Source organism: Gopherus flavomarginatus, chromosome 11 (genome assembly GCF_025201925.1).
Source record: "Gopherus flavomarginatus isolate rGopFla2 chromosome 11, rGopFla2.mat.asm, whole genome shotgun sequence".
NCBI lineage: Eukaryota > Metazoa > Chordata > Testudines > Testudinidae > Gopherus > Gopherus flavomarginatus.
Window position 1 is genome coordinate 5,088,644 of NC_066627.1, and position 138,135 is coordinate 5,226,778.

A 138,135-nucleotide genomic window follows, 5' to 3' on the forward strand; every position below is an offset into this window, starting at 1 on the left:
AGCCTAACTCGCTTTATCTACCTAGTACTCACTATTCTGGACATATAAGAGCCTATATCGGAGAGATTGGAGAGAAACCTGGTTGCACGTCTGGTCACTTTCAGAACCCAGAGAGAACAACCACCAAACACTAACAGCACAGCACAAACTTCCCTCCCTCAAGATTTGAAAGTATCCTGTCCCCTGATTGGTCCTCTGGTCAGGTGACAGCCAGGCTCGCTGATCTTGTTAACCCTTTCCAGGCAAAAGAGACATGAAGTACTCCTGTTCTATTAACCCTTAACTATCTGTTTATGACACTGACCAATGCCTTCAAAAGAGCTTTCATTCCTAATTTAGCTCAGCCTTTTCTGTATGAGCTGTGGGAGGGAAGATGGCTCAGTGGTTAGAGCAGAACCCAACTCCCACTGAAATGGAAATTGCCATGCATTTTTAACTGAGAATAATTAACCACTGGACCAGTCTCCCAAGGGCCATGGTGGATGTTCCACGACCAGCAATTTTTAACTCGAGATGAGATCTTTTTTCTAAAAGATCTGCTCTAGGTATTATTTCAGGGCTGTTCTCTGGCAAGGCTGATAGAGGAGGTCACACCAGATGATCACAGCGATCCCTTCTGACCTTGTAATCTATGAAGCCATGAAATCCTCGGGAGGTCAGCACCTACCTCTGTCTTTAGCCATCTAAATAGCTTTGAAAATCATAGTCTCCATTTCTCAGAGGTATTTAGACACCTCAAGAGGGCATCTAGGTCCCTAGTGAGGTTTTCAAAAGGGCCGGAGCCATGTAGACAGCTAACGCCAATTGTAGGCTCTTTGTGCAACTGTTATAGGGGAGGGAGTCAGGGGAGCCAGAACCGGGGGCAGGGCCCCATCACTGTTATAAGTGGGAGGACTCTGCCCTCCCCCTCTTTACTGGCTTTCCTAGCCCCATGGAAAGCATCGGTGAGTCAGCCACTGGTTGTTCACCCTGCAGTTTCAGCCCTCCTTCCTCAGTATTTGCCATCCCCTCCCCTTAGCTAGAGATCTAACTAGAAGGTGGGACTGAAGCGTGGTATAGACTCCAGTGTTGTCACTTTTTCTTTGCAGGATCCTAGGAGAATCACAGGACGGAGATCCAAGCCTGAAGAAGAACCTCCAAAGCTCTTTAGCATGTATCTTTCCAATCTGTCTGTGATGCTGAGACCCAATCAATCATCCCTGCCCCCTGCCTCAGTTTCCTTATCTGACAAATGGTGTTCAGAATCTCCACCTTCCATGAGAGGTGTTGTGAAGCTTAACATATTTGCTTTGAATATTCTGCAGGTTCTTCCCTGGTCATGCGCAGCACCACGAGTGCAACACAAAACATATTTTAGCCTGTTTTTGTAATCCTCCATGTCACATCATTGCCACTGGTTCCTCTGCTGACATGGGAACTGCTTCTAAACAGAAAGAAAGAAAGAAAGAAAGAAAACTGACCTTCCTTCTCCTTTTCCAGATCCAATCTGCCTCTTGTTTCCAAGCTGTATGAATTCCTGTAAACTCCCTTCCCTTCCTCCTTCATAATTAAATTTTACTCCAACCCACTTCAATCTCTGTGTCATTGATGGACCTGGTATTTGTGTGCTCTCTCACATGGTTTGTGTCATATCCTCTGCATTGCCAGCAGATGGGGTGATTCTCTCTCCACTTTGACCAACAAATTCTTTCCCGCATAGATTCATAAAGTCCAAGGCCAGAAGGAACCAGTGTGGTCACCTAGTCTCACCTCCTGGATAACACGGACCATATGGCTTTCTCAAAAAATTCCTAGAGTGGATATTTTTCTAAAAGATCCAATCAGTCAAGTCCAGTAAGCTCCTCAGTCATCTGGTTTAAAACTCTTGGCTGCAAGTTATCTGGACTTGCTGATTTAACAATAACTAACTTTAGTAGTTTCTGTTTAGCACCCTCCAGAGATACTAGTGGAAAGGAAAGAGTGTCATCATCGTCATCATATGATGAGACTACATCATCTGTATATATACACAGAACAGAAATATTTATTGAACACTTCAGCCTTTTCTGCATTATTATTGATAATTCTACCATTTCAATCTAGTAATGGCCAAATAACATTGTCAGGATTCTTTCTGTTCCTAATATAGTTAAAAGCCTCCTTCTTATTGTCCTTAACGCTGCTCGCCATAGATTTCTCCTTGTGTTCCTTTTGCTTCTCTTATCAATTTTCTATAATTCCTAGCTTCTGTTTTATATTTATTACTATCAATTTCCCTTTCTTCCATTCCTAATATAGATGTCTGCACTTTCCCTCTAAACCAGGTCAGGTTTTTAACCAATATGGCTTTCTTGTAGATTGACTGGGTATCTGATCCATTAACTTCAGTGGAGCTAGTATCAATCGGCCATAGCGACATTGGAGTTCATGGGCCAGATCCCAGCTGGTGCCAATGAGCTATTCCTTAGATGTTGACTGTGTTAGTTGATTGTCAAAAATTCTCTATTGTCATGTGTTCACATCAACTAGAGGTACTAGTCCAGTGATCACAGGAGGAGTATTGGGAGCCAGGACTCCTGGGTCCTCTCCTAGCTCGGGAAGGGAAGTGGGGTCCAGTGGTTACAGCAAGTGGCTAGGATCCAGGATTCCTGGATTTTATCCTGGCTCTGGGAGGGGACTGTGTATGACATAATACACCCCTGTATCCACGCCCTACACATTATTGTAATAATCTTCATACAAAGCATGCCTTGTAAGGTGTCATTTGAAAACTCATAATTTGCTGGTTATTATTGTCCTGGTAAACTATGCGTGGCACCACTGTATGTGACATTACAAGATTAACATGCTCCAAACCCCAGCCCTGCCCAGGCAGGTCTGTCCCAACCAAAGGAAGGAACTTAATTTGCATTTAAGCAGTAAACAGAATCATCAAGCAGGGAGGTGTCATAAACATACAGCTAAGGGTAGCATAAAATCCCTCTTTACCCTATAAAGGATTAATTCCTCTTTTACCTGTGAGGGGTTAAGAAGCTCAGATAACCTGGTTAGCACCTGACCAAAAGGACCAATAAGAGGAGAAGATACTTTCAAATCTGTGGGGGAAGGTTTCTGTTTGTGTCTTTGTGTTGTTCTCTTCGAGTCAAGAAGGAACCAGGGCAGGAAAAATGCATCTCCTTAAGCATAAGCATATCTGGACTAAGCATCTAGTATTGCAGAATGGTAAGTAATAGCAAAGAAATGCATTAGGTTATCTTTTGTTTTAGCTTGTGAATTTTCCCTGTGTTAAGAGGGAGGTTTGTAACTTTAAAGTTTTGCCTAAAAGGGAAATCCTCTGTGTTTTGAATCCTTTTGTTACTCTGTAAAGTTATCTTCCATCCTGATTTTACAGAAGTGTTTAGATTTTAGTGTTTAGAGTGGGGAAGGAACCTCAATAGGAGGGAAAACAAAGGAAGTTCAAACCAGTGAAAAAAACAGCAGAGAACATCCTTTCACAGAGACTCTTTGGCTCCTTGGTCTCAGCTGGAAACATTGTTCAAGAGAGGGAGTGAAACTATCCAAAGGAAGGACAAACACCCCAAAACACCCCCCCCCCCGTCCACTTCATTGTCTGGACCTGAGAAGACAGAGGGAACAGCTGTTGGACCCTGGGGGTGGGGTCCTGATGTCATCTACTAGAGCACAGGGTGAGAAAGTTTGTTTTCCAACTTCGATAGTTTCTTAAGCAGATACTAGGAAGCATTTTATCTTCATTTTCTTGGAACAATTTCTGACTTTGATGCTTCATCACTCTTAATCTCTTGAAATTTGTCTCTTTGTAGTTAATAATCTTGTTTTACTGTTTTATCTAATCCTGGGCAGGACAAGACACACATTTCTGAGGGAGGATTTGGGACTGGGGATGTGCTGGGGTCACCCTGCCGGTATAATCCAGGCTGATGAGACAGAGTGTGGCTTGCATGCTGGAAGGCGGTTTGTGAGTGAGCCTGGTGGGAGTATTTCAGCAAGGCATTGTACGGCACCCAAGGTTGCAAGGCAGGGGAGACTCAACCCTCCAGTGGTCTGGATGTAACAGTGGGGTCTAGTTACTTAAAGTGGGACTTCTGGGTGCCAGGACTTCTGGGTTCTAATCCTGGCTGTGGGTGGGGAGTGGATTAGAGCAGAGGGGCTGTGTGTGAGGACTCCTAACTTCTATAGACAACTCTGGGAAGGGAGTGAGGTCTGGTGGCTACAACAAGGGATTCAATCTCTTTATCTTATCAATGAGAGAGAAAGGTGATGGATGGGGCGAATGAGGACATTCACTGTGAGAAAATACTTGTTACTAAAGGGCTCTTTAATCTACAGGGGAAAGAAACAACAGCTGGAATCATAGAATAACAGGGTTGGAAGGGACCCCAAGAGGTATCTAGTCCCACCCCCTGCTCAAAGCAGGACCAACCCCAATGAAATCATCCCAGCCAGGGCTTTGTCAAGCCTCACCTTAAAAACCTCTAAGGAAGGAGATTCCACCACCTCCCTAGGAACCCATTCCAGTGCTTCACCACCCTCCTAGGGAAAATTTTTTTCCTAATATCCAACTTAAGCCTCCCGCACTGCAACTTGAGACCATTACTCCTTGTTCTGTCACCTGCTACCACTGAGAACAGTCTAGATCCATCCTCTTTGGAACCCCCTTTCAGGTAGTTGAAAGCAGCTATCAAATCCCACCCCTCCCATTCTTCTCTTCCACAGACTAAACAATCCCAGTTCCTTCAGCCTCTCCTCATAAGTCATGTGCTCCAGCCCCCTAATCATTCTTGTTGCCCTCCACTGGACTCTTTCCAATTTTTCCACATCTTTCTTGTAGTGTGGGGCCCAAAACTGGACACAGTGCTCCAGATGAGGCTTCACCAATGCCGAATAGAGGGGAATGATCATGTCCCTCAATCTGCTGGCAATTCCCCTAGTTATACAGTCCAAAATGCTGTTAGCCTTCTTGGAAACAAGGGCACACTGTTGACTCATATCCAGCTTGTCATCCACTGTAACCCTATGTCCTTTTCTGCAGAACAGCTGCCTAGCCGTTCGGTCCCTAGTCTGTAGCAGTGCATGGGATTCTTCTGTCCTAAGTGCAGGACTCTGCACTTGTCTTTGTTGAACCTCATCAGGTTTCTTTTGGCCCAATCCTCTAATTTGTCTAGGTCCCTCTGTATCCTATCCCTACCCTCCAGCATATCTACCACTCCTCCCAGTTTAGTGTCATCTGTGAACTTGCTGAAGGTGCCAGCCCACACCATCCTCCAGATCATTAATGAAGACATTGAACAAAACCGACCCTTGGGGCACTCCACTTGATACCAGCTGCCAACTAGACATGGAGCCATTGATCACTACCAGTTGAGCCCTATGATTTGGCCAGCTTTCTATCCATCTTGTAGTCCATTCATCCAGCCCATACTTCTTTAACTTGCTGGAAAGAATACTGTGGGAGACAGTATCAAAAGCTTTGCTAAAGTCAAGGAATAACACATCCACTGCTTTCCCCTCATCCACAGAGCCAGTTATCTCCTCATAGAAGGCAATTAGGTTAGTCAGGCATGACTTGCCCTTGGTGAATCCACGCTGACTGTTCCTGATCACTTTCCTCTCCTCTAAGTGCTTCAGAATTGATTCCTTGAGGACCTGCTCCATGATTTTTCCAGGGACTGAGGTGAGGCTGACTGGCCTGTAGTTCCCCAGATCCTTCATCTTCCCTTTTTTAAAGATGGGCACAACATTAGCCTTTTTCCAGTCATTCGGGAGCTCTCCCAATTGCCATGAGTTTTCAGAGATAATGGCCAATGGCTCTGAAATCCCATCAGTCAACTCCTTTAGCACCCTGGGATGCAGTGCATCCAGCCCCATGGACTTGTGCTCGTCCAGCTTTTCTAAATAGCTGGAACCAGATAAATACAAATTGGAAATAAGGCACTGCTTAGGGAGATCAGCCATTAGAACACACTTCCAAGGGAAGAGGTCAATTCTCCATCTTCTGATGTCTTCTGATCTGAATCAGATCATTACTGGTAAGGGGCCCAGGTGCTGCAGAGATGGAAATGGCACATTTTCCTGCTCTATCTCTGGGAGATATTATTGTGTGTAGTCCCATGGTGGGAGGGGTAATCACAGCTCACCCAGGAACTAAGAACTGGTTGTAACAACTCCAGAGACATATCCCCTGCCCCTCCCCTGCCCAGGAGATGCTCCCAAATATTGGTTCAAACTGGATTCTCCCAAGATAAGCCTACGAAGAAAGGACAGTGGGTAAATAGCCTGGTTTTCAACAGGCTCAGGGTGTAGTTGGTTCTGCTCCAGCTAATGGAGAGGAGCTCCAGCCCGTGGAGGGCCCCAGTCCAGATCCCAGCAGAGAGGCCAAGCCAAGGATCTGAGGGCTGGAAAGACTGATGCCAGCCAGAGTCAGGGTGGGGATGGGTGGGTTGGTCTCCAGTGAGCCTATTAGCATGTCTGGAGGTTCTTTTGTTGCTTTGATATGTTTCCCCAGTAGTGCTTCCCCCTCAGGACTCAGTGGGCTTGGTTAGAAAGTGCTGTGTGGTCACTGGAAACCACAAGCAATTGTGTTGTTTATAGACTCTGAGGGGAAGGCAAAGCAAACCGGTATAGACAGAGGGACTCGCTGGAGAGGTCCCAGCGAAGGCAGGAGACTGCAGCCAGGAAAATCCCCACACAGGAGGGTGAGAGATGTGCATCTCCACCCAAGAGAGGTGACAGCTGAGGAGCTGGGAGCCTAGAGCAGGGACCCTTGCTGGATCACAGAGCGGGAAATAGAAGCGCAGGAGCTCTGAACTGAGAGGGGGCAGCAGGAAAAGGTGTGTGGATGGTCCACAGAACAAGGGCCAGTGGCATCTGTGGCCATGGAGGCGAATAGTTGGGCTGTGGAGGGGAAGAGCCTGAGACTGTGGTCACATCAGATTTCCTGTGGTGAGTGGCAGCCCGTAACTTCTCAGAAATCATGGGATGAAGAGAGGGAGGGTTGGCCAAGGATGAGCAACGCAACGTGTCATGAGATTGTCCATCTCATGGGACGGACAAAGCAGAAGGGTCAGTTACCCTTCTGGAGGGAGACCCGGCTGGTGCCTGAGCTCAGAACCCAGCTCCCAGCCCCACAGGGACCAGTTCAGCATGGTGCTAACTCTCCTTCTGCCTGTGCTGGGTGAGTGACGTCCCTTTCTGTCTCTGTCTGTCTTCTCCTGTTACCCACCTCCCCCATTCTCCCCAGCATCCCATCTCTTGTGTACTTGGAGGTCTCATCAACTCTTCTCTCTCTCTTTCAGCCTCTCTCCTTCCCCGGCCGGTGTTCCCTGCAGGTAATGCTGAGATGCCACTGCTGGGGGTGGGAATGTCTTCTGAGTTGGGGTAGGGTATTTCCCTGCATTGAAGCTGTAGGAAGTAGAAGTGCAGGTAGGGGGTATCTGAGTCTGGAGGTCTCCGACTCCCTCTTTGCTCCTTATGCCCAGCCAGCCCCAGTTCATTCCGACCTAACACTGTGCCCATCCCAGAGCAGGTGAGATGAGTTGGGTGGGTCTCAGGTCCCAGCAGAGAGGACCCGGCCAGGCTACAAAAGACGACTGCCCCTCTGCAGGAGAAGGGAGTTGTGTACATGGGTTGAAAGGAACTCAGTGCTAATGATGATAAGCTCAGTTCTGAGAACAGCTGAGCCAGCACCTTTCCCTGGTGGATGAAACAGCACATTGCTAATGCTTCCGCTTAGAGAGGAAATGGCCTGACCCACATCTGTCTGCAGTTCCCAACTCCTCTTTCTCTTGTACCCCCTTCACGTCATGGGGTAACCTTGAAGGAAGCCAATGGGGGAATGGCCCCCCTCCACCTTCCCAAGGGGGAAAGACTGTGCAGTGTTCACCCCAGCCCTGTCACACGCAGGGAAGCTGCCCCTTCTCACAGTGAGGGGCCCAGGCTCTGGGCAGACTCAGGAAGGTCACAGTCAAGTCACCATCTTGAGATTTCCTCCTTCACCATGAGTGCTGGGAGCCGAGTCTTTTTAACCAATGCCAAGATTCTGCTTGAATCCCATGACTCCAAAAGCCAAAGCCCTAAGGGAAGGGCTGAGAAACCGGAACCTCCAGCTGATCCTTCCCATGTTGGAGGGGTGGATGCAGGGCAAATGTGAGGGTTTCTATTTGCGGCTGGGTCTGTGTTGGTTTTGAGTTGGTGCTAATGGAACCTTGGTTCCGCAGCTAAACACCCAGCTCCAGCCTTCTCCGTGCATCCCCAGAAGGCTGAATACCTGCTCGGAGACACCGTGGGCCTCACATGCTCTGCTCCCCCTGCGAGGGATCAGGTGTCGATATTCCAATACTACAGCAGCATGGGATGGGCTGTTTCAGCCAGGGTGTCCTCCGGGCGGGAACACACCTACAACCTCAACATCACGGAGCCACGGAGTGCGGGTTTGTACAGCTGTAACTATTACACAAGCCAGTCTGGTCGTTTCGTCCCGTCCTATGAAAGCAACCGTATCAACATCAGAGTCAAAGGTGAGATAGGTCTATCCATCCATCCCCAACCATCCCCCTATCTATCTATCCATCCATCCCCAACCACCCCCCTATCTATCTATCCATCCATCCCCAACCACCCCCCATCTATCTACAGTAACTCCTCTTAATGTTGTTTCATTGTTATGTTGCTGATCTATTAGAGAATTTAAAGTTGCACACTGCTCCCTTATAACCCTGTTTGGCAGCCGCCTGTTTTGTCCACTGCTTGCAGGAACAGCAGCCGTTGGAGCTGATCTGGGCTTGGAACCAGGGTGGGTCGGCAGCCCCCCTAAGTTCCCTGTGCAGCAGCCCCCTAATAGGCTATCAATTGCCAGCAGTTCAGGTGTCCCTTCCCCCACTCCTCTATGCTGCTCCTGCCCCTCTGCCTTGGAGCTGCTCCCGGGAGCCTCTTGCTTGCTGGGAGTGGGGTGGGGTGAGAGGGGTGCTGATGTCAGGGTGTCCTGTTTCGATGTCCCCCCCAAAAAAAACACACCCACTACCCGGCACTTTGGAAAGTGGAGGGACTGGTGCGCTCCAGTGGGATAGCCCGGGTTCATCATCACGTTCAGTTTCCACCGGGAATGTTTGCAGCCACTGCCATGTGTCTATTGTGTCTCCTCCCTCCATCCCTGCTGCCTTGTAGAGGGTGAGGCTACATTAACAACAATGTGTTAGCCCTTGAGAGCTCAGCCAAGTGCTAGTTCATCATTTAGCAGCAAGGCATTCCCTGGGAAATATCCCACCCTCTGACTCCACCACCTCAACCAAGCTTCACAATCAGCATTGCTGTGTACAGTATTCAATTGTTTGTTACTCTGTGTGCGTGTGTATATAATGTCTTTTGTCTGGTGAAAGAAAATTCCTTGGAACCTAACCTACCCCCCACCTATTTACATTAATTCTTATGGGGAAATTGGATTTGCTAAACATCATTTCACTTAAAGTAGCATTTTTCAGGAACATAATTACAATGTTTATCTATCTATCTATCCATCCATCCCCATACTCTTCCTCTCCCTACTTCTCTCCATACACCCCCTCTATCTATCTCTGTACACCACAATGTAGCTATTTAAATATCAAGTGACCCCCCCCCTTCTCCATTAGGGACTCTCATCATTCCAGTTGTTGTGAAAGCTTTTACACACACACACACACACACACACACCCCTTTTGAAAGTCAATGACTGTCAAAGTGATGCTGTTATGGAGGAGGGTCTGACTGTCAGGAGCAGGTAATCTATGCCATGGTTTATCTGCCATGGTTATTTCCCAGCCATTCACTCCCAAATCATGGCCACCCAACATGGCTGTCCGACTGGTAACTGTATGGCTGCCCAATAGCAGGCAAACATGCCCATCCAAGATGGCGCTCACATTCAGCAAAATGGCCAGTCAACATGGCCAGTCAACTGGCAACAACTTTTCTGCCCAACATGGCACCCCAAATACTAACATGCCAATCCAAAATGGCTGCTCACATTTGACAAAATAAACATGGCCGCCCAACTGGCAACAACATGGCCATCCAACTTGCCACCCAACTACTAAAATGGCCTCCCATCATGGCTGTTCAACTGCCAACAACATGGCAATCCAACATTCCTACCCAACTGAAAAGAGCCTGATTGCTCTAAGGTAGCTGCCAACATGGCCACCAGTCTGGTTGCCCAAAGAAAACCAAGACCCACATGGTTCTAGGAGTATAGCTGTCCAACACGGTAACCCAGTGGTTAGCAACACCCCAAGGTAGTTTTTTGGGAAGGAATTCCCAATTCCATCTCCAACAACTTGTCCAAAGTCCTGGAGGAAGGGAAGATGCAACCGTTCCATTCTTCGAACCACATTTCCTCTTTCCTCCATCTCCTGCCCTGGCTGACCGCCTTTTCCTGCCCCCTTCAGACCCTCCTCCAGAGCCAACGCTGAGTGTGGATCCCCCATCTGGCGTGGTGAGCGAAGGGCAACCCCTACTCATCACCTGCACAGCCCCTGGGAACGCCAGACAGCTGAGGTTTCACTTCTACCAGTATGGAGCCGAGATCGTCCCTGGGGACGTTGGGTCTGAGCCAAGGACCAGCTCTGTGGCAGTCTCTGTGCTCAGCATCCTGCAGGTTGACACCAACAACACTGGGGAATACACCTGCCGGTATGAGGAGAAAGAGAGCGGGAGATGGATCCTGTCCACCAGGAGCCAGGCTGTGACTGTTACCTTGAAAGGTGAGGCTGCCCTGGAGAATAAAATCCACCCCTACATACAATCACCACTTCCTACAGCATGGGGGCACACACACAGACACACACACACACACGACCAACCAACAATTCAGTAATTCAACAAAGCATTCGGCTCTCAAACACTGCCACTCAGCATGGCTACCCCTTCCCCACCCCCACCCTCTGCTGCCCCCTAGTGCCCATTATACAGTACAGCCGCCCCTCCCCCTCCCCCACCCTCTGCTGCCCCCTAGTGCCCATTATACAGTACAGCCGCCCCTTCCCCACCCCCACCCTCTGCTGCCCCCTAGTGCCCATTATACAGTACAGCCGCCCCTTCCCCACCCCCACCCTCTGCTGCCCCCTAGTGCCCATTATACAGTACAGCCGCCCCTTCCCCACCCCCACCCTCTGCTGCCCCCTAGTGCCCATTATACAGTACAGCCGCCCCTTCCCCACCCCACCCTCTGCTGCCCCCTAGTGCCCATTATACAGTACAGCCGCCCCTCCCCCACCCCACCCTCTGCTGCCCCCTAGTGCCCATTATACAGTACAGCCGCCCCTCCCCCTCCCCCACCCTCTGCTGCCCCCTAGTGCCCATTATACAGTACAGCCGCCCCTTCCCCACCCCCACCCTCTGCTGCCCCCTAGTGCCCATTATACAGTACAGCCGCCCCTCCCCCACCCCAACCCTCTGCTACCCCCTAGTGCCCATTATACAGTACAGCCGCCCCTTCCCCACACCCACCCTCTGCTGCCCCCTACTGCCCATTATACAGTACAGCCGCCCCTCCCCCACCCCAACCCTCTGCTGCCCCCTAGTGCCCATTATACAGTACAGCCGCCCCTTCCCCACACCCACCCTCTGCTGCCCCCTAGTGCCCATTATACAGTATAGCTGCCCCTTCCCCGCCCCCACCCTCTGCTGCCCCCTAGTGCCCATTATGCAGTACAGCCGCCCCTTCCCCGCCCCCACCCTCTGCTGCCCCCTAGTGCCCATTATACAGTATAGCCTCTGCTTTTCACACTCAGCACTGTGGTTTCCCTGCTAATCTCTCCCTTTTGCTGCTCCCTCAGATCCTCCTCCTCGACCAGTGCTGACTGTGGATCCCCCTTCAGGAGGGGTGAACGAAGGGTTCCCCCTGCTCATCACCTGCACAGCCCCTGGGGATGCCGGCGAATGGAGGTTTCACTTCTACAAAGACGGAGCAAAGATTATCCCCAAGGAGTCCAACATCAGCTCTAGGAATGTCTCTGTGTTCAGCATCCCACAGGCTGGTCCCGGCAGTGCCGGGGAATTCACCTGCGGGTACGAGGAGAACGTGAATGGGAGGTGGGTCCCATCCCCCAGAAGCTTGCCTGTGAACGTCACCATGAAAGGTGAGTGTCAGGGTCCCCCCCCGAACCCTGGGGTACAGAAGTGGGGACCCACATGAAAGACCCCCTAAGTTTATATTCTACCATCTTAGATTAAAAACTTCCCCGAGGCATGAATTCCTTTCCTTCTCCTTGAACGGTATTGCTGGTACCACCAAGTGATTTGTACAAAAACTCAGGGAAGGGTCACTTTGAGTCGCTATCCCCCCAAAATATCCCCCACACCCCTTCACCCCTTTTCCTGGGGAGGCTTGAGAATAAGATACCAACTAATTGCTTTAGCAATGTGAATACAGACCCGTCCCTTATTTTCAGGACACTAAAATCAATAATGACAGATTTCAGAGTAGCAGCCGTGTAAGTCTGTATCCACAAAAAGAACAGGAGTCCTTGTGGTCCAGTGAGGTGGGCCGTAGCCCACGAAAGCTTGTGCTCAAATAAATGTGTTAGTCTCTAAGGTGCCACAAGTACTCCTGCTCTCTCTGTAAAATCAACAAGATTCTTAAAAGAAGAAATGTATTATAAAGAAAAAAGTAAAAGAATCACAGCTGCAAAATCAGGATGGAAGGTAACTTTACAGGGTAATAAAAGGATTTAAGACAAAGAGGACTCCCTTCTGGACTCAGCTTCACAGTTACAAAAACATGAATGAAGCTACCTCTTTAGCATAGGGAAATTTCAGAATCCAAACAAAAGATAACATAATACATGTTCTTGCCTTACTTACAATTTTTGTAATTTTAGATGGACCATTTCAGGTCTGTTTTCAGGAGATTTTGTACCTGCCTGGTCTCTCTCTCCATCCAGTGAGGGAACAACCAAGAGAGCCACAAACAACTCCTCTTCCCCCAGATTTAAAAGTATCTTCTTTCCTCATTGGTCCTTCAGGACAGGTGCCATCTAGGTTATTTGAGCTTCTTAACCTGTTACAGGTAAAGTGATTCAGTACAGCTGCCCAGAAAGGATTTTATGCTATGCTTATCTCTATGTTTATGACAGTGAGGATGCCCTAAAGTCTCAAATTCAATGCAAGATAGATTCAGTGCTTCCTGAAATAGGGGACAGTGGGCACAAATGGGCACCTGTGCACACACTCAGCTGTCTTTTGAAGGAGAATGATTTGTGGCAAATTGCCAGCACTATTATGATGGGTTTTGCATTTTCTCTTCTTTGTGTGGGGGGGTTCAGGGCACCATTTCATGCCCCTGAATTGGAATATTAACTGCCCCACTAGTGTCCTGGAGGAGGGGAGTGGAGAGAGAGGGACCTGGGCCCACCCTCTACTCCAGGTCCCAGCCCAGGGGCCCGGAGGATAGCAGTAAACCACTTGAACTGACGGTTCCTTCCTCTGGGCTACTTCCCTCTCCTGCCCTTCAGCTTGTGGGGGCTTCCTGCCCTCCCTCTGAACAGGCCAGGTGCCCCTTTACCTAGGGTCTTGGACTTCTTAGCCCACCACAGCACTTCTCCAAACTGTCCTCTGCTTCCCTTCAAACTGTTCTCTGCCCCAACACCAATCCTCTCTGCTCCAACTCCTCCAAACTGTTCTCTGCTCCGACACCAATCCTCTCCGCTACAACTCCTCCGAACTGTTCTCTGCTCCGACACCAATCCTCTCCGCTCCGACTCCTCCGAACTGTTCTCTGCTCCGACACCAATCCTCTCCGCTACAACTCCTCCAAACTGTCCTCTGCTTCAACACCAATCCTCTCCGCTCCAACTCCTTCGAACTGTTCTCTGCTCCAACACCAATCCTCTCTACTCCAACTCCCACCCTGTCTGATTGGAGCAGGGGTTTTTATCACGTGACTGACTGCAGGTGCTCTAATTGGCATCAGGTGCTCTAGTTAATCTATAGCAAACTTTCTTCCCCTAACAGGGAATAAGGCTCCCTTCTAACTCTCTCCTGCTGCTCTCTGGCCATTCTGTATCACAGACTGTTGACGTGATGGAGAGTTGTAATAAATGCCCCCCCTCAAACTCAAGTGCCATTCCTTATGCTGCCCCGTAGAGCTGCCCACAGATTCAGTTACTCCTAGTGCCCATTACACAGTATAGCTGTCGTGTCCCCACCCCCACCCTGTGCTGCCTCCTAGTGCCCATTATACAGTATAGCCGCTCCTTCCCCACCCCCACACTGTGCTGCCCCCTAGTGCCCATTATAAAGTATAGCAGCCCCTTCCCCACCCCCACCCTGTGCTGCCCCCAGTGCCCATTATACAATACAGCCGCCCCTTCCCCACCCCCACCCTGTGCTGCCCCCAGTGCCCATTATACAATACAGCCGCCCCTTCCCCACCCCCACCCTGTGCTGCCCCCTAGTGCTCATTTTACAGTACTTCCGCCCCTTCCCTGCCCCACCCTCTGCTGCCCCCTAGTGCCCATTATACAGTATAGCAGATTTTTACCAGTTTCCCCAGTCTGGATCTTCTGCTGACCCATCCTCTTTGCCCTCCCTTCAGATCCCCTTCCCTTGCCTGTGCTGAGCATGGATCCTCCATCTGGAGTGGTGAGCAAAGGGGTCCCCTTAGTCATCAACTGCACGACCCCCGGAGATGCCAGAGAGTGGAGGTTTCACTTCTACAAGGATGGGGCCGAGTTTATCCCTGGGGACATGGGGTCTGAGATCAGCACCACAGAGCCCAGCACTGACTCTATGATGCTCACTTTCCCACGGGCTGGTCCTGAGAGCACGGGGGAATTCACCTGCAGTTACGAGGAAAACGTGAGCGGGAGGTGGATCTCGTCCCCCAGGAGTCGGGCTGTGAACGTCACCATGAAGGGTGAGGCTGCCCCCAAACCTCCAAATGCCCTCAAAGATATACTGCGTAGTCCTGCGGTGGGGACAACAGGGACACTCACACACCTGGCTGTCTTCTGAAGGAAAATGGTTGTGGACATGATGCAGCTGTATAATGAATGGCTGCCTAAGTCAGCTTCCATTCCTTATGCTGCCCTGGTGCCTAAGTATAGTGACCCCTTCCCCACCCCACTCTCTGCTCCCCCTAGTGCCCGTTATACAGTACAGCGACCCCTTCCCCACCCCCAGCCTGTGCTGCCCCCTAGGACCCATTATACAGTACAGCCACCCCACCGCACCCCCACCCTGTGCTGCCCCCTAGTGCCCATTATACAGTACAGCCGCCCCTTCCCCACCCCCACCCTCTGCTGCCCCCTAGTGCCTATTATACAGTACAGCCGCCCCCTCCCCACCCCCACCCTCTGCTGCCCCCTAGTGCCCTTTATACAGTACAGCTGCCCCTTCCCCTCCCCCACCCTCTGCTGCCCCTAATACCCATTATACAGTACAGCCGCCCCTTCCCCACCCCCACCCTCTGCTGCCCCCTAGTGCTCATTTTACAGTACTTCCGCCCCTCCCCCGCCCCCCACCCTCTGCTGCCCCCTAGTGCCCATTATACAGTATAGCAGATTTTTACCAGTTTCCCCAGTCTGGATCTTCTGCTGACCCATCCTCTTTGCCCTCCCTTCAGATCCCCTTCCCTTGCCTGTGCTGAGCATGGATCCTCCATCTGGAGTGGTGAGCAAAGGGGTCCCCTTAGTCATCAACTGCACGACCCCCGGAGATGCCAGAGAGTGGAGGTTTCACTTCTACAAGGATGGGGCCGAGTTTATCCCTGGGGACATGGGGTCTGAGATCAGCACCACAGAGCCCAGCACTGACTCTATGATACTCACTTTCCCACGGGCTGGTCCTGAGAGCACGGGGGAATTCACCTGCAGTTACGAGGAAAACGTGAGCGGGAGGTGGATCTCGTCCCCCAGGAGTCGGGCTGTGAACGTCACCATGAAGGGTGAGGCTGCCCCCAAACCTCCAAATGCCCTCAAAGATATACTGCGTAGTCCTGCGGTGGGGACAACAGGGACACTCACACACCTGGCTGTCTTCTGAAGGAAAATGGTTGTGGACATGATGCAGCTGTATAATGAATGGCTGCCTAAGTCAGCTTCCATTCCTTATGCTGCCCTGGTGCCTAAGTATAGTGACCCCTTCCCCACCCCACTCTCTGCTTCCCCTAGTGCCCATTACACAGTATAGCGACCCCTTCCCCACCCCACTCTCTGCTCCCCCTAGTGCCCGTTATACAGTATAGCGACCCCTTCCCCACCCCACTCTCTACTCCCCCTAGTGCCCATTATACAGTACAGCGACCCCTTCCCCACCCCACTCTCTGCTCCCCCTAGTGTCCATTATACAGTATAGCGACCCCTTCCCCACCCCACTCTCTGCTCCCTCTAGTGCCCATTATACAGTATAGCGACCCCTTCCCCACCCCACTCTCTCCTGCCCCCAGTGCCCATTATACAGTATAGCGACCCCTTCCCCACCCCACTCTCTGCTCCTCCTAGTGCCCATTATACAGTATAGCGACCCCTTCCCCACCCCACTCTCTGCTCCCCCTAGTGCCCATTATACAGTATAGCGACCCCTTCCCCACCCCACTCTCTGCTTCCCCTAGTGCCCATTATACAGTATAGCGACCCCTTCCCCACCCCACTCTCTACTCCCCCTAGTGCCCATTATACAGTATAGCGACCCCTTCCCCACCCCACTCTCTGCTTCCCCTAGTGCCCATTATACAGTATAGCGACCCCTTCCCCACCCCCAGCCTGTGCTTCCCCCTAGGACCCATTATAAAGTACAGCCACCCCACCACACCCCCACCCTGTGCTGCCCCCTAGTGCCCATTATACAGTACAGCCGCCCCTTCCCCACCCCACTCTCTACTCCCCCTAGTGCCCATTATACAGTAGAGCGACCCCTTCCCCACCCCCAGCCTGTGCTGCCCCCTAGGACCCATTATACAGTACAGCCACCCCACCGCACCCCCACCCTGTGCTGCCCCCTAGTGCCCATTATACAGTACAGCCGCCCCTTCCCCACCCCCACCCTCTGCTGCCCCCTAGTGCCCATTATACAGTACAGCCGCCCCTTCCCCACCCCCACCCTCTGCTGCCCCCTAGTGCCCATTATACAGTACAGCCGCCCCTTCCCCGCCCCCACCCTCTGCTGCCCCCTAGTGCCCATTATACAGTACAGCCGCCCCTTCCCCACTCCCACCCTCTGCTGCCCCTAGTGCCCATTATACAGTACAGCCGCCCCTTCCCCACCCCCACCCTCTGCTGCCCCCTAGTGCCCATTATACAGTACAGCCGCCCCTTCCCGCCCCACCCTCTGCTGCCCCCTAGTGCCCATTATACAGTACAGCCGCCCCTTTCCCACCTCCACCCTCTGCTGCCCCCTAGTGCCCATTATACAGTACAGCCACCCCTTCCCCGCCCCACCCTCTGCTGCCCTCTAGTGCCCATTATACAGTACAGCCGCCCCTTCCCCACCCCCACCCTCTGCTGCCCCCTAGTGCCCATTATACAGTACAGCCGCCCCTCCCCCACCCACACCCTCTGCTGCCCCCTAGTGCCCATTATACAGTACAGCCGCCCCTTCCCCACCCCCACCCTGTGCTGCCCCCTAGTGCCCATTATACAGTACAGCCGCCCCTTCCATCCCACCCTCTGCTGCCCCCTAGTGCCCATTATACAGTATAGCCGCCCCTTCCCCCCCATCTTCTGCTGGCCCTAGTGCCCATTATGCAGCATAGATACGAGGAGAATGTGATTGGGAAGTGGATCCCATCCCCCAGGAGCTGGCCTGTGAACATCACCATGAAGGGTGATGCCCCGAAATGCCCCTTACAAGCCCCTCAAAATAAAGCCATCTCCAGGTCATACCAGCAGCCCCCTGCTACCTTGAAGGAGAGACCTCAGCTGCAAACTTTAAAGGGACAATAGGAAGACCCATGCCCCTCATTGCAGTAATCCCGATTGACCCACAGGTGGCAGCCTTTCACCATGGCTGATACCAAAAGCAACTGGCAGGCAGATAATCTTCCCTTAAAGTGTAGGGCACCCATAGTTTCCTGCCCTGGCTGGGGTATAGTGGAGGTAACAGATCCCTATTGACTGTTCTCCTGTCCCTACATTTCCTGGTTATTAACAGCTCCTCTTTTTCTCCTTCTCTTAGCTATCGAGTCTCTGCCCATCCCCCTGGTGGCTGGGTGCGCTGGTGCTGCCGTGGGTCTGCTTCTGCTGCTGCTTCTCATCTGTCTCTGCAGGAGGATGAAGAAAGGTGTGTGGGGAGGGAAAGAGGGGGATGGGGACTGGGACTCAGGCATCCAGGATGACAGAATAGGGCGCTCACCCTCATGGGGCACCGCAGCTCTCAGTCCCTGTCAGGGAGAGACTGAGATGGGGAATGAGACCCAGGCATCCAGGATGACCATTCAGTTCTCCAAATCCTAGAGGATTCTGGAGCACTCTCTCCCCTCCCCTCCCACCTCCAAGATTAATTTGGGTTCACAACTGGAAATAACTTTGAGTAATTGGCTAGAGCAGGACTGCTTTGCACAGGATTGTCACAGACTCTAACCCAGACAGCAAAGTTCATTGTCTGACCGCAAGAGAGACAGGCAACACCAGCAAGGTCCGATCAAAAACTCTTTATTGACAAGTGCACGCATCAATAGAGAGCAGCTCATCTCCAGAGAGAACCAGCCTGCTCTTTACATCTTAGTATAAGCCTATATAGACAGTTCCGTCACGTCATAAATTATTCACTGGAGCAACCCACCCCCTTCTTCTAACAACTAGAAACTAGACACCTTTAATATACATGCATGCCTAAAGTTAGAAATGTAGGGGAGTTAAAAACAAACAAAAAACAAAACCAGGGAGTGAAAACAAGGAGGCTGGGAAACTAGGGCTCTTATCAGTTCTTCGAAGGAGCTGCCCGAACACAGCACATCTGGTACTATGCCAGGAATGCAGCTTCTCTCTTATCTCACTTTTTCCCAGTGCTTGTGAGACATGCTGCTGCTTCTCAGTGTTTTCCACTCAGGAATTACCCACAAACCTCTGCTAGCCTGACTTTGGTCAGGTTGGCATACCTGGTTTTGTCTGCTATATCTTTATTCAGGCCTAACAGGATCATGGGTGATTTAGTAATACAGGACTTCAGTGCAAAGGACGGTGGGTAATTTGGAGTAAAGGACTCTGGGGAGTTTACAGGAGGGAGACTCTGCTGCAATGGATCATGGGTAATTGGGTAGTTACAAGATGCAAAGAACTGTGGTTTCAGGGATGAGATGCCAGTATGGAGATGGGACCCAGGCATCTGGGATGACCGTGCACACAGCTCACCCACAGGGAGCCCTGCAGCTCCCAGCCCCCAAGTTGCGGGGAGAGATGGGGGGAATGGTAGGCATTCAAGCAATACTGCCAGGAGATCACATGACTGGGGCTGAAATGCAGCCAACTCTGGGGTGGAGTAGCTGGGCCGACAGGTGCACTGAGATGTCTCCTGGCAATCGCTCGCTCAAGGCTGAGATGCAGCCATCTCTAGGGTGGAACACAGCAGCTTGCAATCAGCTGTGCAGATTTGTGGAAGGGCAAAAGCAGATGCTATATCTCATGGAAGCAGCTGGGGTGGAGGAATTTAGGACAACAGAATCAGGTCTGCAGATCTAGAGATATACCTGAGTTTATGGCCGTGTCTTGGGCAAACTACATAGAGTGGGGTACGAGGGGAAGGAGGGAGTGTTATTGGGAACCATCTTGTTCAGTGTTTGTGCAGTGCCTAGCACATTGGGGTTCTTCACCATGAGGTGTTTCTCCTAGGTGCTAAAACAATAATAATTAAGAGGGGATGGGACTTATCCATAGACAGCAGCTGTGGTACCTCTACCTCCCTCCCACTCTGTAGCTGGGGCATTAGGACAGGGAGTGACTACAAGGGAAGAGAGCCCAGAGATGGGGTCCCCTGGGGGTAACCCGGACTGTGCGACTGCTGAGCCCTCTGTCCCACCAGCCTGGGGTATCTCTCCGTGATGTTCCCCTCTGGTGTTATCTGGATCAGTGCTCTGCTAGGTCTCTCCAATCCTGGACTCTGGGAGCCAGCCTTACCTTGCTCTGCTGTGAGACCCCCCCCCCACAGCCTCTGGCATGTCGGCTGCTCCTTGGATTGTGCGACCAAATGACACTAGCCAATATCTCCAGTCCCAGACACAACCCTAGGAACCTCCGTCTTGCAATGTCCAGTTATGCCCGCTGGGCCCTGCAAGTTTATATAAGTTTGTCAATTTAACAAAGAAATTGACATGTACCAGGCTTGTTATCCAGGGGGAGTCTCTGAAACGCTTCAAACCAAACACACTGCTTCAGATAGAATAAACAAACAGATTTATTAACCATAAAGGTAGATTTTAAGTGATTATAAGTCAATGCATAACAAGTCTAATTTGGTCAAATGAAATAAAAGCAAAATGCATCCTAAACCGATCTTAACACTTTTAGTGTCCTTACAAACTTAGTGCTCTCACCACAGGCTGGCTGGTTGCCCTTCAGCCAGGCTCTCCTCTTTGATCAGCACTTCAGTCGCTGAGTGGTGATGTCTGTAGATGTAGGTGGAAGAGAGAGGAAGAGCCTGGCAAATGTCTCTCCCTTTTATCATGTGCTTTCTTCCCTCTTTGCTTTGTCCCCCCCCCCCCGCTCAGAGTCAAGTGAGCATTATCTCATCGCAGTCCTGAACTGACCAAAGGAAGGGGGGTGACTCACTCAAGAGTCCAACAGATCTTTTGCTCTTGCCTAGGCCAGCGTCCTTTGTTCCTGTGAGGCTAGGCTGGGTTTGTCCCATACATGCCCTGATGAGGTGTGAACTGCCCCCTGCTCTTAGAGAGCTTTTGTCTTGGCTTTCTTTAAGCCATGATGGCACATTTTCAGCCTCATAACTATATACATGAAATTATAACCTGTAACATTACTATAACGTTACTGTAACAACAGTTACTAGACCATCACTATAACAACCATGCTCATCGTGAGCCTTCCGAAGACACCCAACATAAGAAACTTGGCACTGGATACCACACAATCATTTTACCAAGATGAACATGGGGGTGCAGGGTGTTCCCATGAGGTACCGAATGTCGCGCTCTCTCACACTCTGATGCTGTTGTCAAGCCACAGACCTCTGATAGGCGCTACACTTACACAGCCATCCACAGGCAGAGACATGCCCAACTGAGGTAGATGAATGATCTCCCAGGCATTCATGAAATATCAAAAGGGAGGCTCCAGCCAATTCCCCCCAGCTCCCCAACCTTGCACCCCAGAACTGCACCATCTTTCACTGGTCAGAAGCCTGGCCAGGGTAAGCTCATTACCTAGTTCACCACTTCGTCAACAGAAGTGGACATGCACCAGCCTTTGTAACCCGAGCTGAGATTCCCCAAGCACTTCAACCAAAACACGCTGTTTTAGGTAAAATGTAGAACAGATGATTAACGACAGAAAGACACATTTGAAGTGATTATAGGGAGCAAGTGCAGAGAACAAAGTTGGTTCCTTAAGAAATAAAAATAAATTCACAGTCTAAGTTCTACAAACTAAACAGGATTTGAATCAAGCAGTGTCTCCCCCGAGAGATGATACAAGCAGGTTACAGATCCTCAGTACACAGGCTAGGACTCTTCTCCAGCCTGGGACCTCCTCCTCCCAGTTCAAAGTCTTTGTCCTCCAAACGTGTTGCCAGGTGTTGAGTTGTGGGGGGAGTGAGGCCAAGTGATGATGTCACTTCCCCTCTTTTATACTTTCTTGCTAAGATCTTTGCTGTGCAATGGGGATCAGGTGGTCCCCATTGGTCAAGCAGTCTCCGTTGTATACAGTCTATGGATAGTGGATTCTTTCCTTGATGGGTATTGATGAGCCATTAATGCTCCCTGGCTACCCCACTGTTGTACCTGAAAGGCTGCTTGTGGGTGTTCCCAACCTCACAACATATTTCACTAACATATACAGCAATACTTCATAACTTCCCATACAATGACAGTGTACGCAATCCAATAGGATATTAATGTTCAGCAGATGAAGACTTTAAAATGATAACTCACAAGGCATGTTTTGTACCAAACATATCATAATTGTATGAGAGTGGTGAATATGGGGGTTCCACGGTGCTACTTTGAGGTACAGAGCATCACCCCATCCCCCTTACTTCACTGCAGGAGTTTTAGTCACTGATTCATGCGGAGGCAGTGGGCCCAAGATCCTCCTTAGGTTTTGCCCATACAGCTCCCAAGTGTTGCTAAGCATTGTCATGTTCCCCCACGTGAGCGCTTGTAAAGTTCTGTGTATCTTTTAACCCTTTGTGGATCAGTTTGGTCATTTCAGACGTTAGCCAGTGTGCCTCCTCTGGGATGCTAGAAAGCATCTCTTTATATCTGTTCAGTATTGATAACCCTTCTGCTTTTCCAACTGGTGTTAACTCAATGCAGATATTAATGTTTTCTAGAGTGTAGGTAACTTGGCATTTAGCCAGCAATGCCATGAGATAGTGTGCCTCAGTTTCCCCTTCCATGCAGTAGACCAGGTTTATTATGGTTTCTTTGCTGTGACACACACCTTACTGAGCCCCTGCCCTGCTCCCTGAAGCACAATGCCACCTTGGGGCGTTGGGCTCAGCACTGACCACCTCCTGGTGTGGTGAGCCCTGCCTGACTCCCTGCAGCACAGCGCCCACTAGCACAGCACTGCCGCATTGCTTAGCACTGTCTATCAGGGGAGAGCCTCCCTGCACTGCTCCCTGCATCACAGCACCCCCTAGTGTCCTGCTGGTGCATTGCAGTCAGTGCTGATTAAGTTGCAAGAATGGCCCTTACTGAGCCGCCGCTCCCTGCAGCACAGCACCCCCAGTGACCCATGGGGGTATTGCAGAAAGCACTCTTTCCCAGGAGAGTGTGCCCCCATTGAGCTACCCACAATGCCCCTTCCTGGCTTCCTTGCTTTGCTATCCCTTGTTGGTTTCCCTTCTAAGTGCACCCCACCCTTTCCCCTTCTGAGCCAGAGTCTTAACGTGGAACAGAAACACACTATGAAATGCCCCAGGTATGGTAGCGAAGTGACTGATTTTGCTCTTCTCATTGGTAGGTTCCAAGTGGGAGTGGAGAAGGAGAGCCCAGAACGATGGTTCCATCAGCAGTTACTCACCTATGCCTCTGGCAATGATCAACCCAGACACTCTTTAACCTCCAGGGAAAATCACACCCCCCTCAGCTCCTTGCCTCCATGTCCCCCGCAACATCATAGGACCAATGAAGATCTGTGAAGCTTACCACACTCACTGTGCATATCCTCCCAAGGTCTCCTTCACGCCGGTGAGCACACACAAGGTCTCCAGCCGAAAACATCCCTGGCAAAACGAGATGTGATGGTGTCTCTTTGCCTGCTGCAGAGAGACTGGGACAGTTTGAAAGGAAGGAAGAAGTTTCTACTCTCCTAACTTCTCAGCAAATCTCCTCTTTACGAGGAACATTCAAACTGATGTAAATCTCTGTAAATTTCCTGTCTCCTGTTGGCATTAAACCCCCCTTTAACCTCCTATGGTCTTTCTGCTCCCCCTCTCCCAATTCTATAAAATGAGACATGTCAGGCTGGAAGGGACCTGGAGACGTCATGAAGTCCAGCCCCGTGCACTGAGGTAGAACTATGTAGACCATCTCCGACAGGTGTTTGTCCCACCTGGTCTCCAAAACTTCCAGTGATGGGGCTTCCACAACCTCCCTTGGAAGCCGATTACAGAGCTTAACTACGCTTACAGTTAGAAACTTTTTCCTAATATCTAACCTCAATCTCTCTTGCTGCAGATGCTTGTCTAACTTCAGTGGAAATGGGGAACAATTGATCCCTGTCTTCTTTGTAACTGCCCTTCACATATTGGAAGACTGTTCTCAGGTCCCCTTAGTCTTCTTTTCTCAAGATGAAAAAAGCCCTTTTTTTAAAAAAAAAAACCTTTCCTCATGGGTCAGGTTTTCAAAACCTTTGATCATTTTTGTTGCTCTTCTTTGGGCTCTCTTGAATTTGTTCACATCTTTCCTAAAATCTCAGAATTGGACACAGTTCTCCAGCTGACGTCTCACCAATGCTGAGTAGAGTAGGAGAATGACCTTCCATGTGTTACATACAAGACTCCTGTTAATACACCCCAGAATGATATTTGCCTTTTTCACAGCTGCATCGCGTTGGGGACTTATCTGCAATTTGTGATCCACCCTAACCCCGGATCCCCCTCAGCAGTACGACCCTCCTAGCTAGTTAGGCCCCAGTTTGCAGCCAGGGCCGGCTCTAAGTTTTTTGCCGCCCCAAGCAAAAAAAAAGAGCGCCGCCCCACTGTAACACCCCTCACCACCACCGCGCCATGCAAACCCCCAAACCCCGAGTGTCACGCCATGCTGCCAAAGCCCCTGCCCCCCTTAGCGCCACGCTGCCGAAACCCCTGCCCCCCTTAGCACCGCGCCACCAAAACCCCCGAGCGCGGCATTGCCAAAACCCTTGCTCCCCCGAGCCCCACGCTGCCTGGAGCCCCTACCCCCCAAGCGCCACGCCGCCCTAGCCCCCGCCCCCCGAGTGCCGCACCGCTCGAAGCCCTGCCCCCGAGCGCCACACCGACGAAGCCCCTGCCCTCTGAACGCCGCACCACCCGAAGCCCCGGCCCCTCCGAGCGCCACGCTGCCTGAAGCCCCCGCCCCCCAAGCCCCCGCCCCCCAAGCACCACGCCGCCCAAGCCCCCGCCCCCCCGAGCGCCACACCGCCCAAGCCCCCGCCCCCCTGAGCACCGCACCGCCCGAAGCCCCGCCCCCCCCGAGTGCCGGGCTGCCCAAGCCCCCGCCCCCTTAGCACCGCACCGCCCGAAGCCCTGCCCCCCCGAGTGCCGGGCTGCCCAAGCCCCCGCCCCCTTAGCACCGCACCACCTGAAGCCCCGGCCCCCTCCAGCGCCGCGCTGCCTGAAACCCCCGCCCCCCAAGCACCATGCCGCCCAAGCCCCCTCCCCCCCGAGCGCCACACCGCCCAAGCCCCCGCCCCCTGAGCGCCGCCCAGCCAAAACAAACACAAACAAACAAAACCCTCCAGCACCACCTCGCCGGACCAAACAAACAAACAAAAAAACCCTAGCACCGCCCCGCCCCAAGGTGCCGCCCCAAGCATGTGCTTGGTCGGCTGGTGCCTGGAGCCGGCCCTGTTTGCTGCCGTGCCTTTGATTTTCCCTTCCTAAGTAAAATTATTTGCACTTCAAGTATCAGGGGGTAGCCGTGTTAGTCTGTATCCACAAAAACAGTGAGGAGGCCGGTGGCACCTCCTCATTGTCTTTGCACTTGTCTCTATTTAATTTCATCCTGTTGATTTCAGGTCAATTCCCCCAACTTGTCAAGGTCATTTTGAATTCTAACCCTGCCCTCCAATGTGCTTGCAACCCTTCCCAGCTTGGTGTCCTCCACAGAGTTTATAAGCCTATTCTCCACTCTCCATTCTCCAAGTCATGCATGAAAATATTGACTAGTACCAGACCACGACTGAGCCCTGTGGGACACCATTAAGTTCGCCCTCTCGCTTTAATGGCAAACCATTGCTAACTACTCTTTGAGGATGGTCTTTCAGCCAGTTGTGCACTCAGCTTATAATAATTTCACCTAGATCACGTTTCCCTAGTTTGCTTATGAGAATGTCGTGTGGGACTGTCGAACACCTGACCAAAATCAAGATACATCATGTCTACTGCTTCCCCTCCATCCACAAAGCCAGTAACCCTGCCAAAGAAGGAAATGAGGAATGATTTGGCATGATTTGTTCTTGAGAAATCCATGCTGGCTCTTCTTATAATCTTCTTATCCTCTAGGTGCTCACGATTGATTGTTTAATAATTTGTTCCAGTATCTTTCCAGGTATCAAAGTTAGACTTACTTGTTTATAATAATCAAGGTCTTCCTTCTTTCCCTTTTTAAAGATAGCTACCATGTTTGTCCTTCTCCAGCTATCTGGAATATCACCCATGCTCCATGACTTCTCTAAGATAATCGCTGACCATTCTGAGATTGTTTCAGCTAATTCCTTAAGTACCCTAGGATGATTTCATCAGGTGCTGCCAACTTGGATACATCTAATGTCTCTAAATATTCTTTAACATGTTCTTTCTCTATTTCCTTTGCTCTGGTTATTTCTTCCCCGCTGCAGTGTGTGTCATTGGCCCTGTACTGCTGACCCAGAAGGGAGATTTTGCTTAGAAGTCCTGTCCCTGCTGAGCTGGGCTGTGGCCGGTTGTGTGCACCCATCACTATCCCCACTATCAAGGAAAAGTCACCTTGCCCTGAATTTATGAGGCTGCGGGCTCAGAGAGCAGCAGCCTCCAATGAGCTGAATTCAGTTCCTCTGGGTATCAGGACTCCTGGGTTCTCACCCCAACTCTGGGCATGGCATGGGGAGACTCCTAGGTTCCCCTCCCAGTTCCAAGAAGGGGCATGATTCCTATCAGTTGGGAAGACATGAAACCAACATTTTCAAAGGTGACTTGTGGGTCCTTGGGATCTGGCAAGGCCTCGAACCTCTGAGGGCAGCTTCCCAGCTAGTCAGACAGAATCTCTAGGCACTCTTGAAATTCCTGGCCTCTGGTCTTTACCATGAGATTACTAGCAACTACCACCCCCAAGCCCACAGCCCGTTGCTGCCCATAAGAGCCTCAATCCAAGGCTGAGAGGGCCAAAGGGATACAGACACCCAATAAACATCCTCGTTCATGGGTATTCAAACCCCTTAGGCCTCAGCGTAAACAGGCAAGTTTGAGCTGCTTAGAAACTCAGGGAGAAAAATTTCAATGCAAATGGGGGAAAATAATTTATTTTCTTATATGTTGGCCACCGCGGACATCTGACTTCCAGTGGAGACTGTATAAAGGCTGGCGCATCGCCCACCTTGACTGCACTGTGCCTCAGTTTCCCCACACAGCTGGAGAAGGCTCTTTGGTTAGATAACACCGCGTTCAGCTGAGCTGGCCCAGGGCCGTGCTGCTTTTGCAAGATGCTGAAGTGGGGGAAATGCAGGGAGGAGGCCTTGGTCTGTGGTCAGCAACTGCTGTCACATTTCCCAAGAGCCCGGCATGTGACCATCACTAGGATGCGGAGGAAGCAGAGGCTGGGTGTCACGTCCACGCCAGGGTTCGGCTGACAGGAAGGGAGCCAGTCTCCGCCCTGGGCAGAGACGGGGCTGGCGGCTCAGGACCCAGCTCTCAGCCCCAGACAGATCAGCTCACTCAGCATGGAGCTAACGCTCCTTCTGCCACTGCTGGGTAAGTAGCCTCCCTGGAACCACTTCCTCTCTTGGGCTGTCTCCTGTCCTCCTTGCTTTCCTGCTTCTCTTTCCTTGCTTGCTTGCTCACCATCCTTCTTTCAGGCTTTGACTTTCGATGGCTTTTCTTGCTTGCTTTTCTCTGTTTCTTCCCTTTTCTTTCCATCTCTTTAATTTCTTTCTCTTGCTGTGGCTTTTCTTTCTAGCTTGCTTCTCGGATTCCTCCTTGCTACATTGCTTGCTTGCTTCTTGCTTTTTCTTTCAATCTCTTTTGTTTCCTGACTGCTGCCTTGCTTTCTCGCTCTTTTCTTGTGTGTTGGTTTTCTTGCATTCTCTTTTCTGTCTCTTTGCTCTCTTGTTTGCATACCATGCTCCTCTTTACTCTCTCTTGCTTTTCTTTCTTGCGTGCTTGTTTTCCTGCTTTCTTGTTCTGTCTCTTTTCTATATTTCTTTCTTGCTTGCCTGCTTGCTTGCTCTTTCTGTCTCTTTTCTTGCTTGCTTGCGTTTTCTTGCTTTCCTTCTCATCTGAGCGGTACTGTCCTGTGACACTACGACCCCATATTCTTCACAGAGATAGTGTTATGATACGATTATGGCATAACTGTAATGTATTTTATACACAAGAAGTCACGTGAGGTGTCATTGGAAATGTTATGGTTTACTGAATATGATTATCCTATTTGTAGGCATGTATCATTTTATAGCTGAAGTTATTAATACTGTCTATGCACCTGTTACAACTGTGTTTACACCTGGGGACGCCCACTAGGCAGAATGCAATCAGTCTAGATGTCTCACTCGGAGGTGCTGTTAAAGAAAACAATAGGTCTTAGAAGATGCTTCCCACCCACTCAGAAGCTTTCCTGGGAGCTCTGCAAACAGCCTCTGAGTTATGGCCACAGGGTCATGTAACCAAGTCACCTGGTATTGGACTCCATGATAATACCAGTGTTTTTCCACTGACTTGGGGGTGGGGTGGGGACAAAGGATCAGGGCTGCCCAGAGGATACCGGGGGCCTGGGGTCTTTGGCGGCGGGGTGCCCCCGCTTCAGGGATAATTCGGCAGCGGGGGGTCCTTCCGCTCCGGGACCCACCGCCAAAGTGCCCTGAAGACCCGCAGTGGGGATCCCCCACCGCCGAATTACCGCCAAAGCGGGACCTGCCGCCAAAGTGCAGCCGGTGGTAATTTGGCGGCGGAGAGTCCCCGCCACGGGTCTTCGGGGCACTTTGGCGGCAGGTCCCAGAGTGGAAGGACCCTCCGTTGCCAAAATCACCACCGAAGACCCAGCTGCACTTCAGCAGTGGGTCCCGCTTCGGCGGTAATTCACCGGCGGGGGGTCCTTCCACCCCGGAGCAGAAGGACCTCCCGCCAGCGAAGACTGGGAGCGGAAGAAGCTCCGGGGGAGCTGCGAGAGTTTTCTGGGGCCCCCGGAGTGAGTGAAGGACCCCGCTCCAGGGTTCCCAAAAAACTCTCGTTGGGGCCCCTGCTGGGCCCTGGGCCTGGGGCAAATTGTCCCACTTGCCCCCCCTGGGCGGCCTTGCAGAGGATTCCTGCCATATGCAAAAACTATTTAAGGCAGGGAAGTGACATCATTGTGGCTCATTCTTCACTGCCTCCCCGCCCAAGAAAGCAGACTGTTTGTTGAACACACCTGAGAAACAAAAAGACTGAACTAGGAGAGAAGGGCTGATGACCCCAGGCTAGAGGGTTGTCTAGACTGTGAAAGGAATAACTGGAGTTTAAAGCTGAAAGCAAGTGCAGCTTGGCTTCAAGAATCTCTTCAATCTGCCTAAAACAACATTGCGGGTGAAAATTTGCTGCTCATATGGAATTTTGTTAGTACATTAAGCTTATGTTGCGTTTTTTATTTGCTAGATAATCTGCTTTGATTTGTTTGCTATCCCCTACAATCACTTCAGATCTCTCTGTTGTGGTTAATAAACTTGTTTTGTTTTGTCTAAAACCAGTGTGTGTGTGTGGAAATTATAACTCGGGGCAGAAAGCCGTGCCTGTCTCTCTCCACATTGAGGGAGGGGGCAAATATCATGAGCTTATGCTGCAGAGCAGGGGTCGGCAACCTACGGCATGCATGCCACCTTTGGCAAGCGAGCCGATTTTGCCTGGCATGCAGCTGCCAGCCGGGGTCCCAGCCACTGGCCCTGCTCAGCCCGTGGCAAGCTGAGTGAACGAAACCCCAGGCTGGCAGGAGACTGAGCGGGGCCGGCGGCCAGGACCCCAGACCGGCAGTAGGTGGCTCCCTGGCTCTCTCCTCACCATGCTCGGGTTCTGCGGCTCCCGGGAGTGTGAGCTGCCGCGGCACAGGGCCCTTAGCCTGCTGCAGGAGGGGCAGCGGCGGTGGCTCACATTCCCGGGAGCCGCAGAGCCTGAGCGTGGTGAGCGGGGAGCCAGGGGGTACACAGGGACCACCGCCCATATGCATCCTCTGCAGGAACCCCCAGGGGGGCACTGGGCTGCAGCCCAGGCAGACACGCCCCCGGCTCCCCATTCACCACACTCAGCTTTTGCAGCTCTCAGAAGTGTGAGCCGCCACTGCCCTTCCCATAGCTCCCCTCCACGGCCTCAGCACCCCACATAGAGTTTTGCCTTCACGTGGAGCCAGCGTCTGACCGGCCTGGGCATGGTAAAGTGAGTCCCAAGGGGCAGTCAGGGAACAGGGGGAAGGTTGGATGGATTGGGAGTTCTGGGGATCCTGTCAGGGGGTGGGAAGTGGTTGGATGGGGTGTGAGAGTCCCTGGGGGTCTGTCTGGGGGTGGGGGTGTGGATAAGGGTTGGGGCAGTCAGGGCACAGGTAGGGGGCAGTTAGAGTGGGGGGGGGCGTCTCAGGAGGGGGAAGTCAGGGGACAAGGAGCAGGGAGGCTTAGGTAGGGGGTGAGGTTCTGGGGGGCAGTTAGGGGCAGGGGTTCCAGGAGGGGGCAGTTAGGAGACAAGGAGCGGGGGGGTTGGGGGTTCTGACAGGGGCAGTCGGGGTGGGAAGTGGGAGGGAGTGAATGGGGGCAGGGCTAGGGCAGGTCTCTCCCCTCTTTTTTGATTGGTGAAATATGGTAACCCTAGGGATGGGGGGAGCCGGGGAAGCATGGGGGCTGGTGCCCGCATACATCCACTGCAGCCTACAGGCACCCCTGGGGGGGGGCACTGGGCCGCAGCCTGGGCAGGAGGGGTAGGGGGGGTGCGCAGCTGCTCCATGCTAGTGGTGCCGCCGCCTTTGCAGGGCTGCTGCCCCCCTGCACTGTGCTGGCTCCCCCATGGCTGGGGCTCGCTGCTGCCGCAAGTGGGACGCTCTGGCTCTCCGGTGCCCCCGGAAGGCGGCTCCTCCCTGCCAAGCTGCTGCAGCAGCCCAAGCCTGGCAAAGCCAGTGAGTGGACTCAGGGTGGGGGCTGCCAGGGTGGAGTGAGGAGGGCTCGCAGGGGGGCTGTGCACCCTCCAGGGGAGTTCAGGGGGCGGGGAGAGGTGGACCTGGTCTAGGGAGCAGCCCCTGGGCACGGCTGGCCCTGCGGGTCTATAAAGGCTCATTGGGATTTGCCCTTCAGTGAACTGATGTGCGTGGGGTGTGGGGGAGGGCGCAAGGTGGAACTTTTGCCTAGGGCTCAAAATATCCTTGCACCGGCCCTGCCCCAGGGGGTGCGTGCACCCCAGGTTAAGAACCACTGCACAAAACTGATAAGATCTGCATTTTAATTTAATTTGAAAGGAAACATCTTAAACATTTTTAAAAACGTGTTTACTTTACATATAATAGTTTATAGACTTATAGAGAGAGACCGTCTGAAAGCGTTGCAATGTATGACCGGCACGTGAACCCTTAAATGAGACTCGGCGCAGCACTGCTGAAAGGTTGCTGACCCCTGCTGTAGAGTCCTCTGGGCAGCGCAGGACGGTACAAAGTTGGGCTCACCCTCTAGACAGCGGGGGTGCAATTCCTTAGCTGAGCCTTCCCATGCAGAGCTGATCTCAACATCTGTGTGTAGCTGCAGCTGGGAGTGTCCCTACCTACATGTGTGCCGGTAAAGTGAGTCAGAAGCCTGAGGCAGTGCTTGGCTGGCTTGCCTCAGCGATGCAGTGCAAAGAGAGCCCAGACTGGCGGGTCAGGTGGGCTCAGTGGTACCCCAGTTCCAAGTGGCCCCCCGGGGGGGGAAGCCCATCACATATCCCACTCCCCATTCTCCCTCTAACCCCCCTGCCTTGCTCCTAGCAGTCCTGACTCTCATCACACTCCTCCCTCCCCAGATATCTGACTCATCCTCTCTTCTATCTTTCAGCCGCTCTCCAGATTCTCCCCAGGCCAGTGCTTACTGCAGGTAATGCCGACTCTTGTGCTCTCTGAGATGACTCATTTTGGGGTGGGATTGTCTCTAGAGGAGAATTTGCCTGTGCTGGGGCTTGGAATCCCACGGGTTTGGGTCTGTGGGGATCTCCTGTTAGTCCCCCCTTGGACACACCAAGCTCCAGCTTTGTCCAGCCCAGCACCAATGCCAGCCCCACCCCAGAGCGGCCCATAGGTGAGACAAGTTCTTGGAGTCTCAGCCCAGGGATTCCAGAGACTGGATAGGTACTCTGCGCCCCCCAAGTGGGGAGGGGAGGGTACATCAGCAGGTGATGATGTGCTTGTTGAGAGGCATTGTTCTTTGAAGTCTTGAAAGGCCAGTTTAGGAACATGCCTGATCATTGCAGAACCTTCTCCTCCTGCCCCACCGCCATCTGCCTCTTCTCCTGCCACCGCCCCCCAGTTCTGTGCCTGTATGCTCCAGGGGGGCAGGGTCCTAATTCTTTGGCCTGGTCTGGTGGTAGCCTGTGTCTGAGGGTTGGATGTGGGGCATCTGTGGGCTTCTCGTTTGGCTGCTGCTTCTTCTTTCCTTCCCAACTAAAGCCAATGGAAGCTTTTCTTTCCCAGGTGCCCCTGAGGCCCCATCACTGTCCCTGAACCCCCAGAAGCAGGAGTTCCTCCCTGGAGACACTGTTGAAATCAAGTGCTCTGCTCCTCCTTCGGTGGGTAGAGTTGAAGGATTCCAGTACTACAGTGATATCGGAAAGGCCATCTCAGTCCCAGCTTCATCCAGGAGAAGCCACACTTACAGCATAAACCTCACAGGGCCCAAGGATGAGGGGTCGTACCAGTGCGACTACTGGATAGGCCAAGCCGGTGCTTGGAACAGGTCCAGCAGGAGTGATGCTGTCCTCATCAGAGTAAAAGGTGAGCTCTGCACCGGCTCTACCATTCCTCAGGGTCAGAGGTGAACACTTCCAAGATGCATAAAGACATAAGCAGAGAAAAGTATGGCAAGGAATCAGCCAACGACACAGTCCCCCAACATGCCATTCAGTTCCCACTACGGCTGCCCAACAGGGCTAATGCCTCAGTGAATACAGCCACACAGTATGGCTGACCAACTGCCAACAACATGGCCACCCAACATGGCTGCCCAGCTACCAACAACATGGCTGCCCCATAACAAACAACATGGCAGCCCATCATGGCTATTCAGCTGCCAACTATATGGCCCTCCAGTATGGTTTCCCCATTACTGACAACATGGCCATCCAATATTGGTCGCCTACCACATTGGAATTCTGGGCCTGGACAAAAGCTCCTAGGAACTATGATAATTCAAATAAATAATAATTGCTACCCAACTGCTGACAACAACCTACTGCCACTAACATGGGCAGCCAACACAGCTGCAAAATTGATATCAAACATCTCAGCTGTCAGAAATATGGCTTCCAAACTACTGACTACCCCCCTGCCCCGCCCCCGGCCATGACTGCCAAAAATATAGTCTACCAACATGTCTGACCAACTGACAACACAATCTCCAGGCTTCCAGAAACATGACTCATTGACATGCTTCCCAAAAGCTAGGAACACCCTCAGCCACTCAATAAATACTGTGCCAAATTATGGAAATCAGGCTGCCAACAAGAGTCACCAAACATGCCCTTCACTTCCCACATAAGGGTAACCAAAATGGCTGCCAAACTATCAACAAAATGGCAACCCAATATGGCTATCCAACTACAAACAACACGGCCACACACTATGGTGATCCAACAGACACAGTCAACAACGTGACATCCGAAATGCCTTCCCAACTAACAGGGTCACTGAACACGGCTGACAAAAAGCTGACAAAATGGCCACCCCAGATAGCCGCTCAACATGGCTGCCCAACGGCCAGCAATATGAGACTCATCATGACTATCCAACAGCCAGCAATATAGCAATTCATCATGCCTACCCAACAGCCAACAATATGGCACCCAACATTGTTACTTGACTGTCAGTAGCATCGAGATCCAGCATGTGCCCCACACTCAGGACAACCTGATACATAAAGCACAGAAAAGGTTGTTACAAGGAGGAGGGAGAAGAATTGTTCTTCTTAACCTCTGAGGACAGGACAAGAAGCAATGGGCTTAAATTGCAGCCAGGGCGGCTTAGGTTGGATATTAGGAAAAAACTCCCTAACTGTCAGGGTGGTTAAGCACTGGAATAAATTGCCTAGGGAGGTTGTGGAATCTCCGTCATTGGAGATTTTTAAGAGCAGGTTAGACAAACGCCTGTCAGGGACAGTCTAGATAATACTTTGTCCTGCCATGAGTGCAGGGCACTGGACAAGATGACCTCTTGAGGTCCCTTCCAGTCCTGTGAGTCTATGATACCTACGTTCCCAGAACCTGTTCCCCAACACGACAAACTAATGGCTAACAACACTCACCTTGTAGAATCTGGAGGAAGGAGTAAACCCCAGGATCTCACTCGCAGCTACACAAAGGTCCTCATGGAGGGGGGCACGAGGTACCAGTTTGAATCTTACCAGTGTTGGGTTTTGGGCAACATCTCTGCATTCCCCCCATGTAACCCCCCCTCAACCCAGATTCATTCTTTTTGCCTCTCCTACCCTCAGACTTCCCTCCCTCGCCGGGGCTGAGCGTGGATCCTCCATCCGGAGTGGTGACCGAAGGGCGCCCCCTGATCATCACCTGCACGGCCCCCAGCAGTGCTGGTGAGCGGAGGTTTCACTTCTACAAGGAAGGAGCTGAGCTCGTCCCCGGGGATGTTGGGTCTGAGGTCAGCACAACAGAGACCAGGACCGGCTCTGTGATGCTCAGCATCCTGCAAGCTGGTCCCAGCTGCACCGGGGAATTCACCTGTGCATACGAAGAGAACACGAGCGGGAGGTGGATTCTGTCCCTAAGAAGTTTGGCTGTGAATGTTACCGTGACAGGTGAAGTTGCCCCAGACTCACCAGTCTAAGATATTCTTAATGCTTTGTGCATGGGGTAGAAGTCTCTCTCTCTCTCACACACACACACACACACACACACTGAGCACGGTTCGTCCCTTCCAGCAGGGGCCAGCAATCACACACACACACACTGAGCAGGACTCATCTGCTTCAGCAGGGCTCAGCAGACACACACAAACATACACTGAGTAGGGCTCATCCCCTCCAGCAGGGGGGCAGCAGGGACACACACACACAGACATTGTGCACATCCCCTACAGGAGGGGGCAGCAGTGATGCGCACGCACACAGACACACACACACACATTGTGCTGGTCTCATTCCCTCCAGCAGGGGGGCAGCAGGGACACACACACACAGACATTGTGCACATCCCCTACAGGAGGGGGCAGCAGTGATGCGCACACACACACACACACACACACACACACACACACACATTGTGCTGGTCTCATTTCCTCCAGCAGGGGGCAGCAGGGACACACACGCCTGCCAGTGTAATATTTCTTAGCCATTTCCTTCTTTTTGCAGGCCACAGCCATTACTGGGTCCGGGACCTCGCTGTGGGTGGGTCCTTCTTCACCATTAATGGCTTCATCTTCCTCATCTCCCACCTCTGCATGAAGGGCAAAGGTAATTGCACATTTCCCTTCCCTCCCCCTGTTTTCGCAGGACCTTGAAGTAGCTTAAACTGATGGACCCTGACATTTCTCCTCCTGAGTCTTACCTGGCAAAGCAGCTGCTGCTGCAGGCAACACTGACCCTAGTATCTGTCCACCATCTACACCGTTATATCTCCTCTTCTGACCCCTAAGCTTCACCTGCTGAAATGCAGCCACCTCTGGGGAGGGGCACCTGGGTAACCACCACCCAGTAACACTGTCTAGGAATCCCCAAGGCTGAAAGGCAGCTGTTTCTCGGGTGGGATGTGGCAGCTGGTGGGCAACCACAGCGTAATGCCACAGAGGGATCGCTCCTCCAGATGCAGCCATCTCTGGGGTGGCCTGCGGCAGCTGGACGCAGATGGTAGAGCACTGCACGCCAGAGAGAAATGTGAATGCAGACTCCCAGGTAAGCTGCAGCAGCTCCATATCTCATCCACAGCTCCAGCACGATCACTGATGGGACAGCACCCCCCAAAGGGTCAGGCATCCCTCTAGCTGCAGCGCAGCGCCCCCTAGTGCTGCACAGGGACATTGGCGATAGCCGTGGTAGTGAAGGGAGAGAGACCCACACTGAGCCCCTTCCCTGCTCCCTGCAACACAGCGCCCCTAGTGCTATACAGGGGCATTGGTGATAGCACTGATAACCAGGGCAGAGCGCCCCCTACAGAGCCCCTTCCCTGCTCCCCACAACACAGCACCCACTATTGAGATCCCTGCCCTGCTCCCTGCAGAACAGCACCCCCTACTGTGACCCCACAGTCACCCATTACTGGCTTCATCACTTTGCTTGCTCCAAAAAGATACCCCCTCAAAGCCTCTTTCTTTCTTTCTTTCTTTCTTTCTTCCTGATCTGAGCATTGCCATGTGCTTTTCTCATTCTCAGGTTCCAAGGAGGAGCGCACAGGCAGCTCAGACCCATTTCAATCAGATTACTACTCAGTTCCGATTCAGTTGGTCACTGGTCAGTCTGGTCATTCTGCGACCGCCAAGGCAAACCACATCTCCAGCCCCATGCCCCAGTCCTGTGGGAATGAGTACATGGAAGAGATCTGAAGGCTCAGATACTGACTGTGAATATTCCTCCCCTGCTCACAGATGGCTGGCCAGCTCCACAGCTCAACTGGGTTCAGGGGAGAATGTTCTGCTCCTGAAATACTACAGACAAACTGTGTGTCACTTTCTCTGCTACAAAATTGGGAGAAACCAGATGGGTGTGTTTTGAAGAAAGAGAAAGAAAGAAAGAAAGAAAGATTATATTCTCATTTCTCCTCAGATCTTCCTTCTCTATGTATATTCAAAGCTGTATGAATCCATGTAAATTCCCCCATCTACAGCTTTTAATTAAACCTTTTTTTTAGCCCCTTCTGGTCTCTGACTCTTGTTTTCTTCACTGTGATTATTTTGTCCCACACATGGTGTGTTTCATTGGCCCTGCACTGCTGAAACAGAAGGGTGATTCTCCTTCGGACAACAGACTGCCACTTTTTCCCCTGTTGAATGGGCCTGAGGACAGCAGTTTCCACCAATTGCTGAGCCACCCAGTAGAGCAGAAAACAGCCACCTAGCCCTGAAATTAGAGGATGAGAGAGAGAGGCAGCCCATGAGGGAGGGGCCGGTCATTGCAGCAGGCCTGCTACAGTTCCCGTCATTTCAGTGATACTCAGGGCCCAAATCCTGCTCCCGAATGTGACACTGAACTCCCTTCCCCTGCCCCCCTGTCTCCTCACCCATGTCATTCATTCATTCACCTCCCCCTCCTCTGTCTCCCATATGTGCTGGGCTGACACTATCAGGGCCTGTCTGGTGCATCCCTGGCTCGGGGAGGGGAATAGAGTCTAGTGCTTAGGATGGAGATGCTGGGAGCCAGGACTCCTGGGTTCTGTCTGATGTTCTCCTCTCTCTGGAGTTCTCCCATTTCTCTCTCTCTTTTTCTTAAGCCTCTCCATCCTCCCTTCGTTCCCATCCCCGGAATTCCCATCCCCTCCCTTCCCTTCTCTTACAGCCGCCCTGCAGAGTCTCCCTGGGCCGGTGTCCCCTGCACATCATGCCAACTTCTCGCCTTGCTGAGATGCCCCATTGGGGTGAGGCTGGCTGTGGGCAGGGGACCACTGGGGTTTGGAGGCCCAGCAATGAGGTGTCTGTTAGAGGGTTTTCCCTTTGCCCTCCCGCTTCCCTGGTTCTTGTCACGCAGACAGCAAGCAGCAAAGGACCAGGAGACCGAAGCGCAGACACTGCGATGTTTATTGGAGTTAGTTTCCAAGCAAGCATATTCCGAAGCCCTTCCCACCAGCTGGGCTTATCTTTATACGGCAACAGAGTCTGTTCTCCTATGTTCCCTTCCCAGCTCTGACCCCGTGTCCCCCTTCCCCACTCCGATGCTGCGGAGCATTTACCCCGCGTCCTTCTATCCAGCTCTGACACCGCAGAGCGTTTACCCCCTGTCCCCTTTCCCAGTGATGCTGTACAGCGTTGCCTGTGTCCTTGTTCCCTGTTCTCCACCCTTAACAAACATGATTCTAATTTCCGTTCCACTTCCTGTTTGAGCCCAGTTTATACAGTAATATTCTCAGCTATACCGTAACCAACCATTGTACTGAAATGTAACCAACCAATCCTAACTCATTGTAACGTATTTCTCTAACCTATTATATCCCTCTACCCTAATTAACTTACACCCAGCAAAATTCATTATACAGCAGACAGAAACAATTAGCGAACCAGACAGTTTAACGATAGAAAAGTGGGGGCTATAAAGATAAAACAGAGAGAAATGAGGGTTTTACAACCACGACCACTGGTAAGTGAGTTCTTGCCAGACCGGATGCTGTCAAACTAAGTTCTCTTTAACCATCTTAAGATCTGTCTCTTTATCTAGTGGTGATGGGCACTATCAGGACAGGATCGTCTTCCTAACAACCCAATCCCACCCTATTTCAGTGTGGCTGGTTTGGAATGGGAGGATGTGACCATTCGCTTCCCAGCTTATGGCTGCCCCTGCTGCTTAGCCAAAGGCCTTAGCCTAAGAACCAGGCCTCAGACTATCCTAGTGAGTGAAGGCCCAGACACAGGCGGACTGTGATTTTGATTCTTTGTTTTTATACCCTTGTAACTAACTAAGTGATAAAAATACACCTAAGTTCTTAAAGTACAGGCCTTCGCAGGCAAGCCTGAATATCTATATCCTAACTCTCCACCCCTTCCTTTTTCTTTTGGGCTCCTCCTGCCCAGGTACCCCTGGAAAAGCATAGGACATGTGGCGACACATTTCCTGATAGGGCCAGGCATCAAGGTGGAATGTGTCAATGCTCCATCTGTCCCCCTGCCCCTTGTGCTGTACAATGCCATGCCCCTTCTCTCGTACGGGCACACCACACCTATTCCAATTACTTCCCATGACAGGGGGCCCCAGAAGGCTGGGTCCGGGTTGTCTAGTACCCTGGGCGGGAGGGCTTACTACATTGCGTATAGCCGCTATGATAATCCACAGCAACACCAAGAGTCCTGACCACTGTAGTATAGTCCAACATCCTGGCCACCACCAAAAACACCGCTTCTACTCCTTCAACAGGGTTAAAATTTGAACACCATTTTGGAGAATATATTTTAACTGTGTCCGGTTGTTGGCAGTTGCAATGAGCTGCCCCTGCAAGTTTCGCAGACTTTTGTGCATATCATAAGTCCACTGGATATTCACAGAAAAATGGGGTATTGTCCAAACCAGCCTGACCACTTGGTATGGACTTGGGTAGTATGCACAGGTTTGACTGTGCGCAGCAATGAGTTCCACAGATCCATCCGTGCACCATAGTCCCAATGGCAGCGTATAGATGTGTGTAATTGTGCCAGATGCTGGTGCAACTGTGTCCCCAAGTGTTGTGTACATTCCCAGCAAACACCCCATACGCCATATATACACTCCTAATGGCCTTCATTTGCAACAGGCCGTTAATTCTGCCCTTCCATGGCCATTGGGGAGGGACACATTCAAATATTTTCTCTCGGCAAACAATTACTTCACTGAATTATTGTCCATTTTACACCATTTCATCCTCCCCATCTATTTCCCAGTGGTTCCAGTGAGCTCCTCCGTTTCTCACTATTCCCGCAGGGCTCATGGGGACCACCTTAGTTGTATTCCCTTCCCACGGTATCATGGTAACTATTACACAGGTGCTAGCCCCACAGTTCAGCACTTTGTAATCCCATACACACCTCCCGCTCCCAAGTTAGCCTGTGAAGCCATCCTCCACCCATGTCATGAGGTTTTCTGCCCATTGAGTTAGCCGCAGGCTCACGTTTGCTTCCCTCTTCTATCCCATTGCGATTGCAGACCATTGCTGTGTCAGCACCTCATTGATTTACTGCTGCAATTTTACATTCTGGCTTATCAATTGCTGTCCCCCAGATTTCATACACCCAACCTTGTGTTTCCTGCTACCCACAAATCCCTTTTCCAGTGACGATTCCATGTATGTCCCCTCACCCCGTCATAACCATACAGCTAAGGGTAGCATAAAATCCCTCTTTACCCTGTAAAGGGTTAATTCCTCTTTTATCTGGAAGGGGTTAAAAAGCTCAGATAATCTGGGTGGCACCTGACCAAAAGGACCAATAAGAGGAGAAGACACTTTCAGATCTGTGGGGGAAGGTTTTTTGTCTGTGTCTCCCAGAGTCAACAAGGAACCAAGGCAGGGAAAATACATCTCCCTAAACCATATCGAAACTAAGCATCTAATATTGCAGAAATAGTAAGTAATAAGCAAAGAAATGTGTTAGGTTATCTTTTGGTTTAGCTTGTGAATTTTCCCTGTGCTAAGAGGGAGGTTTATCCCTGTTTCTGTAACTTTAAAGTTTTGCCTAGGGGGAAATCCTCTGTGTTTTTGAATCTTCTGTTATTCTGTAAAGTACTTACCATCCTGATTTTACAGAGGTGATTCTTTTACTGTTTTTTTAATTAAAATTCTTTTAAGAACCCAATTGATGTTTTCATTGTTCTTAAGATCCAAGGGTTTGGGTCTGTGTTCACCTGTACCAACTGGTGAGGATATTATTCTCAAGCCTTCTCCAGGAAAGGGGGGTGTGGGGCTTGGGGGAATATTTTGGGGAAAATAGGACTCCAAGTGGTCCTGTCCCTGATTCTTTGTCTAAATCACTTGGTGGTGGCAGCAAACTGTTCAAGGCAGGGTGGAATTTGTGCCTTGGGAAAGTTTTTAACCTAAACTGGTAAAAATAAGCTTAGGGTTTTTTCATGTGGGTCTCCACATTTGTACCCCAGAGTTCAGAGTGGGGAAGGAACCTTGACACCCCCCAATTAAATTGTTGCTTGAACCCTTCTATGTATGTACTTTAGTTGGGGTGTACCTGGTCCATCCACCATTTTGAGGAGTGTACCACCCATGTTATGGACTGGAAAAACACATTGAAAAATGCTGGTTGCACCTGCTCCCATAGTGGTTCCCACACATTCGCCCTTCAGAAAGTTTTTCCAGCTCCAGGCTGCAGCCAGCTTAGATCAGGATTCTTCCAGCTTGGCATGCATATTACCTGTAGGGTTACATTCTGCAAAGCGGTTAAATTGTCATCCCCAGAGAGCCAATATTTCCTGATAAATTTGATATTCTCCACCGGGTTAGGACTCCTCCCCTTCCAATGTGTACACCACATACCGACATTGCCAAATTCCCATGGGGTAGATTGTTAAGGTCCTTATCTGTCTTATTACCACAACTTGGGGTGTAGCAGTCCACCTGTTCCCTCCTTTCACCACTTCACATTGTGAGATCTGGGCAGGGTTTACAATAGTGACAATTGTGATTAGCAACAACGATTGTTCCATTCCAGGCCAGGGAATCCTTGGGTTTCCCTTTGTAGGTCCACCTGTAATATGCATGTAACAATTTATACGTCCTCCTTCTTAACCCCCATTTTGTGGCTTTTTAATCTGCACTTGATTTCCCAACTTGGGTAGACCGTGCTTCCCAGTCAGGTCATACCATGCGTTGACCTTTGCTTCTATATGTGTTAACCCTCCTTGTACAGTATCCATCAAAATAACAATAATAACAAGAGAAACAACACAAACACACAACACAGTCTTGGCTGGGACAGTAGACCCACGGTGCTCTGGGTTATTTTTCTGCCAGCGCTAGCTTCCTTGTAGAGTGTCTGAAAAAACAAAAGAAACATTTCCCACCTCCCTGGCGGGGACAGATTCTTGCCTTTTACCAATCTCCTTGCTAATTGCGGGAAAAACAGATGTATGACCTCCACACTGTCCTTATTTTGTTCAATGGGCAGGCCAGTGAATTATCTCACTGTTCATTTATGAAATTCATGAGGTGACATACCTCGGTTTCCCCTCTCGTATAACAGACCACGTTTGTAATGGTTTCTTTGCTGTGCCCAGCTTTAAGATTATTCACAGGTAATAGGTGAGAAGCATTATTTCCATATGAATTAACAATAATATTAGCATCAAATCTATTACCAGTGGGCGTTTATAATTATCTTGTTATACCATGCCTTTTATTTAGACAATTTGTCTTTGAGACCAGTGTGTCCATTACCCTCTTGAAATCTTTGCATAGGCTTTAATTTAATTATATCCTTGGGGTTTTGGTGAATTACAAGGTAGGGGTGTTGTGCACGTAAACAGACTCTGTTTGTATGTGTCTTCAGATTTTAGCCACACACACACACACGAAAGGAATACTTAGGGTTAACATGTTCCCTCTTATTTTCAGGCTTGTTTTCCCACCTCCCTTTCCTGGAGGACCATAATCTGAGTCTTCTTGTTTACAAGTAGCTTGTTTGCTGACCAGGTGTATGTATTATTTGCAGCTCCTTTGTCCTGCCATTCATGGGCAGTTCTCTCCTTCCCATATAAACTAGGTAATTTGCATCCACACAGAGGCTTTCTGGCTTGTGTTTGGATCCAAAGCTATCAGCATCTGAGGGTGTGTCTACACTACAAAATCACTCCAATTTTACAGAAGACGATTTTTGGGAACAGATTATATGAAGTTGAGTGCATGCGTCCACACTAAGCACATTAATTCGGCTGTGTGCGTCCATAGTACCGTGGCAAGTGTCGACATTCCGAGCGGTGCACTGTGGGTAGCTATCCCACAGTTCCCACAATCCCCGCTGCCCATTGGAATTCTGGGTTGAGCTCCCAATGCCTGATGGGGCCAAAAATTTGTCACAGGTGGTTATGGGTAAATCATGTCATCAGTCAACCTTCCCTCCATGAAAGCAACAGCAGACAGTCATTTCACACTTTTTTCCCTGGATTGCCCAAGCAGATGCCATAGCACGGCAAGCATGAAGCCCGTTCAGCTTACTGCAGCAGTTATGAGCATTGGAAACACCTTGCACATTATCGTGCAGCTTATGCAGACGCATGAGCCTGAAAAACCGGGTGAGGAGGCGACGGCAGCGCGGTGACAAGAGTGATGAGGACATGGACACAGACTTCTTTCAAAGCACGAGCCCTGCCAATGTGGACATCATGGTGTTAATGGGGCAGGTTCACGCTGTGGAACGCCGATTCTGGGCCCGAGAAACAAGCACAGACTGGTGGGACCACATAGTTTTCAAGGTCTGGGATGATTTCCAGTGGCTCCGAAACTTTTGCATGCATAAGGGCACTTTCATGGAACTTTGTGACTTGCTTTCCCCTGCCCTGAAGTGCCAGAATAACAAGATGAGAGCAGCCCTCACAGTTCACAAGCGAGTGGTGATAGCTCTGTGGATGCTTGCAATGCCAGATAGCTACCAATCAGTCGGGAATCAATTTGGAGTGGGCAAATCTACTGTGGGGGCTGCTGTGTCCAAGTAGCCAATGCAATCACTGAGCTGCTGCTATCAAGAGTAGTGACTCTGGGAAATGTGCAGGTCATAGTGGGTGGCTTTGCTGCAATAGGATCAGGGGTGGCTCTAGACATTTCGCCGCCCCAAGCATGGTGGCATGCCGTGGGGGGCGCTCTGCCGGTCACCAGTCCACTGGAGCTGCGGGACCAGTGGACCCTCCACAGGCAAGCCGCCGAAGGCAGCCTGCCTGCCGCCCTCCCAAGGACCAGCAGAGCGCCCTCCGTGGCATGCCGCCCCAAGCATGCACTGGGTGTGCTGGGGCCTGGAGCCACCCCTGAATGGGATTCCCTAACTGTTGCGGGGTGATAGATGGAACCCATATCCCTATCTTGGGACTGGACCAAGGCAGCCAGTACATAAACCGCAAGAGGTACTTTTCAATGCTGCTGCAAGCACTGGTGGATCACAAGGGATGTTTCACCAACATGAACATGGGATGGCCAGGAAAGGTACATGATGCTCGCATCTTCAGGAACTCTGGTCTGTTTAAACAGCTGCAGGAAGGGATTTACTTCCCAGACCAGAAAATAACAGTTAGGAATGTTGAAATGCCTGTAGTTATCCTTGGTGACCCAGCCTACCCTTTAATGCCATGGCTCATGAAGCCGTACACAGGCAGCCTGGACAGTAGTCAGGAGCTGTTCAACTATAGGCTGAGCACGTGCAGAATGGTGGTAGAATGTGCATTTGGACGTTTGAAGGGTCGCTGGCGCAGTTTACTGACTCACTCAGACCTCAGCAAAACCAATATCCCCATTGTTATTGCTGCTTGCTGTGTGCTCCACAATCTCTGTGAGAGTAAGGGGGAAACCTTTATGGCGGGGTGGGAGGCTGAGGCAAATCACTTGGCCGCTGATTACGTGCAGCCAGACACCAGAGCGATTAGAAGAGCACATCAGGAAGCGCTGCACATCAGAGAGGCTTTGAAAACCAGTTTCATGACTGGTCAAGGTGCCGCGTGACAGTTCTATTTGTTCCTCCTTGACGAAAACCTGCCCCCTTGGTTGATTCTAATTCTCTGTAAGCCAACTGCCCTCTCCCCTTAAATCACAGCTAGGAAATAAAGTCACTACCGTTTAAAAACCATGTATTCTTTATTAATTGATTATAAAAATAGGGAGATAACTCACAAGGTAGCCCTGGTGGGGTGTGGGAGGAGGGACAGAAAAGGCCTCTTCAATACTTGTTGAATGACAGCCTTCTGTCTACTGGGGTGGAGTGGTTGGGTGCCCGGAGCCTCCCTCCATCCCTGTGTTCTTGGGTGTCTGGGTGAGGAGGCGGATATAGAACATGGGGAGGAGGGAGGGTGGTTAAACAGGGGCTGCAATGCAGTTTCTCCAGCTGACATTCCTGAACCTCCACCAGACCTCAGATCATGTCTGTTTGTTCCCGCAGTAGATGTTCCTGCTGCCACCTCTCCTCATGTTCACTGGCTGCTTTCCTGTCCTGTGCTATTGTGTCTCCACACTTTCTGCTGAGCTCTTTCAGTGCGGGACGCCTGCATGAGCTCAGAGAACATTTCATCGTGCGTGCAGTTTTTTCGTTGCCTTATCAGAGATAGCCTTTGGGACGGAGGAGGGAGACTTGAAACATATGCAGCTGTGGGAGGAAAAAAAGGGAGAGAAGTATTTTAAAAGATACATTTTACAGAACAATGTGTGTACTCTTTCACAGTGAACAACACTATTCACATTACATAGCACATGTGATTTCGCATTTTTTGCATCTTACATTGAGTGCCTGCAGCTTTGGTGTTAGAAATCAAACATGCCAGGCAACAGAATTTGGCCTGCAGGCGGCCATGGTAAGCCATAGTCTTTTGGCTTCTGCAACCTTCATAACAGCAGCGCCCTCCTTTCTCATACCAAGCAAAGCCCGTTGAGTTGTCCATTTAGGGCTGCGGTTTTCATGTTAATGTGCAGCAGCAGAAATCAAACTACCCCCCCCACCCATTCTTTTCTCTGGGATGACCACTTTAACCCTCCTCCCACCGCACTGTGTGGCTGATATCAGGGAAGATCCCTGCTAGCCAAATGTGAACAGCCCAGCGCCAATCCCTCCCTCCCCCAGCTTGGCTAACTGCAGGGAGGATTTCTTTTCAGCCACAGGCAAACAGCCCAGAAGGAATGGCCACCTATGAATGTCCCCTTAATTAAATGCCCATATTTCAACCAGGTTATCATGAATGATATCACTCTCCTGAGGATAACACAGCGAGATAAAGAACGGATGTTGCTTGAATGCCAGGAAACACCAGGATCATACGCTGCCAGCTTGTCATGTAATGATACCAGATCACTTGCTACTAGCATGATGTGGTCAAGTGTTCTACCATGGAGGACGGAATAAGGCTGCACTGCCCAGAAACCTTCTGCAAAGGCTTTTGGAGTACCTCCAGGAGAACTTCATGGAGATGTCCCTGGACGATTTCCGCTGCATCCCCAGACACGTTAACAGACTTTTCTGTACGTTAACAGGCTGTACTGGCCACGAATGCATCCCAAGTCCTCAGGGCAAATTAATCATTAAAAACCACTTGCTTTTAAACCATGTTTTATATTTACAAAGGTACACTCACCAGAGGTCCCTTCTATGGCTTCATGGTCTGGGGTACTGCCTTGGGAGGGGTGGGAGCAGGGCTGGTGCAAGAATGTTTCGTGCTGTAGGTGAAACTTCCACCTTGTGCCCTCCCCGCCCCCCGCACCTCTCCCCTGAGGCACCCCCCTCATGGCAGCTCCCCACCTCCGCCCTTAGGCGCCCCTCCTGTGGCAGCTCCCCATCCCCCACCCTCCGCCATGAGGCACCCCCCGGCTCCAGTTCACCTCTGCTCCACGCACGAGCACCTCGAGCATGCCGTGGCCGCTTCACTTCTCTCGCCTCCCAGGCTTGCGGCACCAATCAGCTTGGGTGCCATCAACTTTCACACAAGCCTGGGAGGTGGGAGAAGTGAAGCAGCCACGGCATGCTCAGGGAGGAGGCGGGGTAGGGGTGAGCTGGGGTGGGGAGTTCCCCCGCGTGCCGCCCCACCCCCCCTTACTTTCTGCAGGCAGCCCTCCCCGTGCTCCCCTGCCCCAGCTCCCTCCGCCTAAATGCTGGTGGCAACTGGGGCGGCTGAAGATCCGGCCATCGCAGTCACTGCCAAAGAAAATGGGGCCCCCGAAATCCTAGCACCCTAGGCGACCGCCTAAATGGTTGCACCGGCCCTGGGTGGGAGGGTATTTCAGTCAGGATGAGAAAAAGATCCTGGATGTCGGGGAGAACAGTGTGTGGTGTGCTCTCCTCAACCTCCCCCTCCTCCTCCTCCTCCTCCTCTTCCACGTCCGCAAAATCCTCAGGCATGGCGACTGAGAGAACCCCATCATCAGAGTCCACAGACAGGCATGGGGTAGTGGTGGTTGCGCCCCCTTGAATTGCCTGCAGCTCAGCATAGAAGCAGCATGTCTACAGCTCTGTCCCGGAGTATCCGTTTGATTCTTTGGCTTTCTGGTACGCTTGTCTCAGCTCCTTAAGTTTCACGCAGCACTATGTTGAGTCCCTGTTGTGGCCTCTGTCCATCATGGCCTTGGAGAGTTTTTCAAATATTTTGGCATTTCGTCTATTGGAACGGAGTTCTGATAGAACAGACTCATCTCCCCATACAGAGATCAGCTTCAGTATCTCCCGTACAGTCCATGCTGGAGCTCTTTTTCGATTCTGGGACCGCATGGTCACCTGTGCTGATCAGCTCTCCATGCTGGGCAAATGAAATGAAATTCAAAAGTTCATGGGGCTTTTCCTGTCTACTTGGCCAGTGCATCTGAGTTCAGATTGTTGTCCAGAGCGGTCACAATGGTGCACTGTGGGATAGCTAACGAAGGCCAATACCGTCAAATTGCATCCACACTAACCCTAATTCAAACCGACAATGTCGATTTCAGCGCTACTCTCCTCGTCGGGTAGGAGAACAGAAATTGATTTTAAGAGCCTTTTATGTCAACAAAAATGACTTTGTTGTGTGGACGGGTGCAGGGTTAATTCGATTTAACGCTGCTAAATTTGACCTAAACTCGTAGTGTAAACCAGGCCTCAGAGACTGTTTTAAAAGAGACACGTTCCACTTCCACCAGAGTTCTGATTACTTTCCACTTTCATCTCCTGTTCTAAAACACACACAGATCTGAAAAAGAAAACACAACCTATTGTGGCTCCTTTTTGGAGCCCTAATAGGATTTTAATTAAGTAGCGTGTTTTGTTTGCATTGCTTTTACGCCTTCTGCAATATACACTGCACATGTCCTGGGAAAATGGACACTCCCTCCGCAGTGCAACTCTACAACATTCTATTAGCCGCATCAACTTTCACACAAGGTGTAACTGCCTCCCACGTGCCCACAGAGTTCTCATGCACCCCCACCAAAGCGACGATCCGATCACCCAGAGCCACCTCAAGGCTCCCCTTTTCCTTATGTTTTCCTGTGCACACACAAAAAGGGATCCAGAATGTCTCCCCCGTCCCCTGGCCCTTGCTGCCACCCACCACAGCCACCACTTTCGTCTTTATTTAAAAACATATTAAATTTTATAAAGCATCGAGGTACTTTAAGGGTTAAATGCTAAATACCAAAGCCAAACAACACCATCAGCTCAGGATTGAACAAAGACTGTGAATGGCTTGCCAACTACAGAACCAGTTTCTCCTCTCTTGGTTTTCACACCTCAACTGCTAGAACAGGGCCTCATCCTCCCTGATTGAACTGACCTCGTTATCTCTAGCTTGCTTGCTAGCATATATATACCTGCCCCTGGAAATTTCCACCACATGCATCTGAAGAAGTGGGTATTCACCCACGAAAGCTCATGCTCCAAAACGTCTGTTAGTCTATAAGGTGCCACAGGATTCTTTGCTGCTTAAACAACACTAGTTACCTATGTCTGGTAAAAAGTGTCCATCGGGTTTGCAACTTTGAATGAAAGATTCAAATGGCTTTTTAGTGGTATTATTTCAAAACCAAACCAAACCAATTCATCTTAAACCTACAAAACGAGAGTTTTACAAACCAGGAGTGTTGATTTAGGTCCTTAAAACCTGACATATTTACACGCACAGAGAGATACACACATATTCGTTTTCTTAACATTCTTTGCACGGCTATGATTATTTTTTCACCACTGTACCCTGATTACATTCCCATCTTGTGTAACCAGAGACAGTCAATTTCAGTTCCAATAGAAACTCCTTACATTCCTTTAGTGATTTTGATGAACTCGTCCAATAGTCAAATAACATAGCTCAGAGTATCTGGCTGCCTGCAGCAGCCCTTTACAGACCATTTCTTTGGGGAAAAGGGCCCATTTTCCTTCAGAATAGCTGCAAAGGCGTCCGGGGACAAAAACACAGTGGTAGTAGCCACTTTACGTGACCCCCTTGTATATGTAACCCTTCTGCCAGGCTGAGCTGGCAGCAGCAAGGGCCGGGTTCAGTACATAGGGGTTCCCTGTCAACAATACAATGCAAAACTGGCTCGAGCCCCCACCCAGTGACCTGGAAAAATTACACACACTCCCTTGAGTGCCTCAAAGAGGGCATATTTCCCCTCTCACAAGCACAGAGTCTCAGTGTGGCAAAAATCTTTAATAATATGAGGTAATCAACTCAGCATTAAAATGGGAAAACACCACAACTAGGGTTCATAAACACAAACCATGAACTAGAAGACCCACCCCCAAGCAGATTGGGCCATGTTCTTTCCCTTTGGTTCTTGAGTCCAGCAACCCAAAAGTCACCCCTCTCACAGTTTCTGACTCTGGTCAGTACAGCCTCTTCCCCCCGAGTTCAGAAATCCATCTGCAGAGTTTACCTCTGAGCCTGGGTAGAAGGGGGGAGGTATGGGGGCACCATACATGCTCCACTGCTTGGGTCAACGGCCAATTGCCACACCTCTCTGTGTGGTTCTGCAGCAGTCTTCACCACCACTCATCCTGCCAGTCCACACCCCCAACTTAACACAGCTCTCAGCAACTTCAGCTCTTCACTGATTTCAGCTGTTGCTAGGGGAGCCTGCGTATTAGGACACCTAGAACCACTGGCCCAAAGTCAGTGTAATACTTAAACCTAGATATCAGTGATCTCAGCTCTAGAGCATATAATAAGACTCCTAATGAAGTCAAAATTAAGTCTTCTATTACACCATGAAAAGAAGGAAAAGCAAAGAATCAGAACAATGCACAAACCCCTGCATATCCCAACCATCTCAACACACTGGGTTTTGGAACCCATGTCCCTTGCCCAGTGAGTGCTACTTGTTGAGGGCGAGTCCCTCTGTCATAAAATGCCAAGTACAGTTCTACTGTCCTTGATTCACATAACCAGGATAACAACATTTTATTACTCCTGCCCCAATAACAAAGAACTGGGGATCCCACAGCAGCCAAAGTGACCATTTGGGCAAACAGTCCATCATGCTAGGCGGGGTGGGTGTGACCATGCAAACGAGATCAGCTCCTGAAGTCCCTTCCCACAGCTCACCACCAGATGTCAGGGCAGAGGTCATCCTGACTCTGCTTACATATCATTGAACTACCAAGCTTTCACCCAATGGGACTGCACAGAGTTGCACATATAGTTACATTTACATGACTGGATTTTATCATCAAACCCCAAACTTCCTTTTTCTACCACCACAACTGTTACTCTTTAACATCTTCACAGCCACTACCTTTAAACATTTCCACAACTCCCAACCATTTACTTCCCTCCCAATTCCACCCACACGCTGTAGTATTAATTTCTGCAAATAACTGCCTTTTACCCTGGGCTGCCCTTATCTCGGGATTGTTCAAAAAGGCAGTAAAAAACTTTTATCTCCATGGTGTCCCCTGGATCTTTTACTCTAACAATTTCCACAGAATGCAGCAGGCTATCCTCATGCTGTTTCCAAAAAACACAAACATTTCACATGAATATCTATAGGACCCTCCATTAAAACTTTAGAAAAACCAAAAGTGTGAGAGAGGAGGGTGGGGTGGAAAGCAACCTATTAACCCTGTGAAATTATTTTAAAGTACAGGCTAACAGCAGCAAATTAAGCAAACTGAGACAGAAGAGGAGGACAAGAAGAAGAAGAAGAAAAGGATCGAGTTAGATCTGAGCACAGGGTAGGCTCCCTAAGTTTAAACAGTTGGGAACCTTTCCCCCCAGGTTTGTAGCCTGGCTCTGGGAGAAGAGTGGGGGTTGTTACCCACTCCTGCAAACCCTGCCGTTTTTTATTTCAAAACTTTTTTTTCTCCACTCCCCTAGGACCAAGTCCCAGCTCCTGTCTCTTAAGCTGGTCTGTTAACTTTGCTTATGACTCCAAACCCTGTTGTGCCAAATCATCTTTAATCACCCCCAATTCTAATTTACAACCCTCCAGTAGCCTTTGCTGGAGTAGCGCCAGACTTGAAAGATTACTGGCAGCTCTGACAAGTGGACTTAAGTGCCTCCTTTCCCTGGAAGGCATCCTGTCCCCGTGGGCACAGACCTCCTTCCGCTACCCATTTACCAAGGAGGGTGGGCTTCTCAGGAGCCCCCATCCACTGCTCCCATTTCCTTCTTAATCTCATCCCAGGTTGACCCCCTCACCTGAAATGGGCCCTGATTCTTCCGTATCCACTTATCCAAAAAGATTATTCCCCAGCTCACCAGGACCCGCAACTACCATCATGAGAGCCTGCCATAATCCCCGCCAAGCAGCTCTGGGGAAAGGAATTTACTGGGCTGCTACTCACCTGTCCAGCATGATACACCATGATGTTAGAGGGTTTTCCCTTCACCCTTCCCTTTCCCTGGTTCTTGTCACGCACACAGCAAGCAGCAAAAGACCTTTAGTCCCAAGCACAGACACTGCGATGTTTATTGGGGTTAGTTTCCAAGCAAGCATATTCCGAAGCCCTTCCCACCAGCTGGGCTTATCTCTATACGCTGATAGAGTCTGTTCCCCAATGCTCCCTTCCCGGCTACGATGCTGCAGAGCATTTACCCCACATCCCTCTATCCAGCTCAGACGCCGCAGAGCGTTTACCTCGTGTCCCCCTCCCCAGCTCTGACGCCGCAGAGCGTTTACCCCGTGTTCCCATTCCCAGCGAATTCCCAGTGAATATCAAGAAAGGGGAAATTAATCCTACAGCAGACAGAAGCAATTAGAGAACCAGACCAATTAACTATTGAAAAGTGGGGGCCATAAAGATAAAACAATACAGAAATGAGGGTTTCACAACCACTACCACTGGTAAGTGAGTTCTTGCCAGACCGAATGCTGCTAAACTAAGTTCTCTTTAACCATCTTAAGATGTTTCTTTCTCTGGTGGTGATGGGCACTATTAGGACAGGATCATTTTCCTAACAGCCCAATCCCACCATATTTCAGTGTGGCTGGTTTGGGACGGGAGGATGTGACCGTTCCTTTCCCAGCTTATGGCTGCCCCTGCTGCTTAGCCAAAGGCCTTAGCCTAAGGACCAGGCCCCAGACTATCCGAGGGAGAGAAGGCCCGTACACAGGCGGACTGTGGTTTTGATTCTTTGTTTTTATACCCCTGTAACTACCTAAGTGATAAAAATACACCTACGTTCTTAAAGTACAGGCCTTCGCAGGCAGGCCTGGATATTTATATCCCAACAGTGTCTATGGGGAATTCCTATCACACCCGCTTGGAGAGATCAAGCTCCCTCATCCAAAGAAGACCCTATGTTGGATGACCAAGGTGCTCGTGGACAGAGGTCAAGAATGTGGGGGACTGGTGGATCTTAGAATCATCGAACTGGAAGGGACCTCAAGAGGTCATCTAGTCCAGTCCCCTGCACTCAAGACAGGACTCCAGGCTGAGCTGGCCGCGGCCGGCTTCTACATCTGTACTACAAGGCGATACAGCCGGGGGAGATGTCCCCTCCAGGGTCAGTGCCTCTTTCCAGGTGCTGGTGCTGGATGAGTGGCTGTCAGTTCCTCCTCCTCCTTGATATTGGCTGGGGGGGCGCTGTGTGGCAAGGAGCCCTCCCCTGGCAGTTGGCACTGACCCCAATGCACCAGCGTGGTGCTAGGGGGTGTTGTCACAGTCTCTGAGCCCCCTCGTCTCCATGATCTGATCAGGGAACATCTCCGTAGGATTCCAGCCATCTGCAGGGCCCTCTGTCTCTTTGTCCGTCACCTCTCTCTGTCTCTCCCCATCCTGGTGCAGTCTAATCAACCTGGGAACACGAACACACACACACACACACACACGCACACACACACACACACACCCCAAGTATTGATACAGAGGTCTATGAACACTCTTGCAGGCCCATGGTGCGTCGAACATCTCAACAGAAGAATCAACGAAGTTTTCCTGCTTCTAATGTCCAGCTCAGCAGAATGCAGGTGACGTTTATAAAGCGGGTATCTTGGCTTCAAAGATACACCAGCCTGCCTCACGTCTGTCACGCCGTTCCCTGGGACGGTTAACAGCCCTGCAGTGACTCACATCCCACAGCCCTGAAATGCAGCCATCTCTGGGGGTGGGGAGTTCTGGAGAGGGTGGCCACATGCCAGGTGCCCCCTTGTGGGAAGAGGTGTTTCTGCAGGGCCCTCCCTCTCTCGTCTCGTTTCTCACCATCCCTGCCCTCAGGCTGGGTCAGTAGCCTGACCTAATTCCAAGTAGTGTCCCAAATGCAAGCCCCTGTAGGTCATACCCACCTCCAGTGCACTGGGACCCACAGAGATCTTATTCTGCTCAGCAGACACCCAGCCTTCAGGCATACACCTGCAGCCTTTTCTATAGGCACCACCCGATCCCTCTGAGGTGTGATGCTTGTATTCAGGGCTGACTTAGTCCCAGGCTCTCCAGCCCCCCGGGGCAAGCCACCCTGGTACAGGCATGGCAGCTGCTTAATAGAAACGCAGCAGCACAGAATGGGGATCGGTCACCCAGTGCCGAAATGCAGTCACCTCTGGGGTGGCGCATAACAGCTGGTAACATCCGTCATCATGACGACAGAAAAAGAAATTGGGAAAGGAATGTCATGTCCTTCAGAGGTGCATGGGGAAGCTGCATTCACTGTAGAAGAACGGTGCTGGCGGGGCTGGAGTTTGGCATGGAAAATGGGATTGACACGCCAATAAAACCAAGCACCGCGGGTAATCTGAGTAACAATGGAATCAGCATGGACTATGGGGGGAAGCGCTCCCTGCTGAGCCCCACAGCCCCCTATGGCCACAGTGGGGTCAGTACCAGCTCTGAAGGAGCAGACCCTCCCCTGCTGCCTGCAGCACAGTACCCCCCCAATGCAATGCTGGGGCCTTAGGGTCAATGCTGCCATGGAGAGAGAGCACCCCCTCCTGAGCGTGCCATGCATCACAGCACAGCCTCTCCCCAGCTCTGGCAGGGCAGTGGGGACTTGGGGATTAGAGCAGTGGGGGCTGGGAGCCAGGACTCCTGGGAAAACCAGAAGCGCCAGCGCCAGCACCAGAGCACCCATGGAGTTGGCGCATGTGATGGCAGGGAAGTGGGAACTAGTCTGTTAGAGCTGGGGGCTGGGCACTAAGACTCCTGGGTTCCATCCCCAGATCCGAGAGGAGAGTGGGGACTAGTCTTCCCTCCCTGGCCGGCGCTGAGTGTGGATCCTCCGTCCAGAGTGGTGACCGAAGGGCTCCCCCTGATCATCACCTGCACGGCCCCCAGCAGTGCTGGCGAGCGGAGGTTTCACTTCTACAAGGAAGGAGCTGAGCTCGTCCCCGGGGATGTGGGGTCTGAGGTCAGCACAACAGAGACCAGGACCGGCTCTGTGATGCTCAGCATCCTGCAAGCTGGTCCCAGCAGCACCGGGGAATTCACCTGTGCATACGAAGAGAACACGAGCGGGAGGTGGATTCTGTCCCTAAGAAGTTTGGCTGTGAATGTTACCGTGACAGGTGAAGTTGCCCCAGACTCACCAGTCTAAGATATTCTTAATGCTTCCTGCATACACACACACACACACACACACACACACACACACACACACACACACACACACACACACACACACACACACACACACACACAGAGCAGGGCTCATCTCTTCCAGCAGGGGCCAGCACACACACACACATAGACAGCAGCTCTCACCCCTCCAGCAGTGGGCAGCAATCTCTCCCTCTGTCTCTCTCACCCTCTTAAAAACACAAACACACTCTGAGCAGGGGTCATCCCTTCCAGCAGGGGGCAGTAGCTGGACACACACACACGCACACACACACACACACACACACACACACACACACACAGCATAGCTCATTCTCTGCAGCAGGGGCACAGCAGGAATACACACACACATGCACACACACACACACATTGTGCACATCCCCTACAGGAGGGGGCAGCACTGATGTGCGCGCGCGCGCACACACACACACATACACATTGTGCTGCTCTCATCCCCTCCAGCAGGGGGGCAGCAGGGACAGACACACACAGAGACATTGTGCACATCCCCCACAGGAGGGGGCAGCAGTGATGCGGACACACACACACACACACACACACACACACAGAGCAGGGCTCATCTCTTCCAGCAGGGGCCAGCACACACACACGCATAGACAGCAGCTCTCACCCCTCCAGCAGTGGGCAGCAATCTCTCCCTCTGTCTCTCTCACCCTCTTAAAAACACACACACACTCTGAGCAGGGGTCATCCCTTCCAGCAGGGGGCAGTAGCTGGACACACACACACGCACACGCGCGCACACACACACACAGCATAGCTCATTCTCTGCAGCAGGGGCACAGCAGGAATACACACACATACATGCACACACACACACACACATTGTGCGCATCCCCTACAGGAGGGGGCAGCACTGATGTGCGCGCACACACACACACACACACACACATTGTGCTGCTCTCATCCCCTCCAGCAGGGGGGCAGCAGGGACAGACACACACAGAGACATTGTGCACATCCCCCACAGGAGGGGGCAGCAGTGATGCGCACACACACACACACACACACACACACACACATTGTGCTGGTCTCATTCCCTCCAGCAGGGGGCAGCAGGGACACACACGCCTGCCAGTGTAATATTTCTTAGCCATTTCCTCCTTTTTGCAGGCCACAGCCATTACTGGGTCCGGGACCTCGCTGTGGGTGGGTCCTTCTTCACCATTAATGGCCTCATCTTCCTCATCTCCCACCTCTGCAGGGTCTCCCTGATTACAGGTAACACGCCTCTACCCCGCTATAACACCAATTCGGCTCCGGGGTGCCGGGGCTGGGCACTCCGGCGGAGCAAAGCAAGTTTGATAGAACGCGGTTTCATCTATAATGCAGTAAGATTTTTTGGCTCCCGAGGACGGCCTTATTGCGGGGTAGAGGTGTCTCTCGTATTGCCCCACCTCTTCCCTCCCCCTTTACCGGGTGTGCTGCTTCCTTGCTCCTCTCCCTTACCCCCCAGCCTCCTGCATGCCACGAAACAGCTGATGACAGCAGTTGGGAGGCGCGGGAAGGGAGGGGGAGGCGCCGATCTGTGAGGCCTGCTGGCGGGGGGGAGGCGCTTAGGGAGTTGAGGGGGAGCTGTAAGGGGGCTGGCAGTGGGTGCTCAGCACCCACCATTTTTTCCCCATGGGTGCTCCAGCCCCAGAGCACCAATGGAGTCGGCACCTATGCTGGCAGGGGAGTGGGGACCAGTGAGTTAGAGCTAGGGGGCTGGGCACCAGGACTCCTGGGTTCCATTCCCAGATCTGGGAGGGAAGTGGGGATTAGTGGGTTAGAGCAGGGGAGGGCGGAAGTCAGGACTCCTGGCTTCTAGTCCCCTCACTGGATAGGTCACTGGCCATGGCTATGCCTCAGTTTCCCCTCTGCAGGCTTTTGGTGTTGTCATTTCACGTGGGCAAAAGTCTCGGCCACCCTCCCATAATGGCAGAGTCCGGGGAAGGGTAAACACTGTTCTGATTATCCTGCAAACCCTTGTTCGGCACGACTAGCTCATCATTCTAGTGGTATCAGCACCATCTTGCTGCCAGTGCACTGATGTTATCTATGGCTTCCTCTCTGCTTGTTGGCGTAGCCGTTTCCCCCAACTTATTTTCTGTCATCGCTGATGAAACTTCCCCCCCCGTGGTGCCCATGCTGTGACCCAAAGACCTCGTGATGCCAGCTGACAGAGGGATCCCCTGGGTTCACCAAAGAACCTCAGGTAAGTTATCTAGTGAAAGCCCGTACCGCACTGGTCATTGTAACCATTGCAACACATGTGTGTGGAAAACATGGAGAGAGTTATGTAACTATGCTGAAAATGATGTTCTCTGGGTCACTCAAAAGTAATCCACATGTTCAGCGACCTGCACATCCCTCGGCCCATGCCACTTCCAGCAGCTCCCATTGGCCCGGAGCAGCGATCTGCTGCCAGAGGGAGCCGCGATCGCCGGACCTGCAGGCAAACAAACCGGCCCGGCCCGCCAGGGGCTTTCTTTACACAAGCAGAGACCCCTGTTTGAGAAACCCTGATCTATCCCAACAGGGGGCTGTGTTATGCTATGTTGCTAGTAAAGCCAAAAGCCATTACTGGCTAGTGTGTGCCATTGTTGCTGTTTTAATAATTTTGTGCATGTTGTATTGCTGCTTATGTAAAAAACCAGTGATGACCCTGGCCACCGGATCGGAGGGAGGGTGGAAACCTAAATGGTGACCCCTCCCAACAAAATGTTGCTTCAGCGTCAAGGGGGGGACCGTCATACCCAGGGCCCCTCCCCGTAGGCAGGGCCGCCCAGAGGATTCAGGGGGTCTTTGGCAGCAGGGGTCCTTCCGCTCCGGGTCTTCGGGGCTCTTCGGCAGCGGAACTGCTGCCGAAGACCCAGAGCGGAAGGAGCCCTCGCCGCTGAATTGTCGCCAAGACCTGGAGCGGAAGGAGCCCTCGCCGCTGAATTGTCGCCGAGGACCCGGAGCGGAAGGAGCCCTCGCTGCTGAATTGTCGTCGAAGACCTGGAGCGGAAGGAGCCCTCACCGCTGAATTGTCGCCAAAGACCCGGAGCAGAAGGAGCCCTCGCTGCTGAATTGTCGCCGAAGACCTGGAGCAGAAGGAGCCCTCGCTGCTGAATTGTCACCGAAGACCCGGAGCAGAAGGAGCCCTCGCCACTGAATTGTCGCTGAAGACCCGGAGCGGAAGGAGCCCTCGCTGCTGAATTGTCACCGAAGACCCGGAGCGGAAGGAGCCCTCGCCGCTGAATTGTCACCGAAGACCCGGAGCGGAAGGAGCCCTCGCCGCTGAATTGTCACCGAAGACCCGGAGCGGAAGGAGCCCTCGCTGCTGAATTGTCGCCGAAGACCCGGAGCGGAAGGAGCCCTCGCTGCTGAATTGTCACTGAAGACCCGGAGTGGAAGGAGCCCTCGCACTGAATTGTCGCTGAAGACCCGGAGCGGAAGGAGCCCTCGCTGCTGAATTGTCACCGAAGACCCGGAGCGGAAGGAGCCCTCGCACTGAATTGTCGCTGAAGACCCGGAGCGGAAGGAGCCCTCGCCGCTGAATTGTCACCGAAGACCCGGAGCGGAAGGAGCCCTCGCCACTGAATTGTCGCCGAAGACCCGGAGCGGAAGGAGCCCTCGCTGCTGAATTGTCACCGAAGACCCGGAGCGGAAGGAGCCCTCGCCACTGAATTGTCGTCGAAGACCTGGAGCGGAAGGAGCCCTCGCCGCTGAATTGTCACCGAAGACCTGGAGCGGAAGGAGCCCTTGCCGCTGAATTGTCGTTGAAGACCTGGAGCAGAAGAAACTCTGGGTCTTTGGCAGCGGGTCCTTCACTAGGTCCTTCACTAGTATTCGGTGGCACTGAAGGACCTGCCACCGAAGACCTGCCAAAAACTCTCATGGGGGCCCCTGAAAACTCTCATGGGGGCCTGGGGCAAATTGCCCTACTTGCCCCCCCCTTGGGTGGCCTTGCCTGTAGGGAGTCCCTCGGGAAGGTAAATCAGCACCATATATTGCTAACGCAACGGCAAGCAAAGGGTTAAAGGGGCGTAAGAGGAGAGTTTGTAGGTCCGAGAGGCCGAAGGGGGAGGAACCGAAAAGCAAAGAAGGGGTAAACTCAACCCTGCAGCAGGCGAATGCAGCCCAAAAATAAAACGCTGGCCGCTGCCCAAGGTCACTGCCCACAGCCAAGAAAAATGAGGGCCTCATATAAACAAAAAAAAGTTCGCAGCTAAACAGACCCAAAGCTATAAATAGCCCAAACCAGTAAAGGCCCAAACCAAAAAAACCCCGTCTCCGAAGCTGGAATGTTCTGGAAAACCAGGGAGGCCGCAACAAGCCGTAAACAAAGCACCGGAACAGAGGGCCCCAAACAAAAACACCCCCCGAAACGCCCCAAACTTAAAACTCTCCTGAAAGCTAAAGCCTCTTGGCGAACCCGGCAGAATTCCAAAGGCCCTGGGCCCAGGACAGCACCCCCGTCCGCCTTCCCCTTCTTTTCTCCTAACCTGGCCAAGCCTGGGGAGTGTGTCTAGAAGGGCAAAGCGGGTTAGGGCCTGGGGCATTAACGCTGGCTCTCCTCCCCCAGTAACGCACGAACAGCCCCAGCGCCCTCTGCCGGCATTTTCTCGTTTTATCAATAACGCTGAACATGTACAGCCCTGGCATGCGTGGCCCATCATCTCCTCCCCAAAACAAGCCTGCAGCGCCAGCCTAAGCAACTAACCTTCCAGGCAGATTAGGAACAAAAATTCTCACACTGGCTTCTCCTGCAGCTCCAGGAGGGGAGTAGGGACCAGTGGTTAGAGCAGAGGGCTGGGAGCCAGGACTCCTGGGGTCCAATCTGATTCTGAGGCATCCCACACTTCAGTGCAGGGCCTGACCTTGGTAATCTCGCAAGGCCCCTCCCAGCCCTACATTTCTATTCATCTGTAAACCTGGGGCAGGGCTGTCCTCAGCCTACCCAAGCAAACCAGGGTGAGGAAGGTCAGTGAACCTACGGGAAGTGATGGAGCTGAGCCAGTGCTGGCCCCAGGGCAGCACTAGGGGGCGCTGTGCTGCTGGGAGTTGGGTGGGAGGCTCAGGAGGGGGCGCTTTCCCCTCACAATCAGCATCGGCCCCAGGGGATGCATGATGCAGGGAGCAGGTGGGTGACTCAGCACCCTGGGGCCTGTTTTCCAGCCTTCCTGCTGCAATCACATAACTCAACAGGAAGCCAGGACTCCTGGGTTCTCTCCCCAGCTCTGAGAGGGGAGGAAAAGGGGTCTAGTGAGTTAGAGCTGAGGTCTGGGGCTGGGAGCCAGGACGCCTGGGTTCTACTGCTGGTTCGGGGGGGGAGTACGGTCTCCTAGTTAGAGCGGGGGGGGCTGGGAGCCAGGACACCTGGGTTCTACTGCCAGTTCGGGGGAGATAGGGTCTAGCGGTTAGAGCGGGGGGGGCTGGGAGCCAGGACATCTGGGTTCTATTGCCGGTTCGGGGGGGAGGAGTGGGGTCTAGTAGTTAGAGCAGGGGTGGCTGGGAGCCAGGACACCAGGGTTCTACTGCCAGTTCTGTGGGGGGGGGGAGTAAGATCTAGTGGTTAGAGCAAGGGGGGCTGGGAGCCAGGACACCTGGGTTCTACTGCTGGTTCTGGGGGAAGGGAGTGAAGTCTAGTGGTTATAGCAGGGGAGGCTGGGAGCCAGGACACCTGGGTTCTACTGCCAGTTCGGGGGGAGTAGGGTCTAGTGGTTAGAGCAGGGAGCGAGCTGGGAGCCAGGACACCTGGGTTCTACTGCTGGTTCTGGGGTAGGGGTCTAGTGGTTAGAGCAAGGGGGGCTGGGAGCCAGGACGCCTGGGTTCTCTCTCCAGCTCTGAGAGGGGAGGAAAAGGGGAGTAGTGAGTTAAAGCTGGGGTCTGGGGCCAGGAGCCAGGACGCCTGGGTTCTCTCCCCAGCTCAGGGCGTGGTGCAGATTTTAAGGATTAGGTCAGGCCAGCAGGAATCCAGGGTTTCCTTCTGTCTCCAGTCTCAGCACGCCTGGCAGGGGAGTTGACAAGGGAACAGACATTCCCTGAAGCACCCAACCCGGGCTGAGGACTGAGGCGTGCCTGGCTGGAATAGCCAGGTGTGGAGTCTCGTTCTGGAACATCCGTGGGCCCTACAGTCTACGGGCAGGCCAGGGACTCTCCCGCCGGCCCCGCTGGAGTGTGTCAGCCGGGCTCCTCGGTCCCCAGAGAAGGAGTCTCAGCTTAATAGTTACAGACGCAAATGTTACCCGGTGGCCTTATTACAAGGGGCCTCCCTTCTCTCTTCATCTCTGTGCAACAAGATCAGGGGTTGCTGAGGGCTCCAAACAGCAGCAGGAAACTCCCCTGGCGAATGTAGGTGAGTCCTGCTCATTGGTACTCACAGTAATATCGGGAGGAGGGCTGGGTGGGGGTGCTAGGAAGACAATCCCTTATCTTTGAAATACCATGTTGGCAGAGAGACCTGACATCTCTGAGAAACCTCTTTAATAGGATCATTTTCCATGAGCTGGGGAGGGGAGCCCAGGGCTGGGCTAGCAGGGGGGCTGTGGGTCAGGAGTGAGGGGCACCGGCAGGGCTGGGAGGGGCAGGGCTGGGCTGGCTGGGGGCTGTGGGTCAGGAGTGAGGGGCACCAGCAGGATGGCGAGGGCAGGGCTGGACTGGCAGGGGGCTGCGGGTCAGGAGTGAGGGGCACTGGCAGGATGGGGAGCCCAGGGCTGGGCTAGCAGAGGGCTGCGGGTCAGGAGTGAGGGGCACCAGCAAGATGGTGAGGGCAGGGCTGGGCTAGGAGGGGCTGCGGGTCGGGAGTGAGGGGCACCGGCAGGATGGCGGGGGCAGGGTGGGCTAGGAGGGGCTGCGGGTCAGGAGTGAGGGGCACTGGCAGGATGGGAGGAGCACAGGGCTGGGCTAGCAGGGGCTGTGGGTCGGGAGTGCGGGGAACTGGCAGGATGGTGGGGGCAGGGCTGGGCTAGTGGGGACTGTGGGTCGGGAGTGAGGGGCACCGGCAGGATGGTGGGGGCAGGGCTGGGCTAGGAGGGGCTGCGGGTCAGGAATGAGGGGCACCGGCAGGATGGCGGGGGCAGGGTGGGCTAGGAGGGGCTGCGGGTCAGGAGTGAGGGGCACTGGCAGGATGGGAGGAGCACAGGGCTGGGCTAGCAGGGGCTGTGGGTCGGGAGTGCGGGGAACTGGCAGGATGGTGGGGGCAGGGCTGGGCTAGTGGGGACTGTGGGTCGGGAGTGAGGGGCACTGGCAGGATGGTGGGGGCAGGGCTGGGCTAGCGGGGGCTGTGGGTCGGGAGTGAGGGGCATCGGCAGGATGGTGGGGGCAGGGCTGGGCTAGCGGGGGCTGTGGGTCGGGAGTGAGGGGCACTGGCAGGATAAGGGGGCAGGGCTGGGCTAGCGGGGGCTGTGGGTTGGGAGTGAGGGGCATCGGCAGGATGGTGGGGGCAGGGCTGGGCTAGCGGGGGCTGTTGGTCGGGAGTGAGGGGCACTGGCAGGATGGTGGGGGCAGGGCTGGGCTAGCGGGGGCTGTTGGTCAGGAGTGAGGGGCACTGGCAGGATGGCAGGGGCAGGGCTGGGCTAGCAGGGGCTGTGGGTTGGGAGTGAGGGGCACTGGCAGGATGGCAGGGGCAGGGTTGGGCTAGCGGGGGCTGTTGGTCGGGAGTGAGGGGCACTGGCAGGATGGTGGGGGCAGGGCTGGGCTAGTGGGGGCTTTTGGTCGGGACTGAGGGGCCCTGGCAGGATAAGGAGGCAGGGCTGGGCTAGCAGGGGCTGTGGGTCGGGAGTGAGGGGCACCGGCAGGATGGCAGGGGCAGGACTGGGCTAGCGGGGGCTGCAGGTCGGGAGTGAGGAGCATCGGCAGGATGGTGGGGGCAGGGCTGGGCTAGCGGGGGCTGTTGGTCGGGAGTGAGGGGCACTGGCAGGATGGTGGGGGCAGGGCTGGGTTAGTGGGGGCTGTGGGTCGGGAGTGAGGGGCACCGGCAGGATAAGGGGGCAGGGCTGGGCTAGCTGGGGCTGTGGGTCGGGAGTGAGGGGCATCGGCAGGATGGTGGGGGCAGGGCTGGGCTAGCGGGGGCTGTGGGTTGGGACTGAGGGGCCCTGGCAGGATAAGGGGGCAGGGCTGGGCTAGCGGGGGCTGTTGGTCGGGAGTGAGGGGCATCGGCAGGATGGTGGGGGCAGGGCTGGGCTAGTGGGGGCTGTGGGTCGGGAGTGAGGGGCATCGGCAGGATGGTGGATGGTGGGGACAGGGCTGGGCTAGCGGGGGCTGTGGGTCGGGACTGAGGGGCCCTGGCAGGATAAGGGGCAGGGCTGGGCTAGTGGGGGCTGTGGGTCGGGACTGAGGGGCAGAGGCGTGTGTAAGCTCTCAGAGTCCAGTTTTTATCTCGCAGAGGGCTCCGGGGACCTTATCAGCCCCCAGCACCCATCCTGCACTGTCATCTTTTCCCTGAGGGTGTCGGGAGCGGGGCAGGGACAAGAGGAATGACAGAGTCTCCAGAAACCACTTCTTCCAGCCCTGGGCGCTTTGAGGTGTGTCGCCACCCAATCCTTCCCTCCCTGGGAGCCTACGGGATCGGCTGGGGGGATCCTGCCAACCCGCCTGGCTGCTCCTCGGCCCAGCCCCGTGCTCTGGGGCCCCATTACTCAGCGGCTCCAGTCCAGACGTGCCGAGCTTCCAGCCAGCCCCCGCCCGGCCATGGAGGGACTGGGCTAGGAGAGGACAGGACACGCCCGCCTGGATTGGAGGCCACCCAGTGGGTTACGTTGGGTTGGGAGTGAGGGGCACCGGCAGAGCTGGGCTGGCAGGGGGCTGCGGGTCAGGAGTGAGGGGCACTGGCAGAGTTGCGGGGGAGCCCAGGGCTGGGATAGAAGGGGGCTGCTTGGCAGGATTGAGGGGCATTGGCAGATCTGTGGGGCTTTCGTTCTTTCTTTCTTTCTTTCTGGAAAATGCACTTTCTGTTTCTAATCTAACTTCCCGTACAAACTGCCTGTGTACTTCCATCTATCCCTCAGTCTATCCCAATGGTTCCCAAGCTGGGGTTCAGGAACCCCTGGGGGGTTGTGAAATGTTACAGGGGATTCTCGGGAAAAAATTCCCTAATGGCGGCCAGAGCTGTCCCTAGGGACCCCAGGCAGCACGGAGCCAGCAGCCCGGAGCCCCTGGACTTGCAGGAGCTAAGCAGATCAAAGCAAGCAGATCTATCACACTGAGGAGATTCAAACTTCAAGACTCCTTAGAAGAAACCGGAAGGGAGGTGGATATTTTTTGCTGTTTTAAAAATTAAATAGGCAGCTAGTGTTTTAAAAATTATGATGAAGACCAAGTTTAAGGTTTGTTTTAACATGCATTGGTTGCCTGGACTGCTCAAGACCTGGATGCTTGTGTAGGAGGAACTCTTTGAGTTGGCTTCTTAAATCCCTTCCTGCTGTTTCACATCTGACACTCCCTGATGAAATGTAGGAGCCTTGTCTTAGAACAGGTTTATTCAAAGTGATACAAGCTACGAAAGTGAGATCTCGGAAGAGTGTTTCCATTTTCATAATGTCATAGAAATGCTGTCATGATAAATAATAATGAATAATAAATAGTGTGTAATAAGCATGTCATAAAAACAAATGTTCTATTTCCAAGCTCACTGCTTTTATAACTTATACTCAGGTAAAGGAGAAAATCCCTGGGATTATTCATTTTCAGGAGGGGGTTCGTGAGACTCGACATGTTAGTGAAAGAGGTTCACAGGTTGTTAAAGTTTGAGAACCACTGATCTATCCCAATAAACACTTGTCTCTCTTTCTTCCCATCCATCCATCCCCATACACACTCTCTCTCTCTCTCTCCTCATACATCCCTTCTATCTAATCTATCTATCTACCTACCTATCTATCACTAGATGTCACCCCCTCTGTTATATCTCAGCCCTTCTAACCTCATCTTCTCCCTCCCCCACAGGGAAATCTGTCCCAGCCCCGCGCTCGATGCAACCATGAACAGCTGCCTGCACACCTCCAGCAACGTCACCCTCCTGACGTCCTCGGTCTCCAGTGTGACCGGAATCGTTTTCCTCCTCCTGGCCGCTCTGATCGGGCTGCCAGGCAACCTCTTCGTGGTGTGGAGCATCCTGTGGAAGATGAAGCCCAGCTGCCGTTCGGTCACCTGCCTGCTGGTCCTCAACCTGGCCATGGCTGATGGGGCTGTCCTCCTGCTCACACCCTTCTTCATCCTCTTCCTCACTTTCAAGACCTGGTTCTTTGGCCTCGCCGTCTGCAAAGGCGTCTACTACCTCTGTTGCGTCAACATGTATGCCAGCATCTTCATCATCATGCTCATGAGCGTGGACCGGTGCTTGGCTGTCAGCCGGCCCTACCTCTCCCAAGCCATCCGCAAGAAGCGCCTGGTGGTCAAGATCTTGGCCGCCATCTGGGCAGTGGCCATCTTGTTGGCCGTCCCGGCCTTCGTGTATCGCCAGCTGCTGTCGGACCCGTCCGGGCGGTGGCAGATCTGCGAGCCGTGCCATGCCACGCCGCGCCTGGCTATCTTCCACTTCACCATGGAGACGGTGGTGGCCTTTGTGGTGCCCTTTGCAGTCATTGTGGGCTGCTACTCCGCCATCTTGGTGCGGCTGCGGGGGCGGCGGTGGCACCGCCGGGGAGCACGGACGGGGAAGCTCATCGCCGCTGTGGTGCTTTGCTTCGCCGCCCTCTGGGTGCCCTACCATGTGGTCAACGTGCTGCAGGTGGCCTCCAACATGGCCTCGGGGAGGGCGGCGGAGAGCCTGGGCCACGCGTGGAAGGCTGGCCGGGCGGGGGCCACCGCCCTGGCCTTCCTCAGCAGCAGCATTAACCCCGTCCTCTACGTCTTCGCCGCCGGGGATCTGATCAAGACCTCAGGGGCCAAGTTCATTGCCCAGTTCTTCGAGGGGGCCTCCGGGGAGGTGCACAAGAAGTCGCCCTCCCAGAGGGACCTAGACAAGGACACAGTGGCAGGGGAGGGCATGGAGCTAAGGCAGCTTCAGGCAGGTGGGGAGGGGGCCAAGCAGGACGGGGCCATGAGCCAGTTGACACCCCCTGGATAGGATCCATACCAAGCTGCATCCCCTTAGCCCTCACTGATGCAGTATGACTTGTTCACTGCCCTGGTGGGTGCTTTCCCTTTAATGGTGGAGTTTCTCTCTGCCAGACATGGTTTCTCATGGATACTTGCTCCTTAAGAGCAGTGTTTTACTGTCAGACTCACACTCATGGACACTTTCCCTTTAAGAGCAGGGCCTCATGGACACCTCCCCTTTAATTTGCTCTTAAAGGAGAGTTTCTCACGGCCAAACATTTCTCACTGCCAGATTCTGGGCCTTGTGGATTCTTCCTCTTTAAGAGCAGAGTTTCTCACTGCCAGACTTTGGTCCTCCTGGACACTACCCCTTTAATTTGGTCTTAAAGAGGAATTTTTCTTTGCCAAACATTTCTCTCTGCCCGATTCTGGTCCTCATAGGTGCTTCCCCTTTAATTTGCTCTTAAAGGGGAATTTCTTACCGCCAAACACTGCTGCCTTACCTCCTTGTGCCCCTCCTGTGTCATGGGACACGCCCATCACAGCTGCAGTTTATCCCTGCCAGACTCCAGCCAGCATGGAGACTTGCCCTTTAAGGGTGGAATTTCTCACTGCCAGACTTTGAGCCTCAGGGAAACGTCCCCTTTAAGGATCCTTTTTCTCTCTGCCAGAGTCCAGATTTCAGGGTCACTTCCCCTCCAAAGGGCATTTAAAGGGGAATGTCTTCCTGCTGAACTCCCATTCCCAGGCTGTATTAATGGGAGCAAAGTGCTGCCCCCTTGTGGTGAAATTTGGGCATTTCGATTCCAGGGCCTAGGCTAGAAAGACAGGAAGTGCCCTGCTCCCAGGGCCCAGGCCGCCGGCCCTTGCCCCATGCGGTTACCAGCTGTAGGTGCCATGAATACAGAGCAGCACCAGTTCTGCCCAATAACCGCCTCATCCTAGCGGCAGTGCAGAAGACAGGCCAGGCCAGCTCCTCTCCTGATGTAATACAAAGGTTGTTATTTGGGTAGCACTACCCAGACAACATTTCTGGGGTCTCTCACCGGCTCTGGGAGGGCAGTGGGGTCTAGTGGTTATAGCAGCGGGGGCTGGGAGCCAGGATTCCTGGGTTCTAGCCCCAGCTCGGGGAGGGGAGTGGGTTAGACCACTGGGGGCTGGGCATCAGGACTCCTGGGTTCCATCCCTGGCTCTGCCCCTGATCTGCCATGAGTCCTTAGCGGGGTATTTCCTGCAAGGATAAGGATGTGTTAGTACCGTTGTATACGGCGTTGGTGAGACCCCATCTGGAATACTGTGTGCAGTTCTGGTGTCCCATGTTCAAGAAGGATGAATTCAAACTGGAACAGGTTCAGATACGGGCTACGAGGATGATCCGAGGAATGGAAAAACTGCCTTATGAAAGGAGACTCAAAGAGCTTGGCTTGTTTAGCCTGGCCAAAAGAAGGCTGAGGGGGGATATGCTCGCCCTATATAAATATATCAAGGGGGTTAACGTTAGGGAGGGAGAGGAATTATTTAAGTTTAGTACTAATGTAGGCACGAGGACGAATGGGTATAAACTGGATATTAGGAAGTTTAGACTTGAAATTAGACGAAGGTTTCTGACCATTAGGGGAGTGAAGTTCTGGAATAGCCTTCCGAGGGAAGTAGTGGGGGCAAAAGACTTTCCCGGCTTTAAGACAAAGCTTGATAAGTATATGGAGGGGATGTTATGATAGGATCGTTAATTTGGGCAATTGATCTTGAATTACCACCACACAGGTCTGCTCAATGGTCTGCGGGGAGATGTTGGATGCGATGGGTACTGAGTTGCTGCGGAGAATTCCTTCTTGGGTGCTAGCTGGTGACTCTTGCCCACATGCTCTGGGTTTAGCTGATCGCCATATTTGGGGTCGGGAAGGAATTTTCCTCCAGGGCGGATTGGCAGGTGCCCTGGAGGTTTTTCGCCTTCCCCTGCAGCGTGGGGCACGGGTCGCTTGCTGGTGGTTTCCCTGCAGCTTGAGGTCTTCAAACCATTTTTGAGGATTTCAATAACTCGGTCCTGGGATAGGGGTTGTTATAAAATTGGATGGGTGGGGTTCTGTGGCCTGCCTTGTGCAGGAGGTCAGACTAGATGATCAGATTGGTCCCTTCTGACCTATGAGTCTATGAGTCTATGAGTCTAAGAAACATCTTCGCTCTGTGCCTCAGTTTCTCCTCCCATCCCTTGTCTATTTAATTTGTAAATAAGGCAGAGGTTGGCTGTCGTTCTGAGTCTGAGCAACACTCGACACAAAGGAGGGCCCCCGATCTCGGCCAGGGTCTGTGCAGCACCTGACATAACAGGGAGGCCTGATCTGACTCAGGTTTCTGCTGATAGGACTAAAAACACCATCCTTTTGATACCATCTTGTCTCTGAACCGCAAGGCAACAAGATCTTTGCTCAGAAACACCCGCACAAGGCGATGGGGTGAGGGTTACATACCATCAGACTCATTCTTTGATCAGTAGATCTGCAGATAAATCAATCGTTGGTTTGTTAACCGCCCATGACTTTGCTACATGGAACTAGTTGCAATAAACCACTTCACAGGTGTGGAGAATTCATCTGGCACCAAGAGTTCCTGTTCAACTTCAGGAAGTCGTGAAAAGCTTTCAAACGTTTATTAGTTGGGTTGGGTCAGTGAAAGGGGGATTCGGTCCTTGCCTCTGGGAGAGGAGCAGGGGTCTAGTGGGTTGGAGAGGGCTGGAAGCCAGGGCTCCTGGGTTCTATTGTGGCTCAGGGAGTGAGGTCTAGTGGTTAGAGCTTGGGGGGACTGGGAACCAGGACTCCTGGGTTCTGTCCTGGCTCGGTTGGGGGTGGGGCAGGCTGGGAGTCAGGACTCTGGGGTCCAATCTGCTTTTGAGGCATCGCAAATGGCTGGATTCGGTGACCTCTCAAGGTCCCTCCCTGCCCCACATTTCTGCGCTTTTGGAAATGTGCAGGGTTGGGCTTTCCTCAGCCCACACCAGCACACAGGGTGAAGTAGGTCACGGAGTGCTATGGGAAGTGACAGAGCTGATGCAGCTGAAGAAGTGGGTTTTTTACCCACAAAAGCTTATGCCCCCAAAAAATCTATTAGTCTTCAAAGTGCCACCGGATGTCTCGTTGAGCTGATTTAGAGCTGGCAGTCGGTGTTAACCCCAGTGCGTTGCTAGGGGGCGCTGTGCTGCAGGGAGTGGGGGCGCAGTAGGGGGCGCTCTCCTCTGGCAGTCAGTGCTGACCCCTGTGCGGCACTAGGGGGCGCTGTGCTGTGGGGAGTGGGGGCTCAGTAGGGGGCGCTCTCCCCTGGCAGTCAGTGCTGACCCCTGTGTGGCACTAGGGGGCGCTGTGCTGCAGGGAGTGGGGGCACAGTAGGGGGCGCTCTCCCCTGGCAGTCAGTGCTGACCCCTGTGCGGCACTAGGGGGCGCTGTGCTGCAGGGAGTGGGGGCGCAGTAGGGGGCGCTCTCCCCTGGCAGTCAGTGCTGACCCCTGTGCGGTACTAGGGGGCGCTGTGCTGCAGGGAGTGGGGGCTCAGTAGGGGGCGCTCTCCCCTGGCAGTCAGTTCTGACCCCTGTGCAGCACTAGGGGGCGCTGTGCTGCAGGGAGTGGGGGCGCAGTAGGGGGCGCTCTCCCCTGGCAGTCAGTGCTGACCCCTGTGCGGCACTAGGGGGCGCTGTGCTGCAGGGAGTGGGGGTGCAGTAGGGGGCGCTCTCCCCTGGCAGTCAGTGCTGACCCCTGTGCGGCACTAGGGGGTGCTGTAGTGCAGGGAGGGGGCTGTCCCCCCATAGTCGTTGCAGGGTGTGTGACTCAACACAGGGCATGGTCATCATGTGGGGATCTGTTCTCCAGCATCAGGGCTGGGGTCATTTCACTCCCCGATCCAGTCCAGGGCCGGGGAGGAGGACAGAGGTTTCCAGCTTCCCTTTCGCCTCCCTCCCAATGGGCTCCACTCTGGGGAAGTGGGGAGGGGAAGCAGAGCCGGACACCTGGGTCCCAAGAAGCCTGGTCCCTTCTCCCCTCCACCCAGGGTGACCCACGTCCTGCTAATGGGGGGCTTTGTCTTCTACAACTGTCCCCTCTCCACCCTGAAAACAAAGTGTCCCCGTTTTCCCCACTTGTTTTTAGGTCGCCTCCCCCGAGCCACCCAGGTCTTAGTGGGGCGGATCTGCCTGTGGGTTACCCAACACTGCTGACGCTTCCGCTGGATGCTTGTACCCGCTGACTCAGCCCCCTCGGAGCAGCCAGACGGCTGGGGTGGCTCTGGGAGACGCCCGACAGCTGACGCAGCTGGAGGAAGAAGGTCCTAAGGATTAACCGTAAGCATCAGTTCATGCCAAGCTGTGGGGATGACCAGGCTGGGCTAGCTGGATTCTGTGCATCGGGAATGAAGGGCACCAGCAGAGCTGGGGGGGGGCAGGGCTGCGCCAGCAGGGCCTGCGGGTCAGGAGTGAGGGGCACCTGCCAGAACTGGGGGGAGCCCAGGGTTGGGCCAGCAGGGATCAGGAGTGGGGGGCACCTGCCAGAGCTGGGGCGGCAGGGCTGGGCCAGCAGGGGGCTGTGGTTCGGGAGTGAGGGGCACTGGCAGAGCTGGAGGAGCAGGACTGGCTTAGCAGGGGGCTGTGGTTTGGGAGTGAGGGGCACTGGCAGAGCTGGGTGGGGGCAGGGCTGGGCCAGCAGGCGCTGTGGGTCAGGAAGGAGGGGCACCTGCCAGAAATGGGGGGAGCCCAGGGCTGGGCCAGCAGGGGTCAGGAGTGGGGGGCACCTGCCAGAGTTGAGGGGGCAGGACTGGCCTAGCAGGGGCCTGTGGTTTGGGAGTTAGGGGCACTGGCAGGGCTGCGGGGAGGGGGCAGGACTGGGTTAGCAGGGGGCTGCGGGTTGGCGGCAGGGCTGGGGGGTGTATGTGGGGGAACCACAGCATCTAAGTCAGTGGGGGTGGAGGGCAGCCGGGTCACTGGGTCCTGTGATGCTGCCAAACTCCTGCCAGCCCCATTGCCCTCCAGTGCCCTGGTCAGCTCTTTCACTGGGAGATGTCTCCTTCTCCCCCCTTCCTGCAATCTTCCCCCCTTTTGCTGTGAAATGACGGGTGAAATTAGCACCGAACGGTGCAAGTGCAGGGAGGAAGTTGCCCCATCAGCAACCCACATTGTCCGCAGGAAACCATACACCTCTTCCCGCCATGAGAGCCACCCGTCCATCCCCCCGCCACTGCCAGAGCCAAGGGGAACTCGGCGCAGGTAGATAGGTAGGTAGGTAGATAGATAGATAGAGGGGGTGGTTGGGGATGGATAGATAGAGGAGGTGGGTGGGGATGAATAGATAGATAGATGGAGGGGGTGGGTGTATATGGGGCTAAATAGACGAGTGGGGGTGGATGGAGGTGGATAGATGTACACGAGGATGGATAGATAAGAGGGCGGGTGGATGTGGAGACAGACGGGGTTAGGTGGGATTGATATGTATGGAGTAGATGGCAGAATGGATGGATGTGCGTAGAGATGGCTAGACAGAAGGAAGTGGGGAGCTGGATGGATGTGGGGGGGATGGATAGAAAGAGGCATGTGGAGGGATGGAAGGTGTGTATGGGAGGCTAGAGAGGTATGTATGGAGATGGATACATATGGTTGGGATGGAGTGATGTATGTGGCAGTTGGAGGGGGTGCATATGGGGATTGATAGGGGTGCTTATGGGGCTGGATACAGCAGCATGAGGGATGAAGGGTGTGTATGGGCTGGCTAGACAGAGGAGTGTGGGAAAATTGAGGGGTATGTATGGGGGGGATGGAGGGGTGTGAATTGGGATGGATAGAGGAATTGGGGGGATGGAGGAGTGTAGGTGGGGGATGTATAGACAGAGGAGTGGGGAGATGACGGGGTGTATAGGTGGATGGAGGGGTGCATATGGCGATGAATAGACAGAGGAGTTGGGGGGATGGAGGGGTGTAGATGGGGGATTGAGAGGTGTGAATGGGGATGGCTAGACAGAGGAGTGTGGGGAGATTGGGGTATGGAGGGGTGCATATGAGGATGAATAGCCAGAGGAGCAGGGGGACAAAGGGGTGTATAGGTGAATGGAGGGGTGTGAATGGCGATGGATAGAGGAGTAGGGGGATAGAGCGGTGTATGTGGGGGGGATGAAGGGGTGCTTATGGGGATGGATAGACAGGAGTGAGGGGAGATGGCGGGGTGTGTACGGGGGATGCATATGGGTAGAGCGGTGTGGGGGATGGAGGGCTGTATTTGGGATTATGGAAACTGAGGCAGAAGAAGCCCTATAAGTCCTTACTGTAGTTCTCACTCACCTTCCTGTCCTCCAGACCCTTCTGTCGCCCCAATGAACAACGCCACCTTCAACGCCACCGCCCAACCAGGCGCGCTGCCCCCATTGCCCGGCGCCAAGCTAGGGCTGACCGTGCTCTCCTTGGCCTTCATCCTGGGCTTCCCGGGCAATGTCTTCGTGGTGTGGAGCGCTCTCTGTCGTGTCCAGAAGCGGACGATCACCTGCCTCCTCATCCTCCACCTGGCCGTGGCCGACTGCGCCGTGCTGCTCACTTCCCCTTTCTTCCTTCGGCTTCTGAGCGCCGGGAAGTGGGAGTTCGGCCCCGTGGTCTGCCAGCTGTGCCACTATGTCTGCGGTGTCAGCATGTACGCCAGCATCTCGCTCATCACCCTTATGAGCCTGGACCGCTGCTTAGCTGTCACTATGCCCTTCATCTCCCAGAAGATCCGGACGGCCATGGTGGTCAGATCCTTGGTCTTGGCCATCTGGATGGTCTCTTTCCTCCTTGCCGTGCCGGTCATTTTCTACCGCAAGCTGGTGCTTAGGGGCAGGCACCTTCTCTGTGACTTGTCCCATCCCAGCATTGGCCACCTTGTCTTCCACAACCTTTTTGAGACCCTGACCGGCTTTGTGCTGCCCTTTGCTGCCATCATTTGGAGCTACTGCGTCATTGGGCGCAGGCTGCAGGACACCCGCTTCCGGAGGAAGCGCCGCACCAACCGGCTCATTGTGGTGATTGTGGCCGCCTTCGCCCTCTTCTGGCTGCCCTTCCATGTGGTGAACATCCTAGATGTGGCTGGGGCGCTGACCCATTCCAAGGGACTCATCATGGCCGGGAAGATGGCCCGGCCCACCCTGACGGCCCTGGCTTTCTTCAGCAGCAGCGTCAACCCCATCCTCTATGCCTTCACTGGTGGTGCCTTGATCAAGTCAGCCGGCATAGGCTTCATGGCCAAGCTCTTTGAGGGGACAGCCTCAGAGATGTCCAGCACACGGCAGGGGACGGGGCGGACCATCCAGCGACGCGAGGAGGCCAAGTTGGAGATGGTGCAGGATGGGAAGCCAGAGAGCATCACCCTTTCCACCAACCCGCTGGAATAGCCCTCGGCCATGTGGGACAGGCACTCCGACAATCCCACTGCATCCACCAACACCCTGGACTAGCACTAAGGCACGTGGGACAGGAGCTGCAACAATCCCACCTCATCCACCAACACCCTGGACTAGCCCTGGGACCATGTGGGATGGGAACTCCCCAAAATCCCACCACATCCATCAACACCCTGGGTTTGCCCTGTGTCCGCGTGGAACAAGAATAGGAAAAATCTTCCTGGGAGGCCCAGAAGATGATGCAAGGCCCCAGCTGACTCCGTCATGGAGTGATGGTGAAACTATCAAGAATTTGCTGGGACAGTGCTCACTTGCTTCGTATTTGGGGGTTGTCCTGGTCTGAACAACCTGCCCGCAACACCCATTTTCCCCTTCCTCACTGGCTGCGACTTTGTGGGAACAAACCCAGGCTCCAATATCTCCCCCTTGACACAACCAGGGACTGGCCCAGCTACACAAGGAGAATAATTAGACTTTGTGTAAATATGGAAAAGAGACTCGAGCCTGAATGGGAGTGAAGGTGCTGCCATTGTTCTGTGGAGATGAAGTGGCCTGTCTGCTCAGGTGATGGGGAAGTGAAAGTTGGAGGGGTAGAGAATGGTTGAGGGATAGAGGCAAGTGGTGGAGGAAGAGACGGAGAGAAACAGGGTGAGGGCAAGAGGGCTGGAGGGAACGTTGAGAGGCTGAGGCTGGGCGAGTCCATGTCTTCAGGAAGTTACAAGAGGCACTTGAGGCTGCACTGACCCGCACCCGAGAGCAGGGCCCCCATTGTGCCAGGCACTGCACAAACCCACAGTGAGACAGCCCCTGCTTCTAGGAACTAGCAGTGTAAATGGGCAAAGACAGGATTATTATCCCTATTTTGCAAATGGGGAAACTGAGGCATGTGGGAGGTGCAGCGACTTGTCCAAGGTGATATAGGGAGTCTAGGGCAGAGCAAGGAACAGCATGCGGGTGTCTAGGGACCCAGTCCAGGGGCCTGAACCACAAGAACATCCTTCCCCAAATCTATTTTCACAGCCAGATACAAAGGGAATCTGGGAGTTCACCAGGGAGCTTTCCTAGCTCCCATCCGAGCTGTGGGGTTGGCTGCTCCCAGTGGCCAGCTAGGGTACGACAAGCCGTCGTTCCACAGTGACCGACTAGGAGCAGCTATTTTAAGCTTGGGCACCTGCTTAGAGCCAGCGTAGTAAGCATGCGAGTCAGCCCCGCTAGGGGGCGCCAGGCCAGCTCAGAGCCAGCCCCGACTGGGCGGGGGGACGACCGGCTGGCGTAGCGGGTGGGGAATGGGACACACGGCCCGTCCCCGCTAGGGGGCGCCAGGCCAGCTCAGAGCCAGCCCCGACTGGGCGGGGGGACGACCGGCTGGCGTAGCGGGTGGGGAATGGGACACACGGCCCGTCCCCGCTAGGGGGCGCTGGCTCCAACCCAGCCCCTCAGCGGGCGAATTCACCCTCTGTGTTATTTTGCTTGATTAAAGGAGTTTCTGTGTAGCCTGTTACCGGGGCTGGCCCAGGGAAGCTGTGAATCCTTCACACCTGCCGTAGCGTTCTCGTTGGTTCCGGTGGCCTGAGCCATTAGCCCCACTAGCCCCTGCTGCTGCCCCCTGCTGGAAGAAATGAGCCCTGCTGTGTGATGTGTGTGGGTATGTCCTGCTGCAGGGGATCAGACCTGCACCGTGTGTGTGTGTGTGTGTGTCTGTGTCACTGCCACACCTTGCTTGCGAGGGGGGGGGAGGGACCTGCTCAGTGCGTGTGCGGCGAGTAACAAAAAGCTACAGAGACACTGTTTACAAATCAGTAATGCTGCGTATTCCTACGTGACCTTAAATAGAATAATTACAGCCACAAACAACTCCGTGAAAAGACCATTACCAAAGTCAGTTTTGCACAGGCCCCTGAATTTGGGCATTTCCTCCCTTGGGCGTGCTCAGCTTTGTAACCTTAATAATATTCTTTTAATGTAGCTTGTGTGGGTGATTTCCTGGGTTTTTACAAAAGCGAACTGGAAAAAAAAAACCCACAGAGAAATCCTCTCATGTGGTATCATACTGACACCCACATGGCTTCTCAGCAGGGCTGAAATCACTGGATCCACCACACAGAGCGGCAGAATAACTGGTAGCAGTAGTAGGTTGTCATCCTCTATGTGGTCCTGCACTCGAGGGGAACAAGTGTGGGTTGCACAGCTGTTTGTTCCTGTGCCAGTGCCTCGTCTGCACTCGATCTCCCCACCCCAGCTCCCAGCCCCCTCACCTCCATCTCCCACTTTCCATTTCTCTCCCTGGCTTCCAATCCCAGGCTCCTTGTCCAGCCAGACCCAGTGTCCTCTGAGGTCAGACGAAATGGTCTATTACCCTCTTCTGGCCTAAAACTCCCCCACCCCAGCAGCTCCCAGCCCCACTGTCTCTTCTTAGCTCCCGGCCTCTTTCCCCAGACAGCCCCAGGCCCCTTTTCTCAGCTCCTCGTGCCATACTCTGCCCACCTCCAAGCGGTGCCCCCTCCCCTGCCCTCCCAGACTTCTCATTCCCCTTGCCTAACTCCCCCACCCACTTTTTTCCCCTCTTCATTCAAATCAGGCCGCTTCCGTCTCCTGGGACTGGCAGGGGGGCACTGAGAGCAGAAGTGAGACAGGAGCCCTCGTCCTCAGCATCATCTTGGGCCAGAGCTGCAACTGCAGGGAAAGCCCTGCTGAGCCTCGGGTACGGAGCGGATCTTCAGCGGCTCTTAGCTGCCAAACTCCCAAGTTCCTGCTCAGAAGCAAGGGGCACTGGGGTTGCTGAAAGAAAAACTCCCCGGAAGTGCACATGGGCAAAACAGTGGATTTTTCACTAGCCTCGCTCTCCGTAACGGCTGGACTTATTCGGCTCAAACTTTCCAGGAAAAAAAATCAGTCTGAGGCAGACACCTGGCATGGGAAATGTCAGCCCGAGTTCAGCAAGATTATCAGAAAATGGGCTTATAATGGGAGCTGCCCGGCAATCAGTAGGCTGACTAATGGCCCTGCCTATATTAAAACTATAGGGAATTCCCCCTACACATACACACACATGCACGTGCGTGCGTGCGCGCACACACACACACACACCCCTCTCTCCCTACTCTGCACACACAATCCCCCCTTCAACATCCCCCCCCAGGCTCTGGCACACCCTGGGGAAGGATGATCTTCCTGGGGAAGCCAGTTCTGGTCTCCGGAAGCTGCGGTTTCCTGCCACTGATCTTGGGTAACAGGAAGTACGTACACACACAAGGCTGAGACCACAGCACATTCGGCGCCTGGAGGTTGGGGGGTGGGCGGCCTTCAAGGAAGAGGGATTAAAGGGGGAGAGTGGGGACTCTCCTTAGCTGGCTCCCCCAGCCCCTCACCGAGGGGGATCATGTTATTCCGAGCTCTCCCTGTACCCCCATATTGTCTCGCCCATCCTGACCCACGCAGCTCTTCCGGGGTGTCATTCCCCTCTGAACCCCACCCACCTCAAACCAGCCTCCTTCCATGCCCCCTGCAGATGGGGTTCATCGCCCTCTGAGCCGCCCCCCCCCAAATCACCCCCAGCCCTTCACTTGTCCCATTGTGAAAGACTGAGTCCAGGCATCAAGTCATGACATGAGTGGATGAATGCAAAGCCATCAGTCTCCTGTGCCAGCTCCCCGAGTGGTGGAGAGGAAGTACTGCTGCGGGACCGAAGGAGACCAGCCCTCTGTAGGCTGTGCTGTGTCCATTTGTCTGGGGCGGGGGGAGCTCTCAGCTGAGCATGGGGGCCTGCAGGCCACAGCGGGACAGGTCGGTGCAGACGTAGTAGGTCCGTAACTGGCCTTTGCCCTTGACCTTGATAACTCCGCGGAGGTAGCAGGTGTAACCCAGGGTCTCCAAGGCCCTGGCTGTCTCCTCTGTGACCTGCGGGGAGGAGGAGTAAAGGAGAGAAGGGAGAAAATTAACCTTGTAATTTCAGCAGCCCTCCTAGGTCCCTGGTTGGGGGGATTCTGGTGCTGCAAGCTCCCCACAGTGATGCCATGGTCCCTGAGTAGTCCTGACAGGGCCTAGGTGAGGTGGGGGACCACACTTCCACCCTTCTCCCCCCACTTTCTTCCCTCCAGCATGAGCTGTGAGCTCCCCCACTGCATGCCCAGCGAGGGACCCCAGTGCTGTGAGCTTCCCCACAACAGTGTTGCCAGCTCCACATAGCAGGAAGTCACCAGACAAACCCTGAAAAGTCGCTAGATGTAGCTGTGCAAGCACTCAAAAGGGGTCAAAAATGTCACCAAACAGAATTTCCAGAGAATTCAAGAGAGAATTACACACACACACACACACACGAATTGCACACACACACACGCACGCACATCACACACACACAGAGGTGAGTATAGTCACAGAATCATTCACAAGCAGCTTAATATTGTTAATCAAATCAATTCCGTGCTCTTCTTACTATATTCTGCTGCGCACCAGAAGCAGCGACACCAGTACACTGCCATCATTGGGAGGGTGCCCTCTGTTCACTGGGAAGGAAACGGCAGCCCTCTGCTCATTGGGAAGGGTGCTCTGTACACGGCAGCCCAGGTTGGCTGGGGTTGGTTCATTTCGTCTTGCCAGCCTGGATCTGAGCTCACAGGTTAGTGAACGGGAGAGCCCAGAACCAGGGGGGAAGAGGACATTCGTTTGACCTGAGCTCAGCGCTGCAGGGAGCCAAGAAAGTAGATTTAAAAACAAGAGTCTGCTAGGCAGACCCCTTCCCCCCGCTGCCAGGGTTTCATTTCTGAAAACAGCTGGGCAGCTAGCCCCAGGCCACGCCAGGGGAAGGAGTAAAGAGGAACCAGAATCAAGCTAGTTCCACTTTTGATCCTGTAGTAAGGGCTTCAACCCTGAAGGCAACGGTGCTCCCCCACCCCATTGGGGCACATGGCCCCATCTCATCCCACCCCATCTTCCATCCGTGTGGCTCTCCTCACTGGCTAACCTGCCTCCCCCAACCCTGCTCACTTCATTAGCCGGCTTCCTCTGCACCCCAGAGTGCACTACCCACCACGGAGCAGCGGGAAAGAACACGTTTGGAAACAAACAGGGCCTGGCTAATGTGCTGCTCTCACCAAAGTGCACCTGGCTTTACCAAAGTATTTAATTAGCCTCCACAAACTGCTTTTCCTCGCTTGCAGATTATAGTGATCTTAGCCCAAGAAGCCCTGGAATGGGATTCCTTCCGAGGACGTGCTCAGTTGAGACATGATGACATTGACTTATGGATTTTATTAACACTACTGAGCTGCTTGTGAATGATTTTGTGACTACACACATTGGCGACATCTTTCTGTGAACGCCGCTGCATTTGGCAGTGAAAGTCACTAGATTTGTCACCGGTCATGTTGACACTTATTTTCTCGCTAGGGAAACCAAAATGTCACTAAATCCGGTGACAAAGTCGCTAAGTTGGCAACACGGCATCATTCCTAATACCTGGATCTTCCCCAGCACCCCGGTGCTCTCCATGCGACTTGCCACATTCACTGTGTTTCCCCAAATGTCATACTGGGGTTTCTGGGCTCCAATCACACCAGCCACCACGGGGCCATGGTTTATACCTGGAAAGGAGGTGGGAAGGTGGGAGAGAGGTAGGAGGATGGGGGACACAGCAAGTAAGATATGTGCAGGGCGAGACCATGTGAACATTTCATAAGAGCTTCAAAAATGACCTGCCATGACACAGTTTGTTGGAACAGGCCTGAAATCCCAGCACTGAACATCAACATCCCAGCTCGGCACCCCCAGAATTCCAGCACCCAGTGTTGAAATCCTGACATCCAAATACCAAACACATCCCCCAAATCCCTACATTGCTCCTCCCCAATCCTAATCACATATCCCCAAATCAGTCATCGGAGCAGGGTCAGCACCGGTCATTGCACATTCGGTCAAGTGGGTGGGGTCATTGCTGGAAATTGGGGAAGCAGGGCCAGTCGGGTGAGGTCAACGTTGGCCATAGTTGGTGTACCCAACCTGCAAGGCCAAGGTTGGCCGGCAGCCATGGCCAACCAGCAGGCCCAAGATTGGCTGTCAGCCATGGTCAACCAGCAGGGTCAACAATGCTGGCCACATCCAATGGACAGCAAAGGTTGCAGAGCCTGGGGGTGATTGTTCCTGCATCGAGGTTGGAGGGAACTCACCCACACGGAGTTTGAAGGTGTTGAACGAGTGTTTGTTGATGATATCCAGCTTGGCTATCAGGGCCACCGCGAATTCCACCATGATGCCCAGGTGGGTGTAGCTCCTCTCGGCATCCTGAAGGGTAAACCCCACCACCACCACCATGGGAAAGGAGGAAAATCCACCAATCACAACCAGGGAACCAATGTCTAACCCCACCCACAACCAATGAGAAAGCAGCCAACCCACCATCAGGGTGTATCTCCGGGAGATGAACAAGGGTCTGAGATAGATGGGACACAGGGTAAGCTCAGGAGCTGTCACCCAGTCCCAAGGGGTTCTGGGAAACTGAGGAACGCTTGGCTGGAGCTCCAGCAAGGAGGGAGAAAGGAGGTACCTGCTGGTTGTCCTGGCCAGAGGTGGCATTTAATCCCGTAGCTGCCATGTAGGTGCTGCCAATGGTCTTGATCTTCTCCACACCACTGAATTTTGGCTTTGAGAGCAGCTGCAGAATTATAAATAACCAAGTCATTGGTCCATTCAGCTCCATCTCACTCCCCCTACTTCCCTTGGATTAGATCCTCAACCCAACCAGCTCTATCGAGACAGCAGCCCTCTGCCGCAGATCGGTCCCATGACCCATTAACGACGTGCTGAGACGCTGCCCGCTTTGCAGTGCCCAGATCTCATCTGAGCCCCCTCACACCTCATCAAAATCCGCAATGATCTCATTGAGCAGCCGCAGACACTCCAGCCCTTCGTGGTTGACGTTGGACTCGGAATAGAACTCCTTGAAGTCGGGGATGGAGGCGAAGAGGACACAGACACAGTCATAGGATTGATGGTAAAGGTCCTGGATGGGAGAGTGGATGGCAGAGAGAGACAGCACGTCACTTTCTGATAACTTCACACAGGGCGTGGACACGGCAAATAGACGCAAAGCAAACCACAGCTAAAACTCACCTACCACAGCCAACACTACCACCAACCAAACCCAGCCACCCCCAACCAACACAGACCTCACCAAACCTGTCCAACCACCACAATCAGTACAGCCAACGTAGCCCACCAACTCCAACCATCATCCCCAGCCAATATACCCATCCAGCCAGGGCCGGCTCCAGGGGATTTGCCGCCCCAAGGACCCAAAAAAAACCAAAAAGCAAAAAAAAAAGCTGTGATCGCAATCGCGATCTGCAACAATTCAGCGGGATGTCCTTCACTCCGAGAGGGAGTGAGGGACCCTCCACCAAATTGCCGCCGAATCCCTGAAAGTGCCGCCTCACTCCCGAGTTGCCGTCCCAAACACCTGCTTGGTAAGCTGGTGCCTGGAGCCGGCCCTGCACCCAGCCGACCCAATCACCACAATCAATACAGCCACCCAAGCCAGCCAGATCCCACCACAATCAGCCATCTCCAAACAGCACAGTCATACAAACCCAACCACTCCCAGACCACACTCCCACAGTCCAGTATAGACCCCACCTCCAACCAACACAGCTATCCAAACCTAACCAATGTATTGATCAGCACAACCAATCAAAGCCAAACATCCCCAACTAACACAGCCATCACACACCTACCCAACCACCCCAGTCAACACAACCCACCAGTCAGTCAACTTCAGCAACACACCTCTCACCACAGCCAGCCAAACCCAACCCCCCCAACTAACACAGTGTGCCATAGCTAACCAAATGTTAGTGAAACCCAACCAGCCCCCAATCAACACAACCCACCAAACCCAGACAACCCACCCATCACTAAACTCAACCACCACCCAGTCAGCCCCAGCTCCACCACAACCCAAAGCAAAACGCCACCAGACCACCATGATTTATCCCAAGCACCATAGCCTCCTGAACCCATCCGTCACCTTGCACGAAACAAAACCTAACACAACCAATATTATGACCCACCGAAACCAATCATCACCCCAGAAAGATTCCACTACACCATCACACACAGACCCCACAAGAGCAATTTAACAGTAGCTGTTGAGATGCTCAAACCAGCCAATGTGATTCGGTAGCTCAAACTCATTCAAGTTAGACCAAATGCAGAGACGGGCTGCAAGGATGATCAGGGGAATGGAGAGCCAGTCTGACAAGAGGAAAAAGAGGCTGACTGCTCTCTGTAAATACATCGGGGTAAACACCAGGGAGGGGGAAGAGCTCATGAAACTAGAGGACAACGCTGCCACGAGAACAAATGGGATAAACTATCCATGGAGCAACTGAGGCTGGAGAAGATAAGAAGGTTTCTGACCATCAGACAAAGGAGGTTCTGGAAGAGTCTCTAATAGGAGTGGTGGCGGTGGGAAACCCTACAGTAGTGTGAGGATGGTGCTCGATAGGGAAGATGGGGCTCTCTGAGGTAGCAGGACCCGCCTTTGGTGACCCAGGAGGCCTTTTCCCATCCTACAGTCCTAAATCCCAATGATTTCAATGGAAACTGACTGTCCATATCTTGGCAATCATAGTAAACTTATATGGACACACACCATGTCAGGATCTCAGGAATGAGACCCAAGCATCCAGGAGAGTTCTCCTACAGGCCCTGCTGTTCTCAGCAACACAGGTGAGGGAGTAGCATGGGGAATGGGACCCAGACATTCACAGTGACATCCCTGTAGGACCCACAGCTCTCAGCCCCAGGGAGACAGGACCAGGATGGGGAAAGCAGAGGTCACAGATTCTTTCCCCCCTCAATGCATAATTGGCCAGATGCATTCCAGGGTATTTTTCACCTTCCTCTGAAATACCAGGGATTGGCCACAGCTGCAAATAGGACATTGGATGGGGTGGACCAGGGCTCTGAGGTGGTTCAGAGAACCATCCATCTAGATGCCTGGCTGGTCAGTCTGGAGCACATGCTCTGGGTCACCAGATTTGTGGTAGGAAAGGAACCTCCGCCCAGGTCAGATTGGCAAGGATCTGGGTTGAGTTTCCACCTTCCTCTGAGGCATGGGGTGTGGGACGCCTGCTGGGATCACCTGGCCGTGTGTCACCGAATAAATTCCTGGCGTTGCAGGGTCCTCGGGCATCGGTAGCACCTCAATCTCTCCAGTGGCCACAACAGTTTAGCCTCCCAAGGACTGAAATGCTTTGGTCTAACGCAAGCTGGGCTCAGTACAGGGGTCAGACTATCTAACCTAACAGTCCCTTCTGGCATTAAACTTGGGGAAACGCTATGAATCGTTAGCCCACTTCCTTCTGGCTGCAGTCCCCATCTTGGCCACCGTGTGGCAGCATTAGAGAGTTGAATGGTGGCAGTCCAAAATTCCCCCCTTAAAGGGGAGGCACACAGCCAGGCTGACCTCATTACGCCGGTTCTGGCCGATGAATTGCTGAGCCACGTCGGCCGGGAGCACGTTCTCCAGCAGGACACGGTTCAGGTTCTCCATGGTCTCGATCTCCTCGCGTTCCTTCTTGAATTTCTTCTTCCACAAGAAGTCAAGACGGCAATAATACTCATTCTTCAGAGAGACACAGAGGGGCCCGGCCCATCAGGACCCCCTAGTCCTGGAGAGGGGCAGCTCTCTCCCTAGCGGGCCCTGCACTTCCCAGCATCCAGTAGGAGTGACTGGAATGGGATCCAGGATGGCATGCAGCTCCCAGCACCTGGGGGGAGAGCCTGGGACAAGGGACAGGCCCCAGGCCCCTGGGATGGAAGTGCAGGGCACTGCCTGTACGGGCACTGCAGCTCCCAGCACCCAGGGAGAGAGTGGGACCCAGCTGTGCGGGACAGCAGCACAGGACACTTTCTTCTAGGGGGCTTGCACCACCCACAACAGACTGGGATGGGACACTGGACCCAGGTGTTCTGGATAGTGGTACAAGGCGCTCACCCCCAGGGGCACCGCAGCAGGACAGACTAGGATGGAGAAGGGAACCCAGGGGAGGTCCCCACTGGGACCTGCAGCTCTCAGCCCCATAGGGGGAGGAACTGGAAGGGGGAATGGGACCCAGGTATCTGGGATGGCAGCGCCCCACCCTAGGGGGCCCTGTCACTCACTTGTCTAGCCAGGGCCAGCAGGGTGAAGAAGAAGACAAAGAGGGAAACGGCTCCCATCAGCTTGGGTTCCTTCAGGACCCCCGGCCTGCGGACAGGAGAGAGACCAGGGAGCAGAGAGAGGGTTGCCAGCTTCCTAACTGTTGAGTGCCCCATGTCCCGCCTCTTCCCTCGAGGCTCTGATCCTGCTCCGTGTGTTTCCCCGAGACCCCACCCATGCCCCTACGAGCGTCTTCCCCCACGGCCCTGCCCACTTCTCTGCCTCTTCCCCCCACGGCCCTGCCCACTTCTCTGCCTCTTCCCCCCACGGCCCTGCCTCCTGCTTGTTCCTCTCTCCCTGCACTTCCTCCACCGCCTCCCCTCCCTGGGCTCCCTCTGCTCCGGGGAGCCTGCCTGCCTGCCTGCCCTGGCTGAGCAGGGCCTGGCCCGGGCTGATGACCCGGCGCCTCCCCTCCCTGCCGCCCGCCAGGGCTAACCAGACTTGTAGCGTCTGGTCAGTACATCTTTCCGGCAGAAAACTGGGCATCTGGTAACCCTAAGCGGAGAGCAGACCTGGGCCCGGCTCGGACCTGCGAGGAGGACTGTGTTGTGTTTGAGTGGGAGATTTCTGGGTTCTGCTGGGGCAGGGGCTAAGCAGGGGGAGCGCTACCCTGGCGGTCAGTGCTGGCCCCAGTGCGACACTAGGGGGCGCTGTGCTGCAGGGAGCATGGGGGTGGAGACTCAGTAGAGGGCGCTCTCCCCCAGCAGTCAGTGCTGGCACTAGGGGGCGCTGTGCTGCAGGGACCCAGGCGGGGGTTCAGCAGGGGGCGCTCTCCAGGCACAATCAGTGCTGGCACTAGGGGGCGCTGTGCTGCAGGGACCCAGGCAGGAGTTCAGCAGGGGGCACTCTCCCCCAGCAGTCAGTGCTGGCACTAGGGGGCGCTGTGCTGCAGGGACCCAGGCAGGGGTTCAGCAGGGGGCACTCTCCCCGCACAGTCAGTGCTGGCACTAGGGGGCGCTGTGCTGCAGGGACCCAGGCAGGGGCTCAGCCGGGGGCACTCTCCCCGCACAGTCAGTGCTGGCACTAGGGGGCGCTGTGCTGCAGGGACCAGGCGGGGGTTCAGCAGGGGGCACTCTCCCCGCACAGTCAGTGCTGGAACTAGGGGGCGCTGTGCTGCAGGGACCCAGGCAGGGGCTCAGCAGGGGGCACTCTCCCAGCGCAATCAGTGTTGGCACTAGGGGGCGCTGTGCTGCAGGGACCCAGGCAGGGGCTCAGCAGGGGGCACTCTCCCAGCACAATCAATGTTGGCACTAGGGGGCGCTGTGCTGCAGAGACCCAGACACGGGCTCTGCAGAGGGCGCTCTCCTTGCACAGTCAGTGCTGGCACTAGGGGGCGCTGGGCTGCAGGGACCCAGGCAGGGGCTCTGCAGAGGGCGCTCTCCCTGCACAGTCAGTGCTGGCACTAGGGGGCGCTGTGCTGCAGGGACCCAGGCAGGGGCTCAGCAGGGGGCGCTCTCCCAGCACAATCAATGTTGGCACTAGGGGGCGCTGTGCTGCAGAGACCCAGACACGGGCTCTGCAGAGGGCGCTCTCCCCGCACAGTCAGTGCTGGCACTAGGGGGCGCTGGGCTGCAGGGACACAGGCAGGGGTTCAGCAGAGGGCGCTCTCCCCGCACAGTCAGTGCTGGCACTAGGGGGCGCTGGGCTGCAGGGACCCAGGCAGGGGTTCAGCAGGGGGCGCTCTCCCCGCACAGTCAGTGCTGGCACTAGGGGGTGCCGTGCTGCAGGGACCAGGCAGGGGCTCAGCAGGGGGCATTCTCCCAGTGCAATCAGTGTTGGCACTAGGGGGCGCTGTGCTGCAGGGACCCAGGCAGGGGCTCAGCGGGGGCCACTCTCCCAGCACAATCAATGTTGGCACTAGGGGGCGCTGTGCTGCAGAGACCCAGACATGGGCTCTGCAGAGGGCGCTCTCCCCGCACAGTCAGTGCTGGCACTAGGGGGCGCTGTGCTGCAGGGACACAGGCAGGGGCTCAGCACGGGGCACTCTCCCAGCGCAATCAGTGTTGGCGCTAGGGGGCGCTGTGCTGAAGGGACCCAGGCACGGGCTCTGCAGAGGGCGCTCTCCCTGCACAGTCAGTGCTGGCACTAGGGGGCGCTGGGCTGCAGGGACACAGGCAGGGGTTCAACAGGGGGCGCTCTCCCCGCACAGTCAGTGCTGGCACTAGGGGGCGCTGGGCTGCAGGGACACAGGCAGGGGTTCAGCAGGGGGCGCTCTCCCCGCACAGTCAGTGCTGGCACTAGGGGGTGCCGTGCTGCAGGGACCAGGCGGGGGTTCAGCAGGGGGCACTCTCCCCGCACAGTCAGTGCTGGCACTAGGGGGCGCTGTGCTGCAGGGACACAGGCAGGGGCTCAGCAGGGGGCACTCTCCCCGCACAGTCAGTGCTGGCACTAGGGGGCGCTGGGCTGCAGGGACCCAGGCAGGGGCTCTGCAGAGGGCACTCTCCCCGCACAGTCAGTGCTGGAACTAGGGGGTGCTGTGCTGCAGGGACCCAGGCATGGGCTCAGCAGGAGGCGCTCTCCCCGCACAGTCAGTGCTGGCACTAGGGGGCGCTGTGCTGCAGGGACCTAGGTGGGGGCTCAGCCGGGGGCGCTCTCCCCGCACAGTCAGTGCTGGCACTAGGGGGCGCTGTGCTGCAGGGACCCAGGTGGGGGCTCAGCCGGGGGCGCTCTCCTTGCACAGTCAGTGCTGGCACTAGGGGGCGCTGTGCTGCAGGGACCCAGGCAGGGGCTCTGCAGGGGGCGCTCTCCCCGCACAGTCAGTGCTGGCACTAGGGGGCGCTGTGCTGCAGGGACCCAGGTACGGGCTCTGCAGGGGGCGCTCTCCCAGCACAATCAGTGTTGGCGCTAGGGGGCGCTGTGCTGAAGGGACCCAGGCACGGGCTCTGCAGGGGGCGCTCTCCCCCAGCAGTCAGTGCTGGCACTAGGGGGCGCTGTGCTGCAGGGACCCAGGCATGGGCTCTGCAGGGGGCGCTCTCCCCCAGCAGTCAGTGCTGGCACTAGGGGGCGCTGGGCTGCAGGGACCCAGGCAGGGGCTCAGCTGGGGGCGCTCTCCCCGCACAGTCAGTGCTGGCACTAGGGGGCACTGTGCTGCAGGGACCCAGGCGGGGGCTCAGCCAGGGGCGCTCTCCCCGCACAGTCAGTCTGGCACTAGGGGACGCTGGCTGCAGGGACCCAGGCAGGGGATCAGCTGGGGGCGCTCTCCCCGCACAGTCAGTGCTGGCACTAGGGGGCGCTGTGCTGCAGGGACCCAGGCGGGGGCTCAGCAGGGGGCGCTCTCCCCGCACAGTCAGTGCTGGCACTAGGGGGCGCTGTGCTGCAGGGACCCAGGCGGGGGCTCAGCTGGGGGCGCTCTCCCCGCACAGTCAGTGCTGGCACTAGGGGGCGCTGCAGGGGCACCCCCCCTGCGGTTACCTGAGCACGGTCTGGTTGGGGTAGAGGTGCCCGACGTAACAGTCGGAGAGCCAGGCGTGGCTGTGGAGGAAGAGGACGTTGTAGATCACCAGGGAAAGCGTCAGCATCAGGAGCTTGAGTTCAAAATTCATGTGGAGGAAGAGTGAGCAGGAGAGGAGTCCCAGGATGCAACAGTAAACGTAGTACTGGGGAGGCAAGGGGGAGGGGCATATGGGGAAGGGGCGGGGCATAGGGGATGGGGGCAGGGCAAGGGAGAAAGGTGATGGTGAGTTAAAGACCTTCCCAAGTCCACCTCCACCCCCGGCAGCATCCTCCCGGAACGCGGAGCTTACCGGAATGCTGAATAAGGAATCGGTCGAGGGAGATTCTCGTGTGGCGTTCACTGGCACCGCGGGATTATGGGATGCTGGAGGACACCAGGGCGTGGGTATGAAGAACTGCTCAAAGAGGAGGATGGTATTCATAAGCAGCAAGAGGGATACAGCTAGGGACAGAACCCAGGAGTCCTGGCTCCCAGCCCCCTCTGCTCCAACCACTAGACCCCACTCCCCTCCCAGAGCTGGGGACAGAACCCAGGAGTCCTGGCTCCCAGCCCCCTCTGCTCCAACCACTAGACCCCACTCCCCTCCCAGAGCTGGGGATAGAACCCAGGAGTCCTGGCTCCCAGCACCTCCTAGTCTAACCACTAGACCAGAGGTGGGCAAACTACAGCCCATGGGCCACATTCAGCCCGCGGGACCCTCCTGCCCCGGGAGGCTACCCCCAGCCGCTCCCTGCTGTTCCCCTTCCGCCGCAATGCTCTGGGAGGTGGGGCTGTGAGCTTCTGGGGCAGCACAGTTGCTGAGCCAGGCCTGCCCCGGCGCTCTGTGCTGCACGGCGGTGTGGCTGGCTCCAGGCGGGCGGGGCGGCTGCCTGTCCCGCTCTCTGTGCTGTACAGCAGCGTGGCTGGCTCCAGGCGGGCAGGGCGGCTGGCTGCCCCGGTCTCTGTGCTGCACGGCAGCATGGCTGGCTCCAGGCGGGCGGCGCGGCTGGCTGCCCCGGCGCTCTGTGCTGCACGGCGGCGTGGCTGGCTCCAGGCGGGCGGGGCGGCTGGCTGCCCTGGTCTCTGTGCTGCACGGCGGCGTGGCTGGCTCCAGGCGGGCGGCGCGGCTGCCTGCCCCGGTCTCTATGCTGCACGGCGGCGTGGCTGGCTCCAGGCGGGCGGCGCGGCTGGCTGCCCCGGTCTCTGTGCTGCACGGCGGCGTGGCTGGCTCCAGGCGGGCGGCGCGGCTGCCTGCCCCGGTCTCTGTGCTGCACGGCAGCGTGGCTGGCTCCAGGCGGGCGGCGCGGCTGCCTGCCCCGGTCTCTATGCTGCACGGCGGCGTGGCTGGCTCCAGCCGGGCGGCGCGGCTGCCTGCCCCGGTCTCTATGCTGCACGGCGGCGTGGCTGGCTCCAGGCGGGCGGCGCGGCTGCCTGCCCCGGTCTCTGTGCTGCACGGCGGCGTGGCTGGCTCCAGGCAGGTGGGGCAGCTGCCTGCCCCGGTCTCTGTGCTGCACGGCAGCGTGGCTGGCTCCAGCCGGGTGGTGGGGCTGCCTGCCCCGGTCTCTGTGCTGCACGGCGGTGTGGCTGGCTCCAGGCGGTCGGTGTGGCTGGCTGCCCCGGTCTCTGTGCTGCACGGCGGCGTGGCTGGCTCCAGGCGGGCGGTGCTGCTGACTGCCCCGGTCTCTGTGCTGCACGGTGGCGTGGCTGGTTCCAGGCGGGCGGGGCGGCTGCCTGCCCCGGTCTCTGTGCTGCACGGCAGCGTGGCTGGCTCCAGGTGGGCGGCGCGGCTGGCTGCCCCGGCGCTCTGTGCTGCACGGCGGCGTGGCTGGCTCCAGGCGGGCGGGGCGGCTGCCTGCCCCGGTCTCTGTGCTGCACGGCAGCGTGGCTGGCTCCAGGCGGGCGGGGCGGCTGGCTGCCCCGGTCTCTGTGCTGCACGGCGGCGTGGCTGGCTCCAGGCGGGCGGGGCGGCTGCCTGCCCCAGTCTCTGTGCTGCACGGCGGCGTGGCTGGCTCCAGGCGGGCGGGGCGGCTGGCTGCCCCGGTCTCTGTGCTGCACGGCGGCGTGGCTGGCTCCAGGCGGGCGGGGCGGCTGGCTGCCCCGGTCTCTGTGCTGCACGGCGGCGTGGCTGGCTCCAGGCGGGCGGGGTGGCTGCCTGCCCCGGTCTCTGTGCTGCACGGCGGCGTGGCTGGCTCCAGGCGGGCGGTGGGGCTGCCTGTCCCCGGTCTCTGTGCCGCACGGCGGCGTGGCTGGCTCCAGCAGGGCGGTGGGGCTGCCTGGCCTGGTCTCTGTGCTGCACGGCGGCGTGGCTGGCTCCAGGCGGGCGGGGCGTCTGCCTGCCCCGGTCTCTGTGCTGCACGGCGGCGTGGCTGGCTCCAGGCGGGCGGCGCGGCTGGCTGCCCTGGTCTCTGTGCTGCACGGCGGCGTGGCTGGCTCCAGGCGGGGTGGCTGCCTGCCCTGGTCTCTGTGCTGCACGGCGGCGTGGCTGGCTCCAGGCGGGGTGGCTGCCTGCCCTGGTCTCTGTGCTGCACAGCAGCGTGGCTGGCTCCAGGCGGGCGGTGGGGCTGCCTGCCCCGGTCTCTGTGCTGCACGGCGGCGTGGCTGGCTCCAGGCGGGCGGTGGGGCTGCCTGCCCCGGTCTCTGTGCTGCACGGCGGCGTGGCTGGCTCCAGGCGGGCGGTGGGGCTGCCTGCCCCGGTCTCTGTGCTGCACGGCGGCGTGGCTGGCTCCAGCTGGGCGGGGCGGCTGCCTGTCCTGGTGCTCTGGGCGGCGCGGTAGCGTGGCTGGAGGCAGCAGTGCTCCAGGCAGCGCAGTAAGGGGGCAGGGCGTGGGGGGTGGGGTGGATAAAGGGCAGGGGAGTTTGGGGGAGTGGTCAGGGGCGGGGGTGTGGACAGGGGTCAGGGTGGTCAGAGGGCAGGGAACAGTGGGGTTGAATGGGGGCAGAGGTCCTGGGGGCAGTCAGGAAGGAGGGGGGGTGGATGGGGGGCAGTCAGGGGCAGGGGTTCTGGGGGCAGTCAAAGAGAAGTGGGAGTTGGATGGGGCAGGTGTGTGGATAGGGATTGGGACGGTCAGGAGGGAGAGTGGGGATTGGATGGGGCCAGGGGACCCGGGGGGGCAGTCAGGAAGGAGGTGGGGGGATTGGATGGAGCGGCGGGAAGTCCAGGGACAAGGAACAGGGGGAGGTTGGATGGGACTGAGGTCCCGGAGGGAGCCATCACGGGGGGGGTCGGATTAGGAGGTGGGGACCGGGCCATGCCTGGCTGTTTGGGAGGCACAGCCTCCCCTAACCGGCCCTCCATACAGTTCTGGAAACCCAGGGTACCCTTCAGGCCAAGAAGTTTGCCTGCCCCTGCACTAGACCTCGCTCCTCTCCCAGGGCTGGGGAGAGAGAACCCAAGAGTCCTGAAGCCCAGCCCCTCTGCTCTACGAGACCCCGCTCCTCTCCCAGAGCCGGGGAGAGAACCCAGGAGTCCTGGAGCCCAGACCCTCGGCTCTACGAGACCCCGCTCCCCTCCCAGGGCTGGGGAGAGAGAACCCAGGAGTCCTGGAGCCCAGCCCCTCTGCTCTACGAGACCCCGCTCCTCTCCCAGGGCTGGGGAGAGAGAACCCAGGAGTCCTGGAGCCCAGCCCCTCTGCTCTACGAGACCCCGCTCCCCTCCCAGAGCCAGGGAGAGAACCCAGGAGTCCTGGAGCCCAGCCCCTCTGCTCTACGAGACCCCGCTCCTCTCCCAGAGCCGGGGAGAGAACCCAGGAGTCCTGGAGCCCAGCCCCTCTGCTCTACGAGACCCCGCTCCTCTCCCAGAGCCGGGGAGAGAACCCAGGAGTCCTGGAGCCCAGCCCCTCTGCTCTACGAGACCCCGCTCCTCTCCCAGAGCCGGAGAGAGAACCCAGGAGTCCTGGAGCCCACCCCCTCGACTCTACGAGACCCCGCTCCTCTCCCAGGGCCGGGGAGAGAACCCAGGAGTCCTGGAGCCCAGCCCCTCTGCTCTATGAGACCCCGCTCCTCTCCCAGAGCCGGGGAGAGAACCCAGGAGTCCTGGAGCCCAGCCCCTCTGCTCTGTGAGACCCCGCTCCCCTCCCAGGGCCGAGGAGAGAACCCAGGAGTCCTGGAGCCCACCCCCTCGACTCTACGAGACCCTGCTCCTCTTCCAGGGCCGGGGAGAGAACCCAGGAGTCCTGGAGCCCAGCCCCTCTGCTCTACGAGACCCCGCTCCTCTCCTAGGGCTGGGGAGAGAGAACCCAGGAGTCCTGGAGCCCAGCCCCTCTGCTCTACGAGACCCCGCTCCTCTCCCAGAGCCGGGGAGAGAACCCAGGAGTCCTGGAGCCCAGCACCTCTGCTCTACGAGACCCCGCTCCCCTCCCAGGGCTGGGGAGAGAACCCAGGAGTCCTGGAGCCCAGCCCCTCTGCTCTACGAGACCCCACTCCCCTCCCAGGGCCGGGGAGAGAACCCAGGAGTCCTGGAGCCCAGCCCCTCTGCTCTACGAGACCCCGCTCCCCTCCGAGGGCCGGGGAGAGGACGCCCCCTCCCTTGGTTACTCACCAAGTTGAACATGGCCATGGTGAGGACGACCAGGATGGTGGTGACGCCCAGGGTGACCCGGAGCCAGGGCTGGGTGCAGACGGCCGTGGAGAGGGAGGGGACCCAGTACAGCATCTTGGGGCCTTTCTGGAAGCACTTCTGGGAGAGCAGCAGATGGGAGGATGGGGGTGGGGAAAGGGGGGGGTTAGATTGCCCCCAGCCAGGGGCTGCAGGGACGAGAGCTTCCCCCAGCTGGGGCGTGTTGGGGTGGGGGGATACAAGGGCAACTCTGGAGCTGCGAGCCTCCCACAGCAGTGCCCTGCCCATCTCACTTACCGCCAGGTTCCCAGCAAAGCAGATGAAGAGGAGAAGAGTGAAGAGGAAGAAGGAGACGCCGTAGGAGATCCCTAGAGCTGGGGTCCTGGAGGAGAACGGAAGACAAACTAGAAATAATAGGGACCCTCCAGGCTGGGCTGGCAGGGGGCTGCAGGTCGGGAGTGAGGGGCACCGGCAGAGCTGGGGGCAGGGCTGGGCTGGCAGGCGCTCCAGGTCGGGAGTGAGGGGCAGGGGCAGGGCTGGTGGGGGCAGGGCTGGGCTTGCAGGGGCTATGGGTCAGGAGTGAGGGGCACCGGCAGAGCGGGGGGGCAGGGCTGGGCTGGCAGGGGCTATGGGTCAGGAGTGAGGGGCACCGGCAGAGCGGGGGGGCAGGGCTGGGCTGGCAGGGGCTATGGGTCAGGAGTGAGGGGCACCGGCAGAGCTGGGGGCAGGGCTGGGCTGGCAGGCGCTGCAGGTCGGGAGTGAGGGGCAGGGGCAGGGCTGGTGGGGGCAGGGCTGGGCTGGCAGGGGGTTGCGGGTCGGGAATAAGAGGCATCGGCAGAGCTGGGCAGGGGAGGCAGCTCAGGGCTGGGCTAGCAGGTGGCTGCAGGTCAGGAGTGAGGGGCACCGGCAGAGCTCAGCGGAGCCCAGGGCTGGGCTAGCAGGAGGCTGCAGATCGGGAGTGAGGGGCACCAGCATAGCTTTGGGGGGGCAGGGCTGGGCTATCAGGGGGCTGTGGGTCGGGAGTGAGGGGCACCGGCGGAGCTGTGGATGGGGGAGCCCAGGGCCAGGCTAGCAGGGGGCTGCGGATCGGGAGTAAGGGGCACCGGCAGAGCTGGGGCCGGGGGAGCCCAGTGCTGGGCTATCAGGGGGCTGCGGGTTGGGAGTGAGGGGCACCAGCAGAGCTGGCGGGAGCCCAGGGCTGGGCTATCAGGGGGCTGCAGGTCGGGAGTGAGGGGCACCAGCAGGGCTGAGGGGGGCAGGGCTGGGCTATCAGAAGGCTGCGGGTCGGGAGTGAGGGGCACCAGCAGGGCTGAGGGGGGCTGGGCTGGGCTGGGCTGGGCTGGGCTGGGCTGGGCTATCAGGGGGCTGCGGGTCGGGAGTGAGGGGCACCAGCAGGGCTGAGGGGGCCAGGGCTGGGCTGGGCTGGGCTGGGCTATCAGGGGGCTGCGGGTCGGGAGTGAGGGGCACCAGCAGGGCTGAGGGGGCCAGGGCTGGGCTATCAGAGGGCTGCGGGTCGGGAGTGAGGGGCACCAGCAGAGCAATGGATGGGGGACCCCAGGGCTGGGCTATCAGAGGGCTGCGGGTTGGGAGTGAGGGGCACCAGCAGGGCTGAAGGGGGCAGGGCTGGGCTATCAGAGGGCTGCGGGTTGGGAGTGAGGGGTACCAGCAGAGCTATGGAGGGGGGAGCCTAGGGCTGGGCTATCAGGAGGCTGCGGGTCGGGAGTGAGGGGCACCAGCAGGGCTGAGGGGGGCAGGGCTGGGCTAGCACGGGCTGCGGGTCGGGAGTGAGGGGCACCAGCAGAGCAATGGATGGGGGAGCCCAGGGCTGGGCTATCAGGGGGCTGCGGGTCGGGAGTGAGGGGCACCAGCAGAGCTATGGATGGGGGAGCCCAGAGCTGGGCTAGCAGGGGCTGCGGGTCGGGAGTGAGGGGCACCAGCAGAGCAATGGATGGGGGACCCCAGGGCTGGGCTAGCAGGGGGCTGCGGGTCGGGAGTGAGGGGCACCGGCAGGGCTGAGGGGGGCAGGGCTGGGCTATCAGGGGACTGCGGGTCGGGAGTGAGGGGCACCAGCAGAGCTATGGAGGGGGGAGCCTAGGGCTGGGCTAGCACGGGCTGCAGGTCGGGAGTGAGGGGCACCAGCAGAGCAATGGATGGGGGAGCCCAGGGCTGGGCTAGCAGGGGGCTGCGGGTCGGGAGTGAGGGGCACCAGCAGAGCTATGGATGGGGGAGCCCAGAGCTGGGCTAGCAGGGGCTGCGGGTCGGGAGTGAGGAGCACCAGCAGAGCAATGGATGGGGGACCCCAGGGCTGGGCTAGCAGGGGGCTGCGGGTCGGGAGTGAGGGGCACCAGCAGGGCTGAGGGGGGCAGGGCTGGGCTATCAGGGGACTGCGGGTCGGGAGTGAGGGGCACCAGCAGGGCTGAGGGGGGCAGAGCTGGGCTGGGCAGGGCTGGGCTATCAGGGGGCTGCGGGTTGGGAGTGAGGGGCACCAGCAGAGCAATGGATGGGGGACCCCAGGGCTGGGCTATCAGGGGGCTGCGGGTCGGGAGTGAGGGGCACCAGCAGAGCTATGGATGGCGGACCCCAGGGCTGGGCTATCAGGGGGCTGCGGGTCAGGAGTGAGGGGCACCAGCAGAGCTATGGATGGGGGACCCCAGGGCTGGGCTATCAGGGGGCTGCGGGTCGGGAGTGAGGGGCACCAGCAGAGCTATGGATGGGGGACCCCAGGGCTGGGCTAGCAGGGGCTGCGGGTCGGGAGTGAGGGGCACCAGCAGGGCTGAGGGGGGCAGAGCTGGGCTGGGCAGGGCTGGGCTATCAGGGGGCTGTGGGTCGGGAGTAAGCGGCACCAGCAGAGCTATGGATGGCGGACCCCAGGGCTGGGCTATCAGGGGGCTGCGGGTCGGGAGTGAGGGGCACCAGCAGAGCTATGGATGGCGGACCCCAGGGCTGGGCTATCAGGGGGCTGTGGGTCGGGAGTGAGGGGCACCAGCAGGGCTGAGGGGGGCAGGGCTGGGCTATCAGAGGGCTGCGGGTCGGGAGTGAGGGGCACCATCAGAGCTATGGATGGGGGACCCCAGGGCTGGGCTATCAGGGGGCTGCGGGTCGGGAGTGAGGGGCACCGGCAGAGCTATGGATGGGGGACCCCAGGGCTGGGCTATCAGGGGGCTGCGGGTCGGGAGTGAGGGGCACCAGCAGAGCAATGGATGGGGGACCCCAGGGCTGGGCTATCAGGGGGCTGCGGGTCGGGAGTGAGGGGCACCAGCAGAGCTGGGGCCGGGGGGGATCCCAACCCCTCTCTCATCCTCACTTGTGGGCCACCAGCATCTGGATGAGGAAGCCGGCGAGGAAGACCAGGGAGCTGCAGGCCGTGTAGTACTTGAAGGCGGGCAGGGCCGAGAGTCGATACTAGGCGGGGAGAGAGCGAGAGCGGCCGTGAGGGACCGCGGCCACCAGGGGGCCCCGTGCAGCACAGCGCCCCAGTCACCCCTCACACCCAGCAACTCTTTACAGGGGGTTGGGCTGCGAGCTTCCCCCCGGCAGTGCCCCCTCGCCCACCGGGAGCCCAGCTCACCTCCTTCTCCATGAGTTTCTCCTTGAAGTACAGGGTGATGCGGTTAAAATCCTCCGACTTCCTCCACTGCCTGAAACGGGGGAGAGGGGTGTGGGTGGGATCTGGGACCCCCCCGCCAAACACACGTACCCCGGCCCCACTGCCCAACTCCAGCTCTGCCCCTGTCCTCTTCCTTGCTGCTCCTCTCTTGCCTCCCCCCATTAACCCAGCCCCCTGTACCTTTCCACTGCCCTGACTCCGCACCCTGTGTCCTGCCCCCCATGGCACGTTCCCTTACATCCCACCTGCTCCCTGGGACCCCTCCCTCTTTCTCCCCCATCCTCTTCCCCAGTACCCCAGCCCCCCATGCCCCAGCCCCTCTTCTGCATTTCCTCCCAGACCCTCCTCCCTCTCCCCTCACACCCTTTTCTCCCCATCTACCCCCAGCCCCCACCCCAGGACCCTACTTCTGGGAGTTGAGCTGTTCCAACACCTGGAAGAATTTCTCATCCACCCCATCGAGCTCCTCATCCGGCCCCTTGGGGGAGCGAACCCTGAAAATGGAACGGGGGGGGTGAGGTGTGGGGGAGGGGACAGAGCACCCTATAAGGCAGGGGTCTGCGGGGCCCTGTGGCTAAAACCCAGAGCCAGAGTCCGAGCCCGGCACCCCCCTGCCGCAGGGTGGAGCCAGGAGCCGCGGGGCTGGAGGTGGGAGCAGCTGGGCTGAATTCCAGGCCCCGAGCCCCACGGGGCAGAAGCCCTGAGCCCATGGGCAGAGTTGGGGAGACACGGGGGTGGTGCCCCGTCCCAGGCTACAGCGCAAGAACAGGGCGGTCCCGGGGCAGCTCCACACCCCTGGTCCGCCACCTCCTTTTCCCGCTCCCTGGCCTGGTCGGCGGTGGGAAGCCGGAGCCGGGCAGTGTGGGGCAGCTGGTGCCATGGGGCAGGCGGCCGCGTTCCCTCGGATCCCGCTGCTGCTGGGCTTGAAACTGCTCCTCAGCTCTCAGCCCCCTTCACTCCCGCAGCCCGTAAGAGCCGCCGGGGTGGGGAACCCGGCTCCCTGGCTGGCAGAGCCCTCGGGGCACAGGGACCCAGGGGAGCCCTCCCGGCACACAGCCCCGAGGTACCCCCTCCCTGCCCCCTGAGCTCCCCCCCCCGCCATCACACAGCCCCGAGGTACCCCCTCCCTGCCCCCTGAGCTCCCCCCCCCCGCCATCACACAGCCCCGAGGTACCCCCTCCCTGCCCCCTGAGCTCCCCCCCCGCCATCACACAGCCCCGAGGTACCCCCTCCCTGCCCCCTGAGCTCCCCCCCCGCCATCACACAGCCCCGAGGTACCCCCTCCCTGCCCCCTGAGCTACCCCCCACCATCACACAGCCCCGAGGTACCCCCTCCCTGCCCCCTGAGCTCCCCCCCTGCCATCACACAGCCCCGAGGTACCCCCTCCCTGCAGTCTGAGCTGTTTTCAAACTTTTTGAGCTGAGCCCCCCAATTTTCAGTTATAATTGTTGGTTGCCCCCCCCGCACCCCTACCCCAGACAGCTGGGTGGCCTGTGGAGGTGGGTCGGGGGTGGAGGTGGCGCTCCCTCCCCAGACCCCAGCAGGGAGCTGGCTGGAGCCCCACTGGCCCCTGCCCCCCCACAAACAGAAGTCAAACACCTATGTCTGGGCACCCCCACCCCAAAGTCCCCCCTCCCCCACTGGGCCCTGGAGTTTCTATAACGCGTAGTGGGGGGCTCAGAACATTGAGATCCGCTGCTTAGGGGACAGTGACCCTAGGAGGCAGTGGGGGGGGTGCCCCAATAAGACCACAGGGGAGCAGTGAAAGGGGACCCCCAAACACAGCCCACTCCCCCCAAAATCACCTCCCACACTGACTCCCAAAAATCCCCATTGTGCCCCCAGCATAAACCCCTTAATATCTCCCCCACACTGCCCCAATTCACCAGCTTCCCCCAGCCTGACCCCCCAAAATCACCCACACACTGACCCCAAATTCATTTCCCCACAGCCTGACCCCCAAATAACCCCCACCCTGACCCTCCAATCCCCATCGAACCCTAGACACCCTCAACCCCCACCATCACCCCCATTTCTACCCCTTGGAACCAAGACCCCAAATCCACCAAGGCGGGGGAAGAATGAGCATCACAATTTGGGGTTCACTGATTCAGAGGGGGAGGGGTCTGCGGGCCTGGCAAAGAGCCCATCCCTCATTGCCTCCCCCAAAGATGTTCCTGCCCCCCCAACATTTTAAGGGGTAGGAAGGGGCTACACCTTACCGCTCCACTGTCTTGGACTGGTTCAGGGACCCCAGGGAGCTCTCCTGTGGGGAGAAGAGGGGGGGTCAGATTTACGGGGTGTTGCGCTGCCCCGAAGGGGGGACTTAGGGAAAGGCAGCTCTCACTTGGGGGTGGCTGCGCTACCCCTTTAAAGCTTGGCACTGCCCCCCCCTTGGTTAAATAGTGTGTGCGGGGAGCAGAGGGGGCTCGGCGGGGGGGGGGCGCCGTGCTGCAGGGACTGTAGGGGGAGGGCTCTGCGGGAGGCGCCGTGCTGCAGGGAGTGGCGCCGAGGGGCTTGCCGGGGGGGGTGCCGTGCCGCAGAGAGTAGGGCTGGGGTGCCGAGGGGGCTCGGCAGGGGGGCGCCGAGGGGCTCGCCGGGGGGCGCCTGCTGCAGAGAGTAGGGCAGAGGTGTGGAGGGGGCTCGGCAAGGGGGCGCCGTGCTGCAGGGGGTGGCACCAAGGGGCTCGCCGGGGGGGGGCCGTGCTGCAGAGAGTAAGGCTGGGGTGTGGAGGGGGCTCGGCAGGGGGGCCTGTGCTGCAGAGAGTAGGGCTGGGGTGTGGAGGGGGCTCGGCAGGGGGGTGCCATGCTGCTGGCAGTGGCACCGAGGGGCTCGCTGGGGGGCACCGTGCTGCAGGGGGTGGCACCGAGGGGCTCACCGGGAGGGGGCACCGTGCTGCAGAGAGTAGGGCTGGGGTGCGGAGGGGGCTTGCTGGGTGGCGGTGTGCTGCAGACAGTAGGGCTGGGGTGCGGAGGGGGCTCAGCAGGGGGGCTCCGTGCTGCAGGGGTGGCACCGAGGGGCTCGCCGGGGGGCACCGTGCCGCAGAGAGTAGGGATGGGGTGCGGAGGGGGCTTGGCAGGGGGCGCCGTGCTGCAGAGAGTAGGGCTGGGGTGTGGAGGGGGCTCAGCAGGGGGGCTCCGTGCTGCAGGGGTGGCACTGAGGGGCTCGCTGGGGGGTGCCGTGCTGCAGAGAGTAGGGCTGGGGTGCGGAGGGGGCTCGCCAGGGGGCGCCGTGCTGCAGGGGGTGGCACCGACGGGCTCGCCAGGGGGCGCCGTGCTGCAGGGGGTGGCACCGAGGGGCTCGCCGGGGGGCGCCGTGCCGCAGAGAATAGGGCTGTGGTGCCGAGGGGGCTTGGCAGGGGGGCGCCGTGCTGCAGGGGGTGGCACCGAGGGGCTCGCCGGGGGGTGCCGCGCTGCAGGGGGTGGCACCGACGGGCTCGCCGGGTGGTGCTGTGCCGCAGAGAACAGGGCTGGGGTGCCGAGGGGGCTCGGCAGGGGGGTGCCGTGCTGCAGGGGGTGGCACCGAGGGGCTCGCCGGGGGGTGCCGCGCTGCAGGGGGTGGCACCGAGGGGCTCGCCGGGGGGTGCCGCGCTGCAGGGGGTGGCACCGAGGGGCTCGCCGGGGGGCGCCGTGCTGCAGAGAACAGGGCTGGGGTGCCGAGGGGGCTCAGCAGGGGGGGTGCCGTGCTGCAGAGAGTAGGGCTGGGGTGTGGAGGGGGCTCAGCAGGGGGGCTCCGTGCTGCAGGGGGTGGCACCAAGGGGCTCGCTGGGGGGGTGCTGTGCTGCAGAGAGTAGGGCTGGGGTGCGGAGGGGGCTCAGCAGGGGGCGCCGTGCTGCAGGGGTGGCACTGAGGGGCTCGCCGGGGGGGGAGCCGTGCCGCAGAGAGTAGGGCTGGGGTGCGGAGGGGGCTTGGCAGGGGGGTGCCGTGCTGCAGAGAGTAGGGCTGGGGTGCGGAGGGGGCTCGGCAGGGGGGCGCCGTGCTGCAGGGGGTGGCACCGAGGGGCTCGCCAGGGGGTGCCGTGCTGCAGGGGGTGGCACCGAGGGGCTCGCCGGGTGGCGCCGTGCCGCAGAGAACAGGGCTGGGGTGCCGAGGGGGCTCGGCAGGGCTCACTCCATGTCAAACGTCTCCCCCTGCTGGACACACCGAATGGTTGTTCCTGGTGAATCCTGGCTGATCAGCTGCGATGGTGTCGAGGTGCTTGAGGTTGGCAAAGGGCTTGGCAGCCCCCCAGGACTCCAAGTAGCGGGTCATACGAACCGACGCCCTCATCTTCGGGCCCTCCCCGGGCACTGGGGACAGGGTGTTGTTGCAGCTTTCTGCTCCCACCTGGTGCCGTGGAGAACAACAGAAGAGCCAGAGAGAGTGAGATGCTCACCCCCTGTCCCGTTTCCTGCCCCCCTTGAACCAACCAGTACCCATCTGGGGCCCAGATGGGAACCAGCACCCTCTAGAGGGGACAGGCCCGGTGTCCCATTCCCTGCCCCCTTGAGCCAGCCCATCCTCTATCCTAGGGGCTGGATGGGAACCAGCGCCCCCTAGAGGGGACAGGCCCAGTGTCCCATTCCCTGCCCCCCTGAGCCAGCCCATCCTCCATCCCAGGGGCTGGATGGGAACCAGCGCCCCCTAGAGGGGAAAGGCAAGGCCCCATCCCATTTTCGCCCACCACCATTAACCCTTTGCACGCTGAACCTTTGCATCAGCACCAGTTAAGAGTCCTGTCGGCACCATAAACTTACCCAGGGGTCAATGACCAGGAAAGTCTTTACTTTGTTCTCCTTCAGGAAGGGGTCACGCTGCCAGCGACAGGTTTCCTCCACAGCATAGACCCCCCCCAGGTGAGACAAGGTGGCCTCTGTTATATGCACCCTCCTGTGGAAGAGAAGCCATGCAATTCCTCTGTGCACCAGTAGGGGGCAGCCCACCACACAACTGTGCAATTCCTCAGTGCACCAGTAGAGGGCAGCCTGCCACACCAATGTGCAATTCCTCTGTGCACCAGTAGGGGGCATCCCTCCACACACACATGCAGGCTGTGATGTTCCAAGCTGATGCCCCATTTCTCATGGGAAGGCTTTGAAAATTCCAGGCATAATTCCTTCTTTCCCCTGCAGGGGGCAGCACCCTCCCCCCCTGCAGAGACACAGGATAGTCCTTCCATCACCAAGAGAGGGCAGAAGCACAAAGCATATAATTTCTCCATGTGCCACTTGGGGGCGGTGCCGCATGGATATGTGTTCCTCCAGGAACCATTAGGTGTCAGCACAACATAACACAAGACACTACATGGACTTTCTCCATTCCTCATAAGGTGGCAGCACAACACAAGATATGCAGTTCCTCTGTTCACCATAAGGGGCAGCATTAAACACAAATACATGCACATGCTCTATGGAGTCCCTCCATGCACCATCCAGTGGTGGCACAACGCACACAAACACACGAGTTGCATCATGCACCATTGGGTGCACCCCCACGCCCGTCTCTCACCCTGGCACTCCTCCAGCCTCCATGTGGTTAGCCAGCGTCACATCGTGGGACCAGACATCGTACTGCCACTTCTGGAGCCCTATGACCCCGCACAGCACATTCCCCGAGTGCACCCCGACCCGCATGTTGATATCCACACCGGTAGCATCCCGTAGTTTCCTGGGGGAGGACAAAAGGTGGGGGACGCAGCCCATTAGAGCGGGCTCTGAAGCCCGTCATGGCAACCCAAGGCTGGGCCACCTGCGTTGAGTACTCCCAGAGGTGTGGATCTCCCTTGGCAGCCGTCCGCACTCACTTGATAGCCTGGCACATGTCCAGACCCATCTTGACACAGTTGCGCGCGTGGTTGGGGAGCGAGACCGGCAGGCCCGAGACACAGTAGTAGCAGTCACCCAAGATCTTGATACGCATGCACTCGTTGTCCTAGAGAGAGAGAGGGAAGAGAGGGTCTGTCCTTCGTGGCAAGGCCATTCTGCTCCTCTTCTCCTATATTCAGAGTTCAAGGCGAGAAGCGACCACAGGATAACACAGTCTGACCTCATGTATACCCAGAAATTTTCACCCAGTTCCCCCTGTAGTGACCCAATCACTTGGGTTTGGCCAAAACAGAGTGACCTCCAGCCTCGATCTGAAGCCTTCAAGAGATGGGGAAGCCCCTCACCACCTCCCTTGGGAATTTGTTCCATTGGTTATTCACCTCCACTCTTAGAAATTCAGATCTTATTTCCAATTTGAATTTCTCCATCATTAACTTCCAGCCATGGGTTCTTGTTCCTTCTCTGGTAGATTAAACAGCCTTTTAATGCCCAGCATTTTCTCCCCAGAGAACTCCTCACACATCTCTCAGTCTTCTTAACAAGCTCAACAGAACAAGCTCTTTAAGTCTCACACATTTTCTCCAGCCCCCAAATTATTTTTGTGGCTCTTCTCTACCCTTGCTCCAAGCTCCCAATGTCCTTTGTAAGAAGCACCACCAGAACTGGATGGGGTGTCCCAGTGGCGCTCTCCTCAGTGAGGCAAAAATCACTTCCATTCCCCCGCTTGCCGCTCTGCCTCTATACGTCCAAGGATCGCGTATTGCCCATTTTGCCCCAGCATTGCACTGGGAGCTCATGTTGAGTTGCTGGTCTGCTCCGCCAGTGCTCACGGGAGAGAGAGAGAGAAACGCCAGGTGAGGGACAGGTGTTATTGACATTCAGGACCAAAGTTGACACAAGAACAAATGGATCTAAACTGTCCATCAACAAAGTTAGGCTTCAAATTAGGTGAAGGTTTCTCACTATCTGAGGAGTGAAGTTCTGGAACAGCCTCCTAAGGGGAGCAGTGGGGCAAAAGAAACCTAACTGGCTTCAAGACTGAGCTGGATAAGTTTCTGGAGGGGATGGTCTGACGAGGTTGCATCCGATGGCACACGGCCTCCTCCACGTCAGCTACTAGCAATATCTCTAATGTCCAGAGATGGGAGGGCTCTGAGTCACTACAGAGATGTGCAGGAGGTCAGACTAGATGATCACAATGGTCCCTTCTGGCCTTCAGAGCTGTGCGTCTATGACAGAGATATGAAATCCCTCCCTCCTGAGACCTCTGGCTGATCCTTGGAGATCTGGACTTCGGGCAGGGGAGAGGGGGTCCCCTGAAGGCCCCCAGGAGAAAGTAGGAAGTCTTTGAGCTGGAGGGGGCATGGGGTCTGTCATAAACAGATAAGTAAGAGTTAATAGAACAAAACTGCTTCATATCTCTTTTGCCTGGAAAGGGTTAACAAGAACAGCGAGCCTGGCTGTCACCTGACCGGAGGACCAATCAGGGGACAGGATACTTTCAAATCTTGAGGGAGGGAAGTTTTTGTGTGCGCTGCTAGTGTTTGGTTGTTCTCTCTGGGGGCTCAGAGGGACCAGACGTGCAACCAGGTTTCTCTCCAACACAGGCTCTTATAAGTTCAGAATAGTGAGTACGAGGTAGATAAGGCAAGTTAGGCTTATGGTTGTTTTCTTTATTTGCAAATGTGTATTTGGCTGGAAGGATTTTAATTTGTACCTGTATACTTAGGCTGGGAGGGTGTTCCCAGTGTCTATAGCTGAAAGACCCTGTAACATATTCCATTTTAAATTTACAAAGATAATTTTTACTGTTTTTTCTTTCTTTAATTAAAAGCTTTTCTTGTTTAAGAACCTAATTGTTTTTTTATTCTGGTGAGATCCCAGGGGACTGGGTCTGGATTCACCAGGGAATTGGTGGGGAGAAAGGAGGGAAGAGAGAGAGAGGCTGATTTCTCTCTGTGTCAGGATTACTTTCTCTCAGGAAGAGTCTGGGAGGGGGAAAGAGAAGGAGGGAGGAAGGTGAATTGTCCTCTCTGTTTTGAGATTCAAGGAGTTTGAATCACACAGTGATCTTCCAGGGTAACCCAGGGAGGGGAAGCCTGGGAGAGGCAACGGTGGGGGAAAGGGTTTACTTTCCTTGTGTTGAGATCCAGAGGGTCTGGGTCTTGGCGGTCCCCGGGCAAGGTTTTGGGGGGACCAGAGTGTACCAGGCACTGGAATTCCTGGTTGGTGGCAGCGCTACAGGTTCTAAGCTGGTAATTGAGCTTAGAGGAATTCATGCTGGTACCCCATCTTTTGGACGCTAAGGTTCAGAGTGGGGATTTGTACCATGACATGGGTCCCTAAAGGGTCTCAGTCTGAGACAGTGGGTCTCTGTAAGGCAGGAGTCCCCATCTCCTCCTGGCGGAAGAGAGCAGAAGGGTTCCCATGGGGGTGCAAGAGCACCCTGTGAAGTGAAAGGGGATAGAGATGGCACAGAAGGGGGCTGATCTCTGGGATGGTGTAGGAGTTGGATCCCTGGGGAGTTCGGTGGGTGTCTCTGGAAGTGCGGGGGGTCCCACAGGATGCAGCAGGGGGTCCCCAGTGGGGTGGAGGGGTCCCAGGGAGGTGCCGGGGGCAGGGGCCTCCTGATGAGGGCTGCAGAGATGTAGGGAGCTTCTGGGAGGCTGGAGGGGGTTTATTTGGGGGTGGGGAGAGGGAAGATCTGGCTGTCTTACCTTGGCAATCTGGTCAAACTTGCCGAAAAGCTCATTGAGCATCAAGACCAGCTCTTTCGGGGAGCACTCGCTGGCCAGCCTTGTGAACCCCACGATGTCGGCGTACAGGATGCTGTGGGGGCGGTTAGGAAGAGGGGAGACAGCATCAAGGTCCTGGGCGCAGGGGTGAGAGTCAGGGAGACACCCCCTAATCCTGCTCCACCGCCCTGGCAGCCCTCAGGAAATGGGGTGCTTATAAAGGGGGATCATGGGTTCAAAACACTCACCCCCCCTGCTGCCCCCTTGCCGCATGAGGTATGGATGGGGGTTCGGTACCTGACGTTCTTGTGGTGCTTGACGTAGAGGTTGTGGAAATTGTTTGCACTTTCCTGCCGCCCCCCATCCCGCAGCCGCTCGATGATCTCGGCCTTCATCTCCATGGCGATGTACGCGGGCAGGATGGAGAGAAGGAGGTGCTCCTGGGGGGCAGGGAGGGTGTAGAGAGTGAGTGAGAGGCACTGGAGTGGGTGGGGACGGATGGATGGATGGGTGTTTATGGGGATGGATGGATATGGGGATGGGGTTGGATCGATCGATAAGTGTGTATATGGATGGATGGATGAAATGGGTGGGAGGGAGGGAAGGAAAGGTATGGGTGGATGGACAAATGAGCATGGGGATGGGGAGGGAGGGCGGGTGGATATGGGGATGGAGGGATGTGTATGGGATGGAGGAGGGAGGAAGGGAGGGCTGCGTATGGAGGTTAGATAGAAAGGTGTGAATGGTTATAGATGGACGGAAGGAAAGCGATGGATGGGTGGGTGCTTGGATGGGGGTGAGGAAGAAGAGCAGTGTATGGACGCTGGACGTACGGACGCACAGATTTGACTCTGAGAAGGATTTCGGGGTTGTGGTGGATAGTCAGCTGAACATGAACTTCCAGTGCCGCCCTGTGGCCAAAAGAGCTAATGCGACCCTGGGGTGCGTAACCGGGAATCTCGAGGAGGAGTTGGCAGGTTATTTTACCTCGGGATTTGGCCCTGGTGCTCCCGTTCCTGGGATCCCGTGTCCAGTTCTGATGCCCACCATTCAAGAAGGATGGTGACAAGTCAGAGAGGCCTCAGAGAAGAGCCACAGGAATGATTCGAAGGTTGGAAAACCTGCCTTTGAGTGATAGACGCAAGGAGCTCAAACTATTGTTTTTAACAAAGAGAAGGTTCGGGGTGAAACGGTTAGAGTCTGTGAGTACCTACACGGGGAACAAACACTGAATAACAGACTCTTCAGACTAGCAAATAAAGACCTAACAGAGGGGCGGAGGGGGATAGCTCAGTGGTTTGAGCATTGGCCTGCTAAACCCAGGGTTGTGAGTTCAATCCTTGAGGGGGCCATTTAGGGAACTGGGGTAAAGATCTGTCTGGGAATTGGTCCTGCTTTGAGCAGAGGTTGGACTAGATACCTCCTGAGGTCCCTTCCAACTCTGATATTCTATGAGCCAATGTTGAAGCTAGATAAATTCAGACTGGAAATAAGGTGTAAATTTTAAAAGGTAAGAGTAATTAACAACTGACCAGGGAACATGGTGCGCTTCTGTCAGTGACAACTTTTAGATCAAGATGGGATTATTTTTTCTGTGATCTGCTCTAGGAATTGTTTGGGAGCAGGTCTCTGGCTTGTGTTGTACACAAGTTCAGACAAGATGGTCATTTCTGGTCTTGCAAGGTATGAATCTATTAATCTGGAGATGGGATGGCTGAAGGGGAGTGATGGACAGGCTGTTTGGCAGATGGATGAATGGAGGGGTTATGTGGAAATCAGATGGATGGAAGGACAGAGTGGGTATGCGGAGCTGAGACAAATGGATGAATATCTAGGTGTCCCCCTCCTCACCTGGTGCCGTTTCTCAGACTCCAGCTTGACTCGGGACTGGATGAGTTTGAAGGTCTCCTGGAAGGTCTCCTGCAAAGCCACCTCCATCAGGTGCTTGTGATAGGCTCCCACCAGGTTGCCACAGATGAAGATCACTGCATTGGCCAGCAGCTGTGGGGGGCGGGGGGTAGAGAGGAGAATGAGATGGGGCTCAGAGGGGGCATTAAAAGGGAGATGGCACTGGGGAATCTATCTGGCAACTGGGGGTGGACAGATGGGAGAGGCGATGGATGGGGGGGGCAGCCTCTACAGGACAACTGGGGGGGGGGGGATAGGAGATGAGACACAGCTAGAGAAAGGGGTCAATATGGGGAGACAGGGAAGCTAGGAGGAGGGAGACAAGGGAGGTTCTGGGAAATGCAGGACATCAATCGGACACGGGGTGGGTAGGAACAGGGCTAAGGGTCAGCAGGGGGCAGTGAAGAGAATCGAGGCAAAGGGGCAGCAGGGCAGAGAGGGAAGGTGTTGCTGTGGGGGAACAAAGGACCCCAGGGGGCAGCAGGTAGGGGGCTCTCACCTGCACAGCCAAGTCAGCCCGGGACCCCCGCCCGGCTGACAGATAGACCCCCAAAACAATGATGTGGGAGAGGGAGGAGGCGAGGCCAGCGACCACGGCATCCCACATGCGCACGGGCAGCATGGTGTACACGGTGATGATGATGAAGAGGAAGAATGAGACCTAGAGGGGGAGTCAGGCCAGGCAGAACTCAGCATGGAGAAATATTTCCATATAACGGCCCCTAGCCCACCCCTACCCTGTGCTGCCCCCTAGTGCCCCTTATACAGTACAGCCGCCCCTTCCCCGCCCCACCCTGTGCTGCCCCCTAGTGCCCATTATACAGTACAGCTGCCCCTTCCCCGCCCCACCCTCTGCTGCCCCCTAGTGCCCATTATACAGTACAGCCGCCCCTTCCCCACCCCCACCCTCTGCTGCCCCCTAGTGCCCATTATACAGTACAGCCGCCCCTTCCCCGCCCCCACCCTCTGCTGCCCCCTAGTGCCCATTATACAGTACAGCCGCCCCTTCCCCACCCCCACCCTCTGCTGCCCCCTAGTGCCCATTATACAGTACAGCCGCCCCTTCCCCGCCCCCACCCTGTGCTGCCCCCTAGTGCCCCTTATACAGTACAGCCGCCCCTTCCCCTCCCCCACCCTCTGCTGCCCCCTAGTGCCCATTATACAGTACAGCCGCCCCTTCCCCACCCCACCCTGTGCTGCCCCCTAGTGCCCATTATACAGTACAGCCGCCTGCAGGTCTCACCTGGTCCCAGGCACTGACCACCCCGCTGGTGAAGACAAAGATGTAGCCCATGGCTAGGAGACAAGCCCAGATGATGGCCGAGAAGACCCGTGTGCACTCCTGGAAGACGCTCTCGATGCAGACCAGGATGAGGATGAGGGAGAAAACAGCCAGGGCCACGAACAGGGTGATGAGGAAGCTCAGGTGGGAGGAGAATTCCTGGGATCAGAAACACGGGGGACTGAAAGTCTGGTCACTGCAACACCCCTTGAGGCACCGAGCCGCCGGGTGCGCAGCTGCAGCCTTTGGCCACTGGGTGGCGCTGTTGATCTCTACGCTCTTTGGGGAGCTGCTGAAGCTCTCTGGGGGCTGGCCAGGTTTAAGGAGCCTGAGCAGGTCATCTGGCTCCCTCTCCCCGAGTCCCCCTCATCCTCTGCCTCCCCCGGCCTCCACAAGCTCAGAGGATGGGCTGGGGCGGGAGGTGTGGTTGGGGGTCAAGGCATGGGGGAGTGGGGGGTGGGAGGTGTGGTTGAGGGTCAGAGCATCGGGGAGTGGGGGGTGGGAGGTGTGTTTGGGGGTCAGAGCATTGGGGAGTGGGGGGCAGGAGGTGTGGTTGAGGGTCAGAGCATCGGGGAGTGGGGGGCGGGAGGTGTGGTTGAGGGTCAAGGCATGGGGGAGTGGGGGGTGGGAGGTGAGTTTGGGGGTCAGAGCATCGGGGAGTGGGGGGCAGGAGGTGTGGTTGAGGGTCAGAGCATCGGGGAGTGGGGGGCAGGAAGTGTGGTTGAGGGTCAGGGCATGGGGGAGTGGGGGGCAGGAGGTGTGGTTGGGGGTCAGGGCATGGGGGAGTGGGGGATTGGAGGTGTGGTTGAGGGTCAGAGCATGGGGGGGTGGGGGGTGGGACGTGTGTTTGGGGGTCAGAGCATCGGGGAGTGGGGGGCAGGAGGTGTGGTTGGGGGTCAGGGCATGGGGGAGTGGGGGATTGGAGGTGTGGTTGAGGGTCAGAGCATGGGGGGGTGGGGGGTGGGACGTGTGTTTGGGGGTCAGAGCATGGGGGAGTGGGGGGTGGGACGTGTGTTTGGGGGTCAGAGCATGGGGGAGTGGGGCGGGAGGTGCGGTCGGGGGTCAGGGCATGGGGGAGTGGGGGGCAGGAGGTGTGTTTGGGGGTCAGAGCATCAGGGAGTGGGGGTGGGAGGTGTGGTTGGGGGTCAGGGCATGGGGGAGTGGGGGATTGGAGGTGTGTTTGGGGGTCAGGGCATGGGGGAGTGGGGGTGGGAGGTGTGGTTGAGGGTCAGAGCATGGGGGAGTTGGGTGGGAGGTGTGGTTGAGGGTCAGAGCATCGGGGCGTGGGGGTGGGAGGTGTGGTTGGGGGTCAGGGCATGGGGGAGTTGGGCGGGAGGTGTGGTTGGGGGTCAGGGCATGGGGGAGTGGGGGGAAGGAGGTGTGGTTGAGGGTCAGAGCATGGGGGAGTTGGGTGGGAGGTGTGGTTGGGGGTCAGGGCATGGGGGAGTTGGGTGGGAGGTGTGGTTGGGGGTCAGGGCAAGGGGGAGTGGGGGGAAGGAGGTGTGGTTGAGGGTCAGAGCATCGGGGCGTGGGGGTGGGAGGTGTGGTTGGGGGTCAGGGCATGGGGGAGTGGGGCAGGAGGTGTGGTTGGGGGTCAGGGCATGGGGGAGTGGGGCGGGAGGTGTGGTTGGGGGTCAGGGCATGGGGGAGTGGGGCGGGAGGTGTGGTTGGGGGTCAGAGCATGGGGGAGTGGGGCGGGAGGTGTGGTTGGGGGTCAGGGCATGGGGGAGTGGGGCGGGAGGTGTGGTTGGGGGTCAGGGCATGGGGGAGTGGGGCGGGAGGTGTGGTTGGGGGTCAGGGCATGGGGGAGTGGGGCAGGAGGGATGGGGATTATGGAGGATGGCTCAGAGGTCTGGGGACAGCAGGGGGATGGGTCGTGGGCAGGGGACAGTGTTGGGATGGGCTGGGGGTTAGGGACAGCGGGGGATGGGGTGAGGGTGTAGGGCCAGGGGACCACTGGGGCTTAGATTGGAGAAAGGGTTGGGGGGAGGGGGCTGGGGGTGGATCCGAGAGAACATGGTGGGGGCAGTGGGGGAAGAGGGTAGAGGGGAGGGGTAGTGGGGTGGGGACAGTGTGGGATGGATTGGGGTAGCTGGAGGGAGGGGGCAGTGGGCATGAAAGGGGAGGGGGCAGGAGCAACATGTCCCAGGGGGCAGCAAAAGGGAGGGGGGCATGAATGGGGCCCAGTAGCTGTCATAAGACCCCTGGCAGTAGATTCCACTATGGGTCAGTAGGGGGCAGTGCCCCCATCCTTTCCCAGTGCCCCTCTTCCTGCTCCCTCCCCCACAGAGCCCTCCCCACATGCCAGCCCCCCAGCACCCCCAGGCCCCTCCTGTCTCAATGCCCTCCCCACACACCAGCGCCCCAGCCCCTCCCCGGGCGCTCACCCGCCCGCTGGCCAGGTGGAGGGTGAGCAGGGCCAGGCAGGTGCCCAGCACGATGAGCAGCAGCAGCAGCAGCAGTGGGTAGAGCTGGCTCAGGCTGTAGTACGTCTCATAGAACAGGGCTTCCCGCTGGGCCGGGGGGCGCCGGCGACACCCCATCCTGTCCCGGGGGAGCCTCCCTTCCCCAGCCCACGGGCACCCCCAGACACCCCTCTGGGGCACCCCAGACACCCCTCTGGGACACCCCAGATACCCCTCTGGGACACCCCACCCTCACTGCTGCTCGGGGACCCTCCTTCCCCAGGCCACGGGCACCCCCAGACACCCCTCTAGGACACCCCAGTTACCCCTCTAGGACACGCCAGACACCCCTCTAGGACACCCCAGACACCCCTCTGGGACACCCCACCCTCACTGCTGCTCGGGGACCCTCCTTCCCCAGGCCACGGGCACCCCCAGACACCCCTCTAGGACACCCCAGTTACCCCTCTAGGACACGCCAGACACCCCTCTAGGACACCCCAGACACCCCTCTGGGACACCCCACCCTCACTGCTGCTCGGGGACCCTCCTTCCCCAGGCCACGGGCACTCCCAGACACCCCTCTGGGACACCCCAGATACCCCTCTAGGACACCCCAGACACCCCTCTGGGACACCCCACCCTCACTGCTGCTCGGGGACCCTCCTTCCCCAGCCCATGGGCACCCCCCAGATACCCCTCTGGGACACCCCACCCTCACTGCTGCTTGGAGACCCCCCTTCCCCAGCCCACGGGCACCCCCAGACACCCCTCTGGGGCACCCCAGATACACCTCTGGGGCACTCCACCCTCACTGCTGCTTGGGGACCCCCCTTCCCCAGCCCACGGGCACCCCCCAGATACCCCTCTGGGACACCCCAGATACCCCTCTGGGACACCCCACCCTCACTGCTGCTCGGGGACCCCCCCTTCCCCAGCCCACGGGCACCCCCAGACACCCCTCTGGGACGCCCCACCCTCACTGCTGCTCAGGGACCCCCCTTCACATCCCCTGAGGGATCACCCCTTAACTGGCCCTTCCCTCCCTCCTGGGTTCCCCCACCCCCTTTGCCTCCCTCGGGGATCCCCTTTGGGGTCCCCCCCTCTTCACCCCTTCCCCGGCTGCCAATGTCCCCCTTTAGGGACTACTCGGAAAGTCCTGAAGGCACAGGGGGAGGGGCCCCTCCTAGGGAATTTTGGGGGTGCAGAAGTGGGGGATCTTCAGGAGATTCGGCGAGGCGGAGGGGCTCTTCATCAGGCTGGGGAAGGAAAGAGAAAGTTCATGTCAAGCCTGACCCGCAGCCTAAACCCCACACATCCCAGCCCAGCCCTGGTCTCCCTCCCCACAGCCCTGCTGGTGCCCCTCACTCCCGACCTGCAGCCCCCTGATAGCCCAGCCCTGGGCTCCCTCCCCCCCAGCTCTGCCGGTGCCCCTCACTCCCGACCTGCAGCCCCCTAATAGCCCAGCCCTGGGCTCCCTCCCCCCAGCCCTGCTGGTGCCCCTCACTCCCGACCTGCAGCCCCCTGATAGCCCAGCCCTGGGCTCCCTCCCCCCCAGCTCTGCCGGTGCCCCTCACTCCCGACCTGCAGCCCTCTAATAGCCCAGCCCTGGGCTCCCTCCCCCCAGCCCTGCTGGTGCCTCTCACTCCTGACCTGCAGCCCCCTGATAGCCCAACCCTGCAGGTGCCCCTCACTCCCGACCTGCAGCCCCTGCTACCCCAGTTCTGCTCTCCCCCCCCCCCCCACAGCTCTGCCGGTGCCCCTCACTCCCGACCTGCAGCCCCTGCTACCCCAGTTCTGCTCCCCCCCCCCCACAGCTCTGCCGGTGCCCCTCACTCCCGACCCGCAGCCCCCTGATAGCCCAGTCCTGCCGGTGCCCCTCACTCCCGACCCGCAGCCCCCTGATAGCCCAGCCCTGGGCTCCCTCCCCTCCAGTCCTGCCGGTGCCCCTCACTCCCGACCCGCAGCCCCCTGATAGCCCAGCCCTGGGCTCCCCCTGCTCAGCCTTTGCCCCACTATGTCTCTCTCTGAAGCCCTAGGAGACAGGCATCTATCCCCATTTTCGCTATACGCACCCCTTTATCTATGTGTCCATCCTACACCCGTCTGTCCGTCTAAGAGGCAGGATGGCTCAGTGGTTAGAAGGCAGTGACCTTGCTTCGGTTCCCAGCTCCGCTCCCCATGCCTCAGTTTCCTCACCTGCACAATGGAGACCGTTGGGCCCTTCCCTGCCTCCTCGGGAGGCTGCCCAGGCGGGGGGTGGGGTTAAGCTTGGGGGTGCATAGGGACAGGGCCCCCAGCCCCCTTATTTAAGGAGAAATCCCCACGTGGATTACACCCCCATCCCGGCCCGGATCTCCTGCCCCCTCACCGGCGGCTCCAACTCGGGGAAGACCGAGATTGTAGCTTCTCCGCCCTGGTGCATGGGCGCAGCGGGCGGGATCCCCTCCCACACCCCCTCCCACACCCCCTCCCTCGGCCTTAACGCTTTCACGGCCGGGGCGCAGAGGCCGGCATGGGGGAAGGGGACCCAGGCGTCCGGGACGGAGCCCCCAGAACTTCCTCAGCTGTCTCAGGGGAGAAGGAAGATCGGGAAGAGGACCCAGGCGTCCGGGTTCTCTGGGGAAGAAACCAGGAGGGGCCCCATCGCTCTCGGCTCCCGGCAGGAATTGGACCCAGGTGTCCGGGAGGGAGCCCCCGGAACCCTCTCAGTTGGGGGGTGGTGGATGAAGATGGAGAATTGGACCCAGGAGTCCGGGGTGGCGGGGTTCACCCCACCTTCGCTTGGGGCGGCTCGCTGTGACCGTGGGGTTAACTGACTGGGGGAGGGGCGGAAATCATCTGCCCCTCCCCCCAACAGGCTGTTTCCTGCAGGACCAAGAGTCAGGTACGGGGGCGGGCAGGGGGCTAGTCCCAGCGACCTCCTCCGCCCTGCTAGTGCCCCTCACTTCCGACCTGCAGCCCCTGCCAGCCCAGCCCTGGGCTCCCCCCCAGCCCTGCTGGTGCCCCTCACTCCCGACCCGCAGCCCCTGCCAGCCCAGCCCTGGGCTCCCCACCAGCCCTGCCGGTGCCCCTCACTCCCGACCCGCAGCCCCTGCCAGCCCAGCCCTAGGCTCCCCCCCAGCCCTGCCGGTGCCCCTCACTCCCGACCTGCAGCCCCTGCTAGCCCAGCCCTGGGCTCCCCCCAAGCCCTGCCAGTGCCCCTCACTCTCGACCTGCAGCCCCTGCTAGCCCAGCCCTAGGCTCCCCCCCAGCCCTGCCGGTGCCCCTCACTCCCGACCTGCAGCCCCTGCTAGCCCAGCCCTGGGCTCCCCCCAAGCCCTGCCAGTGCCCCTCACTCCCGACCTGCAGCCCCTGCTAGCCCAGCCCTGGGCTCCCCCCAGCCCTGCTGGTGCCCCTCACTCCCGACCCGCAGCCCTCTGCTAACCCAGCCCTGGGTCCAGCTGGGTGCTTGGTGGAGGGCAGGGAAGATGCCCAGTATCACTCACAGAGAGACACATGCACCCGCTTCCACACACACACACAATCACGGGTAAGGACACACAACACCCACACTCACAACTAGACCCAAACACGGGTCACCTGCCCCACACGGCTCCGAGACGCACCCAGCCCCAGCAACAGGCCGCAGTCCAGTTGCCACCCCACTCACAGCCCCCCACAGATCAAATCTGGGGTCAAGGTCAGCAAATGAAGCTGGGGATCCCGGACAGCTGCCCTGCGTACTCTAGAGTGGGGGCTGGTGGTCAGAGCAGGGGGGCTGGGAGCTGGGACTCCTGGGTTCTAGCCCCAGATCTGGAAGGAGAGTGGGGGCTGGTGGTGAGAGCAGGGGGGCTGGGAGCCGGGACTCCTGGGTTCTAGCCCCAGCTCTGGAAGGAGAGTGGGGGCTGGTGGTCAGAGCAGGGGGGCTGGGAGCCAGGACTCCTGGTTTCTAGCCCCAGCTCTGGAAGGAGAGTGGGGGCTGGTGGTCAGAGCAGGGGGGCTGGGAGCCGGGACTCCTGGGTTCTAGCCCCAGCTCTGGAAGGAGAGTGGGGGCTGTTGGTTGGGGGGTGGGCATTGGAGACTCTGTCACACTGGGCCAGTTCCTTCTGCTCCAATTGTCTCTGTTTCCCTTAATGGATTATGGGAATAAAAGGCCTTAGAGGAACCAGAAACAAAAATCTCATTAAACAAAATGGGAGCCTGGTGCCTAAACCCCTTGGGCCCCACAGCCCTTCCAGCCCGAATGGGGCCGGGAGATTGGCCAGTGGAAAGAGTCACCGTAGGAATAGAAAGTGCTGGGGTGGGTCGTGGCAGCTAATGACCGACAGCCTGAATTCCCAGGGGAACATCAGCCCCCGCCCACTAGCCCAGTTCTGCTGGTGCCCCGCACTCCTGATGCGCAGCCCCCCACTAGCCCAGCTCCGCCAGTGCCCCTCACTCCCGACACGCAGCCCCCCGCTAGCCCAGCTCTGCCGGTGACCCTCACTCCTGACGTGCAGCCCCCCGCTAGCCCAGCTCCGCCGGTGCCCATCACTCCTGACGTGCAGCCCCCTGCTAGCCCAGCTCCTCCAATGCCCCGCACTCCTGACACACAGCCCCCCGCTAGCCCAACTCCTCTGGTGCCCCTCACTCCTGACCCACAGCCCCCCACTAGCCCAGCTTCTCCGGTGCCCCTAACTCCCGACGCGCAGCCCCCCGCTAGCCCAGCTCCTCTGGTGCCCCTCACTCCCGACGCGCAGCCCCCTGCTAGCCCAGCTCCGCCGGTGCCCCTCACTCCTGACGTGCAGCCCCCTGCTAGCCCAGCTCCGCCGGTGCCCCTCACTCCTGACGCGCAGCCCCCCTGCTAGGCCAGCTCCGCCGGTGCCCCTCACTCCCGATGCGCAGCCCCTCCCAGCCGGATTCTCCCATCCTCCAGCGAGTTGGCCGAGGCCCAGCAGACTCATTTGTCTTTCTGCGGCTCGGAGCAGATTAGCCCGTTCAGAGCGATCGGCTCCCCACTTAGGGGAGGCAGCTACTGGGCTAGAACAGTTTCCTGGAAATCCATCGTCCTGTTGGGAATCCTCTAATGGAGTCCAGTCCGTGACTAGGCAAAGCGCCTCTTCCCCATTTAACCCCCAGGGGGCATCTTTGTTCACCCAGGCCCAGCCCCCTACATGGGGACAAGGCCATTGTACTGGGGAGACAACTGGCCAGGAGTGGGGTCTAGTGGTTAGAGCAGAAGGGCTGGGAGCTAGGACTCCTGGGTTCTATCCCTGGGTCTGGTGGTTAGAGTGGGGGAGGGGGAGCTGGGCACCAGAACTCCTGGGTTCTCTATTTGGCTCTGGGAGGGAGTGGGGTCTAGTGGTTAGAGTGGAGAAGGGATTGGGTGCAGGACTCCTGGGTTCTAGTCCCATTGCTGAGCAGGGTGCTGGGTTCAGAAAATCCAGCCCAGGCCTGATGGGCAGAATGAGGAAGGTACTGGGGAGGAGTGAGGCTGAGGGAAAGCTGATCCAGACCTGAAAAGCTGGTTGGGCTGGTTCCTCTTAGCTCAGCACCCGCCCGGGGCAATCCTCCTGCCCGCTCACAGCCCCTCCCAGCTCTTTCTTGCATCCCCTTTTACAGAGGGCTCGGGGTCCCCCATAGAGGGCAGGTCCCCAGGACCCCCTCCCCCACTGCCCTTCCCGGCCCTCATCTGCCACGGCCGCTCTCTTCCTAGTTCCATCCCTGGCCCCTGGGAATCACGGCCTGTCTCTGCCAAGCCGCTGGGGCTGGTAATGAGCTGCCAGCCGGGGCTGGCATTGTACCCACTAGCAGGGGGCTACAGGTCGGGAGTGAGGGGCACTGGCAGAGCTGGGGAGGGCAGGGCTGGGCTGGCAGGGGCTGCAGGTCAGGAGTGAGGGGCACCGGCAGAGCTGGGGGGGCAAGGCTGGGCTGGTAGGGGCTGCAGGTCAGGAGTGAGGGGCACCGGCAGGATGAGGGGGTGGGCAGGGCGGGGCTGGCAGGGGCTGCAGGTCGGGAGTGAGGGGCACCGGCAGAGCTGGGGAGGGCAGGGCTGGGCTGGCAGGGGCTGCAGGTCGGGAGTGAGGGGCACCGGCAGAGCTGGGGGGGCAGGGCTGGGCTGGCAGGGGCTGCGGGTCGGGAGTGAGGGGCACTGGCAGGGCTGGAGGGGGCAGGGGTGGGCTAACAGGGGGCTGCAGGTCGGGAGTGAGGGGCACTGGCAGAACTGAGGGGAGGCAGGGCTGGGCTGGCAGGGGCTGCGAGTCGGGAGTGAGGGGCACTGGCAGGGCTGGACTAGCAGGGGGCTGCGGGTCAGGAGCGAGGGGCACCGCCAGGATCGGAGGGGCAGGGCTGGGCTGTCGGGCTGCAGGTCGGGAGTGAGGGGCACTGGCAGGGCTGGGGAGGGCAGGGCTGGGCTAACAGAGGGCTGCGAGTCGGGAGTGAGGGGCACTGGCAGGGCTGGGCTAACAGGGGGCTGCGAGTCGGGAGTGAGGGGCACTGGCAGGGCTGGACTAGCAGGGGGCTGTGAGGCCGGACTGAGGGTCCCACCCGGTCCCTGATTCCCCTGCCAGTTTCCCATACGTCACAGGAAGGGCCTGGCTGGCCGATAAGCGCCCGCGCCCCGAGCTGGCGCAGACCCATGGCTCCAGATTTCCTTCCTGCTGCTGGGCCCTGCACCGGCTGCTCCCTGACCCCCGGGCCCCGCCAAGGAGTAGGGCAGAGCGGGGAGGGGCCAGCGGGGAGGGTCCCTCCAGCCTCCTCGGCCTTCGCTCCTGTTCTCCCCCAGCTCCCCCGCGGGGCCATAATGCTGCCTGGGGAGGCAAGAGGGGATTAGCAGAGCTGCTGGGCCCCCTCCCCCAGCTCCACTCCAGATGTGCACAGTACCCAGCGGTGCACGGCTGCCGGGGCACAGAGGGGTCCCAGATAGCTCTGTCCTCAGCTGCACCTCACCTCAGAGTGGGCAGCCACCAGCTGGGCAGGGGGCTGGGGGGCAGAGCTGTGGGGGGGCTGTGACCCAGCTGGGCCTGATCTCCCCTTCCCCCCATCCCCACCAGGCTGTGGGGGGTGGGGTTTCCAGGAATGGAGTTGGGCAAGGCCCCACCTGGCGGGTGGAAACATCACATCCCCCAACGCCCATCTCTGCTCCCCCCCCCCCGGCACCTGACTCAGCCCTAGCCCCACACCCCACCATGGAGTGGAGGGTGGGGGGCTGTGCAAGGTGCATCAGGGCTCAGCCCCACCCCAGATGTGCACGGCTCCAGGTGGGGCCGGGGCCCAGATGTGCCCCAGCCCCAGCTGTGGAGGGCACCTGGCTGCAGAGGAACCTTCTGCCTGCTCCTTCACCGGGGGGAGGGGGGCGGGGGCGGTGCTGCTTTGCCGGCCAGCGAGGCTGTGAGACTGCGGCTTGTGAACGTCCCAGTGGGACACAGGAGCCCGCCCGGTGCAGAGACACACTGAGATGAGGCCAGATTAATCACAGCCTGAGCCTCAGCCTGGGCCCCTCCTCTGAGCGTCTGAGCCACTTCCCCCACTCAGCAGGGCTGCAGGGCACTGCCCAGGGTGAGCGCAGCCCTGCAATGCCCGTGGCCCCACCAGGATGGACTCAGCGCCTGATAGGCCCCAGATGGTGAGTCCCGTTTTCCACTCTCCCCAGCTGGAGGTCCAAGTGCTGAGACGCAGGCCCCCCCACTCCTGAGCGTATGGCCCTGAGGTTTCCTGCCTTGCATCCCCGCTGCACAGCCAAGCCTGGAAACTCCCTCCCAGGCAGATCCCCCCCCACCCCCCCGTTCCAGCTAGGCCCTGACAGTGCTGCTCCTACTCCTGCTCCCTGGGGCTGGTGAGTGGGGGCAGGAGGGGGCATCAGTGCTCCACATGTGCCCAGCCCCAGGGGCCCTGATCTCGGTCAGGGGAGGGGTTCACCAGCTGGCTGGATCAGGAGCCTGAACTAACTCCTCTCGGGGGCTCTGCCAGGGGAGATCATCGGGGGACCTTTGAAGCCCAGTCTCACTCCAGACCCTACATGGCTTTCGTGAACAGAGGGATAAGACGAAATCGAGGGAGCAGATGTGGAGGGTTCCTGATCCGGGAGGGTGTGGTGGTGACAGTGGCTCATTGTGACTGCAACCTGCCCTAAGAAATGGAAGAGCCGCTGTCCCGGGGCCAGCCAGTTCCACACCCTGGGGCCAGGTCAAAGCTGGTGCCCCTGCAGGGGAAAGACCCTGGAGTGCTGGCCTCTCTACGCTGAGCCTGAGTGCAAGGCAGCATCTACACCCACCCACTTTAGCGAGGTTAATGACCTGTGATGAAGTGGGGGATTTTCTTAGTGTTTTGCAGGAACGCTGTGTGTGCCTCAGTTTCCCCATGTGCTGTGTGTGTAACGAGGGGGTGGGAGAGGGGGTTTGTTGTTGCAGAGGACCCGGGGTGACCTTGCCTAGCAGTCAGGACCCCGGACAATGGCCGGGAGATTGCGTACCCCAGTAACTGGTGACCGGGAGGCCCAGGCCAACTTGGAAGGCAGCTGGTCCTGGCTAGTGGAAGGACAATGGGCTGAAGAGAGAGGATCCCAGCGACCTGACTAGCCAGTTCCAGCCAGTGACTTTGCTAATGCTTTGAATGTAGCCTGTTCTAAAACTAGGCAAATATCTAGATGAGTTGATGTCCCCCCTGGAAGAGCTCTGCGTACCCCCAATGGTATGTGAGCCCTAGCTGAGAACCACTGACACAGGATGATCGGCAGGAAGGAGGGGGCAGCTGGACTGGGGAGAGAGAGAGCAACCAGAGCCCCCCTGGATGCGAGGAAGAGTGAGATGAACTGGGCTGAGGGTTACTAGGCTCGAGGGCCTGGAGAGTTTCCTGTGCTGGGGTCAGGCGTTCGCTAAACCTCCTGCTTTACGCTGGCTGAGAGTCGCTCCGGTCTAGGGATCAGGGTTGCATTGCTCCCTCTGGGTGTGGAGGCTTGGGGGGATGGGAGGGCAGAGCAAATGGACGCCCTGAGGGGGCCCACGGCAGAGACAGGTGCTAAGGGTCAGAGGTGCGACCCCGGGAAGCGGCAGGGCCAGAGGGTCTAACCCCAGCGAGAGGGAGTGCTGCCTTCACGCAGGGCTGTCATGCCGAGGGAGGGTTACTCCCAGGGGCCGTGCGGAGCCGAGGAGTTTAGGACATGGCGGCAGGAGATGGTTGGTTGGTGGATGCACCCTGTAGACGTTCGGCTGCGAGCGGAGGGGCTGTGCAGTGAGCGGCTGCCAGAGATAAAACAAGGGAATTAAAGGAACCAGCAAGGAAATGGCCTAGAACCAGCTCCTTAAGAGGTATCTTGCCACTCTGTGCAGGGAGAGAGAGAGGGCCAAGCCTCCCTGCAGGGCTCACCCGGGGCAGCCGATTGCCCGGCTGGTAGAGAGTGACCGGTTCGAGAAGCAAGTTCCAGATCCCAGCTGGGCACCTGGAGAGCCTGGGAGTAATGGGGGGCCACTGGCCACGGTTCCCCAGCCAGGAGGGGGACAACCTGTGTCTCCCCACTCCTGATGGAGATGAAGAGATGGAAACTGGAGCTAAGCGTGACGGAGCTGGAGCCAGAGGAGTTGGAGGCTAGCAGACCGCTTGGAGCAGCGAAAACACAAACTGGAGTTGGAGGAGAGGCGGCCAAAAGGACCCGTCATGGGGTAAGTGGGGAAGGACCCCCAGATGCCAATTCTGCAGGGAACCTAGATCCTAAAGTGTGCCTTGGAGTGATCTCAGTGCCGACCTCGCTGCCTGTGACAAGGCCTGTGACTTGAGTCAGGTCGACCCCATGGACAGGCTTCGCTGTCCAACCCCCGGCTTGGTCCCAAGGCCATAGGGGTGTTGAGCCAAATGGACAGTGCAGAGACTTCACTGCTTAAGTCTGAATGGACCCCAGAGGCAGATAGGAAAAGATTCTGGGGTGTACAAGCAACCCCCAGGCATCACGTACAAGGAGGTCACCACCCAGCTGGGGGAAGTGTCTCTGCAAGGGGGGACACTAGCAAGCCCCATACCGGGGGGCCCATGAATGTCAGAGCAGGCAGACCCCCTCCGTGGGACCTGAGATGTATTTACTGTGGGCAAATGGACACCAGGCGGTGCCATACCCAACGGCACAGGAATCTTCGCCCAGGAGCCCCTCAAAGGGTTAACGTGGCCAAGGGAAGACAGCCTGTCAGGCAGGCTCAGAGAGGGGTTGTGTGTTTATCCCTTGGGAGAAGCAGCCACCCTGCCAGGGTCTGGTTGCAGAGCTGGCCGGGGAGGGGAGGAGAGCCAGATGGGCGTCCACCCCAGCCCAGCAGTATTCTCCCAGGCACAGGCCCCTGTGATCCCATGTGGGAGCAGAAGGTGGGGGTCAACGGGGAGACAATCATGGGGTGGAGAGATTCTTGTTGGTGTGGGGAAACCCCACCGGCTGCTGAGGGGCCATGTCACGTGGGGGAAGGCTCCCAAATATAAAGCCATTCGCCCTGCCTATGGCTCAGATCCCTGTGCAGACAGGGAGGATCGGGGAGGGCTCCGCCAGCAGCAGGAGTACAGAGTGGAGCCCAATGGGGCAACTGCCACCTCATCCCCCCAAGAAGTAGATGGGAGGGAACTCCAGGGGCAGGGGGAGGGATAGCTCAGTGGTTTGAGCATTGGCCTGCTAAACCCAGGCTTGTGAGCTCAATTCTTGAGGAATCTGGGCAAAAATCTGTCTGGGGATTGGTCCTGCTTTGAGCAGGGGGTTGGACTAGATGACCTCCTGAGGTCCCCTCCAACCCTGATATTCTATGAGTCTATGCACAATGGGACATGGATGCTGAGGTGACATTGGCACAGCCAAAGTGGTGGGCCCCGACCAGGGATTGCCCATTGCAAACCTAACCCTGAGGGGGGTGCTCAGATCCCCCAGGTTAAAGTGCCTGTAGCAAGGATACAGCTAAGGGGGGCACCCCAAAGGGGCCGAGGTGCCCAATCAGCAGAGGTGCTGATAGGGAACAGGTTGGAGAACTGGCCAGATGGCACCTTTTCAGGGGCACCAGCGATCTACCTTACAGGGGATGAAACACCTCCAACAAGGGGGAGTGAGGGTATGTCTACACTACAAAATTAGGTCAGATTTATAGAAGTCAGTTTTTAAGAGATGGTTTTTATACAGTCGATTGTGCGTGTCCCCACACAAAGTGCTTTAAGTCCATTGTCGGCGGACTGTGTCCACAGTACCGAGGCTAGCGTCAACTTCCGGAGCGTTGCACTGTGGGTAGCTGTGAGTGGCTATCCCACAGTTCCTGCAATCTCTGCTGCCCATTGGGATTCTGGGTTGAGATCCCGATGCCTGATGGAGCAAAAAACTTTGTCGCGGGTGGTTCTGGGTACATGTCGTCAGCCACCCCCGGCCCCGTGAAAGCAACGGCAGACAATTGTTTCACGCCTTTTTTCCTGGGTTACCTGTGCAGACGCCATACCACGGCAAGCATGGAGCCCGCTCAGCTCACCGTCACCATAAGTCTCCTGGGTGCTGGCAGATGTGGGACTGCATTGCTACACAGCAGCAGCTCATTGCCTTTTGGCAGCAGATGGTGCATTATGACTGGTAGCAATCGTTGTCGTATTTCTGGGTTCTCTTTTAGCCGACCTCGGTGAGGTCTGTCAGGGGTATCTGGGCAGACATGGGAGTGACTCAGCCAGGTCATTCCCATCTTCTGCTGAGCACCCAGGAGATGACGATGGTTAGCACTCGTACTGCACCGTCTTCTGCCGAGCACCCAGGGGATGACGATGGCTAGCAGTCGTACTGCACCGTCTTCTGCCGAGAACCCAGGGGATGACGATGGCTAGCAGTCCTACTGTGCTGTCTACTGCCAGCCTAAGATGTAAAAGATAGATGGATGAAAACAAGAAATTGACCCAATTTGTTTTGTGAAATCAACGGCCTGCTAAACCCAGGGTTTTGAGTTCAATCCTTGAGGGGGCCATTCTGTGTGACAGTTGTTTGTGTTTCTCCTTGATGCAAAGCCACCCGTTTTGTTGATTTTAATTCCCTGTAAGCCATGTCGTCAGTCGTCCCTCCCTCCGTCAGAGCAATGGAGACAATTGTTTAGTGCAAAACCAGGTGAGGAGGCGATGGCAGAGTGGTGATGAGAGGGACGTTGTCCTAGACTTCTCACAAAGTACGGGCCGGGCAATGTGCACATCATACTGATGAGCTCTACATGAGCTCTGCGAACTTGCTGGCCAAACAGGAAATGAAATTCAAAAGTTCACAGGCCTTTTCCTGTCTACCTGGCCAGTGCATCTGAGTTGAGAGCGCTGTCAAGAGCGGTCACAATGGAGCACTCTGGGATAGCTCCCGGAGGCCAATAACGTCGAATTGCGTCCACACTATCCCAAATTCGACCCAGCAAGGCCGATTTCAGGGCTAATCCCCTCGTCGGAAGTGGAGTAAAGAAATCAATTTAAAGAGCCCTTTAAGTCGAAAAAAAGGGCTTCATCGTGTGGACGGGTCCATGGTTAAATCGAGGTAACACTGCTAAATTCGACCTAAAGTCGTGTAAACCAGGCCTGAGTTAGCAGGGACAGGGCTTAACAGGGCTCAGACCAAGGCCTTATCCCAAGGTGGGGCTGGGCCCCAAACCCAGCAGCTGAATTCCAGACCGAGCAGCAGAAGGATCCCTTCTGGAAGAAGCTGAGGGCCCTCGTGGACCATGGTGTTGCAAGATCCTGAGGAAAGATCACAGGGAAAGATCCAGGTGAGAGGAGGGACCCAGTATCAGGAAAGGGCTCCCTGAGGAAAAAGTGAACCTTGTGGTATTAGAGAGCTGCTGGTGGTCCCCCACAAGTACCTAGGGTGACCAGATATCCTGCTTTTAAAGGGACAGTCCTGATATTTGGGGCTTTTCCTTATTTAGGTGCCTAGTATCCTCCACCCCTTGTCCCAATTTTTCACACTTGCTATCTGGTCACCCTAGAAGTACCACCACTGGCGATGTCCCTTTCTCTAAAAATCAGGGGGTCAAGCGTACCAGGCAAGGTCTTCTGCAGAACTTTTACTGCCCCAGGAATTCATGGGGGTCCCCCTTTTGAGTTGTTGTATGGAAGGAGGGTGAGGGGACTGCCGAGGAAGGAGAACCGCAGAAAGGGATCGGGGGGTCATAGTGGACCACAAGCTAAATATGAGTCAGCAGTGTAACACTGTTGTAAAAAAGGCAAACATCATTGTGGGATGTATTAGAAGGAGTGTTGTTGTAAGCAAGACACAAGAAGTAATTCTTCTGCTCTACTCTGTGCTGATATGGCCTCAACTGGAGTATTGTGTCCAGTTCTGGGTGCCACATTTCAGGAAAGATGTGGACAAATTGGAGAAAGTCCAAAGTAGAGCAACAAAAATGATTCAAGGTCTAGAAAACATGACCTTTACGGGAAGATTGAAGAAATTGAGTTTGTTTAGTCTGGAAAAGAGAAGACTGAGAGGGGACATGATAACAATTTTCAAGTACATAAAAGATTGCTACAAGGAGGAGGGAGAAGAATTGTTCTTCTTAACTTTCGAGGACAGGACAAGAATCAATGGTCTTAAACTGCAGCAAGAGAGGTTTAGGTTGGACATTAGGAAAAACTTCCTAACTGTCAGAATGGTTAAGCAGTGGAATAAATTGCCCAGGGAGGTTGTGGAATCTCCATCACTGAAGATTTTTAAGAGTGAGTTTGACAAACACTAATACTTAGTCCTTTCCCGTCCTATGATTCTATGACCCTGGAACTTGATAAGAGACAAATGGAAGGGGAAGATGAATGGGAAACCGGTGGTGGAGGACGTTATGGTGAAAGCTCACTGAACTCATGGGTTTGGCCAGGAAGAACCTAGCTGGGGCCCAGGAAAAACCAAAGGGATGGTACAACACCCTGCCGGCTCTTATGGCGCTGGGGAGCAGGAGAGGGGATTTCAGCTCAGTGTCAAGGGCGCCTGGGAGGGGCCCTGTGAAATCATCAGCCGGCGCAAGGAGGAGAGTCGTGTGCTGGAGCTGCCCAATTGGGCGAGTGCACCAGGTCGACATGATGAAGCCATGTGCCTTGTGTGTGGGCAGGGGAAGGAGAAGGAGAAAGTGAACCTAAGCCAGAAGCTGGCCTCCTTCTGGCATTAATTCCCCTCTCTGACCAGCTAACTCGTGTCTGCAGGCAGAGATCACAGGGGCTGCGTTCGTCCCCGCAGCCGGGCACCAGCCAGCCAGCCTGGGCTCACTAATCGCGCTGTCTATGTCGGGAGGGGAGATGTTCCCCGTTCACAGTCACTCAGGACCCAGAGAGAAGGGTCAGAGACATGCTGGCTTTAGGGGTGATCCAGTCGCCCTCCAGCCCTGAGCCTCGGCCTGGTGCTGGTCCCCAGAGAGATGGGTCGACCTGACTCCATATGGACTGTCGGAAGCTCAGTGCCGTCACCGCGTTCGATGCCTACCCCATGCCTAGGACTGACGAAAGCCTAGACACATTGGGGACTGTTGTGTATTTGGCTGTAATAGAAGCTTGTTGTTGCTATGGCAACTGAGTTAGACTATTAGGGGATAGCCCAGCCGGTTTGGGCTGCTTTTTGGTTAGTTCAGTGTGTGGCAATAAATGGCTGTTTTGAGGTTTACAGCTCTCTCTGGCTCCAGCGATTTCTTCCTAAAACTGCTGCCCCCAAGGATACAACAATGTGGCGACGAGGGTGGGATCTCTGTGCTGCCCCAGTTACAGAAGGACGTAGAAGTTAAGGTACAAAAAAAACCACACACAAAACCTTGTTTGCTGCTGGAAGGGGGAGAACTGGCTTGTTTGCTCTGACTGTGCAAACTGAACTAAAACCATGGCTACACTTACAGGGCCACTGGAACCTTTTGAGGAGACTATAGTGCAATGATACTGAGATACTGAGCATTTTGAGCTTTTGTTATTGCAGATGACATTACAGAAGAGAAGAAGGTGCCAATATTCTCAAGTGTTGTAGGGGCTAAGACCTACTCCCTGCTATGCAGCTTACTGCACCCTGTTAAGCCGGAGACTAAATCTTACAGTGACATTGTGGAAATCCCGGGGTCCCATTTTTCTCCCAAACCACTGGTAATTGCTGAAAGACACAGGTTCCACAAAAGAAACCAAAAGGAAGACGAAACAGTTGTACAATTTGTAGCAACTCTGAGAAAGCTTGCATAACATTGTGAATTTAAGGAGATGTTAAATGAGGCCCTACGTGACAGGTTAGTGTGTGGCCTGCACAGGGACGCTATATGGAAGCGCCTGTTGACAGAGGCTCAGTTTACCTTACAGAAGGCCATTGATGTTGCTGTCTCCATGGAACTGGCTACAAAGGAGGCGCAATCCATCGGTGCATCCCCTAGGGTGCATGAGGTGTCACAAGAACCTACCCACAAAACAGTCGGGAGTCAGGAATGTTACCGCTGTGGTAAGCCGGGTCACCAGGCATCAGAATACTGGTGTAAGGACCTGGTGTGTCGACTCTGTGGCAAAAAGGGACACTTTGCCTGTGCCTGTAAACAAAAGAAAAAGAGGCCTGTGGTCTGGTGGACCAAAAAGGAAAATCTGCATATCCTAGAGCAGACCCAGGATGACTGAGGTGACACCTCAGCGCAAGAGGAAGTGCCACTGCATGTTTTGTCTTTGGCAGTGGGCTCACACGAATACTGGATAACCCTGTTGTTGGATAGCAAACCTGTACGTACGGAACTGGACACCGGCCAGCCGGCTCGCTGGTCTCAGAGACTGTGTATAAAGAAAAGCTACAGCATCTTCTGCTTAAGGCAACAAAAACTGTTCTGAAGACGTACCCGGGAGAAGCGGTGCCCATGTTGGGCACTACTGATGTTAAGGTGGAGCTCAACGGACAGGCTGCTAAATTGCCACTGTTTGTGGCAAAAGGCAATTACCCAGCCTTAATGGGTAGGTCTTGGCTTGGGAAGATTCAGCTGAACTGGGCAGAAGTGCACCAAGTGACTAAAGAAGAAACCTGTCTGACCGCTGTACTAAGGAAACATGCTGCTGTTTTTGGAGAGGATTTGGGAAGTATGAAGGGAATCACTGTGACATTGAACATTAAACCTGACAGTCCACCAAAATATCTGAAAGCCCGAACTGTGCCATATGCCATCAGGCCAAAGGTTGAAGCGAACCTGGAGCACCTGGTCACAAATGGAGTCCTAATACCAGTTACCCATAGCCCATGGCCAACTCCAATCATTCCAATAGTGAAGAAAGATGGCTCCCTCTGGATTTGCGGTGATTTTAAAGTCACTGTCAACCCAGTGTTGTGGGCAGAGCAATACCCACTTCCCCACATTGATATACTCTTTGCAGGCCTGACTGGAGGACAAAAGTTCAGTAAGATTGATCTGAGTCAAGGGTATTTACAGATACACGTTGATGAAAAGTCCCAAGAGCTGTTGGCTGTTATAACGCGAAAAGGGCTTTATCGATACTGTTGCCTACCCTTCAGAATGTCTGCTCCCACCTTATTCCAGAGGGCTATGAACCAGATCTTGTGTGGCTTGCCAGGAGTCCAGAGATATCTGGACGATATCCTGGTCACTGGAAAAAATGAAGAGGATCACCTAAAGAATTTAGAGGCTACCCTACAAAGACTGGAATAATATGGACTGCGAGTCCGCAAAGACAAGTGTGAATTCTTCCAGCCCTCTGTTGAATATTTGGGACACATCATTGATGCTATGGGTCTTCATAAGGCCCCTGCAAAAGTTAAGGCTATTATGGAGGCTCCCTAACCTTGAAATGTTAGCCAGCTTCGCTCGTTTCTAGGACTACTGGACTATTATGGAAAGTTCATCTCACAGTAAGCCACACTGCTAAAACCACTTCATGAACCATGAACAAGGAATTTTTGCGCCCTAGGCAAGGGACGGCTCCAACCTCTTCTTCGGCGGCAATTCAGCGGCGGGTCTCTGAGTCCCTCTCGGACGGAAGGACCTACCGCCGAATTGCTGCCACCGCTTCATTCGTTCTTCGGCAGCAATTCGGTGGCGGGTCCCTGCGTCGCCGAAGAGCCTGGAGCCGGCTCTTGTCACATGTTATGCCTTTGGGAGAAGAGTGTCCTATTGCTTTTGCTTCACGCAACCTGAGCAAAGCAGAAACTAACTATGCCCAAATCGAATGTGAGGCATTGGGAATCGTTTTCGGAATTCGGAAGCTTCATCAGTACCCGTTCGGACGGAAGTTTACACTTCTCACAGACTATCAGTCTCTGACTTCAATTTTTGGACCACACACAGGCATTCCTCATTAGCTGCTAGACATATGCAATGATGGGCATTGTTGCTTTCCGCACACACATATCAAATCCAATATCGTAAATCCACTCTGCATGGCAATGCAGATGGTCTATCAAGGCTTCCTTTGCTAGTCAAACATTGAGATATTGCCCAGAAGGAAATATTTTACTTTGAACAGGTAGAGAACACACCCATCACTGCTACTCAGGTAAAGAAGGCAACTCACGTTGACTCAGTATTGTCCCAAGTTATGGACCTGGTGATGCATGGAACATCTCAACGAACCTCTCCAGTGTCATCCAACCTTGTTACCTACATGTCCAGGAGAACAGAGTCATCGGTCCATTCTGGTGGTTTGTTGTGGGGAAGACGTGTCATTATCTCATGACCACTGAGATCACAGATGTTAGAACAGCTCCATTCCAGTCACTGTGGAATAGTGCACGTGAAGGAAATTGCACAAAGCTATTTTTGGTGGCCGGGATTGGACAGTGCTATTGAAGAGAAGGCAAGAGCTTGTACGTCATGGCAGGGTGTGAGGAATGCACCCCAGTGGGCACCCCTACATCCATGGGACTGACCTCAAAACCCGTAGCAACGTATTCACGTTGACTTCGCTGGCCCCCTTGAAGGAAGCATGTTCTTGGTGGCAGTAGATGCCCATTCTAAATGGCCAGAAGTCTCTATAATGCAGTCCACTACTGCAGAGAGTACTATCCAAAAACTACAAGGACTCTTCAGTCGTTTTAGTCTGCCAGAACAACTGGTGAGCGACAACGGACAGCAGTTCGTCTCTCAGGAGTTTGGAAATTTTATGAAGGCAAATGGGATACACCACATCACTTCAGCACCATATCATCCATCCACCAATGGATTAGCTGAAAGATTTGTGCAGACAATGAAACAAGCTTTGAAATCAGCAAGGGGACAGTTATCTATTCAAAAGTGTCTGGACACCTTCTTACTAGACTACAGAAACACACTTCATGCTACGACCAAGGCATCCCCGGCCTGTCTAATGATGGGACGACAGCTGTGCACTTGTTTTGATCGTTAAAACCTTCTGAACCTCAACAAATTGTGCAACACCAGCAGCGAGATCAAGTCATCAGGCCAAACCTTTAGCCCTGGGCAGCCGCCGCCATCCCAGCCCATCCCTCCCTCTGCCCCCAGTGACCTCACACTGCTGAAGGAACCACCCCCATCCCATCACCCCATCACGTGAGCACGTCGCATCACAGTGTTGCACAGTTTTCATGGGGATGCCCCGTCTGATCCCATCTGGCCCCATCCCCTCGGGGCAGATCCATTCCCCAAGAGAAGTTTGAGTTCCTTTCTCTCAATCCCCCATCACGGCTGAGGCACAAGGCCGAACTGATGCAGGTTGTGGGCACCATCCCCTTGCCCCAGTGAAGGTGAGGGAGGGGGCTGTGTGCTGCATGGCCAGCTGGGGCCAGATCAGTACCGAGGCAATGCCCAGGCCTCCCCGACGCTGCAGGAGGTGAAACTGAGGGTTATGAGCAAGGGCATGTGTCTGCCTCCGCCGTATCTGCACTACGCCCCGTCCAGGATGCTGTGCATGGGGGGGCTCCCAGGAGAGGAAGGCACCATTCCTGGTGAGTGTGGGACAGGGGCACGTGGTGCCCGGAACAAGGTGCTGCTAGAACAGGAGACCGACAGGGCTGAGCAGAATGGGGAGAGCCAGGATCCACGGTGAGCCAGGCAGATCCTGGGAGCCAGGAACCAAAACTGACTAGAGCCTAGGACCCAAGGATGGAGGGTAGAAATGAGGAACTAGAACTGGCCAGATCCTAGAAATCAGGGACAGGGGCCAGCTGAGTCCCTGGACTGTGGGGTGAGAGCCCTGGGCAGGTAGTGGGAGTGACTTGACCATGAGTCCCCAGGAAGCTGGGTACAGAAGTGGATTTCAGGAACTTGAGTACAGAAAGCAGTGCTCCCTTTGCTTGGACCTGTGTAACCCCGCACCTGCTGTTTGCGTCTCAGGGTGAGTCTAGGGTCCCCCTGGTCCATGATGGGAAGGCCCAGGGCATTGTCTCCCATGGCCGTGCTGATGGGTCAGCACCCAGGGTGTTCACCAGATTCTCCAAATACATGTGCTGAGTCAAGAAAACTCTGCACAAGCTGAGGCCTTAGAGGGGAGTATCCATCTCCTCTAGTGTGACTGGAGCAATACATGGGTATTGCAGAGGGACAGCTGACTGGCTGGCTTGGTATTGTGGATGGATGGATGATGGACATTGCAGAAGGATGGGTGGATGGATGATGGACATTGCAGAAGGATGGGTGGATGGATGATGGACATTGCAGAAGGGTGGGTGGATGGATGGATGGATGATGGACATTGCAGAAAGGTGGCTAGATGGATGGATGGATGTGGCAGATAAGAAGACAGACAGCTGGATATTGAGAGGAAAGATGGACAGAAAGCTACTGCTGTTCCAGAGAAATGAACGAACAGCAAATTGAGCCTGCTGTGAGATCTCCCCCCAGTCAGAACTGTCCTTGTCTCACCACCCGTTTGCCCCGCAGTGTTTGCTGGTTCATTGCACACTCTGCCTTGTGTGACCCCAAAGAAAGTTACATTGAATGAACTGGCCAAGCCTCGAACTGGGAGCCGTTGCTGCGGCAGCCAGGCTGAACCAAGCAAGAGAGGATGGGTGGGCTTATGCGTAAGGCCCTGGCAATGGGGCACAGTGCCCCCATGTTCCATTCCCAGCTCTGTCCCTTGGTCTGGGCTTTGCAAATAGGTCGATGCCTAAATCCCATTGGATTGCGTGAAGGGCCCAAATCCCTCGGGTGTCTGTGAAAATCCAGCTTCCACTGGGCTTATTTCCCCGTCAGTACAAGGGGGATAAGAATCCATTGTGTGTTTGTCTCGGCTATGAATTGTGTGAGCTCTTTGGGGTAGGGACTGGCTCTCACAATGGGCCCTGATCTCGGCCAGGGTCTGAGCAGCGCCCAGCTCCAGTCTCAGGTAAGGCCTCTAGTTGCTCTGTGTTGCAACTATGGCTAATACAGATAACCATATCCTCGGCTCTGTGGCCATGGAAGTGGCAGAACCAGAGATAGAAATAAAACTGGAAAATTAACATTGAAAATATCAACTGTACAGGGCTCCTGAGTTCTATCCCAGCTTGAGGAGGGAAGTGGTGTCTAGTGGTTAGAGCCAGGGGAGGTGGGACTTGTGTGTTCTCTTCTCAGTACTGGGCAACATTTTTCCCTTGATTGTCAGTGGCTTTTCTTTATGTCCAGGATGCTGGTCTGCACTGCTGGGTCACAGAAAGAGCCCTCTGGACTCTATGTGATTCCTCTGTGTAGCTGAGAGTGAAAGGGGACTGAGAAGTATCACAGCCAAGCTGTTGGAGTGCCCTAAACAATGGTTCCTGCTGGGATCCAGGACTCCTGGGTTCTATCCCAGATCGGGGAGGGGAGCATTGCCTAGAGCAGGGGGCTGGGAGCTGTGACGAACTGGGACTGTTCTTACTGTGGTCTGTGAATGCTGAGGGGGGGTGTTGGTCTGGGAGGACGATCTGCATTAGGGGATGGGAGACTGGCCGGGAGGGAGGATACCTGAGCATGTAACAGGAGAACCCAGGAGGGGGTTGGAGGCCAGGTGACACCTCCTCCCGGGAAACTGGTCAAAGGCTGAATGAGAGGCTGGGGGGAGTTTTCAGTTTTGGAAGCTGGCTGGGAAATGGACGGCAGCCCCGATGGCGCTCGGGCCTCCCAATGGGGCTGTGGCCTCCCTGGGGTCCCAGATGGACCTAACTAAAGGGGGTCCTGTTGTCTGTACCAGCAAGACCTGTTTTGGACTGTGTTCCTGTCATCTGACTGCGAAGTGGGGGTGCAGGACCTGGTGGCTTCCCCAGGACCCCGCCTGCGTGGACTCGCTGTGGGAAGTGCACGCAGAGGCAGAGGATGTTAAATGCTCCTAGGAGAGCAGGGCCGGCTCCAGACACCAGCCTACCAAGCACATGCATGGGGCGGCACCTTGGGAAGGGGCGGCACTTGGGGTTTTTTATTGTTTTTTTTGGTTCGGCCGGGCGGTGCTTGGGGGAGGCAGGGCTTGGGAGGTGTGGCGCCGTGCTGGGGGGGGAGGGACTTGGGCGGCGCAGTGCGGTGCTCAGGAGGGGTGGGGGACTTGGGCGGCACGGCGCTCGGGGGGCGGGGGGCCCATTACCCAATGCTGAGCCCCCTGGTTCTCTTAGCCTGCATTTAGAAGGCTCCGTTCTGAGCCCTCCAAATCCTCCTCCCCCTGCCCTGCTCACTGTGTCACAGGAAGCCTCGCCCCCCACCAGGGCCGACTCTACCATTTTTGTCGACCGCCAAGCAAAAAACAAAAACAAAAAAACCCAGCCCATTACCCAATGCTGAGCCCCCTGGCTCTCTTAGCCTGAATTTGGAAGGCTCCGTTCTGAGCCCTCCAAATCCTCCTCCCTCTTGACACCCCGAACTCCTCCCTAGGGGTCATCGTCCCCTGCTTACTTTGCTCCCCAGCTCCCCTAGCCCCTCTCTAGGAGGAGTCACCCCAATTTCAGACCCTCTCTCTCCATTCTCAGAGCCCTCCCCAAAATCCTGGCTCCGGGGTGTCACCCCGTTCATGTGCCCCCTTATTTCCCCAGATCCTCCCCCTCTCTGAGTGAGGATGCCAGGAAACTTTTAAGATTCACGAGCTTGCCAGCGATGCTGTGGGAACACGACCAAGCCTTTCAACAGAAGCGAGCCGCAGAAGTACTCGATCCATTACATGAGCAGGCGTTCAGCCCGAATGAGCACGGAAAGTAGCGTATTCTGAGAAGCAACAAAGCAAAAACACTATCAATAAAAAGCTTTTAATGGTTTTATAGCCATACAACGTTGCCAATGTTTTTAAACGTACAAAATATAGAGATTTTCCTACCATGACTGGCAAAAAGGTAAAATGATGATACGGGCTCTACCCACATCTGCAGACTCCAGAGGTGCACAGAGGAAGCCCTGGGGAGCACCCGAGAAAACCGAGGCCATGACGTGGAGCCGATAAAAATCTTTGTGAAGTGAAATTTATATTGATGGTAAGGCTAAAATTTTGTCATGGATATTTTTAGTTAAAGTCTTGGCTAATAAAGAAAAATCCACGGTAGCCCGTGACCTGTCCCTGACTTTTCCTAAAATATCCATGATAAAATGGGAAGGGACTGGGCAGCTGCAGGGTGGCTGGGAGCTCTGGGGTCCCCACCACGCATGGGGCTCACAGCTCCAGGGTCGTCCTCACCCCCGTGGTGGAGGGGAGCTAAAGAATCCCCCTGTCCCCTCCTCAGGGGTGGGGAGTTGCAGGAATCCCCCAGCTTCCACCACACTGGGGAGCTGTGGGGGTCCCCGTGCACCCCCTGTGATGACAGAGGCTCCAGAGGTCCCCATGGTGGAGGGGAGTTGTGGGGGTCCCCCTGCCCCCCATGGCAGAGGGGATCTGAGGGGAAGTCATGGAGTCTGTGACAGAATTGTAGCCTTACTGATGGGTCATGGATCAAAAAGTGCCACAAATTCCCCAGTGGAGAATGATTGAGGGGCTGCCTTGGTGGAGACAGAAAATGGAAATGGGGGGAGGTTTTATGAGAGGCTGGGAGCTATGGGGTACCGGGATGGTTGATGGGTGGGGAGGAGCATGGGATGGAGGTTCAGCAGAGGTTCAACTCTTCCCTGCACCCCTTTGCCAGGGTCACCAGCCTAAGCTGGTGGCCCTCGGAGAGCTGGTCACCAGATCCACAGCTGGTCACTCGGTGGCTTCTGAGCAAGAAGGTGCTGTGGAGGAGGTGCCTCCTACTGGCTTAGCCAGAGCCAGAGCAGAGTCGAGGGTCCCTGGCTGTGTCTGCACCGGGCGATACGGCCCCTTCTGCCCCCTTGTAGGGGAAGCCCAATTGACTCACCTGGAGACCCTGCAACCTGGGCCCCACTCCTGCCCTCTTTCAGCCGGGGGGTGTGTGTTGGTGGGGAGAACAGGGATCACAGCTGCGGGGGGAGGGGGGAGGAATGGCTTCCCACAGCCTCGAGCCCTGTATCCAGCCTGGCCTCAGCATGGAGCCCCTGGGGTCTCCTGCTAAGCAGGGCCAGGCTGGCTTGCTACTTGGCTGGGAAACCAGGAGCTGCAGGGTGGGTGCTCAGCAGGGGGCGCTCTCCCCCGCCAGTCAGTGCTGACTCCAATGCAGTCCGGGGGGGCGCTGTGCTGCGGGGGGGGCAGGGGCTCAGGAGGGGGCGCTGTGCTGCGGGGGGGGCAGGGGCTTAGGAGGGGGTGCTGTGCTGCGGGGGGGGCAGGGGCTCAGGAGGGGGCGCTGTGCTGCGGGGGGGGCAGGGGTTTGGGGTGCTGTGCTGCGGGGGGGGGCAGGGGCTCAGGAGGGGGCGCTGTGCTGCGGGGGGGGCAGGGGCTCAGGAGGGGGCGCTGTGCTTCGGGGGGGCAGGGGCTCAGGAGGGGGCGCTCTGCTGCGGGGGGGGGCAGGGGCTCAGGAGGGGGCGCTGTGCTGCGGGGGGGGCAGGGGCTCAGGAGGGAGCGCTGTGCTGCGGGGGGGGCAGGGGCTCAGGAGGGGGCGCTGTGCTTCGGGGGGGCAGGGGCTCAGGAGGGGGCGCTGTGCTGCGGGGGGGGCAGGGGCTCAGGAGGGAGCGCTGTGCTTCGGGGGGGCAGGGGCTCAGGAGAGGGTGCTGTGCTGCGGGGGGGGCAGGGGCTCAGGAGGGGGCGCTGTGCTGCGGGGGGGCAGGGGCTCAGGAGGGGGCGCTGTGCTGCGGGGGGGGCAGGGGCTCAGGAGGGGGCGCTGTGCTTCGGGGGGGCAGGGGCTCAGGAGGGGGCGCTGTGCTGCGGGGGGGCAGGGGCTCAGGAGGGGGCGCTGTGCTGCGGGGGGGGGCAGGGGCTCAGGAGGGGGCGCTGTGCTGCGGGGAGGGCAGGGGCTCAGGAGGGGGCGCTGTGCTGCAGGGGGGCAGGGGCTCAGGAGGGGGCGCTGTGCTGCGGGGGGGGCAGGGGCTCAGGAGGGGGCGCTGTGCTGCGGGGGGGCAGGGGCTCAGGAGGGGGCGCTGTGCTGCGGGGGGGCAGGGGCTCAGGAGGGGGCGCTGTGCTGCAGGGGGGCAGGGGCTCAGGAGGGGGCGCTGTGCTGCGGGGGGGGCAGGGGCTCAGGAGGTGGCGCTGTGCTCCGGGGGGGCAGGGGCTCAGCAGGGGGCGCTGTGCTGCGGGGGGGGCAGGGGCTCAGGAGGGGGCGCTGTGCTGCGGGGAGGGCAGGGGCTCAGGAGGGGGCGCTGTGCTGCGGGGGGGGCAGGGGCTCAGGAGGGGGCGCTGTGCTGTGGGGGGGGCAGGGGCTCAGGAGGGGGCGCTGTGCTTCGGGAGGGCAGGGGCTCAGGAGGGGGTGCTGTGCTGTGGGGCGGGCAGGGGCTCAGGAGGGGGCGCTCTGCTGCAGGGGGGGGGCGGGGGCTCAGTAGGGGGTGCTGTGCTGTGGGGGGGGCAGGGGCTCAGGAGGGGCCGCTGTGCTGTGGGGGGGGGCAGGGGCTCAGTAGGGGGTGCTGTGCTGTGGGGGGGGCAGGGGCTCAGGAGGGGGCGCTGTGCTGCGGGGGGGGCAGGGGTCAGGAGGGGACACTGTGCTGTGGGGGGGGCAGGGACTCAGGAGGGGGCGCTGTGCTGCGGGGGGGGCAGGGACTCAGGAGGGGGCGCTGTGCTGTGGGGGGGGCAGGGACTCAGGAGGGGGCGCTGTGCTGCGGGGGGGGCAGGGGCTCAGGAGGGGGCTCTGTGCTGCGGGGGGGGCAGGGGCTCAGGAGGGGGCGCTGTGCTGTGGGGGGGGCAGGGACTCAGGAGGGGGCGCTCTGCTGCAGGGGGCGTCACTCACCTGGCCTCCTCCTCTGGTACCAGCCCAGGGCCCCAACTCCCAGCACAGCCAGGGTGCAGCCAGCGCCCATCACCAGGACACCAGCCTGGCCTGTGGCCTGGGAATCTGAAAATGCCCGAAACTGACTGAGCCATGGGCCCACACAAGCCCTTGCGCCCCTCCCCTGGGGCCTGCCCCGCATCTGCGCAAGAGGGGTACCGACCTGGGGCAGGGGGTTGGGGTGCAGGCTCTGGGAGGGAGTTAGGGTGCAGGAGGGGGTACCGACCTGGGGCAGGGGGTTGGGGTGCAGGCTCTGGGAGGGAGTTAGGGTGCAGGAGGGGGTACTGACCTGGGGCAGGGGGTTGGGGTGCAGGCTCTGGGAGGGAGCTAGGGTGCAGGAGGGGGAACCGACCTGGGGCAGGGGCTGGGGGTGCGGGCTCTGGGAGGGAGTTAGGGTGCAGGAGGGGGTACCGACCTGGGGCACAGGGTTGGGGTGCAGGCTCTGGGAGGGAGTTAGGGTGCAGGAGGGGGTACCGACCTGGGGCAGGGGGTTGGGGTGCAGGCTCTGGGAGGGAGTTAGGGTGCAGGAGGGGGTACCGGCCTGGGGCTGGGGGTTGGGGGGCGGGCTCTGGGAGGGAGTTAGGGTGCAGGAGGGGGTACCGACCTGGGGCAGGGGGTTGGGATGCAGGCTCTGGGAGGGAGTTAGGGTGCAGGAGGGGGTACTGACCTGGAGCAGGGGGTTGGGGTGCAGGCTCTGGGAGGGAGTTAGGGTGCAGGAGGGGGTTCTGACCTGGGGCAGGGGGTTGGGGTGCGGGCTCTGGGAGGGAGTTAGGGTGCAGGAGGGGGTACCGACCTGGGGCATGGGCTGGGGGTGCGGGCTCTGGGAGGGAGTTAGGGTGCAGGAGGGGGTACCGACCTGGGGCAGGGGGTTGGGGGGCAGGGTCTGGGAGGGAGTTAGGGCGCAGGAGGGGGTACCGACCTGGGGCAGGGGGTTGGGGTGCAGGCTCTGGGAGGGAGTTAGGGCGCGGGAGGGGGTACCGACCTGGGGCAGGGGGTTGGGGGGCAGGGTCTGGGAGGGATTTAGGGCGCAGGAGGGGGTACCGACCTGGGGCAGGGGGTTGGGGTGCAGGCTCTGAGAGGGAGTTAGGGCGCGGGAGGGGGTACCGACCTGGAGCAGGGGGTTGAGGGGCGGGCTCTGGGAGGGAGGGCGCGGGAGGGGGTACCGACCTGGGGCAGGGGATTGGGGTGCAGGCTCTGGGAGGGAGTTAGGGCGCAGGAGGGGGTACCGACCTGGGGCAGGGGGTTGGGGTGCAGGCTCTGGGAGGGAGTTAGGGCGCAGGAGGCGGTACCGACCTGGGGCAGGGGGTTGGGGTGCAGGCTCTGGGAGGGAGACAGGGCGCGGGAGGGGGTACCGACCTGGGGCAGGGTGTGGGGGTGCAGGCTCTGGGAGGGAGTTAGGGTGCGGGAGGAGGTACCGACCTGGGGCAGGGGGTTGGGGTGCAGGCTCTGGGAGGGAGTTAAGACGCAGGAGGGGCTACCTACCTCGGGCAGGAGGTTGGGGTGCAGGCTCTGGGAGGGAGTTAGGGTGCAGGAGGGGGTACCAACCTGGGGCAGGGGGTTGGGTGCAACCTCTGGGAGGGAGTTTGAGTGCAGGAGGGGGTTCTGACCTGGGGCAGGAGGTTGGGGTGCAGGCTCTGGGAGGGAGTTAGGGTGCAGGAGGGGGTACCGACCTGGGGCAGGGGGTTGGGGGGCAGGGTCTGGGAGGGAGTTAGGGCGCAGGAGGGGGTACCGACCTGGGGCAGGGGGTTGGGGTGCAGGCTCTGGGAGGGAGTTAGGGCGCGGGAGGGGGTACCGACCTGGGGCAGGGGGTTGGGGGGCAGGGTCTGGGAGGGATTTAGGGCGCAGGAGGGGGTACCGACCTGGGGCAGGGGGTTGGGGTGCAGGCTCTGAGACGGAGTTAGGGCGCGGGAGGGGGTACCGACCTGGAGCAGGGGGTTGGGGTGCAGGCTCTGGGAGGGAGTTAGGGCGCAGGAGGGGGTACCGACCTGGGGCAGGGGGTTGGGGTGCAGGCTCTGGGAGGGAGTTAGGGCGCAGGAGGCGGTACCGACCTGGGGCAGGGGGTTGGGGTGCAGGCTCTGGGAGGGAGACAGGGCGCGGGAGGGGGTACCGACCTGGGGCAGGGGGTGGGGGTGCAGGCTCTGGGAGGGAGTTAGGGTGCGGGAGGGGGTACCGACCTGGGGCAGGGCGTTGGGGTGCAGGCTCTGGGAGGGAGTTAAGACGCAGGAGGGGCTACCTACCTCGGGCAGGAGGTTGGGGTGCAGGCTCTGGGAGGGAGTTAGGGTGCAGGAGGGGGTACAGACCTGGGGCAGGGGGTTGGGGTGCAGGCTCTGGGAGGGAGTAAGGGTGCAGGAGGGGGTACCAACCTGGGGCAGGGGGTTGGGTGCAGGCTCTGGGAGGGAGTTTGAGTGCAGGAGGGGGTTCTGACCTGGGGCAGGGGTTTGGGGTGCAGGCTCTGGGAGGGAGTTAGGGCGCAGGGGGGGTACCGACCTGGGGCAGGAGGTTGGGGTGTAGGCCCTGGGAGGGAGTTAGGGTGCAGGAGGGGGTTCTGACCTGGGGCAGGGGGTTGGGGTGCAGGCTCTGGGAGGGAGTTAGGGTGCGGGAGGGGGTACTGACCTAGGGCAGGAGGTTGGGGGGCGGGCTCTGGGAGGGAGTTAAGGTGCAGGAGGGGGCACCGACCTGGGTGTAGGGGGTTGGGGGGCGTGCTCTGGGAGGGAGTTAGGGTGCAGGAGGGGGTTCTCACCTGGGGCATGGGGTTGGGGTGCAGGCTCTGGGAGGGAGTTAGGGTGCAGGAGGGGGTACCGACCTGGGGCAGGGGGTTGGGGTGCAAGCTCTGGGATGGAGTTAGGGTGCAGGAGGGGGTACCAACCTGGGGCAGGGGTTTGGGGGGCAGGCTCTGGGAGGGAGTTAGGGCGCAGGAGTTGGTACCGACCTGGGGTTGGGGGTTCAGGTGCAGGCTCTGGGAGGGAGTTAGGGCGCAGGAGGGGGTTCTGGCCTGGGGCAGGGGGTTGGGGTGCAGACTCTGGGAGGGAGTTGGGGCACGGGAGGGGGTACCGACCTGGGGCAGGGGGTTGGGGTGCAGGCTCTGGGAGGGAAATAGGGTGCAGGAGGCGGTACCGACCAGGGGCAGGGGGTTGGGGTGCGGGCTCTGGGAGGGAGTTAAGGCAGAGGAGGGGCTACCTACCTGGGGCAGGGGTTTGGGTTGCAGGCTCTAGGAGGGAGTTAGGGTGCAGGAGGGGGTTCTGACCTGGGGCACGGGGTTGGGGTGCTGGCTCTGGGAGGGAGTTAGGGTGCAGGAGGGGGTTCTGACCTGTGGCAGGTGGTTGGGGTGCAGGCTCTATGGGGGAGTTAGGGTGCAGGAGGGGGTACTGACCTGCAGCAGGGGTTTGGGGTGCGGGCTCTGGGAGGGAGTTAAGGCGCAGGAGGGGCTACCTACCTGGAGCAGGGGTTTGGGGTGCAGGCTCTGGAAGGGAGTTAGGGCGCAGGAGGAGGTTCTGACCTGGGGCAAGGGGTTGTGGTGCAGGCTCTGGGAGGGAGTTTGGGTGCAAGAGGGGGTTCTGACCTGGGGCATGGGGTTGGGCTGCAGGCTCTGGGAGGGAGTTAGGACGCAGGAGGGGGTTCTGGCCTGGGGCAGGGGGTTGGGGTGCAGGCTCTGGGAGGGAGTTAGGGTGCAGGAGGGGGTACCGACCTGGGGCAGGGGGTTGGGGTGCAGGCTCTGGGAGGGTGTTAAGGCGCAGGAGGAGATACCGACCGGGGGCAGGGGGTTGGGGTGCAGGCTCTGGGAGGGAGTTATGGTGCAGGAGGGGGGTACTGACCTGGGGCAGGGGGTAGGGGTGTAGGCTCTGGGAGGGAGTTAGGGCGAGGGGGGGGTACTGACCTGGGGCAGGGGGTAGGGGTGTAGGCTCTGGGAGGGAGTTAGGGCGCGGGGGGGTACTGACCTGGGGCAGGGGGTAGGGGTGTAGGCTCTGGGAGGGAGTTAGGGTGCAGGAGGAGGTTCTTACCTGGGGCATGGGGTTGGGGTGCAGGCTCTGGGAGGGAGTTAGGGCGCAGGAGGGGGTTCTGGCCTGGGGCAGGGGGTTGGGGTGCAGACTCTGGGAGGGAGTTGGGGCACGGGAGGGGGTACCGACCTGGGGCAGGGGGTTGGGGTGCAGGCTCTGGGAGGGAGTTAGGGTGCAGGAGGGGGTTCTGGCCTGGGGCAGGAGGTTGGGGTGCAGGCTCTGGGAGGGAGTTAGGGTGCGGGAGAGGGTACCGACCTGGGGCAGGGGGTTGGGGGGCAGGCTCTGGGAGGGAATTAAGGTGCAGGAGGGTGTACTGACCTGGATAGGGTGTTTGGGTGCATGTTCTGGTAGGGAGTTAGGGCGCAGGAGGGGGAACCGACCTGGGGCAGGGGGTTGGGGTGCAGGCTCTATGGGGGAGTTAGGGTGCTGGAGGGGGTACTGACCTGGGGCAGGGGGTTGGGGTGCAGGCTCTGGGAGAGAGTTAGGGTGCAGGAGGGGGTTCTGACCTGGAGCAAGGGGTTGGGGTGCTGGCTGTGGGAGGGAGTTTGGGTGCAGGAGGGGGTTCTGACCTGGGGCAGGGCGTTGGGGTGCAGGCTCTATGGGGGAGTTAGGGTGCAGAAGGGGGTACTGACCTGCGGCAA

The 138,135-nt window shown here is 57.0% G+C and overlaps 5 protein-coding genes across 12 annotated transcripts; 4 read left to right on the forward strand and 1 right to left on the reverse strand.

Annotated features, from left to right (window-relative positions):
* Positions 1 to 6,953: 6,953 nt before the first annotated feature.
* Positions 6,954 to 23,576, forward strand: LOC127031751 (basement membrane-specific heparan sulfate proteoglycan core protein-like). The gene is made up of 9 exons (XM_050918798.1): positions 6,954 to 7,171; positions 7,293 to 7,325; positions 8,214 to 8,513; positions 10,419 to 10,733; positions 11,808 to 12,110; positions 14,567 to 14,887; positions 15,596 to 15,916; positions 18,145 to 18,249; positions 23,103 to 23,576. Exons 1-9 carry the CDS (start codon positions 7,021 to 7,023, stop codon positions 23,198 to 23,200), a joined length of 1,947 nt encoding a protein of 648 aa, XP_050774755.1. The 5' UTR covers positions 6,954 to 7,020; the 3' UTR covers positions 23,201 to 23,576.
* Positions 23,577 to 27,163: 3,587 nt separating this feature from the next.
* On the forward strand, positions 27,164 to 36,574 carry LOC127031550 (alpha-1B-glycoprotein-like). 2 transcript variants are annotated; one of them, XM_050918482.1, is made up of 6 exons: positions 27,164 to 27,288; positions 31,566 to 31,604; positions 32,198 to 32,497; positions 34,212 to 34,532; positions 35,085 to 35,186; positions 36,102 to 36,574. In XM_050918482.1, the coding sequence occupies exons 1-6, from the start codon at positions 27,258 to 27,260 to the stop codon at positions 36,269 to 36,271; spliced, it is 963 nt and encodes a 320-aa protein (XP_050774439.1). In that variant the 5' UTR covers positions 27,164 to 27,257; the 3' UTR covers positions 36,272 to 36,574. The 2 variants fall into 2 exon arrangements, with proteins under 2 accessions (XP_050774439.1, XP_050774438.1); XM_050918481.1 differs by lacking the exons at positions 27,164 to 27,288; positions 31,566 to 31,604 and having other exon boundaries at positions 31,615 to 32,497.
* A 19,628-nt stretch (positions 36,575 to 56,202) lies between these two features.
* LTB4R2 (leukotriene B4 receptor 2) lies at positions 56,203 to 69,270 on the forward strand. 5 transcript variants are annotated; one of them, XR_007768562.1, is made up of 3 exons: positions 62,459 to 62,780; positions 63,977 to 66,068; positions 69,203 to 69,270. XR_007768562.1 is itself a non-coding variant. In XM_050918468.1 (2 exons), the coding sequence occupies exon 2, from the start codon at positions 64,011 to 64,013 to the stop codon at positions 65,097 to 65,099; it is 1,089 nt and encodes a 362-aa protein (XP_050774425.1). In that variant the 5' UTR covers positions 56,203 to 56,261; positions 63,977 to 64,010; the 3' UTR covers positions 65,100 to 66,284. The 5 variants fall into 5 exon arrangements, 4 of the variants coding, with proteins under 4 accessions (XP_050774425.1, XP_050774424.1, XP_050774422.1 ...); XM_050918468.1 differs by lacking the exons at positions 62,459 to 62,780; positions 69,203 to 69,270 and adding an exon at positions 56,203 to 56,261 and having other exon boundaries at positions 63,977 to 66,284; XM_050918467.1 differs by lacking the exons at positions 62,459 to 62,780; positions 69,203 to 69,270 and adding an exon at positions 60,292 to 60,389 and having other exon boundaries at positions 63,977 to 66,284.
* Positions 69,271 to 69,294: 24 nt separating this feature from the next.
* LTB4R (leukotriene B4 receptor) lies at positions 69,295 to 74,429 on the forward strand. Its single transcript, XM_050918476.1, has 2 exons — positions 69,295 to 69,393; positions 71,392 to 74,429. Exon 2 carries the CDS (start codon positions 71,409 to 71,411, stop codon positions 72,453 to 72,455), a length of 1,047 nt encoding a protein of 348 aa, XP_050774433.1. The 5' UTR covers positions 69,295 to 69,393; positions 71,392 to 71,408; the 3' UTR covers positions 72,456 to 74,429.
* A 1,034-nt stretch (positions 74,430 to 75,463) lies between these two features.
* On the reverse strand, positions 75,464 to 108,577 carry ADCY4 (adenylate cyclase 4). Of its 3 annotated transcripts, none has more exons than XM_050918445.1 (25): positions 108,371 to 108,577; positions 105,945 to 106,142; positions 105,201 to 105,362; positions 104,645 to 104,794; positions 103,091 to 103,233; positions 102,776 to 102,887; positions 100,037 to 100,164; positions 99,742 to 99,900; positions 98,991 to 99,123; positions 98,398 to 98,580; positions 96,478 to 96,521; positions 94,662 to 94,748; positions 94,216 to 94,285; positions 93,952 to 94,049; positions 90,945 to 91,029; positions 90,630 to 90,767; positions 86,403 to 86,507; positions 86,071 to 86,183; positions 82,623 to 82,707; positions 81,925 to 82,083; positions 79,312 to 79,458; positions 79,003 to 79,110; positions 78,626 to 78,740; positions 77,919 to 78,043; positions 75,464 to 76,361 (listed from the first exon to the last, which is right to left on the reverse strand). In XM_050918445.1, exons 1-25 carry the CDS (start codon positions 108,524 to 108,526, stop codon positions 76,209 to 76,211), a joined length of 3,156 nt encoding a protein of 1,051 aa, XP_050774402.1. In that variant the 5' UTR covers positions 108,527 to 108,577; the 3' UTR covers positions 75,464 to 76,208. The 3 variants fall into 3 exon arrangements, with proteins under 3 accessions (XP_050774402.1, XP_050774401.1, XP_050774403.1); XM_050918444.1 differs by having other exon boundaries at positions 86,071 to 86,255; XM_050918446.1 differs by lacking the exon at positions 94,662 to 94,748 and having other exon boundaries at positions 86,071 to 86,255.
* Between the last annotated feature and the right edge of the window lie 29,558 nt (positions 108,578 to 138,135).

Bases quoted from the DNA above. Each gene is read 5' to 3' on its own strand.
- LTB4R (XM_050918476.1), top strand. From the start codon at position 71,409: ATGAACAACGCCACCTTCAACGCCACCGCCCAACCAGGCGCGCTGCCC.
- LOC127031751 (XM_050918798.1), top strand. From the start codon at position 7,021: ATGAGATTGTCCATCTCATGGGACGGACAAAGCAGAAGGGTCAGTTAC. The intron at 8,514-10,418 runs GTGAGATAGGTC...TGCCCCCTTCAG, and splicing joins TATCAACATCAGAGTCAAAG to ACCCTCCTCCAGAGCCAACG. The intron at 14,888-15,595 runs GTGAGGCTGCCC...CCCTCCCTTCAG, and splicing joins TGTGAACGTCACCATGAAGG to ATCCCCTTCCCTTGCCTGTG.
- LTB4R2 (XM_050918465.1), top strand. From the start codon at position 62,509: ATGACAGAGTCTCCAGAAACCACTTCTTCCAGCCCTGGGCGCTTTGAG. The intron at 62,781-63,976 runs GTGGGTTACGTT...CCTCCCCCACAG, and splicing joins CCTGGATTGGAGGCCACCCA to GGAAATCTGTCCCAGCCCCG.
- ADCY4 (XM_050918444.1), bottom strand. From the start codon at position 108,526: ATGGGGTGTCGCCGGCGCCCCCCGGCCCAGCGGGAAGCCCTGTTCTAT. The intron at 90,768-90,944 runs GTAAGTGAGATG...CTGCTCTCCCAG, and splicing joins GCTTTGCTGGGAACCTGGCG to AAGTGCTTCCAGAAAGGCCC. The intron at 79,111-79,311 runs GTGTGAGGGGGC...ATAATTCTGCAG, and splicing joins TCATTGCGGATTTTGATGAG to CTGCTCTCAAAGCCAAAATT.
- LOC127031550 (XM_050918481.1), top strand. From the start codon at position 32,113: ATGTGGGGCATCTGTGGGCTTCTCGTTTGGCTGCTGCTTCTTCTTTCC. The intron at 32,498-34,211 runs GTGAGCTCTGCA...TCCTACCCTCAG, and splicing joins TGTCCTCATCAGAGTAAAAG to ACTTCCCTCCCTCGCCGGGG. The intron at 34,533-35,084 runs GTGAAGTTGCCC...TTCTTTTTGCAG, and splicing joins TGTGAATGTTACCGTGACAG to GCCACAGCCATTACTGGGTC.